General features: G+C 41.3%; 2 long non-coding RNA genes across 2 annotated transcripts; both read left to right on the top strand.

Annotated features, from left to right (window-relative positions):
- The first annotated feature begins 9,847 nt into the window (after window positions 1-9,847).
- LOC149524198 (uncharacterized) lies at window positions 9,848-12,703 on the top strand. The gene is made up of 3 exons (XR_016349810.1): window positions 9,848-10,724; window positions 12,305-12,481; window positions 12,597-12,703. It is a non-coding gene; the product is annotated as an uncharacterized LOC149524198 (long non-coding RNA).
- A 53,604-nt stretch (window positions 12,704-66,307) lies between these two features.
- On the top strand, window positions 66,308-135,766 carry LOC149524197 (uncharacterized). The gene is made up of 3 exons (XR_016349809.1): window positions 66,308-66,376; window positions 92,083-92,139; window positions 135,501-135,766. It is a non-coding gene; the product is annotated as an uncharacterized LOC149524197 (long non-coding RNA).
- The last annotated feature ends 8,413 nt before the right edge of the window (window positions 135,767-144,179 follow it).

The following is a 144,179-nucleotide window of genomic DNA, read 5'->3' as shown; positions in this document are numbered from 1 at the left end:
TCAGACCTTGAAATTATGTCAATCTAATTACTAATCTGCTTCCATGGACTAATGTGATGTAAACAGTAATCTTCTTAAATTACTTCTTTTCCTCAGAGCACTGCACCTTTTGCTCTACATGTCTGTCTATGACTTGGGGCTCAGGCCATTTTATTTAGTTAGGAAATTTGCCTACTATATGGTCTAAGGAATACTATTGTCACCAGAACCTGCCCTTCAATTCTGTCTGAAATACCAGATTGGCTAGGTCTACATGGCACACTGGAGTGTGATTTCTGTACACACATACTCCCTCCCACTTGCTCCTTTTGAGCTCATGCAAGCACACAAAGCCATGATGGAAGCACACAAAGTTTAGTCATGGTCACATGGACAGCTGCCTAAGAACCACAGCTAGGCCATGCTAAGTATATACCCACAGATTTAAGGTGGTACAGACACAGGGGAAATCACATCCCTGGCTTATAGTGTACACATAGCCATAGAATTGTTACACCTAGGTGTTCCAGTATTAGGATAGCATTTAAACCGCATTTACATTTGAATCTTCAAAGTGAAATCTAAATACCCCAGACATCATTTACCATTCCTCTACAGTGGCAGAGACAATCATTCCCACACGTATCTGGATGGTGACAAGTCTCACTCCATAGATACTGCATGGAAGTTTGCGATTATAAACTATTTCTATTGTGGAGCTTCTGAAAATATACGCTGGGCTTCCTTTCACTTTAGCGAACCTTGTTTCCCCAGAATGGATGTTAAAAGCACACTGCTGATGACAGTCAATAATTTTATTGTTGGGGTACATGATTTAGACAGCTTCAGAATCCTTCCAGAACCTGTTCCATTCTCTTTGCAAATCAAAAACATTGTCTACAAATTTGACCCAAGTAGAAAACCTTTCTACAGCATTTCTGGCTGGTACAATCAAAATCCCCATGAAAGGGTGACCTAAAGTGGATGAAGTGCTACCTGTAATTTAAATGAAAAATTATAAAGTGTATTTTCCAGATGTTAAAAACGAGTAGTCCTGTGGCACCTTTGAAACTAACAAATATAGATATAGAATCATGAAATTTCATGAGCAAAACTCACTTCCTCAGATGTGATGATCATGAGTGATTTCCAGGTGTGTTTCTAATTGAATTAATGAGGCAGTCATTTTCTTTGAAGATTATCACTCTGTGAGGCTATATCTACATGGCAGAGTTTTTTCAAAAAAACAGCTGTTTTTGCACAAAAACTCGTGGTGTGTCTACACCTCAAGCGTGTTTTTGTACAAGAAAATGTACAGTGAATCAACAGAACAAACTGGTTTTTGCAGTTTGGGTATTCCTCTTTCTACAAAGAATAACTCTTTTGTGCAAGAGCTCTTGTGCAAAAAGGTGCGTGTGGACAGGAATTAGGGTTTTTTTGTGTGAGAACAGCCTATTGAAAGAAACGCAGGTGCCCTTGTGGCCATTCTGTTAATGGGAATCAGTGCTTTCTTGAGAGAGAACGTCCATGAAGTCTGGAAGCTCTCTTGCGCAAAAGCACATTGCGTTTCCGATGCACTTTTGTAGTGTGGGCGTACTCTTACGCAAGAAGTTTTTGCACATCATTTACACATTTTATTGCATTTACTATACATTGCATTGCACATTTTGGGATTGGCTTGGTTACTTGGCAGGAACCAATCCCTGTAGGCATGCTCTGTCTATGTATTATCCATACTCAACCCAGGCCCACCAACAGGGTGGGAAAGGGGGACAACTGTTCCAGGGCCTGGCAATACAAAAGAGCACAGAGCTCCCAGCTGCCACTCCTGCAGCAGTGACAGTGGTGACAGCCCTCGGCCCTTTAAATCACTGCTGGAGCACTGCATGGTGTGACCCAGGCAGCACTCAGAGCTGCCTGAGGGACATGCAGCACCCTCTGGGTGTCACTGAGGGATGCCTAGCCCCAGCCCTGCCCTTTCTGGCTGAGGCACCACCCCTCCCAGGGCCACAGAGCAGGATCCCATCCCCTCTCCCCCCACCTTGGCCAGGGGCTCAGCAAGGCAGTTGGCCCCGCTGACTCTATCTACTCTTTACCTCAGCGCTGCATTTCAAACTGTTACTTTATTCATGGTAAATGGTTCTCTAGATGTTCTTCCTCTTGTCCTAGCTGCCTCGGGCATTCTGTCTTTTTAGCCTACTGATCCATTTACTTATCTGAGTTAGGGAGATAAATAAATTGTATCTTCCAAAGAATAAGGCCTCTCCCCATGGATTTAGTTACACTTGACAGGCCAAACCTAATTTCACTACCTTTGCTTGTGCTTTTTATATTAGCATTTGTTCATTTACATTGCTTTGTCTTTCTATGTCTTTTTTTTCCAGTTTATTCACCATCAGTACATGCCCAGATCACAGTACTTGTAATAATTTGAACTGCCACTAAAGTTAGGCTTAACGTATGAACCAGAGAATTCAGCTCACTGTCTCTGGTACAATCCACCCTGGATTGTGCAGTACTGTCACCTATTTCCTGTTGGTCCTGTTAGCCAGTACAGACCAAATGCTCTGTTTTTATTATTATTTTCATGTAGAGGCCAATGGTCAGGACCTTCTAGCCTTGCAAACTGCAAGCTTTCATCCTCGATATTAGTAATTCCCTTTTCCACTAGAGTGGTCCAGATATGTGTCCTGTTTAACCATCTAGATTGTTCCTTCTGCTTTATTTTTTTTATACCCCGCATTAGATGTTACACAATCAGCTTGGTGCTCTATGCAATTGCTTGAGAAATATGATTATTTAATTAATTAATTTCACTATTTACAGATGTATTAATTCATTTTAAACTTTGCATAATGTTTTCTGCAAGGTTGGAGTACTAATCCCTTCCTCCTTTTTTAATGGTTTGATTAATTTATTAGCAGAGATCCTAGCTTTCCATGATTAAAAACCCAACAATTTACTGATTAAAAAAACATTAAAATCCATTTTATTGCAATTAAAATGAAACAGTGATGAATATGAGAATTCCAGGGTGCTACTTTGAGGTGAGTGTCACACACCTGTACACCATTACTTAATCTTCATACACAGGAAGCAGTTTATTGGCGATGTTTAGCTATGTACATTCCAAAATCAGCCACAAGAGGGGAAGGTTGTGCTCATTGAATAAGTGACACTGATATTATGAGTAAAATGTAGTTAATAGTGTGGGGTTTTTTCACAAAATGAAAGATCTCTGTAAAAATGGAAATCTTGCATTTTTCTGGGGCAAATGGATTTCTAGAATCCTTGTTTATTATTGAGTTAACTTGAAAGTTTAATTTTTTTTAAATGATTTCAGAAATATATAAGGAGACTCCAACTTCTGAGCCATCTAGTATATTTGCCAGTGTCCCTTCTGGCTCTACATTTTTAGTGTCTTTGGAATATGACTCTCACTGGCTCCTGCCATACTTTTGTAATGTTGAGGAGTAGGTAGTTAGTGCCTGGAGTTTTTCTGTACCCTTCAACCATTTCCACACCCTCCACAGAACACATCATTAGGTAAACCTCCACCACTTGTAAATTTGCAAGATAAAAAGGGAAGAAATCATTATCCTTACTTTGTGAGCTTTGAGTTGGCTTGCATGAACCCAGCTTTGCCCTTTACTTTCCAGCTGCACCAAATATAGAAGGGTTCAAATCAATTAAATTCTAAGTATGGCCTGTAGAACTTTGCCTTTAGGAATTGATGATAGGGAGCTCAATCCTGGATTATGACTTTAGATTCCACTTGATGTTCTCTTAAGTCTCCTCTGGCACTGAATCACACTTTGGTGTTCTTTACCTCTACCTCATCAGTTGGACCTGTATATTCTGCATTTGCAAGTCTTGAACCCAGGTTTCTGACAGTGTCTGGATTAATTATATCCTCCTGCAATCTCACTGGCCTTCCCATCTACATCTCAAACAATGACTCCACTTCCTCCTGAACTGAACCTTGGTATTTCTTAGATACCAGATACTGCCTCTGCAGTAGTGGGTCCTCCCTTCCAAGTAAAATTTGGGTGTTTATCTGACAACATTCTAGTTTAGAGTTGGCTCACTCCTCTGAAAAGGTTCTCACTAGTTGGGGTAGCTATCCACATGTGACATGTTCATATTTTACAGCTATTTCCCACACATTTTTAATTGATTGCAGAGCTGTGCCATGGGCATGACATCTTCCTCATTCCCCTAAGGGAGCGGTTTCAGACTTATTTGTGTCCATAGCCATTTAGGTATGTTCCCCCCCCCCCCGTACATATTCCACCACCCAGCTCTTAAGGAAGAGAAAAAAGCTACGATTGCTGGCTGGGCACCCAGCTCTGAAGACAGTACTGCATCAGTAGCAAAATGGACATAGGGGTGCACAGACCTTCTGCACACATTCCAGCCACCTGGGACTAATAGCCATAGCTCATAAAAATATAGTACACAGCTCACATCTCCCTTAACACATTCCCATGCCTCCCTTGGGGAGGCCTGCCCCCTAGTTTGAGAACCTATACTAAGGCATTATGTTAGCCAAACTCCCTTGAGGATTCAGAATATTTATACAAACAGAATTCCTGCGAGCCCTCCCTGCCCTCCTCTTCCCCCCACACACAACCTAGCTCAGTCTTTAGGCACAAGCTTCAGAAAAAGAAATTGGCCTTGCACAATGACCTAAGAGTCAATAAACAATGGCTCTGTCAAACCAGTCACAAATTCTTTGCTTTGCAGACTATTCCCCATAAGGGCCTCACCTGGCCTCAGCTTCCATCATGTCTCTGAGAAAGAGCAAAGGCTTTTCAGATGGCTACGCCCCAAAATAATTTAGGGATGGATAGATCAAAGTCATCACATCAGTTGCATCATGGAGTAATCACATTTTCTGCAGCTAATTCCACATGATACCTGCCATAATTTTTAGCTCATTAAAATAGAGGCAAGAATATTTACTCTACCTGTGGCTCATGGCAAGCCTTAAGCACCATGTTAATAGATATATAATCAGAGTACGTCTACACTGTGACACTATTCCGAAATAACTTAGTCTGCGTCTACACAGCAGGGAGTTATTTCGAAATAGTGTCAAAATACTGTCAAGCTGGAGGACGTCTTACTCCAGCTCCTGTAACCCTCATTGTACGAGGAGTAAGGGAAGTCAGAGGAAGAGTGCTCTATTTTGAAATAAGTGCTGTGTAGATTCTCCTTATTTTGAAATAAGCTATTTCAAAATAAGATACGCAATTGACGGAGCTCAGTTTGTATAGCTTTTTTTGAGTTAAGCCCTGCAGTGTAGATGCACCTACAAGCAGCATCCTCCAGAAATGCATCTATATCAGTACAGTTAGCTGTCAGCCAGGATGAAAACAGAAGAGATCAAGATGTCAGCAATGGGTGACATCTGTTCCTATTTCATTCCAGGCTAAAGAGTGTGTTTGATTTTAAAGAATACCATATTGTTTCAGAAGGAGACTTGGGGAAATGGAATAATATGAGCTAAAGTACTGACTCATTAATGAAGAATTTATTACAATTAGTAACAACAGAATTGTGCTTATTACCTGACAGCTGGTATATATGAATGAAGCAGTCCCATGTTTGTTTCAGAAATGTAATGGGTTGCAGCATGACATTTTGTTGACCAAGGATTGGGTTTTCAGGAGACTCAGTGACACTTCATTAAGGCCACAGTACAATTAGTGAAGAAAGTTTCATAACAAGAATTTGTATCACAGTGCATGTGTCTAATTCAAATTATATCAATTGATATAGGGTCACACAGTTGCCAAAAATGCTAACAGAAAGATTTGGGGCTTCATTTTTGTATCTTGCTCTGCACAGCTCTGAAGGTACAAAGTGAATGGATTCTGGTCCCATCTCCTCTGCTGGGTACTCTTCTGATATGGGGTATTCCCCTAGGGGCAAAGAGCTGGCATAGTTGGTTCCTATGGCAGCCAAGGGCACAGAGCAGTAGTGGCCAAAATGGCCTGCACTCTAGCTGTCCTCAGCTGCCAGGTGGGCCCATGGAAACAGTCAGTGAACATTGGTGGAGAACCTGGTGCTGTCATTGCACTTGCTCTGTGAGCAACTAGTAGATTTCAGTGTTGTTAGCCTGCTTCAGCTGGGGAGAAGCAGAAACAAGCAGTAGGGCCAAACTAATATGTACTATATGTTAGTTCTGCAAAATCAGCAATGGTATGGGCCTGTATCTTAGCACTATGTGCATTTCTCTTATGCTAATAACAAATATTTTGTAAACTTCAGAAAGGTAGCTGAGCTAGTTCATAACAGGAAAAACGTTAAAAAACAACAAATAGTCTGGTAGCAGTTTAAAGACTCACAAAACATGTAGATGGTCTCATGAGCTTTCGTGGGCACAGCCCACTTTTGTAGTCACCAGCAGTAGGCAAATATATACCACTATCCAATGCTAATATATTTCTGCCTTTGCTGGGCAAAGTTACATGAGGCAGACCATGCATACCCTGGAATGCTTTTCAGCAAGTTCTGTCTGGGGCAGCCCACTGAGGCTGAGGGTTATGTGGCTGTATAAGTGGGAGCCAAAACTGAAGCAGGAGAACCTGTGTCCTTTACTAGCTCTGACTGGAGGGTATCCTGCCAGCATTTTGTCCCTAGTGTGTGAGATCAGTGATTTTTTTTTTATTTATTTTTTTATTTTTTTGTGCCAGACATAACTCTAACCTCATCCCAGGAGGCATACCTGGGTGGTCGACAAATACCTTTGATGTCGGCAGGGGAGCGTCCAGACTATCGCGCTGAGCCGACAAACAGATGATCAGCTGATCAGCTGTTTGTCGGCTCAGCGCGGCAGCCATGTAAATTTAAATGAAGCGGCGATTATTTAAATCGCCGCTTCATTTTACTATGTCCGGTAGCCTAATCTACATGCCTCTGTCACCAGAGGCATGTAGTCTAGACGTACCCTAAGAGACAAAAGATGCTGATTTTTTTAAAAAGATGTGTTTGTTCAAGAGGGTTTGACTCTCCGGCAAACAGACGAATTCCTTGTAATTCTAGTTTTTCATGCTAAGGTTCATGTTGAGTGAAATGGTAGTTTGCAAAATATTTGTGGTGTGTGTGTATCCACGTGTGTCTGATTCCCTGTATGTGTTTAATATAAACTTAGATAAGATATGACTTTTTTGCCATTAACAATGCAACTAAACCACAGAAAAAAACAGATTTAAATTGTGATAACCAACTTCCTCAGGCTAGTCTTGAGAATATGAACTTATGAAAATGCACCAACTGAAAGTAGAAGTCAGAATCCTGAAGTACACATTACTTTCCTCCTCCTACATTATTTAAAAAAAATCCCTTTAGCTATATTCTGGAGATTAATGCATCAAGTGGAATATTCCACTACTCAGATATTCAGATGTAGGTTTCTCTGGTACTTTTCCATCCAGCCACAGAAGTGCTGACAGCATTTTGCTAAGAATGGCTATGAAAATTTCCACCGTGTAGCTAAAGAAAAACTCCATGGATCAGGGCTGCCTGCAAAGAAAGGAGACAATGAGACACAATATTTCCCATTTAAACACAAATGCTCTCTTCTAATGATAACTAGAGAAAAGAGGCAATATCACATATTTATTGCAAAGTGCACTTTGCTAGAAATGTTTACAGTGTAAGTTTGCTAGAAAGCTGTATTATGAATATATATAATATAGCAGGGGAATCTTCAGCTTCTTCCATAGGACTGCTTTAATTTCCTTTGTTCCACTGACTTACAAGTGGTCCTTTATGTTTAGTTCACCATGTAACTTGGGGAAAGATGACTGAACAGTTCATTAATCCAGTGTTGTTAGTGATTAATGAGTATGGAGTCTTTCAACACAGTCACTAGACCAGATTGGTAATGGCCTCCAGTAGACATGTTTGGTGGCATATGTGAGATGTTTTGGTGCTCTCAGCTCATTTCCTAGGGAGGACCATGGAAAGATGCCTACAGATTTCTCCGGGTGTTGAATCAGGACCCTAATCAATAAATATTAACATCACAAAAAGCACCTTCACAGCTGATGTTCAATGTCCTCTCTTTCAATAGAGAGGCCAAGGGTGGAGTGTAAACTTTACCCTGATACTGTTCCTTTGAACATTATCCTTTTTCTAGTCTCATGGAGAGGGGTGGATTTGACTCTTGAAAAAGTATGCAGAATGGCCTCTTTCTTTATCTCTAGCATGTGCCCTTGCACAAGAGTGTTGAGGTACGTTGGTGGGCTTGTGTGTGGAAGTTTCCACTGCCACTGCCCAAGTGATTGCAGACATATGGTTGGAGAATGCAAAGCTCCCCTTCTGGTAGTCTGGTATTGGCCACGAGCACTACATTCTCTAAAAATAGTATCTATGTCTTTTTGAGAAGCAAAGCATGAAAACATTAGGCCCACAAATATTAGCTCATCACTTCTGTACAGTGTGAAACAAACCATCCAAGGCTTAATGCTGATTTGATTTCCCTACTCAGCAAAAAACTTGCTGAACTCCACTGAATTTCAGTCTGCAAGAGGAGGACAGGATGAGCTCCAGAAACTTTCCCTTCCATGATTCTGAATCATTGAAATTCAAAAACCCCAATGACTTTCCTGTTTGTGCTTTATAAAGAATTTGACAGTAAGTGAAAGCAGATTTGAATATGTGTTTGAATTCTAGTGAGATCTCTCAAATGGGAAATGCTTATGTAAACAACATCTGGTACAGTGTATTCGTGGCATACTTGTAAGAGGCCTCTAATTCCAGTAATTCTGCATCAAATACTCTGGGGTGGTCCAGGGAAACTGCAAAAGAGGGTAAGGGGAAAGGAATCCTCTTCACTTTATCACACCCTCAGGCCATGTTGCTAGTCCATGGCTTCTGCTTTTAGGCTACATCTACACTGGTGGGTTCTTGCGCAAGAACCCGCAGAGCATCCACACTGCCCACCCGCTCTTGTGCAAGAAGATTTACAGTACGGTGTTGGAAGACAGGTCTTCTTGAGCAAGAGCTATGCTCTTTTCTAATAAGTGTAAGTGTAATCCACACACCTGGGCTATGTCTACACTCACGGCTTCTTGCGTGAGTAATAAGCAAATGAGGCTAAGAATGGAATATCGCTGAGCCTCATTTTCATTCCTAATGAGCCACCATTTTTTTCAGAAGAGGCTCTTGCGCAAGAAGGAGCATCTACACTGCCCCTTCTTGCGCAAGAAAAACCCTCTTGCACAATGCTGTTACACCTATTACTTTTCAGAAAGAACGGCATTGAGCAAGAGGGTTTTTCTTGCGCAAGAAGGGGCAATGTAGATGCTCCTTCTTGCACAAGAGCCTCTTCTGAAGAAAATGGTGGCTCGGCGATATTCCACGCTTAGCCTCATTTGCATATTACTTGCCCTGCGCCTTAGTTGGCAGTAGTGCCTGCTATGCATACCCCCGTCCCTATGATGGAACTGTATAAAGGCAGGTCCAGTGACCCTGTCCCCAGCTTCTCTTCCCTGTATCCAACCCAGGTGCACTGAGATGCATAGTTGCACCATCAGAGGGGAGTCACTAACACTTGATCTGTTTGTCCACTGGATCTGTTTGTCCACAGATCTAGTGGCCAGAACTGGAGTCAGGAATCAAGCCACGGGTCAGAGCCGAGAAGAGGGCTAAACAGAGTGAAGCCAGAGCTGAAGTTGAGACAAGAGCAGAACTTGGGTCAAGTTAGAGCAAGGCTGGGAACAAGGCCAAAAGCAAAAAGATCACAGCTGTAGGCATGAGTACTGAGTAGCCACTAGCTAAATGCTACTGTGGGGCCTAAGTCCTGGTAGTGCTGTTCAGTTCATCTGGTGATCTGGCCAATTAGGGTTTCTGCTGAGTTTAGCTAGTTGAGCCTTGGCCCAGCTGGAGGTCCTCATTCCAAACAGCTGCACTGTGTCTAGAGCTCTACTAAGCCATGGATTAGGGTTCAAGATTTGTCCCACAATATTTATAAACAGATGAATATATTAGTCTAGTAGAAACATGCTGTGATTGGCCCCAGGCAAGGTGGGATGGATGCAAGAAGCTTTCTATTTCCCTTTACATGCCCCCACACCAGTCTGGCTGTAGTCACAGTCCCTGCATTCCATGAACAACCCACACTGCATGTCACAGTGGGAAAGTGCTGGCAAAACAAACCAACTGGCTGCATCAGAGAAAGCATGTTGCAGAGCTCCCCAGCCTAGATGTGGGCTCTCCACCAGGTACAATCATGTCTCCCAGAAGTATTTTCCAATGCCCTTGTTGGGGCAGTGTAACTTCACACCACTCCAAACTCAGGTGGTGACAAAAAGCAACTAGAGGCAGAGCAGTGCTTAGTATTTTTCTGGTATATGACTAATCGGTGCTGAATGTATTCAATCCATTTGGTCCTTATTTGTTATAAGTGGGATGATTTTAATGCCTTTTACCACACCTTTGATTTGCTTCACAGTAAGTTAGTCCACAAAGAGAGAATTGAGGTATTCAGAAACCAATCCACGACTCACTAAAATCAATGGAAGACACTGATTGACTTCAAGGAGAATTGATCAAGCCTTCAGTCTGCCTCTTACATGTTCTTGAACTGCAGACAACTTCCCTTCTTAAGCAACATTGCTTTCCAATAAATCGGTATTAAGCACAGATAACAAAGGTGGAGTAGACCTCCTGGAGATGCCGCACTTGTTCAAATGCTATCTTGTATTCACCCAAGCTATACCTCTATGCTCATGGTAAGGAATTTTTGTTTTTCTGATGAAGTAGAAATAAGTCTCCTTTGCTATGGGGGGATTATTAAAGCAACCTTTTCAGGTTTGGTTTCATTTGTTTGTAATTTTGTATTAAAAATCCTGGAGCAAGGTTCTAACCTATTATAAATGTACCTACTTATCTCATGTATTATCATAGCAGACCCCTATAAGGCCTCAATCTCTAATGTGAATAATCAGCAATTTGCTTTGCTTTGTATGAGAATACACACCCCTCTACCTTTTTAAAGCTGTACTGGGCGGTGGGAGGGAGGACAAATACACTGCAATTTTCATTTATTGTACTGGGAGTTGTCACTAACACTTTGTGCATAGCTGTAGAGGTCAGTTAATGCTTTATTTGAAAATGAGAACTAAGACATTGCAAATTTTGTTACTGATGGGAGACTTCTTTATAAAGGCACAAAGCCTTCCTGATAGCACATAGGAGTTAAACTGAAATTTAAAAACCAACCAACCAACCAAACAAACAAAAAAGCAACCAGGAAATGGACTGTTACAAAATGGGGGGGGGGGGGGGGGAAACATCACACACAGAATATTTTAGAAGGAGTGGGGTATCTTATTCATAATGGTTTTAATCACATCCAAATCCAGGTACAGGGTTGCTCCCATAGGTAAACCAGTGATCACTGTGAGCATTCTCATGCTATTTATTGATGAATTAGATGAAAAGGCCTGCTGAATAGCCCTTATTTACATAGACACTCCAATTTTGGTTTAAAATTAGCATAAAACTTGGATGGAGGAATAATGAAATGTTGTTATTCCTATCGCATGACTATGATGCAGCAGAACTGTAGTGAATAGCCAGAATAGAGAAATATTAGTTATTGCCTCAACTTTACCCTCTGAGTTTCTAAGTGTGTGAATAAGTGACCAAACTCCCATTAAAAGTTGGAGGGGGTGAGGATAATTTGAGGGTACTATTGACTATTTCGTGGTTTTGTTGCCTTTTTTTTTTTTTTCCAGTGTTTAAAGCTAGAACTCCTAAGATTCAGTTGAAGCAGGGGATCCAACAGCCTGTGCAAGTCCCTGGGAAAGGTTGGGGGCTGACTTCACACTCCTGGAAGAAGGGCCTTGAGTGGAAGGGAATAGGCTAGAAACAGCTAGTCATCTGCACTGCACGCAGCGTGGTGGCTCCTCCCCCCTTGCACAGCATGGTGCTTCATTGGCAATTTCAGTGGGAGCATCTGGAACTCCAGGCTCTTTTGTATTGTGGGTCCTGGGGCAACTGCCCTCTTCTGTGTCTCCGCCCCCCCCCCCCCCCAACACCACACGTAGGCCTTATTGAAACTTATTAGAAGAAATAAAGGCTTTAAAGTGACCACTTGGGCTGAAATCAGTAACAAGATACGTCAGGGTGCTGAGCCCTAGACCAGGTATGGAGACAGTGTTGAGTTGAAAGATGACACAGAGGAGGTAGTAGCAGAGAGGTTCCTTCTAAAATCAGGAAAAGCTGAAATTGCTAAGAATTGAGCTGAGACTCTGGCAGTGGCAAAGAAGGAGGGAAGAAGGCATAACTTATTTTTCCCTGACTTCAGGAGCCAGAGACACACACACCTGAATTTATCCCTGGACTTTGCTTATCTCTGACAACAAACTGTGTGTGAGGTTGAATAGAAGGCAAGCAGGAAAGGTGTGTTAGAGGGAAGTTTGTCCACAGGACTTTCACATTGAAAGGAGGAAAACCGAGTCAAAGAATTACTACCCAAGATACCGTGAGTGGGTTTTTTACCTGTTGTTTGCATACTTCTGAGTTATTGGTTCAGCATTTACTGAATTTAATGCTGTGCTACTTCTGTCCTTAGAAACTTTTCTTTTTGTTGTGCCCAGATTCATGCTTCGGAGTGTGGAGGTATTCCCTGCGAGAAGCACTCATGCATGGTATTTCAGTTTCCCAGATTTCTGGGTGGTCTGGCTTTAAAGTGGCTCATCTGTAAGGGTACGTCTACACTACAGCGCTAGTTCGAACTAACTTAGTTCGAATTAGTTAATTCGAACTAAGCTAGTTCGAACTAACGCATCTAGAACTAAAAACTAGTTCGAACTAGCGTTTTGCTAATTCGAACTAGCAAGTCCACATTGAGTGGACTCTGAACAGGGCTTAAGGATGGCCGGAAGCAGTGCTGGCAGGGCATCAGAGGAGGACTTAGAGCGTGGAGATGCTGTCTCAGGCTAGCCGAGGGCTGTGCTTAAAGGGTCCCAACCCCCACCCCGGACAGACAGTTCTCAGGGGTGCCCCGCTTACAAACCAGTCCTGGCTTGGAGTGCCCGAAGTACCCACACTGGGCACATCACACCACTCGGCCATCAGCCCGGCTGCACTTGCCGCAGGCTGCCATCTGGGGAGAGGGGACAATCGGGGGGCTGCAGGAGAGCTTCCACCCCCAGAACCCGCAGAGCCAGCCCAGTCCTCCCCATCGGGGGCTCGTGCCCCATTCCTCCCTCACCTCCTTCCACTTACCCTTCCCTAGCCCCCCTTCTTATTGATGTACAAAATAAAGGACACATGTGTTCAAAAATAGAAACTCTGTTTATTTAACAAAACTCGGGGAAACTGGGAAAAGGAGGTGGGAGAGGGGAAGAGAGAGGCTGGGAGAGGGGAGGGGGAAAACTGGGAGGAGGGAGCTGAAAGGGGGAAGCAAGGGAAAGGAGGGGGTGGGGAAACTGAAGGATCAGGGGTGGGGGTCTCGCCGGGCCGACCGCCTCCCAGTACAGCGAGGGAGGGGGCCTCGGCGTCCCCGGGGCGATGGGGTGGAGGGTGCGGAGGTTGAGGTGGGGGGTGTGGACATTGAGGAAGAGGTTGTGGGGGTTGAGGAGGGAGAGGTGGGAGGGGGAGCAGGAGTGGGAGGAGGGACAGCAGTTGGGGGGACAGCTGGTGCAGGATCAGCACGGGGCACCATGCTCTGCAGCAGGAGCTGCAGGTTGGTGCTCAGCCCTCGGACCTCAGACAGCAGCTCGTGGCGGACCTGCAGGTCTTCCCGCATCCAGGCCTGCAGTGTGCGGTGCACCGCTCGCAGGGCCCCAAGGTGCTGGTCCCGGTACTCCTGCTCCGTGCTGGCAGTCCGGAGCAGGCCGCGGGTGCGGGAGCATGTCCCAGGCGGGGTGGTGCGCCCTGCACGAGCAGCTGGTGCAGCTGTAGAGAAAGAAGAGAAGGGGTCAGTTCTCCCTGGGGACGCAGAGGATGATGCCCAGCCCCCTCCCCAACTCCGCAACGTGAGGGTGACCATGTCCTGCACCGTCACAGCCGCTGTGCTTGTACAGAGGCCATGGTCAGGATGTCTGGCTCTCCCCGGGACTGGAAGCTGCCCCAAGACCGCACCCATGTCCCTGTGCCATGTATAGTGTGGCCGGGGCGGTGGGGGGAAAGGGGAGATGTCCCCTGCCTCCGTGTAGAGGGGACATGTGAAGGGAAATCATCCTGCTGGGTCCTGCCCCGGGGTCGGGAGCATGTCACGTCTCTTTGCACAAGCATGTGCCTATTGGGCAATGGCCCCTGGGTGTCACGCAGCTGGAGCCACCTGCCCAAGGGTGGCATGGCACGTGCTCGCACGTGTACAGGTGTCTGCGTGATCCGTGGAAGGCATGGCCCACGCGCGCGGTCCCTGGTCTCCCTGCCACCTCCCCCCCCGAACTACTTAATTCAAACTACTTACCCGGTACGGTCTCCCTGGACGACCCTGCCGACTCCGGTGCTGGGACATCCTGCGGTGGCCCCTCCGGTGTGCCCGGGTCAGGGCCCTCCAGTCCCGGCTCGCTGTCCCCCAGGCTGGCACGGACCGCCCTGCCCCCCAAGAGTCGGTTGAGGGCAGAGAAGTAGGGGCAGGTGGCAGCCCCTGCTGTGGCGCCACCCCTGGTGGCCCTGGCGTACGCCTGGCGCAGCTTTTTTATTTTAATGCGCACCTGCTCCTGGGTGCGCCTGTGTCCCCTGGTGGCCATGGCGGCTGCTATGCGGCCATAGACGGCCGCATTCCTCCTCCTAGTGCGGAGATCATGGACGTTGGGGGCCTGCCCCCAAACCTCAATGAGGTCCATGACCTCCGCACTAGTCCAGGAGGCCGCGCGCCGTCTACGGCCCCTGGCTGGCCCCTGGGTGCTGGGGGACTGGGCAGGGGACATGTCACTCCCACTGGCTGCCTGGCTCATGGTGGGGCCACTGCTTCGGGGCAGAGACTCCTGGCAGGGCTGGCTGTCTCAAGTGCCGTCTGGCCAGAGTCTACCCCTTTAAGGGCCCGGGGCTGGGGGAGAGGAGAAGAGTTTTCCTGGTTGTGCCCAGAGAGGCCACCAGGGGGAACCTGGGAAGGGCTAGCCTCCCACTAGTTCGAACTAAAGGGCTACACAGCCCTTAGTTCGAACTAGCTAGTTCGAACTAGGCGTTAGTCCTCGTAAAATGAGGTTTACCTAGTTCGAACTAAGCGCTCCCCTAGTTCGATTCAAATTCGAACTAGCGGAGCGCTAGTGTAGCACCTATTAAAGTTAGTTCGAACTAACGTCCGTTAGTTCGAACTAACTTTGTAGTGTAGACATACCCTAACATTCACAGAACCTCTACATATTGAACATGGCCCTTATCGCTGCTGATACCACAGGGCAGAGGAGGTAAACGTGTTGGTATGATTTGGAGAATACTGACAATAAAAAATCCCTGTTCACAGGTATTAACACTGCAGAGCAGGCCATGATATATAATGCAAACAAATTTGAAAAAATTTGGATTATTTAGGTGACTGGGTAAAGAGGAGTTCAGTGCAAACATATGGTGAATAATTAATCCAGGAGCCAGGAAGTATGTGCTGAATAAGACAATCATGCTGCACGGTGGTCAGGAAAAGGAGCCAGAGGCTACCTTGGAAAAATAATTGGAACCATCATCTCAATACAGAGCAGGCAAATGAGGAAGTAACTTGTAGTAACTGAGATAAAAAGAGGTGATATTGTTACTGATCATGGCTCTTATTTGAACCTTTCTGAAACAACTGCTCACTGTAGAGCAGGCTGAATATTATTGTCATAAGAGCACGCAACACATGGCAGCACTGTCAATATCTACACTGGACCTGAAGAATTTGAGGGATGTCTGCATGTCAAAAACCCCTTCAGAGCACTAAGTGTCAAAGCCCAGGTCTATAGTCTCAGGATCACAGCTAAAAATAGCTGTGAAGATGTTCTGGTCCAGGTTCTGAAATCCATCCCTTCCCTGGGCCTTACAGATTGAGATCTAGCCCAATCCAGAATCTCTCTTTAGCACCATAGTACAAACATCACAAGCTTGAGTCTAACCTCAGGCTTTGAGAACTACGACTACGGATTTTTTTTTCCATATAGATGTACTCTTAGTTACAAGGAAACTTTTAAAGATTCAGGATTGTATTTAATGGAAACAAGGGGTATGTCTACACTACAAAGTTAATTCGAACTAACGGACGTTAGTTCGAATTAACTTTGATAGGCGCTACACTAGCGCTCCACTAGTTTGAACTTAATTCGAACTAGCGGAGCGCTTAGTTCGAACTAGGTAAACCTCATTCTACGAGGACTAAGCCTAGTTCGAACTTACTAGTTCGAATTAAGGGGTGTGTAGCCCCTTAATTTGAACAAGTGGGAGGCTAGCCCTCCCCAGCTTTCCCTGGTGGCCACTCTGGCCAACACCAGGGAAACTCTATTGCCCCCCTCCTGGCCCCGGACCCATTAAAGGGGCACGGGCTGGCTATGATGCCCATGCCAGGTGCAAGCCTGCCAGCACCCAGCTACCAGACCCTGCACCTGGCACGGATCGAGCCACCCACCCGATGCCCCCCAGCCCTCCCCCTCTTCCCAGGACCAGGCTGGCGGCTCCCGGGAGCTTGCCCGGGACCGCAAGAGGCGAGCACCCACCTGGTCTAGTGCGGACATCGTGGACCTCGTCCACGACCTTCGCACTAGGCACAGGAAAGTGGCCGTCTAGGGCAGGAGAGCTGCCAGCCTCGCCACCCAGGAGCAGGTGTGCATGAAAATCAAGGTGGTCCACTGAGACCCCCGACCCTGAGCCCTGAGCTTACAATGGCCATACTGGGTCAGACCAAAGGTCCATCTAGCCCAGTAGCCTGTCTGCCGACAGCGGCCGACCCTAGGAACCCTGGAGGGGATGGACCGAAGACAGTGACCAAGCCATTTGTCTCGTGCCATCCCTCTCCAGCCTTCCACAAACTTTGGGCAGGGACACCACTCCTACCCCCTAGCTAATACCACTCCATGGACCCAACCTCCATGACTTTATCTCACTTCTCTTTAAACTCTGTTCTAGTTCTAGCCTTCACAGCCTCCTGCAGCAAGGAGTTCCACAGGCTGACTCTTTGCTTTGTGAAGAAGAACTTTCTGTTACTAGTTTGAAGCCTGCTACCCATTCCTTTCCTTTGGTGTCCTCTAGTCCTTCTATTATGGGAACTAATGAAGAACTTTTCTTGATGCACCCTCTCCACCCCACTCATGCTTTTATAAACCTCTATCCTATCCCCCCTCAGTCTCCTCTTTTATAAACTGAAAAGTCCCAGTCTCTTTAGCCTCTCTTCATATGGGACCTTTTCCAAACCCCTGATCATTGTAGTTGCCCTTCCCTCTCACACCCTCTCTCTTCCCCTCTCCCACCTCCTTTTCCCAGTCTCCCCGAGTTTTGTTCAATAAAGAGAGATTCTATTTTTGACCACACGTTTTCTTTATTTTGTACATCAAGAAGAGGGGCTAGGGAAGGGTAAGTGGAAGGAGGTGAGGGAGGAATGGGGTACGAGCCCCCAATGGGGAGGACTGGGCTGGCTCTGTGGGCTTCTGGGGGTGGAAGCTCTCCTGCAGCCCCCCAATTGCCCCCTCTCCCCAGATGGCAGCCTGCGGCAAGTGCAGCCGGTCTGATGGCTGTGCGCTGTGATGTGCCCAGTGTGGGCACTCCGGGCACTCCAAGACAGGACTGCTTTGCAAGTGGGGCACCCCTGAGAACTGTCTGTCCGGGGTGGGGGTCGGGTCCCTTTAAGCACAGCCCTCGGCTAGCCTGAGGCAGCAGCTCCACTCTCTAAGTCCTCATCTGATGCCCTGCCGGCACTGCTTCCGGCCATCCTTAACCCCGGTTCAGGGTCCTCTTAATGTGGACATGCTAGTTCGAATTAGCGAAACGCTAATTCGAACTAGTTTTTTAGTCTACAGTACCAGGGAAATGCAACATCAATATAAAAGAGTTTTAAAAAGCACATTAATTTGATGCTGGAGAAGTTTGGGTGAATGCGGTAAGAAGAAATCTGAGATGAAGATAAAAGGAAGGAAGAAGCATGTTTGAGGGGGGGAAAGAGGTTTTTTTTTTTTTTGCCACTGCAGTTTGTTTAGTTTGGGTTGGTACGTTGGCAAACAGCTCAAGTCACTTTCACGGTTGGTTTTTTTTGAGTTTAGACTTCAGGAATGAGTAATATGTTTTTATCTGAAAGCTCATAACAGCATCCACTTCCTTTATATCACGTATAGCATCAGTGAGGGCAAAAATAGCTTATTTACCTATGGTATCTATCCCATGCCTTATTAAAACATTCTTAAACAAATAAGGTGATTTAATAGGGTAGGGAGGAAATGGTAACTGTAGTGTGAAACATAACTCTTGACACAATCCTTTTGACATAATCCTCCACTATCTCTGCAGTTACCCCTTTGAAAAGAACTGTATATTTAATCATACCACTAAAAAAAGGTCCTTCGAAGTGGAAAACTGGAAAACTGGAAAACCATTAGTTTAAAAGTGATGCACTAATCCTCAAAACAATTTACGATAATCTATAGTGCAATTTACTATAATCTATAGTGCAATTTATAGTGCAATAGTGCAATTTACTATAATCTATATTATGATGGTATTTGGAATAGGATTGTTTTATGGGGAAAACTTTTACCTTTGTAGCCTTCTTGGCCCCGTGGTTGAAATCAAATGAACTGATTATTCTGCCTCGGGCATTTAATATGGCTATGTCTACACTACAAAGTTTTTGCACAAAAACTGGTGGAGCATCCACTCCTTAAGTGCGTTTTTGCACCAAAAAATGCAGTAAATTGACAGGACAGAGGGCTTTTGCTGGTAGAGTCTTTCTTCTCCCCACGAGGAATAACTCCTTTTTGCACTACAGCTCTTGCGCAAAAAGGTGTGTGTGGACACTCCGCAGGGATTTTTTGCACAACAAGAGTCTATACGAAAAAGCACAGGTGCTCTGATGGCCATTCTGTTAATGGCAATCAGAGCTCTCTTGCACAAAAGCACATCACTTTTGTGATGTGCTTTTGAGGTGTGAATGCGCTTTTGCAGAAGATCTCTTCTGCAAAAAACTTCTTGCGCAAAACCCCTGTAGTGTAGACAAAGCCTCAGGCTACATCTACACCACATGCTTCTTGCACAATTGTTTTTTGCAAGAGTTCTTACACAAAAGGTCTTGTGCAAAAATGCATCCACGCTGCCATGTGCTTTTGCACAAGAGATGTGCTTTAGTGCAAGAGCATCCATGACAGTGTGGACACTCTCTTGCATGAGAAAGTGCTGATGGCCATTTTAGCTATAGGAGTTTCTTGCACAAGAAACTCCTGTTTCCCGTCCACACTGCCTTCTTGCACAAGAGCTCTTGCGCAAGAGGATTTATTCTTCATGGGAAGAGGAATAACTCTTGTGCAAGAAGCCCTCTGTTCCGACGCCTCACTGTAAATTTACGTATGCAAGAACGCACGTGCAGTGTAGACGCTCCACAAGTTTTTGCGCAAGAATGGCTGTTGTTGCTCAAGAAGCCTGCAATGTAGACGTAGCCTCAGCATATAGACACAAGTGGATTATTCATCCTCACTACCCAATATTTTCTGCTACTTTAGCAAAAGATTCGTAAATAAAAGGTAAAAGAAAAAGATACAATAGAAGGTTCTTATTGTGACTCCCAATTACTGTATTTTGTTTCTGTGGTTGGTGTACATATATTCCAAAGAGATAGTTGATGACTTTTTGTTCCTGTTATCACTTATAAATGCAACAAAACAAAACATGCAGGTTCCCTAACATTGTAATCTTGCCAGTTTCTCCCAGTACTTTCTCAATGTACTCTCCTGGGAGTATTAGGGAATTCACAACATCTAACAGAGAAAAAATAGAATCATGACTTCATATGGCAAAGCTGGAGAAACCTTTTACTGCAGAGCAAAACCAGAGTATTTTGCTTTGGTTGAAATCTGGTTGTTTCATGAACATCTGTGTTTAAAAAACAAGATAAAACCCATAGTTGGAAAACTCTTCTTTTGATTCACTACTTCCATTGCCTCATCTTAAGTGGCTAGTAGAATTATTGGACGCCCCTCCCATGAAGGATATAGAAGTGGATTTTAGACAGGCTCAAAAGAGATTTAAGGAGACAGTGGATATTTGTGATGCCCAAAAGTATGAAAGCAAAATTGGAACATGTGCTTCAACTTTCTTGGAAGAGTTTAGGATTCCCCCTTCATTTCCAAATATATTATAAATTATTGTAATTTATTTCAAAATAATGCAAGAATTCCTCTGACTACATAAAAGGCATAAGGCATGTTTTAAAGCAGGGCCAACAATTTTAAAAAATCTGCTCTCATTTCAACTGAAGTATAAGTATTTCTGACCAGGGTCCAACATCCAAATGGGATAATTATCTAAAGGATTTAAACAAAAGGCCCCTGTGTACTTCCTGCCAAGATCTTCACTCAAAGCTAAAACCAAACCTTACAACTGATATGTCTGGAACTTTCAAAAAGGCTTAGCATTGCCTAACTCTGATGCTACTGAGATAAAGGGAACATTTCCCAGCTGAGCAAAACTGGGTAAAAGCTGAGCTCTTTTGAAAATCCCACTCTTGAAGCCTACCATTGAGAAGCACTCCTCTCCGGGTACCTCTACACTGTGGTATCTACCTCCAGTATCCCGGAAAAACTCTGCCACATCCAAGGAACTCATTTGTTCTTCTGCTTTTTTTTTTTTTTTTTTTTTTTTTTTTTGTGGAAGAGCAAACACGCTCTTTTGGGGAACCCTATATACCACGTTCTATGAGGAATAAAGGCTCCTCCGAAAGAGGAGGCTTTTTTGCCATTTGGCCCCATCTAGATGGAGCCAAATGGTGGAAAAGCCTCTTCTGGAAAAGCGATCAGAAAAAGATACAGTGTAGACCTAGCCTCCATGAATACAAATATTAGTGTATGGGTCCAACTATTCTGCATGTGAGGCCTGATCCCAAAGACTATTGAAACTAGTGTAAAAGACTCCATGTAATGTTAACAGGGTTCAGATCAAAATGGCACCATCTACTTTCAGACTTTATATGTTTTTCATTCTCCAGAAAATTAAAATATTTGTTACTATGTCTGAATATGATACTCATTGTCTAGAACAGATGTGTGAGGATAATAGATGTATAAATCACCAGAACAAGCAAAGGTCAGCTAAAAGGGGCACTGGTTCACACAGTTAAAATAATCTGTTCATTACCATTAGTCTTCTATCACTATCAGTGATCTTTCAATTCAGAAAGCATTAGCCATGGTTTTACTAACTCACAGCTGAATCTAAAAGTTTACATCAAAACTCCCAATTTAGCTTTGCTCTGTGGTGTTAAATTGCTTATCCAGTTGTCCTATTTTACACGTTGCGCTTTACTGAAGCACAGGATCTAATAATTGTGCTTAAAGGAAAACAAAGACAAACATTTCTGTTTCTTCTTTTTATTCATTACCAAAATTGTTGCCAGTCTTGTAATTAGATCCAATTGTGAGGAACTCTGCACCTATCCATAGGCCCGCAGATGGTAAGAAGATCAGGACTATAGGGTTGTGGGCATTTTTATTTTTAATGAATGTTGTATATTGATATTCTGTATGTCTGTGAAACAAATATAGCACACGCTTTGCCTAGTGTGGACTGGAGTCTGCTTACAAGGCATGCAAAAGGAAATTCCTTTGCAATGTGAGATTATATCAGGGAATGGGGTAAAAAATAGTACCTTTCACAGCTTTATACTTAGAGAAGATTAAAATGGTGGGGGAGCCAGGTCAGCTGAATGAAGGAGAACTATTAGTTTAAGTTAATTCCTATGAAAAATAAAATAGTTCTATGGTTTCAAGTTCAATTGCTCTTTACATTCTAATTTGAGATTACCATGAGCTGCACCATTTGGAGGTTGATCCCAAACCTTCTATAGTTCAGGGTGGTTTTGATTCACATACACCTGCTGTTTTCCTTCTAATTTAGGCTTACTTGTAACCCAGTCTTATGTGGCCACCTAGAGAAAAGAGGGATTGAGTTCTTGTCACACACCTGGTGCAGTGATCTTCGTATTTCCCTCGTAGCAGGGGAAGGATAGAGATTTCACCATCAATGCTTCATCCCATCCTGAGCAGGAGGAGCTGTGGCTGCATAAAGGAGAGAAATCAATTCCATCAGAAGACAACAGAAAGTAACTTCCCCAAGGAATCCTAAAGGGAGCAGGGAAAGAAGTATTGCTTTGCCAAACAGAGGCAGCTGCTGCAGACCGCCTGTCACCAAGGCTGAATCTAAAGTCTTAATCAGTATACTGACAATTGTAATGTCACTGTAATATAATCATGATCCCAAATATACTTTTGTTAGTCTTTAAGGTGCCACAGGGACTATTCCTTGTTTGTAATGTGACTGTATTTCATCTAGCGCTCCATCTAGTGGTCTGTTTGCTACCTGAAGTCATGTGCATTGCATTCTGGGAGTTGTTGGGACATCAAAACAGCAAGGCTGTTTCTTGGTACCAGTAGATTTTCAATCCTTACATGTCACCTTACAATTGTTTCCATTAAATTGTCACCTTTTCCAGTGCCAGGAGTTACCTGGTAAATGCGAATGGCAAACCAGAGCCATTGGGAGCCACGAGGCACCATGGCTGTGTAGCCAGTAAATAAACAAACAGGAGCAGCCAGGTAGCAGGTTTTTCAGAGTGAATCCATGGATCACTTTGAAAACACTGCTCTCATTTTTTCCAGCCATATGCAAAATACATTTTGTTATGTGCACTGAAGCAAGTGTGAATGTGCACCACCAGCAGAAACACATGCTGTGGGTGCTCTGCTAATCAGCTGGGAGACATTTAAATCTCTCCTGGGTGGCTGTCCATGCACTCAGCTTACAAGGAACACTGGATGGTTTATGTCAGGCTGTGGGGAATGCACTGTGATTGCCTTCAATGTTAATTACAGACCTGATGGGCCAAATCCTCAACTGGGATAAAGTGAGTTAGCACTACTGAAGTCAATGTATCTACAATGGGTTCTCATACCAGCTCTGGATCTAAAATGTTCTGTTCGTGAATAGTTAACAGTACAGCTCAGTTGTTTAGATGAATAACTGGAAACAAGTCTCCTTGCATTATATAAAATATGGTGTGATGGTAGCTACATATAGGCTTATCTCTGTTACTTAGCTGCTGGGAAATGTTAGCAGTGCAGCTCCCATAGATTGTATTTTAAATAATAAATCATTACTTGACTACAAAACCATATAACTTTCCTCTTCCTTTGTACTAAAATAGCATGGGGTTTTATTCACTGTGTTCTGTTTTTATATATCCCTAAAATTCTGATTGAAATGATTACACAGAAATAGCCTAACCAGGTGGTTGCAAAATCATTTTCTTAGGGAAAGATCAATGAGATTTGCATGGCTACTTTAACTCTGGATGATTGAAAGACAAAGTTTCTTCTCTTGAAGATGAAATCAGTTGCAACTAACTCTGAAAGTATAAAGTAATAGCTTTTCACGGGGCCAACTTCTGTTGTTCTGAGAGACAAGCTTTTGAGCTTACACAGAGCTTTTCTTCTGGAGCTGTGATGCTCTAAGTAAATTTTGCAGACTTGAAGAAGAATTCTGTGTATGCTCAAAAGCTTGCCTCTCTCACCAACAAAAGTTGGTTGAAGTAAAAAAAAAAATATCCTACCCACCTTGTGTGTCTAATATATTCTCGGATCAACATAGCTACAGCAATGTTTCAAACAAAATAATACATATACATTCGCCTCATTCAAGTACAGGTTTTACCTTCCTTAACTGGGACTCTCTGGTCCAGCAACATCTGTGGTCCAGCAGGTATAAGATGGTCAGGCCACAGGGCAGGAGTGTGTGGGGGAGAGGAGGATGGTGACTCAGGCAGGAGCCCCGAGCTAAGGGAGGGGGTATAGCAGGAAGTTCTGGTCCCTGCTATCAGGCAGTACTGGGGGCTGGCAGCAGCTGCAGAGTCCCAGCAGCCACAGAAGCCACAGAACCCCAGCAGTCACGGAGCTCCAGCCTGGAGAGCCATGGTGGGCAGGCAGCCATGGGACTCAGCTGGAGCCCTAGCTGGGAGCAGCATGGGTCGTGTTGGGAGGGATCTCCCCTCGTTCGGCAAATCCCATTGCTCAGGACCTGAGTGATCCCAAGAGTGCTGGATGAAGAAGGTCCAACCTGTATTGATCTGAGTGGTTGCATGTAAAATGCAAGGTCATTGGGCACCAAAATTTGGGCACCCAAAATCTGATTTAAGAGATCATCTTTAGCATGATATAAGATCACTTATTTTGTGGGTCAGCTGCTAGAGGGTGACATCACAGGTATACACACAAAGCTTTGACAAAGCCAATGGCCATGAGAAAGTAACAAACTCTACCTCAGTTTTCTTGGATACAAAATGAGATCATATCTACTAACCAGTCCCGCAGGGCTGTTAAGATAGTTAATTAGCTATGCTTGAAAAATGCTTAAAACACAAAAATCCTTATTTAAGTGCTAAGTAGAATGCAGTAAAATTCAGAGAGGGAGAATCTAAGTTAATTATGAAATATGTAAACAAAAAGCTGTTTTTGATTTGGAATAGCCTTACAAGGAAAAAAGTGGAAGTGTCACTGACTGAGACATATAAAACATTCAAAAATATACTAGAGTACGCAATTAATTCCTGCACTTCCAAAAGTATGGATTGGAAAACTGAACACAACTTCTCCTGTTCTAACTAATGTACCAACTCTATATGGGATACATTCTGTTGCCAGCTTGTAACTCAGTTTCTCTATGTGTAAAATTGAGATATATCTACTGGAGGGCATGTTGTAAGACCATATTAATATGTATAAAACATTTTGAGATAGAAGATACTACAGAAGGGCAAAGAATTACTATATATGGGTGATTTGAGAGACATCTGTCATTAGCTTCTGTTTATGCTCCCACGGGTAAATGAATTGCATTTTCTAACACACCTAACTAACTTTCATTTAAAACCTGTCACCAGAAATAAATGCAGTAATATTCTTTGGAAGAACTCTTCCAGTTGGTGATAATGGTTTACTTAAAACATATGGATGGAAAAATATTTTTTTTCACTCGATTAAAAGTGCTGTGCTCTATCTGCATACTTGATGCACAGTGCTGAAAAAAAAAGTCTCTTCCAATATTCTACAACTGCAACTGTGATCCATAGAGGTATTTAATCTAACATGGCCCCGTAAAAAGGGATGAGACTAGTGTCAGAGGATTTTGAAAGACAATCTCTTGACTATGCAAATTACCTGTAAACAGGTGAAGGTTTAATAGAATCTTGATTTAGAGATGGGCATTTTCAGAATTGCTCCGTAGTCAGTGTGTTGTGCATGTTACCTTTGGTCCATGCTCTAGGAATTGAAATGGGGACCTCCAGCACTAAATACACAAGCTACTAGAACATCTGCTCAGGACACTATCTAAGGCTGTTGGGAGACTTGTAGCCCATGTGAATTGCACACAAATGGGGAGATGTAACACATACTAGCCCCGAGCTACGCTTACACAATTGGGAACAGATTTTCAGAAGTGCTCATCATGAGAACTGTTCAAGAAAAATCTCTCTCTATTCCACGAAAAAATGGATAAAAAAATCATTTAAGGCTGTTCTTATTTATATTGGAGATTGACCCCACATATCTTAGAGGATATAAAGATAACATGTGGAAACTCTGTAAGACTGTCTTAGGACACCACAATGGTAATTGTACTTCTAGGCCCGTCGTGATTTTAAAAAGAGGGCTTATGTCATGTGATTGTTAGTAGGGTTATTGCATGCTCCTTAGAGTTGGTCATATGTTAGAATGCCAGTTCCATGGGGAATTTTTATGTTTCACAATTATTTGCTTTTATCCCAAATCAGACCAAAAAGTCTATTTTTATAATTCTTGGGAAACAAAAATTCCCCCCAAAAACTAATTTCAGGAAATAGCAAAACAAACTTTATGAAGTAGTTTTTAAGGTTATAACCATAAGCAATTTAGAACATAAAGTTTAAAAAGTAATATCACAGTCAAAATGAAGTGCTCTGATAATTTTTCATCAAAAATTTTGATAAAAATTAGTACACTTCCAGAAAATTAATTTTAATTGAATTGGCAATTTCCAGGGAAGAACTGTTGCAATGGAACATTTTCAATAAATTCTAATATTTTAGTTTTACCATGGAATAATTTTTATAACTTAACATGGGATAAAATAGCTGAAATATGATTGTATCAGATAAGATGAGGGTTGATCCTCTGCAAGTAAATAGTGATCAATAATAATGATGAGCATTAGTTTTGCATTAAAACTGAGATTTTCCTCAAGGACGTAAGAATGGTGGCTGTTTAAATTGCCCTTAATCTCAGATGAGGTTTCAGCAAATATTTTCTGGAATAAATTATCTATGAGGGGGATGGTGATTATGCAAATCTTGCAAGATTTCTGATTTTTGTCTGGACTGTGCTTCAGTAACTAGAAAGAGTGATTACATAAGATTGAATCTCTATGTGATTGGTGGAATATTATGTTTTGTATATTTGACACTTTGCCAAGAGTGGCCTATAGGGTGTGTCTACACAGCAGGGCAAAAATTGAAATAAGCTATGCAACTTGAGCTACGTCAATTGTGTATCTTAAGTCAAAATAGCTTATTTCGGCTTTTGGTACTATCTACACAGCAGGAAGTCCAAGTTAGAACACTCTTCCTCCAACTTGCCTTACTCCTCATAAATGTGGGTTACAGGAGTCAGAGTAAGAAGTCCTCCAGCTCGACATTATGTCGAAATAACTGCTTGTAGTATAGATGCAGACTATGTTATTTCAGAATAATGTGAGTTATTCCAAAATAACGCTGCTATGTAGACATAGCGTAATAGAGTATTTCAAGGCACTGATACCAATGTACAAAATAGTGCTGTTCCAAAACTGCATGTGCAGATGATCTTGGTGTACAAATGGTTCCTTTTGAGAATGTGGCTCTCCCTTTTATATACAATAGACTTCCGATTATCCAGAACCTTTGGGAACTAGGTGGTGCCGGATTATCAGATATGCCAGACAAACAGGAGGTACTAGAAGCTAGTTTATACTGTATATAAAGTGTTTTTAACCCTTTTTATTGTAGTACAAGCACTGTCCAGCGTCACACGTGCCAGTGGCAGACTGACTTGGTCCTGTCCGGTTTCGCTCGGTTTGGCTGCTGCCACTGCTGCCTTGTGACTCGTTGTTTGCTGAAGGTCACTCACTAGGCTCTTACCGTTTTGATGCTGGACTATTGGGAGTGCCGTACAATTGGATGCCGGACTAGTGGAGTTTTACTGTGTGTGTATATATATATACACACACACACACACACACACACACACACACACACACCCGGTGTGCCTTTCCTAGGTGACCAGGTTACTCTCAATCACCCTCCCAAGACACCAGTTTCATTCCCACGTGTATTTTATTAACCCATGGTTTCTTACATCCAGTTCAAGAGTCTCTTTCTGCACACTGTACAGCAACTCTGACCCCGGAGTGAAAGGGGGACCTGAGCCCGCCCACTCTCCAGGTCCCGACCCAGGGCCCTAAGGACAGGGATCCTTCCCCGTTCCGGTTGGCGGGGCGTTACCCCTAAACACACCAATCCTCGGGCATCCACTCAGCCCTACCCTGGGTCACTTCCCTTCCCTGAAGCCCTTGTCAGGCTTCGCTCACCTCGCCTCCTCGCCCATTTCCTCCTTCCCTTCTCCTTCTGGTGTGCCCTGTTTTATTTCCCGTATCCTTTGTGCCCCGCCCCTCACATCCACATCGCCTCCCCTTCCTAAGTGCCCTGTCACCTTGTTCCCGGACGTGCTTTCCGTCAAGCCCCACCCACACCTCCTATCGTCAGCAGTCTCTGACCCGGGCACCACCAAGGCTCCTCCCGGTTGTGTTACAGTGCAGTTTTCCAGTGAAGTACTCCCTCTCCCTGGTCCATGTGCCGCAGAAGCGACGCGTTTTGGCCACTCCGCAGCTCCAGCCCTACAGCCGCATGACACCAATGAACCCAGTGCAGGCTGCCTGCTGAGATACATTGAGAATCAAGGCTTTCTTAATTTTGATGGACTTAGCTTGCAAAATATACTATATTGATTCAGGAGAACACAGTTCTTGGAGCATTGTGGAAAGGAGTTGCAATGCAAGCAATGAATATAAAGGTTAACTCTAAAATCTGGATAAAAATCAGAATGTTTTATGAGGCTTCTTGATACAACTCTCAGCTGGTTTGCACTTGTCCCCTGAAGGATACCTTTAAAGGAACAGAAAGTGAAAGTAGCTGGTATCTGATTATTGTGCAGTGTCCCATGTAAAATGAGCCTGCCAGTCACAGTCCAGATCCTAGAAGATGTATCAAAATACCACAAGCCCTTCATCTGTTGGACCAATTTGGAGGCCCAGGACCACATTTATTGTGTGTAAACAGAGGATGCATGCCTCTCATGCTGTCAAACCAAAGCCATCTACCACAAAAACTTTATGTACATGTATATTAAAACATGAATATCTGAATGGGGAAACTAGAAAACAATGGAAGGTGGTAGTTATGCATGCACAGTAATTTATTCATGTTATTTTTCATAGCCATCTGCTTTAGAGGAAATAGTAGTGATTTGATGATCAACATATCTACAATTCTTCTGATTCTGGAAACCAGCATTAAATCGGAAGTTGGTTTATAATCTCTCCCAGTGGCTTACCATGACTACCACTTATCAAAAAGATGGCTTTTGGCTGTGTTATTTTTACCCTCATTGTGGCTATTTTTAAAGAGAGTGTTCATGTTGAGACTTGCTTTTTCCCTATTGAACTTCAAGTTTGCTGCCTTATCAATATAGTAGCAGTTTTATTAAGAGAAGAATGTGTCTGTTTAATAGGTACATAGGGCATTTAGTTCAAAACCCAATGGAAGACCTTCTGAAAACAATTAGAATGTGAAATCTTATTTGAGCTGCTTAAGAGGAGAAAAATAAGATGTTAGCTAAGAAATTGAGCTTTATTGCCAAATACTATTTGTCAGTTGAGACACTGGATAAAAGGTTGACGTTCCTATTGTTTGATGTAAAAAAACACCATTTCTACAAAAGAGGGAAGAGACTGTCCAGTCTTTTAATTCACACAGTGCCAGCTTCACTCATGGAATCTGCCAGCTTCCACTGATGTAAGGTTCCAGTTGACCTACGTATTTATGCTGCTGTGCTGCTGTGTCTGAGTGCCTCACCAACATCAATAATTATTCTCACTGTTGCCCATGAGATGGGTATAAATACTTCCCTCCGCTTTACAGATGGCCCATTGAGGCATAAAAAAAAATTTGACTTGCCCAAAATCACACACAAGGCAATCCTTCTTCTCTTCCAAGAATTGGCCTTCCAGGAAGGGGTTGTGGTAGCATCCTAAAAGGGCCTACAAAAAGTCAAGACAGCTCCAAAGCGTAGCACAATTGACAATTCATCTGGTAAATTTTATTTTTTTTAGAAATGCAGGGCTAGAAGGGGCCGCAGGAGGTTACTAGTCCATCCACCCACCATGCTGAGATGGAATTAAATATACTTGATGTTCCTGCCCTGATTGTTTACTAGTGTCAGATCTGTAGCTCCCAACCAGCCTGTAGAATATAAGACTGTACTGCCTGGAATATCCTGTTAAATAATTAGCAAACCCACTCGTAGCACTTGCAGTGTTCAATTTTAGATGCTGCCAGTCAAAGCTATCTGTAGGTCAGCTTCACATAATTGTATATGTTTAGTCAACATGACTGCTTGGCATTCGGCTGCATTCTTGTGGTCTCTACATATTTCTCATTTTTTGTGTAAATACCAAAAGACACAACACTGCCTTTGCCCAAATGTTGAACTTAACATGTGACAAAGACCCCAAAGCAGGCCCATAATATACATCTTCATGCAGACAGGTAAAAGTTATTATCTTAGATCATAAATAAGCCTTTCTATAATTTCTCAAACTATATTCTTTATTTCTAATTAAAGTCATTTTAATGTAAGAGAGGGGATACTAAACTTTGCGACCAAACTGAATGAGTAACATCTCTTCAGAATAAGCTATGACTGTTTCCTTAGATAGAATTTATGCAAAATGTGGACTGTGAAGAGTTTCAGAGAATTTCCTGTCTTATGATTTAAAGCAGATACATCATTAGAAAGCCTTGTTTTAGAATTGTACTGCATTTGAAGAGTGTTTTTCCCCCCTGCTGCCTCAGACAGTGGGGCACTGGGGCACTGTGCATCATCTCTTCTATTACTTTTCAATTATTCACAACACAGTCATGATTTTTACAGAATTACATTTCACTATTAGTTTGTGAGCTGGGAAGTGTCTGGACTGGCTCCACGCCCCATGGAATGTAATTCAGACCCTAATGAATATGTTTTCTGGACAGTGTGAAAGGATCTGGGCTCAGAATACCCAGAAATAGCAATGGGGTTCGATATGTAAAGAATTAAAGGGTAGGGATGTAATTAATGTTAGTAATCATTGTATGGAAAATAGATCATATCGAACAAGACTGATTTCAATTTGTAAACAAGTTTGGTTGATAAGGGTAATTGTGTGGATATAGGTGATATACTCATAGACTCATAGACTTTAAGGTCAGAAGGGACTATTTTGATCATCTAGTCTGACCCCCTGCACAGTGCAGGCCACAGAATCTCACCCACCCCTTCCTAGAATACTCCTTTCACCTATATCTCAGATATTGAAGCCTTCAAATACTTTGAAGACCCCAAGATGCAGAGAATCCTCCAGCTGTGATCTGTACCCCATGCTACAGAGGAAGGCGAAAAACCTCCAGGGCCTCTGCCAATCTACCCTGGAGGAAAATTCCTTCCCGACCCCAAATATGGCGATCAGCTAAACCCTGAGCATGTGGGCAAGACTCACCAGCCAGACACCCAGAAAGTTCTCTATAGTAACTCCTATATACCTGGACTTTTGCAAGGTATCTTATTTAGTACTACATTGTGTTCTGATTAAAAGGGAACACTGTACAATATCAAATCATATAATAAAAAGATTAAGAACTGGTTACATGACAACTTTCAAAGTCGCTGGCAATGGGGAATCATCAAATGAGAGGTGTTTCCAGTGGGATTCCATGGGGATCAGTAGTCAATGTTTTCATCAATGATCAGGAAATAAATGGTTTTTTTTAATTTGTGTTACCTTAGCACCCAAGAGCTCCAGTCATGGTCAAAGGACTCCATAGCGCTAAGCGCTCTACAGTCGCACAAGAAAAAAATGGTGCCAGCCCTAATGAGCTTACAATCTAAGTACATACAATCACTTCTGATAGCATTTGTGAATGACACTAAGCTTGGCAGAATCGTAAATAATGACAAGGAAAGGGAAGTCGCACTGAACAATTTGGATCACTTGGTAGACTGGATTCATTCAAAGAAAAAATGTTTTAACATACTCCAGTGCAAATACATCTAGGAACAAGAAATGTAGGCCACACCTACAGAATGTTTTGCTGTCTCCTGGAGAGCAGTGACTTCAAAAAACATTCAGGGTCAACAGAGCTCCCTATGTAATTGGGAGGTGCTTGTGCCTCTGTATACAGCGTTGATGAGGATGATCCTGGAACATTCCCCCAGCTTTGGCATCAATGTTTTAAAAGAAGAGCCACAAAAAATGACTCAGAAGGAAGATTGAGAAATGGCTTGATTGGAGTACACAAGCAGCTTTGAGGGGAGGAAATGCCAGGTATAAAAGAGCTTAACTATCAAATGCAGAAAGCTATAGCTAGAACTAATGTCTGAGAGTTAAAGGCAGACAAATTCTAACTGGAAATAACCCACAGGTTTGTAAGAGTGGTGGTGATTTAACCACTGGAATAAACTACAAAAGGATGTTGTAGATATTTTCCATGTCCTGAGATCTTCAGATCGAGACTAGCTACCTGTCTGGAAGTTATGCTTTAGCCAAACATTAGTTATTTGGCACCATACAGGAATAACTAGGAGAAACTTAAGGGCTTGTGATATGGTGAACGTCAGACTGGATGATCTAAAGCCTCTTTTGGCTTTCAGCTCTATGAATCTGTGACCTGCACGGACATGGCTCATTCTCTGTTCAGCATGCAGGAAATGTATTTGTTTAGATTCAGGCTGGAGAAGCTGTTTCCAAATTACCCAACCCAGCTATTTCCTAATGGTACTGAGGGGTCAGCATGACAGAAGGTGTGTGCTTATACTACCACTGTACCAAGAGCAATGACGATAAGTACTCCACTGTACTGGTTGCTGTGCCAATTCATATGAAGTTATAAACCCTACTAACAGATCTGTATAGGGGGAGTCCACATGGATAATTATGATTTATTTTTTTTTGCCTATGCATAGGATGCACGTGAGTGAGACAAGAAGATCTGTCTACCTAAGAATTAAAGCTGAAATTTAATTTCTTCTGAGCCAAAAGATCAAGTTATACAATTAAAATAAGCAAAGTCATATGATACAGATCAGCAAAATGGAAAGCTTTTTAGAAAGTTCCTAATGCAATGTGTAGCATGACTCCTTCAAATGCATAGTCCATACCACTTGACCTACACAACTTTAGTGGTGGATTAGGATACACAGAAAGTGTATTAGCCATTAGAGCATGTTCTCGGAGAAAGCTGAACTCTTCCGTTCCAATTACACATATTGCATATGACCGCATAACTCTTTTCTAAGGTGCCCTATATACTTCTGGCATTTGCTATTAGATCTTTCACTTATTTTGACAGTTCACCTGCAATTTGAATGTAAAGTACTGCGTGATATTTCTTTATCCTCTTGTGACTGATCACTTTTCAACAAAGCATATGCAGTACGTAATGATAATACACATAACTTGAAAGAGGCTGATATATCATCAGTACCAAAAAGCAATCTTTTGTATTGTAATATTTTGGTTGATTAGAGATATTGTGTTGTGGAGAGGCTTACTTTATTCATCATCAGAGGGGTAGCCGTGTTAGTCTGAATCTGCAAAAGCGGCGAGGAGTCCTGTGGCACCTTATAGACTAACTGAAGTGTAGGAGCATAAGCTTTCGTGGGCAAAGACCCACTTCATCAGATGCATGTAGTGGAAATTTCCAGAGGTAGGCATAAATATGCAGGCCAGAATCAGGCTGGAGATGACGAGGTGGATCTAATCAAGGAGGAGGAGGCCCACTTCTAGTAGCTGATCTGGAGGTGTGAGTTTTTTCTAAAGGTAGCCATCTACCTCTAAAGGTAGCCATCCTGCAGCAAAAAAACTTCAGGACCAGACTTCAAAGAGAAACTGCTGAGCTACAGTTCATCTTCAAGTTTGACACAATCAACTCTGGATTGAACAAAGACTGTGAATGGCTCGCTAACTACAAAAGCAGCTTCTGCTCTCTTGGAATTCACACCTCCAGATCAGCTACTAGAAGTGGGCCTCATCCTCCTTGATTGGATCCACCTCGTCATCTCCAGCCTGATTCTGGCCTGCATATTTATACCTGCCTCTGGAAATTTCCACTACATGCATCTGATGAAGTGGGTCTTTGCCCACAAAAGCTTATGCTCCTACACTTCAGTTAGTCGATAAGGTGCCACAGGACTCCTCACCGCTTTTATTCATCATGGTTCTTATATGGAGGCACATCACTGGACTATTTAAGCACCTGTTGTGTGCTTATGAAAATGGGAGTGGACACAGTGAATAAACCAGTATTTGCTAAATTATCTTTCTCTTTTGATTCAAAGATAAATACATAAAATCTATTCACACACTAATTACTTTGAAGACTTAAAGAGCCGAAGAGGTTTTACAAACACTTGCATGCAAGGTTGTTAATGCCACATATATGCAAGTTCCAACTATGCATTAATTGTTACATATTGAACTGGATGTAATTTGTGCTCACTGACTTCATATTGGCCTCTTTGAGATTCATGTTGAACATTGTACAATGTGAGTTTAGGTATATCTTCCTGTTTTTTAAACTATCCTAAAGCCTTGTTTTGAAACCCACTGCCACAGATTCAAAGGATATTCGTGGAGGACAGAAAATGAAAATGGATCAAATGTTTAGCAGGGCATCTGCTGGAAGGCCTTGTAATACATGTGTATTTCCCAAAGGCTGCACATCCTGGCAGATCTGGAAGCTGGTCTGACTCCTGTGAATGTTTTAATTTTATTATCAGCTAACTGACCCTAATTTTTATATGAACCTTCATGTGTCTTCCTAGCTGGTTACTGCTAAGTTTCAATCATTTGACAGACCTAGTAGCAGATTTTCTGAGAGAACAACCTCCTGTCAGATAATGTTGATTTAATAGAATTAAAACATTCCACAGGAACCTGTTGATTCCATTGAAAGTTTTGCTGGAAGCCAGGCTGGCTGACTGGCTAGACTGCCTGTCTGGGTGTCTGCCTGGACAGCCTCCCCAGTGACCTGATTTCCTGGGAATTGGGCAGGCTGAAAAATTCAATTTCAATTTTCTTGAAATAGAAATCTTCAGAAACGTGTTCTATGAAAAGTGTCCAAATACTGACTTTTTATCTCAACTTGGGACAAAAAAAAAATCATTTTTAAATGTTGCCATAGGAAGGAAATAGAAATCTTGGGGCTGATGTACAGTTACTCAATATTGTCATCCCCAAGGCTTAAATCAAGTCTCTCCCCCCACCCCAACCAAGCAATATTTAAAAAACAGATGTCATGCTCTTACTTGTCTTCTGGTTTCTGAGTTTTAGCTTACACTAGGGTCACTTTTTTCCAAGATTGTCCCTGGAACCAGTAGAGTTAAAAACTTTTTTTTAATGAAAATTCAGTTTGTCTTAAAATAGGACACTTCCAGGAGATAAGACAAACACCAGTTGTAATGTGTGTGATAATGTCACGAGGGTTGGCAACACCTGTTCGTGCATTCCCGTACGTGAAGCAGTGGTAGGGTATACTGATCCATCTTCAAAAGATAAGCCTTTTGCTTAAAAATCTGTCCCAACAATCTGTAATCAGTTAGGCTACATCTACACTGCACAGTTATTTTGGAATAAGCTATTCTGGAATAGTTATTCTGAAATAGCTTATTTCGAAATAGCAAGTCTACACTGCAGGATGCCTCAAAATTAGACCGAGGCAGGCTTCCCTAATGTAGATGTGCTATCTCGAGAGAGAGCCCCAGGAGGAATAACTTAGTATGGCCCTGGTAAGGGGGCTATTTTGAAATAGCAGCAGTGGAGCATCTACATAGACCTTATTTTGAAATAGCTATTTTGGAAGAGGCGTTATTCCTTTTAGAAGGAGGTTTACAGAAGTCGGAAGAAGCTGGCCGTTATTTCGAAATTATTTCAAAATAATGGAATTGCTATGTAGACACACACATAGTTATTTCAGACTAACGGCCGACAGACATTCTCTGATTGGGAGGGAGAGCTCTGTGAAGCTCAAAAGTTTGTCTCTTTCACCAGCAGAAGTTGGTCCCAGATATTACCTCACCCATCTTATCTTTCTTAAAGTTTGAAAAATGCAATTTTTCTCAGCAAGTCTTCCCTTTTCACACTGGTTTCTTTCCCTTTTATGTTCACATACACACTATGTTATTCATTAGCTACCTTACCCATTCTTTCATTAAAATTAGAGCGAATTCTTTACTTTGCTAAAAAGAATGAAACATTGTTGTTCAATTTAATAAAGTTCTCCTTCAGCCCGGGTCATGTTGAACTTTCATAAAACTCTCAAGATGCACAATAAATCATTGCATTCCTCAGACTGTGATAAAGGCTGTTAGTAATATGCAGACTCAAGCGTCAAACACCTGCTCACATACACCCACTGGCAACTTCTCTGGTTGCCAAGCAAAGCTTTGTTTGTTTTGGTTCTGTTTTCAAGAGTCATTTGAAAAAACATCCAAACACACACAAATTTCCATACAGTCTGGGGCTCAGAGAGAATTATGAATTATGCCCTGTGGAATAACAAGTTTACTTTGATCTGGAACATTGATTTTGATAAACTAATTGAATGCTGCTTATTTTTCCATTACCCACCTGGGAACGTTTTAATGCCTAATTGCAAGGGGAAAAAACCTAAAACCTAACCTTACAGTGTTAAGATGACACAGTGAGTTATTTGCACATGTTCAGAAGGGCGTTTAGTCACCCTCTATAACCAATAATTACCAAGTGTAGCTTGACTTGTATAGAAGGATCAAAGCTCAAGCCACTGATTGAAATTTATCCTAGATCTTCAATTCCCTGGGTGGCAAATGGGACTGCCAGCCTTTTAAGTAGATGTTCGTTATTAGAAAAAATACAATGTAAAGCCCCAGTAATTTTTTCTATCTGTTGTTCCACACAGGGGCAGCAGGAACATCTGACTTTAGGGCTTTTACGGATTAATGATGAAGTTCATAAACAACGTCAATGTACAAAAGCAGCTGCTACTGGAAAGTATTGAATCACTGATGTAGCAGCACCATTTTTATTGGGATGTGTAACCTTGCGTAAACGTATACCCCTAGTCAGTCCACTCCGGCCATTGTCTCTGTGCTCCTCCCACCACACCCGGCGTCCTCTCGCCTTGAATTCAGCTTCATCTCTCCCCTGTTAGCCCACGCTCTGCACCCTCTGGGCTTCCCACGGAGAGAGGAGGGTCCGGGCCCACCCCCTCTCACAGACCCCAGCCCAGGGCCCTAAGGACATGGACTCGGTTGCCGTCCGGTCCAGCTGGCGGGGCATCCCGCTGTAACGCGCCAGCCCACGGGCTCCCTTTGCCTGCCCTGGGCTACTTCCTCTCTCCGTGGCTGATGGACCCACCAAAGTCCCTACTCGGGGAGGGAGGGCTACTTTCTCCCGGCTCCTCACCTCCTCTCCTTTGGTCCCATCCACCGTTGGCTCCACTCTGGTAGTCTCTCCTCCCCTCTCCCCCTTCTGGCGCACCGGTATGGGCTTAAATTGACCCACCGGCGTCCTCTTGCCGGGGCCCTGCCCTCTTTCACCAGCCCCCCTTCCGGGTTGCCAGCATCTGCCACCGTCCAATGTTGCCCCACCTCCATGCTACTCCAGCCCCTGATGAGCATGCGGGCATGTGCCCTTGTGGCACCACGTGAACAACTGCCATACTGCTGGTATCCTGCTGGTGGTGATGACAGCCAAGTGGCGATTGGTGGGGCAAGAGTGCAGGGCCTTTCTGCCCCGACACAGGATGAAATAATTTTTCCAATAGAGCCTGCACAGAACTAAATCCTTACCTCCATACCTGAGAAGAGAAATACAGAATAGTCTCTAAAAAGAAAGTGGCTAGGTAGAATACATCCATTGCACATCAACACACATGTCAAAACACGTGTCACATCTCTCATAGGAACACAGATAATTTAGCCCCTTAGTAACTGTTAGTCAGTAAGGATACACAGCAGGGCTAAAGTTGAATTAAGCAATGCAACCTCAGCTATGTCAATTGCGTAGCTTAAGTCAAAATAGCTTAATTTGGCTTCAACTTCCCTTATACCTAGTGAAATGAAGGTTACCGTGATTTGGAGTAAGAAGTTCTCCAGGTTGAAATAAAGACTAGTGTACACATGCTGTATGTTATTTTGGAATACAGGCAGTCCCCGGGTTATGTACAAGATAGGGACTGTAGGGTTTGTTCTTAAGTTGAATTTGTATGTAAGTTGGAACTGGTACATATTGTAGGGTCTGTTGGGGGGAAGCAGCTAGTGCGGGGTTGCCTCACCCCGTTCAAAGCCCCAAATGTAGCCCCTTATTCAAAGTAGGAATAAGAGATCCTCTGGAAAAGGGCTTTATTCCGGAGGATCGCGCCAGTCTAGGCGCTTTTTTCCGGCATTTCCCCAAGCCGGAAAAAAAGCGGCGGCCATGTTTATTTAAATCCCGCAGGGGATACTTAAATCCCCCGCGGAGTTCCCTATTCCCAAGTTCAAAATTATCATGACCCTTCCGAAGAAGGGGCCAGTGTAGACGTAGCCTACATGTTGATGGAAATCAATCTATTTTTGTCCATTTCCTACTATAACCTTCTAGGGTGCAGTCCAGACCAATGAGAGATTGTTACCCCATTCCAGACCTCTCACAAACCGCTTTCCGCCTTGGGGGTAATGCCTTGCATATAGCTGCAGCCTGCCAGCCACACTTCAGCTTCCTCCAGCCTTGGTTACTACTTGCATGGCAACCCCAATACATTCACAGTCCTGTGTTTTTACCCCAAAATGTGGTGTTCTGCACTGTCCACTTCTCTCCTCGATCATCCAGAGAGAGGGGCAGGTACTCTTCTAAGGGGATCAGTATACAATAGTCTGCTACCTTAAATGAAGCTGACCAAACAATTCACAACAGTGGATGAGTTTTAATTAAAGAATAAAACTGCAAAGAGAGAGATTTTAAGTGAATACAAGATATTTAAACTCAGAAATGTTTTGCAAGGGAAATAAAGCTTTCTAGTGCTAAACTTCACAAACTAGACTTGGCTTTAGATCATATTCTTACCTCATGTTCTCAGCAAAGGGTCTCCCCAAACTTCACTGCTACCAGAATCCATAGGCTCTTTTTGCTCTTCAAAGTAAGATAAAAAGAGATAACTTGGGGGGGGGGTTGCCTCCTTACTTTTATATTTTAGTTGCCCCCCCCCCCCTTGAAATTCATTTTCCTGAGAGCTACTGGGTTAATGCTATGGAATGTTCATTCCTGCTGGGAGGTTGGAGTCATGGAGTCTCATGGGAAAAGACTGTTTGCTTGGATGAAGATGTTCCTGCCCCGCCCCACACTTCTTTGACAAAGAACAGCCACTTGATAACTGATTTTGATGGCACCTGGTGAGGCATCAGCTTATCTTTTGTCTTTGGGAAACTTTTGTCTGACTGTGATTTGTTTGTTTATAACTGTATGTATAATGTTAGAAACACAATATCATATTTCATCATGATACTGTTGACTAGTGGTTTACTAATTTTCAAATGATATCTCACAAGGTATATTTTGTACAAAGATCGTTACACTAGGGTATGAATACAGGAGTCAATCTCATGTGTTTCCTTATAGAAATATTGAGATTAAAACTAACTATATGAAAATAATTGGTAGGATTCTATTGTTTTGTGATTTCTGATGCTTCATATTTAGTGAAAGCTAAAAACACTTCTACATAATAGAATTTGTGTATGTTTAACTACCATGTCATGTTCATTAATGTAGAATCTCAAATATGTAAAAAAATGATAAATTCACTGCCAAGGCAAGAATCCTTAGGTGGCACATGCCTGGAAAAATAAGTTGGTGAATTTCTCTCTCTCCCCTGCATTGTTGTTGCATGTTTAAATACAATTTTTACAGAAGACAGTTCATCCAAAAGCAATCATTTGATTTTTCAGTGTCTGCTGTGAGGAAATACCTTTACAGTGATACATCTGTGACACCGTACAAGTGGATATGGAGATGGGTATTATTCCAGAACTTTCAAGGTAACACTGAGTATCCAATTAGATAGACAGAAAAAAAGCAGCAAAGGTATACCAATGATCAAATTATAGTTGGGAAATGTTCATTATTTTTATTTTAAGCTAATGAAACATAATTTTTATTTTAAGCTAATGAAATTAAGTACCAGTGCTAATGGAGAGCCTATATTTTCAAGATATAAAAAGGACTGGAGAAATATGTAACATATTTGCAACTAACGTGTGTCATCTGACATTTGTTGCATTGCTAACTTAAAAAAAAAAAGCCCTGAAGGTCCTGTGCCAAGTCAAGTTGTTCCCTATTAATGAGTTCTGAAGCTCAAAATGAAAGAAGTAGCTAAACTGATTTCACCTATTGTCAGCTATACTACCATGAGAAATAGCCAACACAATGTCAAGTCTTCAATAAGTCTAGTGGCCCAACTTATTGTACATGTATGAATTCCCTTAGGTGTGAAAATCTATGTCCACATGTCTTGGTGCATATGCACATCACAAACCCTAAACTTTGGGCAACATAGTATACTGCATTCATACAACTCTGTTGAAGTCACAACATGTGTTTTCACACAACAGCAGTGAGTTTGCAGTGAACAGCAGTGAGTCCCTTTGCATTATATACCTCTGAGAATATCTCACAGCTGTTTCTTTGCTGTACATTCTAATACAAACTGCACATAATTGTTCAAAAACAACATAAGAAAAACTACTAAGACTTTTCTCCCTCATTTTTAGTCCCTTTCATTAAGTTTTGACAGTGTATGAACATTTGTTTCACAATGACTTGCCCCTACTTGCTCTGCATGAATACAGTCCTCTTGGTTGTTTTGGGTAACTTGACCAGTTACAGAGATGAGACCCTAAAAGCAAGGTCATTGTTTAACCTGAAGTTTGGCCTGCTCAATTTCTCTCTCTGAATTTGATCAGAAATCTTCTGTCACACTAAAGGAGTAGGTTCAGATAGTTTCTGATTTTCAAATTATTGCATGCCCAGTTTCACACATGAAAAACATATATTGGATCTCTGTATTTTGGAACATAAGAACATAACAGCAGTGCTGGGTCAGACAAAAGGTCCATCTAACCCAATACTCTGTCTTCTGACAGTGGCCAATACCAGGTGCCCAAGAAGGAATGAACAGAACAGCTAATCATCAAGTGATCCCTCCCCTGTCGCCCATTCCCAGCTTCTGACAAACAGAGGCTAAAGACACCACTCCTACCCTTCCTGGCTAATGGCCATTAATGGACCTATCCTCCATTAATGTATTAGTTCTTTTTTGATACCTGTTGCAGTCTTGGCCTTCACAACACCCTCTGGCAAGGCGTTCTATAGGTTGACTGAATTTCCAAAAGAGAGGAGCTCATGAAATTCTATATGGAGGGTACGGCTAGACTCTGCCACAGCCAGGGAATGCGTTTGCTCTTCCGCTTTTTTTTTGCAGAAGAGCAAATGCATTCTTTTGGAAGCCCCTGTATTCCTCGTTCTACCAGGAAAAAGGGGGCTTTCAAAAGAGGGTTTTTTTCTGACATTTGGCCCAGTCTAGATGGGCCAAATGTCAAAAAAGCCTCTTCCAACAAAAAGGTATGGAAAAAGGTATGCAAAATGTGGAGCGCATTTTGTGTAGCTTTTTCCCACAAACAGGTGTAGTCTAGGGCTGTGTCTAGACTGGCAAGTTTTTCCACAAAATCATCTGACTTGCTGTCAGTGCTTGAATTTCCGGAAAAGCACTGACGATCTCCCGTTTGGGCAAAAGGGCCAGTGTAAGCATCACAGTAGTGTTTTCCGCAAAAAAGCCCCGATCTTGAAAATGGCGATCGGGGCTTTTTTGCAGAAAACCGCGTCTAGATTGGCCACAGATGCTTTTCCACAAAAAGTGCTTTTGCGGAAAAGCATCCTGCCAATCTAAACGTGCTTTTCCGAAAATGCTTTTAACAGAAAACTTTTCTGTTAAAAGCATTTTCGGAAAATCATGCCAGTATAGACGTAGCCTTGGTGTACCTGGAGTCAAGAAAAACTATGCTATAATAAATATTTTCCTGGGAGAAGGGGGATTTCAGCTATAGTTCTCAAAAAACTTAACTTTCAGCATTTCTTCCTCTCTATGGCTACGTCTAGACTGCAAGCCTCTTTCAAAAAAGAGCATCTAGACTGCAACCAGTACTTTCGAAAAAGCAAGCCGCTTTTTCGAAAGAAAGCACCCGGGCAGTTTGCAGTCAAGAATGCCTTTTTTTGAAAGAGCACTTTCGAAAAAAGGCGTTCTTCCTCATGAAATTAGGTTTACCGCCGTCGAAAGAAAAGCCGTGTTCTTTTGATTTAATTTTGAAAGAACGCGGCTGTAGTCTAAACACAAGTGAAGTTCTTTCGGAAAAAGGCTACTTTTTTCGAAAAAACCCTTGAGTCTGGACACAGCTTACATGACGTATATATATAGTTTATGGCACAAACAAGTGTAGATGGCCTCTGCAACAAATTTTTTAAGTACCTACCTTCAGGAGAGTGTTTGGAGATTTGATGCAGCAGACTCATTTTTACTAAATTCTCCATAAAATCCTGCTCTAAATGCCCTAAATGTTAATCTCAGCAATCCAAATAAAATCATGAGAATTAGCCCTCCTAAGCTTTGTGAGCATGACATGACTGAAGAAGGGAGCCTGGGGAATTAAATTGTTTCTCAGTTAGACCTTTAAAATCTATTATTTTAGCAGCTGAATGGTCACAAATGCCAGATGCCATGTTCTAAAAATGTCATTTAAAAATTTGGAAAAATGGAGAAATTCCAAAGGGTGAGATGACTTCTGACAAAATCCCAGTCTCTAATCAGGGGCAAAATAAATGTTCCAGAGAACTACAGACTGATCATTAGCCTGATGTTGATTCTGGATAAAATAATGGAATAGCTAATTTAGGACTTTATATTTTTAGCTTCTAATTCCTTGATAATTACTCAGTCAGCATGGTTTCATAGAGGGTAAGTCATCAAACAAATTTGTCATCCTTTTCTTTTCTCTTTATACACACGATTAAAGGTCTGGCTGCTAAAAGTGACAGTTATAGTATAGTGAACCCAGATTTCTCTCAGGCATTCGACTTTTTCCAAGTAGCATATGATATTCAGGTTTAAATAAAACCTCTTCCGTGACATGGCATTAATGTTAGGCAGATTAAAAACAGGCCTCTCAAATTGTAGTTGTTAATGGGGAGGAATCAATATGCAGAGCTGTTTCTGGTGGGAGTTCCCCAGAGAGCATTTCATAGTCCAGCTCTGTTTAATATTTCGCCAGTGTGCCTCACTTATGTTTGCCTGCCTGACTGTATGGAAGTCAGTCAGGGAAGACCATTGGAGAGTGTGCGGAGCAGGACAGGAGACAAAAGGATGAAAGAGATACGGGTAGAACTGGGGAAGCTGTGGAATAGAAAAGGCCTACCTGTCTGGTGGAAGTTAGGACCAAAGGCATTAGAATGCCCAGGGCCTACGCCTAGGAGGGAGTCTCAGTGGGCACTGGGAGAATGCTGCAAGGACTGTCTCTTTCACCTAGCCCAGAAGTAGGAATGACTAGGGGAGTGGCAGTTACCTAAAGTTTATTCTTTCCTTGCAAATTATGAGTAAGACCCAGGCATATAGGTCTTTTTCTTGTTTTGTCCCTTTTCTCTACTTGCTAAGTCTATTTGGGTAAATAACATAATGCTTTGTTTTGAAGAAAGGCTTTACAAGCCACTTGAATCACCTGCTCGTCACAGGCTCCCAGAAGAAAAAGTTTTATAGGTGTGAAACAGCTGAGCTTGACATGAAATCGCATTTGGTAAATGCAAAGTGTGTAAGTGTGTGTATGAGGGGTGGGGGAAGGAAGTAAAGGTGTAATCTAGAGACCCAGGCTAAAGGTGGTAAATTTCCCAAGTAATGTTAGTTAGGGGTTGATTTTTTTTTAATTACAGGCAGTCCCCAACTTACGCGGATCCGACTTATGTCGGATCCGCACTTACGATCGGGGCTTTTCTCACCCCGGAGCTCACGGGCGGCGGGTCGCCACCCGTGTCCTCTGGGGCGAGAAAAGCTTCTCCCGGTCTCCCTGGTCTGATGGGGGGGTCCAGCAAAGCCGCTGTACCCCCCCAGCAGACCAGGGACACCTGAGCAAAGCCACACGGGCGGCGGGGTCCCTCCGCCTGTGCGGCTTTGCTTGGGTCTCCCTGGTGTGCTGGGGGGGACTCCCCCCAGCACCCCAGGAAGACAGGAGCAAAGCCACACGGGCAGCGGGATCCCTCCGCCTGTGCGGCTTTGCTCGGGTCTCCCTGGTCTGCTGGGGGGGGCAGGGGGCGCAGCCAGTGTGCCCCCTCCCCAGCAGACCAGGCTTTAGTTGCGGGACTCCTCAGGTAGAGCAGCTGGGGTGCTGCCGGGTTGGTCCTGTGGGAACCTACCGGGCAGCGCCCCAGCTGTTCTGTCCCAGGCTCCGGATTCAGCAGCTGTTGAAATTGATCAGGCTGATTCCAGGAAGCTGGGGGCAAAGCAACTCTGCCTCCAGCTTCCTGTAGTCAGCCTCTGGTCAGTTTCAGTGGCAGCAGCTGAATCTGGAGCCAGTTCCGACTTACATACAAATTCAACTTAAGAACAAACCTATAGTCCCTATCTTGTACGTAACCCGGGGACTGCCTGTAATATAGTGATATAGAGAAATGTAGTCTAGATAAAATTCATATTAACCAGTTGTACCATGGCTCAAAACATATACAAAGAATATTTATAATGAGTCAATGTCAAACTGGAAAGATGGTGGCCACAAAAGTATCTCTTCTGGGTCTAGTACTAACAGATGATTTCATTAATTACTTGTATGCTTATAAAATTTACAGATGATATTAAGATGAAAGAGGTTTCAAATAATATGGAGGACACAATTAGAATTCAGAATGATCTTATTAAACTAGAGGATTGGTCTGATATCACCAAAATCAATAAAGGCTAGTGCAAAGTACTACACTTGGCAGAAAAATAAGGGTTAATGAGGCTAGGCAGGTATAATGCAGAAAGGGATCTGGGAGTTATAGTGGACATGGTGGTTAAATTGAACATGTAGTTAATTTAATGCAGCTGTGAAAAAGAAAATATTCCTTGGTATATAAACAGGAGTGTATTGTGTCCAGTTTTGAGCAGCACACTTTAGGAAAGATGTGGAAATATTTAGAGAGACCAAAGGACAGCAACAAAAATGATAGAGGTTTAGAAACCTGACCTATGAGGAAAAATGTAAAAGGTGGGTATGTTTTAGTTTTGAGAAAAGAAGACTGTGGTGGGAGAGAGGAGAAGAGGCCTGATAACAGTCTTCAAACATGTTAAGGGCTGACAAAGAGAGGATGGCGATCAATTGTACTCAATGTCCATTGAGGACAGGAAAAGAAGTAATTTGCTCGATCTGCAGCAAAGGCAATTTAGGTTACATATTTGAAAAAAAATTTCAATCATGAGGATATTTAAGTGCTGGAGTAGGGTTACCAAGGAAGTAGCATACCTGTCACTAGAAGTTTAAGAATAGGTTGGTCAGTATGGTCTAAGTATATTTGTTCCTGCTTGGTACAGGTGATGGACTAGTTGTCCTTTGGAGGTCCTTTCTAGCGCTACATTGCTATGATCTTTTGATAGATTTTTACTTTTTTTTTAACCAACACAGCTTTAAATTTTCTGATTAACAAATCTTCTACCATTTCCCTTGGCAGAATAATCCAATTTATTATGCCTGATTGTAAGGATGCTTGTCCTGGTATTCAGCCTAATTATTTCCTTGTCTTAACTTTCTCTAATTATTCTGTTAAAGTCTCATATACAATCCCAAATCATTCCTCTCCATTCTTGGTGATCATGCCCTCCACTCCCCTTAAAGTTTAATTGGCCAAGACATACCTATAGAGAGTCAGACATTCCCATTTGTCCATTGAATTCAATGGACATTTGCCAATATACACCTGCTGAGAATAGGTTTAATATATGTATAACACTAACAAAGCCTACTCAATGGCATCCAGAATCAAATCTGGGACCTCAGAAGCTTATGGTATGAGCCCCTACTGCTTGAGCTAAAAGACATTTGTTGCTTAGCCAACACGGTAGTAGACTTATCAGTCTCTAACTGGATAGGTACCAGTGGAGGGAGACAGCACCACATCAGCAGGAATGGGTTGCATAATGCATCCCAATTGACTGAGCAGGTGCAGCATGAGAGAATTTCATGTTCATCTGATATATCCAATTATAGGTTCTGTGACAGGCAGGAGGAAGGACTAGATTGATCTTCATTTGTTGTGATGTAAATGCAAGGCATCATAACTACATGCTCTTCCCATAACTTTAGAATAGCTAAGACATTTGCATTACAGCTCAAAAAATGCTTAGAACCATGAGAACTAAAGTAGTCAGACATAGTTTTGAAGTAAGATGAATGAGAAAAGTTATATGTGCTCCATAAAATGTCGCTTTGGAAAAAAAATGACTGCATCTTAATATAACTCATTCAAAAGAGGTTCTTGTCATAGCCCATTCACAAGGAATTTGGCAGACGTATGCTGATCACACTGGAATGTATATGATGCTAGGAAAACTAACTAATGAACTGCAGAATTCTTATTTTTAAGTATGTAGAGACATAGGACCTAATCCAGCATTTTTCTTGCACCCTAATTTCTCAGTAACATCAGAGGAATTCAGGATTATCACAATAAATCAGAGCCATTTAAAAACCTATCAGCCTTCTATAAATGGAGGACCTTTTACTCACATCATTCAAAGTCCAAACTTTCATCCACTCCAAAAATATAATTTGTTAAGCACCAGTTGCATAAAAACAACCTCTCTTTGCATGAATAAGTCAGATGAAATGGAACAGTGTGAGACTAGAAAGAGTATCTGATGGCTCCAGTAATCTTAAGTATTTTCCTTGTAGGACTGAGGGTAAGTCCCCATCTTCTTCCATTGAAACCTACCTGTCATTTCCCTTTTGATGATGGTACTTTATTTCTTAGGGATTCATGACAGCCACATGCATCTCAGTTTGGAACAAACAGATTTTTTTAATGCATTCAAAAGTATACATCTCAGGATATATTTCTTGAAAAATCATTGGTTTGATGCAAAAGTCACAATAGCAAATCTGAAATTTACTTTCTTAAATATTTTAGAATAGTCACTTAAAATTTTGTTTAGTTAATGAAGCTTGTTGTCAATAAAGTTCTCCAGATTGTTTGCAGGAAGTGAATGCAAGAGGCATGTGCACACATCAAAATTTTTAACTGAACATGGAAATATTTTTTTGGTAATCACCCATATCTAATACACTGAAAGTGAGATGGATGAGATGTTCTAATATAGGTTTTTTCCATCGTTAACTTCTCTGATTACTCATACAGTGAATTCTAGTTGTCATTGTAAAGTAACACTACAGCCTGTGGAAAAGCTGGCTATTTGGTTTACCGGTGTAAGCTGGTGCTTCTATTTTTACATACAGTTGGCATCTCTATTTCCTGCAGTGATGCACCTAACTGTTCAAGAGAGAGTGCAGCACTGACACTCCAGATCTATGTAAACTGAAAACTTAGAGTCAAAACTTTTCTGCTGAACACTGACAATTTTTTATTCAGAAAAACTAGAATAGTGTCTCATGAGAGATGTAGTATGGGTGTCTCCTCTATGGGATGAATTTTTTATGTGGACTACAATTTCTATGATGCATCACACTCTTGCATCTTGTTGAACCATGGTTAGCATCGTCAGAGTTCTTGGCCAGAGTACAGCCAGGGAAGCTAGCTGATAAAAGAGAATGAAGCCAGACAGCAATATGAGTACAAGAGGCTAAGAAAGGATGGTGACCTATTTTCTTCCCATATCTGTATCAACTTCGCTTGTCTCCCAACAAAACATTGCCTGTGACACCTTAGTCCCAATTTTCACTTTGAAAATGTAATCAACCTGCTGAACTTAGGTATGTGCAAATGACATGACGTACACTTATTTTGGGCATCATGGACACTTTTTTATGAAAAAATAGAAAATAAAATAAGTCTCTGGAAACTTCCTTAATAATCCCTATATAGAAAGATGGATAACACTCCTTCTGAGTGGGACTCCAGGAAGGAGAGTACTACTACTGAAGGATGTCTGCTAGAGTTTAATATTGACATTTTTTTATGAAGTCAGAGCTAGAAAGCTATATGTTTCTTATGCTCTGATATAGTTGCAAGGCATCATGGGACGGATGTTTTAATCCTTTGTAAAACCACCAGAAGAAGAGATGGATTGACAGCAGGAGAGTGGATGGGAATCGACTTAACGGAGGATCAGTCATTGGCACACACTCATTAGGGGTAGAGATAATTGGTTGATTGTTCATCCATGACTGTGTCCCAATGACTAATATGGTTGTGGGAGTGATGATGCTGATGACAAAAACTACCCTGTTGTAATCTGAGAATCCCATTTCTAGATGAGTAAAAATCACTGCATAAATCAGCCATAACAGTGAGCCAACAGCAAAACTAGAATTAAGCAAGAGTTGTTAGATACTGAAGCTCTACTAAGTAATATACTTTGTCCCTACATTTACAAGACAGTGTAATTTGAGACTACAATGGAAGTTTTGCCATTTACTTCAAGATGACCAGGATTTGGCCCTGACAGAATTAATATATATTGGCAAGAGTATTTCCACAAGGTCAAATGGATAGAGTTCTGGAAGATAGTCTGCAACCATAGTTTGAAAGAGAGCTTTGTCATGATTAGGGCCTTACCTAATTCATGGTCCAATTTGGTCACTTTTATGGACATAGGATTTTAAAAATAATAAATGTCATGACTGCAACTGAATTTCATGACTGAAATTGTACGGAGTTTTAATTGTAATGATCCTTACTGGCCCTAAAGAGGAGTTGAAGGTGGGGGGTTGTACAAGGTTGTTGTAAAGTGGGTTGTATTACTGCTGCCTCACTTTTCTGCTGCTGTTGGCAGTAACCCTGCCTTCAGAGTGGGCAGCTGGAGTGATGTGCTACTGGCTGGGAGCCTAGTTCTATACTGGGGATGGAGGTGGCTTTGTCTTCAGAAGCAAGAGTGGCATAGTATGTCATTGTGATCCTTGCTTCTGCGCTGCTGCTAGCAGGGTGCTGATTTCAGAGCTGGGCATTTGATCAACTGTCCCCACTTTTCAGTCACCCAGCTCTGAAGGCAGCGCAGAATTCAGGGTGACAATAACACACCTTCCTGAAATAACTCTGTATTCCTTGCAAGAAGTCACGTAACAGAGCAGGGCTGATTCCAACAAGGGTTGTTTCTCTTCTTCCCTTAAATGTTTTATCTCCCAATAGAAGCTCCTGTTTATGAACCCTAGGAACAATTCACATTCTTGCTATCAGCAAAAGTGGGTTGGATTTCTTATGTGATTTTTTGCTTTTTCCAATTGGACTGGAAATGACGCAGAAAATATATTGCACTTTTGCATCAGTTTCTGATACAACTGGAAAGCACAAAATAGTCTGAGGAAAAACTTAACTGAACTTTTCCAACCACAAAGTGATTGATGTACATTCAAATTATGAGTGAAATTGCAGATCAGTTCTTCCTCTGCCTACAAAGATAAAATCATATCATGGTTTTCTTAGTGATTATATAATGCAAGGCATTTCTAGCATTCATTTTCTTAAATTAACACAGTATATTTCTGATCTGTGGAAAAATCCTCTCTGTGCAACTTTGACATCCAAGAATAGAACCTAAACCATGTTACAAAATAGATTAGAACCTAAGATATCCCTGTATGACTAAATGATTCATGTGTATATGGTAATAAATGGAACAAATAGATAAGAAACAGATTTTCCTTAGCTCTAACAGAAGAGCCAAGAATTGGACACTGCAATTTTTAAAATATAATTGTCTGCAAATGTAATGAGAAAAAAAATAATGAAATTCAGAGAGATAATCTGGGAATATCTGCATCTTGAATGAAATATCCTAGAGGAGGGGAGATAAAACTTGGAGAAAGAAAAGGCATAACAACTCTTTTCTGACCAAGAAAGGATTACTGTCCATACCACCTACTTATGGTGAATCATAGAATCAAAGAACACGAGAACTGTAAGGGACCTCAAGAGGTCATCAAGCCCAGTCTCCTGCCCTTACAGCAGGACCAAGCGCTGTCTAGCTCATCCCTGACAGTCGTCTATCTAACCTGCTCTTAAATATCTCCAGTGATGGAGATTCCACAACCTCCCTAGGCAATTTATTCCAGTGCTTAACAACCCTGTCAGACAGGGAGTTTTTCCTAATGTCCAACCTAAACCTCCCTTGCTGCAATTTAAGCCCACTGCTTCTTGTCCTATCCTCAGAGGCCAAGGTGAACAATCTTTCTCCCTCCCTTTTATAACACCCTTTTAGATACTAGAAAACTGCTATCATGACCCCTCTCAGTCTTCTCTTTTCTAAACTAAACAAGCCGGCTACGTCTAGACTGGCATGATTTTCTGCAAATGCTTTTAACGGAAAAGTTTTCCGTTAAAAGCATTTTCGGAACAGAGCAAAAGCACTTTTTGCGGAAAAGCGTCTGTGGCCAATCTAGATGCACTTTTGAGCAAAAAAGCCCCGGTCGCCATTTTCGCGATCGGAGCTTTTTTGCGGAAAACAAATCTCAGCTGTCTACACTGGCCCTTTTGCACAAAAGTTTTGCGCAAAAGGGACTTTTGCCCGAACGGGAGCAGCATAGTATTTCCTCAAAAAGCACTGATTTCTTACAGTAGGAAGTCAGTGCTTTTGAGGAAATTCAAGAGGCCAGTGTAGACAGCTGGCAAGTTTTTTCCGGAAAAGCGGCTGATTTTCTGGAAAAACTGGCCAGTCTAGACACAGCCACCCAGTTCTTTCAGTGTTCCCTCATAGCTCCTGTTTTCTAGGCATTTTATCATTTTTGTTGCTCTTCTTCGGACCTTCTCCAATTTCTCCACATCTTTCTTGAAATGTGGTACCCAGAACTGGATATAGTACTCCAATGTCTTCTCATGCCTTTTTCATAACACTCCTATTAATGCATCCCAGAATCATGTATACTTTCTTGCAACTGTTTTACACTGTTGACTCATGTTTAACCTGTTGTCCACTATGACCTCTAAATCCCTTTCAGCAGTACTCCTTCCTAGACAGTCACTCCCCATTCTGTATGTGTGAAATGGATTATTCCTTCCTAAGTGGAGTGCTTTGCATTTGACCTTATTAAACTTCATCCTGTTTACCTCAGATGATTTCTCCAGTTTGTCCAGGTCATTTTGAATTAAGACTCTATACTCCAAAGCACTTGCACCCCCTCCCAGCTTGGTATCATCTGAAAACTTAATAAGCGTACTCTCTATGCCATCATCTAAATCATTGATGAAGATAATGAACAGCACTGGCCCCAAAACAGACTCCTGTGAAACCCCACTTGTGATGCCCTTCCAGCATGATTGTGAACTCTTATTAACCAGCTATGGCCTGGTTCTCTGCTGTGGCAGGAAGCAGAGCACCCTGGGGTCGGGACACTCTGCTTCCAGTCTCTGCAGAAAGGCGAATGCAACAGGCCAGGAGGGCAGCAAGGTGGGGTGGGGCAAAGTAGGCTGCTGGGCCACTCTGGCACTCACCGCTCATGTATGAAGTGCAGTGCAGGATGACCTCTGCTATTGCTCTGCGCCAGACCCCTATAATCCCCCAGCTCTCTCCCATCCATAAGATGATGGTGGCAGTCAGAAGCAGTCAGGGGCAGTTTCCCCAAACCATCCTATGGATGGGACTACACTGCCCAGGCCCCATGCTGTAGAGGAAAGTGAAGCACTCTACATTCACTTGGCACTGACCAAGGCTACGTCTACACTGTAGGCTTCTTGCGCAAGAGCGCGTCCACACTGCCATGTGCTTTTGTGTAAGAGATATGCTTTTGTGAAAGAGTGTCCATGGCAGTGTGGACGTTCTCTTGCGCAAGAAAGCTCTGATGGCCACTTTAGCCTATTGCCCATCCACACATGCCTTTTTGCACAAGAGCTCTTGTGCAAAAAGACTTATTCCTCGTAGAAAGAAGAATAACTATTGCGCAAAAGCCCTGTGTTCTTACGATTAACTGTACTTTTTTTGCACAAGAACGTGCTTGTCGTGTGGATGCGCTGCAAGTTTTTGTGCAAAAACAGCTGGGGTTTTTTTCACAAAAACTCTGCGGTGTAAACATAGCCCAAAAGATTGAAACATGTAAAGGAACTCTAGCACTTCCAAGCTGTAATGCTCCCAATTCCAAGGAAGAATTCCATCCTGTTCAACTATATGTTTTAAGCAAACAGCAGGAGTTTATCATATCACCACCCTGCAGTGAAAACCCTGATGGCTTTCAGTGATTTTTTGAATGAGATTTAAAGTGAAATTGTCAAAGACCAACATTTAAAAAAATTCTCCCCAGCCTGATTTGCATTTTGTTAGCTGAGGGAAAAAATAGTAACTGGTAAGCCACATTGGATAAGGACTTCCCAGAACATTTGTGTATCCTTTTAATTGAATGAATCTGAATAAATGTACTTAGCCCAGCTAATTGAAACCTGGGGAAATCCTACATAAAGGTATTTATGAAAAATCCGTACTTTCTTTCCCTCTTGAAATAAAAAAACCAACAACCTGACAATTGAGAACATTTCAACCTACTCTACTAGTTGCATCTTTTTACGTTTTCTGTTTTTCCAGTTTCCTGGTTTCACCAAACCTGGAAGCAGAAGTATATGGAAACAAAAATTAATTTGTTAGACATTGTTTCCAAGGCAAGTAAAAAGAATTTTTGTAAAAAATCTCTTTGGTACTGGAGCTGTTCTGAGCATTTCAGACTAACTTTGAGATTAGAGTTTGGAGAAGGCTTAGTTGAGAATTTTGTACAAAACCAAATCTCTGAGCCTTTGTGAGCCCCATATTAGGACACAACAAATTAGGCAAGAGCTTAATTGCCAGGGCTATCTGGCAGAAGAGAGTAATTATGCATCTGAGGAGACCTTGTGATAATTCCTAATTCCCTACATAATAAAGAACTCTTCAGAACATCTACAACTGAGTGAAATGTAGGTTGCATATAACAAAGTGAACGGTTCAAAATTACAGCGGTAGTCAGTTTCCTAAGCATCACCATTGGCCACAATAAATATACAAGCTGTTTGAAAAATGGTGAAATCATTTCAGAATAATTCATTATACTCCCCCTCCTTCTGAGAATCACAATTCAGAGAATTTAGTTCTCAGAAACTAAAGCAAATGCACGTGTTGTCATGTTGCCAGGTTGTTACTAATCTGAATAAATTCAGGGTTTTTTAATGGTTTTACTGTAATTCTTTGTGATTATCTGGTCATCAGGCTTCAAAGTATTTTCCTTGTTGATGCAGAGGTATGCAGACATCCCCATCTTTTCTTCCTCTAAGTATCAATTTAGCTGTGAAGATTTCCCCAAGTATTCTGTCAAAGTCCAAAATTTTCCTGATTCTCAGATCACTCTATATCAGTGGTTCTCAGTCTTATTCTAACCCTATGTCTTAATAGGAAAGAATCATGGGACCCTGCACCCCCTCCCCATCTAGCTCTAATGAAAAGGATGCTTGTGTCTCCCTGAGATCTGTGAAGGAGTCTAAACCCTCATGTTCTAAATGGATGTTGTACAGAATGTTATCCCATTGATGTCAATGGGAGTTTCATATCCACTTACCTCTTGCAGCATCAAAAGAGCAGCAAGAAATTCCAATTCACAGACTGTTAGAGAATAGATAAAAGCTGGACCATTTCCAACTGTCATGTACATACATAAAATTCATAATAAAGGAATGCAGCGATTGGAAAAAAAATCTGTTAAGCAAGGTCAGTCAAATGACTACTCACTACAACTTGTGTTAGATTGTGCAACCTTTATTCATGTTGGTGAGACTTCAGTGGGACTACCTATGTCCATAAATACCACTGAATACAAGGGTTACCCAATCTACCTTTCTCTTGAGGAAAGGAGGCAAAACAGTGGTGCTTTTGTTTTGGCAGGACTTCTCAACATTTTTTTTCTCTTTTCACTGAACTTTTTTCTCCATTTACCTATTATCTAAGGAAAATGCTCAACTACTGTAGATCATTGCAGCTCCACTAAAGTCAATGCAGCTACACTGATTTATGGTAGTTGAAGACCTGGCCCCTTAACTTTTAGCTGGTGTGGTTTTCACTGGTAAAACACCATATTTGTACTTAGCCAGAAAAAGGAAGCTGTGTGCTTTTTGCAGAGCTGGGGTTTGAAGGTCACATGGCACATTTCACAAGCTGAATTTTCACTTTGTGCTGACAAAGTATTCAGCAAGCCTCCTTCCGCAAAGAGAGGCTGAGAAATACTGTCATAAAATTTGTGGTGAAGGAGTGACAACAGCTGCAATGCGTAACAGTTAGTTAGGGGAAGAAATCTTGTGGGAGAGAGTAGCTTGTTCTCTTTTGAAAAGAACAAAAGCCTCTATGAACTTTGTTTTTATTTGAGTAAAACAAAAAACGATGTGAAGTAAAGAGTGTGACAAAGATGGGAGTGGCTAGCTGTGTGTGTGTGAATTTGCTACTTGTGAAAGAGAACAATTAGATAGCCCAGAGGAGTAAAATTTTCTATCCACAAAATGGTTACAACACAGGCAATAGCAATGCAGACTTTCCCTCCATGGCTCTCTGAGCAGCAGGGAATCACCTGAGCACATCGAAGAATAGTTCAATCTCCATGACCCATTCTGTCCACTTTCCTTGCAATATCAATAGTGTCCATTAGTGCGACTTGTAACTGTGATGTGCACACCTGATCCCAAGCCCAGAGCTAGTGGCAAAAGGCTCTATGTTATTTAAGATCAATCTTCTCAAACTCACTAATTAGAAAAATATCTCCTTTCTTAGAGCATTCTCCTGATGCAAGATTATTACTAGCATATTCTGCCTGCAGCTTCTGGAACGCCTCTTTGTGTACAAGCTGACAACACTTACATCCCTCATTTAATGCTCAGTTCTTCTACAAATCATATAAAAGTGTTAAACTGCTTCAGTGAATTATACCCACATTTGTCACACTAAAATATTTTTGTGTGTAGATCTTCTCTGGAAGATCTGCTGCATTTTGTCTTTGGACTGTATTCTGCATAGTTAGACTATAATATAAACATTCCCTCCCTAATAGTTTCTGTGAAACTATTTAGCTATGTCTACACTCACGGCTTCTTGCACGAGAAATATGCAAATGAGGCTGTGTGGAATATCGCTGAGCCTCATTTGCATACCTAATGAGCCGCCATTTTTGCAGAAGAGGCCACACTGTCTACACTGCCCCTTCTTGTTCAAGAAAAACCCTCTTGCGCAATTCTGTTATTCCTGAAAATAATCAGTGTAGCGGCATTGCACAAGAGGGTTTTTCTTGCACAAGAAGGGGCAGTGTAGCCAGTGTAGCCTCTTCTGGAAAATGGCGACTCATTAGATATGCAAATGAGGCTCAGCGATATTCCATGCTTAGTCTCATTTGCATATTTCTCACACAAGAAGCCGCGAGTGTAGACATAGCTTTTGACTGGCACTACTCCTGATATATTCAGGGGTGAGACTAGCCTCAGAATCAAGATCTACACTAGTTACTTTTTGCCAAGGTGCTAACAAGTGAAATAGGTTAGGAATCCTTTCTTTAGAAGAAATTATGTAACCTACTTTTTTATCTTGTTTAACTGCACTAGGTCTCATGCAGCATTGATTTTCTGTCTGAGTGTCTGCTTAGATTACTGGAAGCAAAACACCTGCATTATAAAAGATGCTATCCAGGAATCTTGTAGCTGACAGATGCTGTTTATTTCTTCCCTGCTTTCACTGAAATTGATTAATAGTCTTTGTATGCTAATGCTTAAGATGTTTCTCTCATTTCCCAGAACCCATTCCCTTAGACACCTGACTGCTCTTCTGTAATCACCAGAAGGTCATTGGAAGAGAACTTTGGTGCCAGCTTCTTACACTCTCTCAATCTGTCATTTGAAAGTACAGTTTCCCACTTTCAAGGTAGTAGACAAGATATTAGTAATTGTGAGAGGCTCTCCACCATACGCTTCTCACAATATTTGGTTGTCCTCATCTAGTTTCCCAAAATATTGTATAATAACATGAGGAAGCAATTTATATGAAAGTTAGCATACCTAGTTTGCAAACCTCTGCTATGTATAGTCCAGGTGCAACTCACACTAAATACCCAAGACAACTAAAATCCCCTCTCCCTGCAGCTGATGAAGTCTAATTCATGCACATTTTTTTTGAAGAAACATCAATTAATCTGGCTCTGCAAAAATAAATTCAGTTGCAGCTTCAGTGTGTAAAACATAGGAATCTCGGGCCAACTTCTTTCCATGTCAGTTGGGAATGATCATTCAAAAACATCTTTATTTTTGTTAAGTAGTCTCCCCCCAAAAAACAATTACTGCTTCCTACAGGACATACTATTTGGATCCACTTTTGGAAAATGGCACTACCCAGCGAATTATTCATTCATATAATTTACAAACCTTTTCTAACACTAACTGTTTAAAATCACAGTTTGGAGTATGGCAAGCACCTATAGACAGATATGTATAAATGCATCTCTCCTAATAAAATCACAAATCAAGAACCTGGTTTGGATTTCTTCACAAACCTGAAACTTAAATCTGAGTTACAAAAGATGACTGATCTTTCAGCATTCACAAATTGAGCTTTAAATAAAATAGACTCTGGGGAGGAATTTATGGCTTGAAGTAAAAAAGCTCAATATTTTTTTTAACCTGAACCAAGCAAAATTTTAGTTTGGGTTTGTTTGATCCCAAACTCACAGGCTCTAAGATAATCTTACCACAATTTTATTTTGGTGTAATTCATTGACTTTCTTAGAGCTACTTCTGACACATAGTAGCGCACGATCAAAAATAGGCCCTTTGCGGTTTACACAGTTAGCTGATGAAGTGAATGTCTCACTCAAAATTCTCTCTCTGTTTTCTTTGGCTTACTGGTTTGGATATATGAGTTTCCACTTTTGATGGGCCTCTTCTCAGAGTAGGCACATATCTAAGAAAGGGTTCATACTGTGCAATTTGTATCTGGATTCTAATATGATAAAGTTCTAGATGTCTGGATTCAGGAATTTGGTTCAAGCCTATGTCTATGAAAACTAATAATCCTTGTAGGCTAGGATATTTATTCACAAGTTAACCAGAATGTCCCTTAGCACGATGAGTCCTCACTTTCATCCTGCAGGGAGTGTAACAGGGTCAGGCTGAAGGATTACAAGGCTATGTCTACTCTTGCTGCTTCTTGCGCGAGAAGAATTCAGATGAGGCTAAGCGTGGAATATTGCTGAGCCTCATTTGCATACCTAATGAGTCACCTTTTTTTGCAAAAGAGGCTCTTGCGCCAGAAGGAGCTGTCTACACTGCCCCTTCTTGTGCAAGAAAAGCCCTCTTGCACAATGCCGTTATTCCTGAAAATAATCAGAGTAGGGGCATTGCACAAGAGGGTTTTTTTGCGCAAGAAGGGGCTGTGTAGACAGCTCCTTCTTGCACAAGAGCCTCTTCTGCAAAAATGGTGCTCATTAGGTATGCAAATGAAGCTCAGTTATATTCCACCCTTAGCCTCATTTGCATATTTCTCACGCAAGAAGCCACAAGTGTAGACATAGCCCAATAGATAAAGAGAAAGGCAGCTCTAAAAGGCAGCAAAAGCCCTGGTTAATCAGGAGCAAAGAAGATAGGGCTGCTGTAAATCAGAGCCAGCTGATCTCACCTGAGGCTGTGGTATAGCCTTTTAAAAGGAAGGCCTCCTTGCAGGGAGGGGAGGAGAGAGGAAGTAGAGTGAAAAGAGACCAGAACAGATAGGAAAAGAACTAGACAAACTAAGGCAGGTAATGGCAACATTGCCAGAGACAATAAAGGGGGATGAGGAGCTCCAAACAGGGGTTTTATATGCTCCTTTTCCTGGCAGCCTGAGAGCCCAGCTGAGAGCTGCAGAGGACTGTTTTTGCAGCCCAGGCTGACCCCAGGGAACCAGCCCCAATGCCTTTTATAGCTGAGGGACCAGAACATAAACCCTGCCAAGCACTAATAGCTCAATACTGAGATTGCCAGATTAAGGACTGAGCAGGGTACTGAGACCCAGGAGTGGAGTTACCCACAGGAAGTAAAGAAGATTTTCCCTTAGAGGATAAGAATAGGTCATAAATGCAAGATCATAAACCCAAGGAAATACTTGATCAAAAAGGTTTCTCAGGCCTAAACTGGAATTTCTAGTAGTTAAAGTGAGAGAGTCCCCATGGCATAGTCAATAGCCTGCTAAGTAGAACATTCAGTTGAGCTGTGGGAGAACCAAGCTGAACTCCTTGTTCCAAGTCATACAAAGGGCATATGTCTCCCATAGTCCAGCCCAACAAGCTATGGAATCAGACTTTTCTGATGGAGCTGATCAAATGTATCAGTGAAATATTCTGTGCATCAAAAAGAGAGACAGACTGACTCTGTAGACTGGTGGCTGGGGCAGAGTAGGTACTTCCACCAGGGTCTCCCACGTCCCAGATGAGTGCCCTAGTCATTGGGCTATTGGCTGTTTCTCTCTCAAGTTTTTCATGACAGACTTTGTATGCTTTTGTTTTCATTCTGTATTGAAATTAGAACAAACTTCTAAACTTTTTTTCTAAATAGAATTTTTGTTTTCTGGTCAGCACCACTGATGTCTATTAAATATCATATTGCTTCTGTGATGCTGCACACATAACACAAAATGTGGGTTGCTCTCATATATATGAAACACAGGAGCTATCATTATGCTTATACAGGGGAAACATATTATTATTGTTATAAACAAATTATTATCCAAAATTCTGGACACAGAGTATTTTGGGAATCTTGAATGATGGTTAGCCTGTAAAATTTCTTGTCATTGGTTGCATTCACTATTACTTGGGGTCAATTATTTGTTTTGGAAGATGATGATATATTGTATGAACGCTTAACAGCCAGTTTTCAAATGTATACTTACTGTGAATTCCTTGGAAAAAAATTGTTCATGCCAGTTAAAGTTGCTTTGCCATATCTGAGACTCTTTCTTGGCCTTTAGCCATGCCATTGGTCCTGTTATATTGCTGAGTACTAATTCTTCTTGGGAGGAAGAGGTTGCCCATAATTTTAATACTTCTATGTAGCTATAATTTCACTTGAGTTACCAGTACTTTTACCTAAAACTTGCAGTGTATTCTATCCTTCCTACACATTTTCATAAGAATTGGACATCAAAATCTCAGTCTTTGAATACCATACAAACATGCTAGATTGAATCCTGAGTCCCCTGAAGGCAACAGCATATTCCCACTGACATCAGTAAAGACAGAGTTTGGGCCGCTTTTGTTTAAGAGCAAGGAGGTGTATGAAATTATTTTAAAAGCCAATCATGTTGACTTTCTATACATTCACTATGAATGTATAGAAAGGGGATCAAATTCTTCCATGACTTAAGAACAGCAGTAATGAGAGAGAAGTTACACTGTGGATGAAACACAAGCGCAAATTCCAATGAAGCGGAAGAGGATGTGTGTAGAAGGAGAATAGGAGGGAATAAGATAAGGTGTGAGGGATGAAAGGGCTGCTTTACCTCATAGCTTCTTCAGAGGCGCCTGCCTTTTCTGCTATGTGTCTTCTGTGCCACTAGGATTATAAATTACACTCATTTTCCACCACCAGTGAACGATAAGATGATGCAAGTGGTATTATTTTTTCCCAGTTTTAACCCCCCTTTAGCATCTGATTTCTAGAGGTGCTGAGAACTTCCAATTTTTCTTGAGGATAGTAGTAGAAAGGCTGGTGAGCAATGCAAATGTATTGGTTCACCATTTCATCAATGGAAAGTGTAAAACTTTGAGCAAATGACCTGATACTTCAGGCAAGCTCACTAGTAAAGATAAACACTAAAACAAGTTTATCAAGTACAAGAGACAGGTAGAAACAGAGTTAGTTACATACATATATACACACACACACACACAGTCTAAACTCTTAACCCTATTAGACTGGTCAACAGCTAAATTAAAAAGTTTTTCTCAACCCATTGGAAATTGCAGTTCATAGTATACATGTTTTTTTGAAACCTGGGCTAGTCTCTTCTGTTGGAATCTTCAGTTTTCTGAATGTCCTTCCTCACTTGTTGAACAGGTGGGGGGGGCGGGAGGAGAGGAAAAGCGTGACCCCCCTCCCTGCATTCTGTTTTATACCCTGAGTTCATGGGCTTGGAGAACACAAGTCCAGCCATGTCTGGTGGGCATTGCTGAGTCTTCATACAAGCCTGAGCGGCGAGGAGTCCTGTGGCACCTTAGACTAACTGAAGTGTAGGAGCATAAGCTTTCGTGGGCAAAGACCCACTTCATCAGAAGTGGGTCTTTGCCCACGGAAGCTTATGCTCCTACACTTCAGTTAGTCTATAAGGTGCCACAGGACTCCTCGCCGCTTTTGCAGATTCAGACTAACACGGCTACCCCTCTGATACTTGATACAAGCCTGAGCAACTCCCCTTGTGTGGCCTTATGCAAGTGAGTCACTGAATTGTAATGTCTCTGCAGGACAATGGCTGGAGATATCCATTGTTCAACACCCACCCAGAATTGGTTACTTCTCTTGCCATTGTCCCTGGGAGAGCTAGTATCTGGGTGTGATGAACTCCGCCCCTGTGCGCCTCCCCCCCCCCCCCCCCCCCACACACACATCCTCCCATGCTTTAGAACATGGACTAGTGGACACAGATATGCCTAACTCAAAGGTGCTTTGGACATATTGTCTCATGTAACCTATCAATTTTCATGTCATAACCCACTAGATCTGTTTATCTTATGTTGGTATATGTTATCATTCTTGGGTGTAAAATTAGACATATAGGGTATGGAATGCTTTATGGTTTTAAATGTGCAAAGGAAAGCTATCAAGAGTGTTTCCAATGCTGGGATGGCTCAGTGTCTGGGCAATCATATGCAGACAGCCTTTTGTCCTTAATTCTTTGCAGTGGTTGGTTTAAGAAGTCATATGACCTCCCTAACTGGTAGGGACTGGCCCAGTAACTTCCCATGCAAAAGTAGGAATCTTTAAAGCAAAAGGAAACTAGCAGGTCTTTGTCTTTGACTGGGGCACTCCCAAGAAAGGGATACAAAGACCCCAGGGTGAGGAGCTGCCCTGGTTTGAAGGATTAGTTGAAAAAGGAATAGTTTTAGCGTGAGTTTGTAATAAGTTTGTACTGAGGTTTTAGTGTTAGAATTAGCTAAGGGTTTTCTGTTGTTTTAAGTTTGTAATCTACTTTGCTCTGCCTGTTCTCACTTATAACTAATTAAATCCTACTGCCGTATTTAATAAAGAAAAGTGATTTTATTATCAAGCCCAGTGTAAATAATTGTTTCCTGGAGGAGCAACCAATGTGAACATTCTCCCTTTCGTTGTTAAAGGAAACTTACCTAAATAATTCATTTGGAGTTCTTATCCTGTTTGGGGAGTGGTATCCCAGGAAGCTGGGCCCAAAACTGCATTTTCCTTGGACATGAAGAGTTTGTGTCTGTACTGCTTCTCAGAGGGGCAGTGATCTCAGCTCTGTGTCTTGGCTAGGGGAGGCCAGGGAGCTGGCCCAGCCAACCAGGCAGTGAGAAGCCCCAGAGAGTAGGAGAGTGAGCGGGAGTAGCCTTGTCAGCACCCCCAAGGGGTCTTCTGTGACCGCCCCCTGTCACACTGGGCACTTCCCAAACCCACAGCATAGTTTAGTGATAACCATATGACTACCTATGCATTGATGACAATGGAAAAAAGGCTGTCAGCAGATCAAAATCTCTCCCATGATACCTCATGTGGCATGCTTTATAAGGATATAAGCAGGTGCTGAATGAGTGCTTCCCTGACAGCTAGCTGGGAGAGAGAGATACTTGGGTATGTTTATGTCAATACACTTTATTCCTGCTCTGCTTACATACTCAGCAGATACAGTGGTGTCAAAGTGATCGTCACGGGCTGGCATTGGGTACAAATCACCTTCCTACCGAATGTAAGGGTAGTGGAATATGGTTATCAATGTTGTTGTTATTGTAGGGATACAGGGAAGTGGAGCCAGGCTTAACCTGTAACAAATGCAAAGAGCTGGAAATTACCAAGAGACTGAAGTGCAGAGGTCACAACAAAGTGACAGCAGAAAGTGACTGATAGTCAGCGATTGAATGAGTGGCTGGTGAGGCAGAGAGGCACAACGAGCAGGGCGGTGATGGAGAGAAATGATGAGCAGACAGCGGAGCAGCTGGGGGAGAGGAATGGCAAGAGTGGTGAGCAGGTAGCCAGCAGGGCAGCACTGCAGGGTCATAATGAGCAGCCAGCAGGGTGGCTGAGTGAAGAGATGTGCTCAGCAGATGGCCAGCAGCATGGCAGTGGAAAAATGCAATGAGCAGCCAGCAGGATGGCTGGGAGAGAGAGCGAGAAGCAAGTGTCTGAGCAAGAGAGAGAGTAAGGTACCTCTTTAGCCCCCCTCCTGGGGTAGGAGATGAACTCTGCAGCTGCACCTCTGGACTCTAGGTCTGCGCTGACCAAAGACAGCAATTGTGAGAGAAGTGCACCAAAGGGTCAGGCACATGAAAGGGACTTTTGGGCTAGACTTAAGGACTTGAAGGGAAAAGGTCATCTATGTTTGTGAATCCCAATTGAAGTATTTTTTTCCAAATAATGCCAAGTTACTTCCCTCCTTTTATTAAAGTTTCTTTGCTATTCTGAGACTCTGTGCTTGCAAGTGGGGAAGTATCACCTCTCAGAGAGCTTAGTGGTGTAAACTTCCAAGGTTACTCAGTGTGATCTCGAGTCAGTTCTGTATTGTATAGATGGAAAGAAACTCCTAGAGCTATTGAACCTGGCCCTGATTGTTGCCGGGTCTGCCTGGCAGAAGGGTTATATGCAATAGCACAGTTGTATGTAAATGATTAATATAGAGTTTATAGGACACTCCCCAGAGGTATAAAAGTCACACAATTTTCCTTGTACCTCACCACAATATTGTCAGTCATGCCTTGACGGGCATAGGAGAAGTGGGGCATCATTAGATAGTCTCACATGACCGAGATAAATCATGCATGCAATCATGCATCCAAGTCAGGAAATGAGCTACAAATGTAATAAAAATAAGATAGTCAAAACTTTAACAAATGTGGGAGGGGACACCAAAGACACTCCTTGCCTGTGACATTATTTGATATAGGGCCAGCCCTGTGTCTAATTATCTCATTAGTTGTAAACACACAATTCCCAGTGAAAATAATGGAATAATTGGCCCTTGCATGTTGTCATTAATATCGAAATATACCGAATAATAGAATTAGACCCAGAATGTCTAAATCAGTCAAATCATAATGTTTGCATAACAAACCCACTCTCACAAAAAATAATATGTAGGGTGAAGGAGTTAGTCGGCCAATAACTATCTAAGAACTTAATGAAAGCAAATCACATTTCCAGCAAAAAAAAAATGAAGTTCCTCATGCCATCTGTTGATTAGCCAAAAGCTAGAGCAAACATTTCCCTTCCATTTAATTAGACCACCAATTCAATATAGAAATTGTGCTAGATGTGAGGGGCTCACATCCTCCCCGTTGTGAAAATAATTTGTATTACAATAACAAATTTCAGATTGAAAGTGAAAATGTGCATGACAAAAGCCCTAAAATAAAAAAACAATGGCCCACTAAAGATGTCTAAAAAAGCAAAACCTTTTTTGTACTATTGTTCCTTATTGGCACTTCCTCACTATTTCAAAAACTGGAAAGCTTCAAATATCATTTGGGAAACATTTATCTATAACTTTTGAACAAGACAGGTCAGAACTATTCTTATTTGCTCACAATCATCTATTATTAATCTTTTCATTCTTCTTAAGTTTCAATATAACACCATTCCTTGGTCACATTAATGAAACTAAATTAGGCTGATCACTTTAGAGACACTTTGGCTCATTCTTTTTTTTTCTATGTGGCACAAAACTGTGGACAGATAAAATATTTATGAACACAGACTAAAATCTCCCTGTTTGCAGGTTTGTATGTATAGTACTTGACTATAACGTAAGGGAGTTTTCTCTATTTTGTTAATACTTCTCTACTACTTTGTTAGCCTTCTGTTTACTTTGTTTTTACATGATGTGTGTGATTGAAATTGTAGTAATACCTTTTGCTAAGCTAATACAGACCTATTGCTCTGTAGCTGAGACATCTGGGAGGAAATAATTAATTCTTTTGCTTGCACATCAAATTATCAGATTCACATAGTGCCATTTAACAGGCAAAGTGTACCAGAAACATGAGTCCCTTGATACTGTGTTCTGAAGGCAAGAGAAACTATGGATATTACAATGCAAAAACTCCAACATGGAATGTGACCTCCCTTTGAGACAGGCCTAAAATAGAACCTCCAATCTTGAACTCTTGAATTTTTTTATAGTGGGAAATGTTCAAAATAATTTTATTTGATTCAGAATTGTGCGCCTCATTCTGATTCCAAGTCAGATGAAAGGGCTTTTTTCTTGATTTCAGCCAATATGTGGGCAACATAGCCCTCACTTTGGTTGAAAATCTCATGAAGATAACCATAGTAATTTTAGCACCATCAAATCCAAAAATAAACTAATCTCAGACACTAGGAACCTGAACTCTATTGTAAATCTAATCTAGATCAAAATGTAAATACTGTCTCCTTGGCCAAACTCTAACCTTATTAGCTGGGACAGGAGGGAAGATTGTAGTAAATGGCATAAAATAACTCAAATGAGATTAAGCAAAGTAACACTGGATTTTTCTGGCTGGACTTATAGATGTGGTAAGCTAGCACTTACTTTCCATTACTGCTTATTGGGTTTTTTCCCCATCTTAAACATAATTTGTGTTTTTCTTATAATATTTAGTAATTTATATAATTTGCGTACTCAATGGGAGGTTGAGAGTGAAGTATAAAGTTCAGCAGCATTTGGCCTCAGCACAATCTTAATTGAATCAAACACTGAACCTCTTCTCCTCCTGTTAAGAAAAAAAAGACTCCAAAATCTTGTTTCTTTATTAGATTGCAAATCCTTTGTTTCAAGACCTGTATCTTCCAGTGTGTTTACACAGCAACAGGCATGATCAGCCTTGATCCTGATTAAGGCCTGTAGGTGCTGCTGAAATATAAATAATTAATGTGGATCAAGAGTAATCTGGGAGCAATCATTAAGGTAATTTCATATGTGAAACTGTTGGTTTTATCTTTCAGCTGAAGCCAGTCAAAGTAAGAAATTTAGATGCTTACCTGGAAAGCCCTGGGGAAGGGAAATAATAATCTTTTAAGTGATTTTTGCTTGAAAAGCTGTCAGAGAACTGGCACATCATTAGATTTAGAATCTTGATGGCAATTCTGAATGCCCTAGGAAAGTGATATTTACAGGGTGAGGTCATCCTTGTTTGTTTAGCTGCTCTTTTAAAATCTAAAACAATAAATCATAACCCAAGCTGAGCAAAGGCATAATCAAGAATGGTTTAAAATCCAGGATCTTATGAGAATGTTTTTCTTTATAAACAAAGCTGAAAGCTTCATTCATAATTATTAATTTTATTTCCTTAGAGAAAGGAATTAAAATAGTTCTTATCTGATAATATACTGGATCCTAATATACTGCTTAGAAGTTGCCTGAAAAGCTGACTTGTTACTGCTCCACATATACCCTGTCCTTGAGCCTTGATAAAGCTGATGGAGTCATTATTTACACAGCACGATTTGCCTGCATGACACCTTATAGACCTGTCAGAAACCAGAGGGGGAGTTTCTCAGAGGTTTTATCCAGATTCTCAAGAAATTAAAAATACTTTTAAAATAAGTATAAAAATACTAGATAAAAATACTTTTCAGCAAAATGTTCCTGTTCCTTAGTTTGCGCATTTGCTGGTTATGATGTTCTTCTGTCCGTGCTGTGAAGACAGCATGATCTAACAATCTGAGCTGAACACATTGGCCTGATTCAGCAAAGCTTTTAAGTGTATGCATCTAACTTCATGCATCTGAACAGTGCCACTGAAATCCCATAAGTGTTTTGCTGGCCTCCGGCCTGGTGCTCAGTTTACGCGATCGTGGCTATTTGCTCCACCAACCTTTGACTAGTCTTACAAATACTTTGCAGGAAAAACATAAACTAAAAATAGCACCTTAAAGACTAAGAAAACATGTAGATGGTATCATGAGCTTTCGTGGGCACAACCCACTTCTTCAGGTGACAGAAGTATTAGAAGTCCAGATCCAAGAATAAATAGGGAGGGGGGGAGAAGGTAAGGTATCCCTCAATGGATCCCAAGTTAACCCCTGGATAACGCAAGGGTTAACTGAGCCCCCAAGACCTAACCAACATCACACAGTATTTGTGTGACGGAGCCAGCTTTAAGCCAGTCAGTATCTGCTGACTCCTGGTTCTGTACCTCATACCTGTACCATGTATTTTCCATATATTGCATGAAATCAGATGCAGAACCTGAGGGAGGCCACAGAGGAGTGCCTTCCTCTGGCTGGGTGGCTTTGTGACCTCCTGTCATAACCATGAGGGCTGGCCAGCACCTGGGGATTAAGGGGTTAACTATGTCTCCTATCTTTAGCCAGGTAGTTGGTCAGCCAATAACAATGCAGGTAGGGATTTCAAACTGGGACAAAGGAATTTTTAGCTTTTCCCTCCTTTGTCTGAGTCAGAGCAGTTTCTTCCAAGTAACAGGGAGATGGGAAGGCCTCTCTCTCTCCAAGAAAAATCTCCTCAAAATGTGTAAGTATGGCAAAGTTAAAACATCAGGTTTTATTGTTTTATGGTTTGGGAATATGGAATTGATGTCTGAGCTGTTCAAAGTGTGTTTTCTTCTCTGTCGCTTTAAAAGTGTTTTTTCCTTTTATAACTAAATCCTGAGCCCAGGGGATCTCCTTGAGTATCTAGATTAATTGGTGGCTCTTTGTCATCTAGCTGCTTTATTATGCTTGCAACTATGTTTTGATAATATTGTTTTGATAATAAAAGTTTGTTTTCTTTTTTAATTAACCTGGTATTGGTTCATGTCTGTGTCCTGAAAAATCTATATGTGGGTATCTCCATGCCTCTGACTAGGGGGCAGCTACCACAGACTGCAGCTTGTATTTTCTCTTTTCTTTTTCAAGCCCTTTGGGGAAAAGATCTGAGGTACCCCTGAGATTTTTAGGGAGAAGGTTTCTCAAGTGATCTCATCCCTGGTTTTTCTTGGAATACTTGGGTCGTGGCAGCGTTTTTTATTCTCCAAATGAAATTAGGAGTCAGGCATAAGTTCTGAAAGTGAACTGCTGTGAATCACTTGACTTTCCAAAGCCATTTTTCCCATCTGTAAAAATGCAGGAAGTGGTTATCCATCTCAAAGTATGCTTGGTTCTGAGGCACAACTATATAATGTTTGCAAAGAAGCGTACAAATGTGCAGTATCCGTGCCAATCAGAACAAAAGGTGAGATTAGAACTTGGAAGTGCATAGCTCTAAACCCTTAGTTCCATGTGCCAGATAATGCTGCTGTCAGTGTCATGCAAGCTTGTGGTTATGTACACCTGGGAGTTTACAGCCACAATTGTTTATTATTGTTGACATGTCTCAATGCAAAAATCCCCAATATATCGAATTATTATATATATATAAAATCAAAAATTGAAACTTTAGGGAGTGGGTGTAAAATCATGGAAAATGAGAAGATTTGACATTTTGGGTATGTCTACAAAGTGAGTGCTATTTCGGGATATGTTCATTATCCTGAAATAGCATCTTCCATGTCTTCACAGCATGCCCATTATTCTGAAATGCAATTGAAATAACGGGCTTTCTATTCCAATGTCCGGGTAAACCTTGTTCCACAAGGATTAACGGATTTGTTGGAATAGAGGTCTATTTCAAAATTTGGCACTGTGTAGACAGCGCCAAATTTCAAAATAGACTTTTTCAAAATAAGCTATGCAATTTGCATAGCTCAAAATGTGTAGCTTATTTTGAGTGAGAGCCGCAGTGTAAAAACACCCTAAGATAGCAATAAGCTGTGAAAATTTGATGACAGTTTTGCCCAGCTCTATTTTGAGTTCATGTGACATGGCTGATATAGGTTTAGCAAGCATTTCTCTGATTGATGAATTTCTCAGTGTGAAGGTTGCTACTGCTTCTGCTTGACTAGCTGAGAGATGCAAGGTTTTGTCACAGCTAATGCACATCTCAAGACGTAACTAAGATCCAATCTCTTCCTTGCATTCATTTTAATGTTGACCATTATAGAAAAGCTGACCTCACAGCAATACATAGTGGCAAATGGAATTAGAAGTTTGAGAGCTCTGTCAGAGAGAATCAGGTATTCTAAACCAGCTTTTCACTAAAAAGTTGCCAGAATCCTGAAAATCTGTTTTCAATGTGTTATCTTCTTGCAGGCCAAGGAATTCTGCTTTCACCTTGATTTACTTGTCTTTGATTACTTTTTCTTCCACTGTAAATGGTCTTGCAATCCATCCATTCATTTGATGCTATTCTATATTTGGAAAGTATCTGCTGGTGAAGTCTGTTACTATGAGTAAGTGTCCTATGATATCATCAGCAAATGAACATTTCTGTTTAGTTACCTCAAGCAGAGTTGCCAATTCTAACCACCCGGGTACATCAGCAGCTTCAACCCTACGTTGGTAAAGCTGGAACTTACTGAGAAAGCTAGCAACCTTGTCTTGAGCGGTGAGGATATTCACCATATTTCCTTGTAGTAAGAGGTTTAGCTGATTCATTTCAGTAAAATAGTCTGTAAGGTATACCAATTTTAGAATGAATATATGGTTCATTATTTTCCCAAACAGTTCTTGCTTTTTAGCAGATCCCTCTCTTTCAAAGAACCTGATATTTCTTCTCTTAAACTCAGTTTAAGATTTTCCACACGATAATCAGTGAGCTTCTGTAGGATACAGAAGTGCGCTAAATTCAGCTCCAACCTCTTCACATAATACTGTAAACATTCTGGAATTTGTGGCACTATCTCAAATATGATTAAAAGTTTTAACAACTGCACAGAACACTTCACAGCCAAAGTGTATCTGTGTAGCACGCAGTGGGTGAATGTGGCATGGGGGGCAACCTGTTTTATGTGAGCCTTAAACCCAGAATGAATTCCCATCATCAACAATGCTCCATCAATGCACATACCAACTTATTTTGTCCATTGTAACCCCTTATCAACGAAGAAATTCGGCAATGTTCTGAACACATCTTCACCGCATGCAGCAGTGGTCAACGATTCAGAGAATAGGAATTTCTCCTTCACAGAGTTACCTTTTATGTACTAAGCCTACACAAGTAATTGTTCACAGGAGACAACATCTGTTGATTCATCCAACTGAAGTGCAAAGTAGAGACTCGCATTCACAACTGCTTTCTGCAACTACTTGATCTAAAATGTCTTTGCTAGTCTCAGAAATGTGCCCTTTCATGGTGCAATTTGAAAGCGATATCTGATCCACCTTTTTTGCATGTTACTCCCCAAGAACAAGACTCATTGTTTCAACCAGACATGGTTTGATGAGATCCTCTCCTACTTTATAAGGTTTTTTTACATTCAGCAATTCAGAGAGCAATATGGGTATGTCTACACTACCACCCTAGTTCGAACTAGGGTGGTAATGTAGGCAACCGGAGTTGCAAATGAAGCCCGGGATTTGAATTTCCCGGGCTTCATTTGCATAAAGCCGGGCGCCGCCATTTTTAAATGTCCGCTAGTGCGGACTCCGTGCCGCGCGGCTACACGCGGCACGGACTAGGTAGTTCGGACTAGGCTTCCTAGTCCGAACTACCTAGTCCGTGCCGCGTGTAGCCACGCAGCACAGAGTCCGTACTAGCGGACATTTAAAAATGGCGGCGCCCGGCTTTATGCAAATGAAGCCCGGGAAATTCAAATCCCGGGCTTCATTTGCAACTCCGGTTGCCTACATTACCACCCTAGTTCGAACTAGGGTGGTAGTGTAGACATACCCTATGATAGTATGCTTCAAGAACAGCTTCATTTGTCTTTGCAAACTGACCAGTTGAATCCATCAACCGAAATCCTGGAGCCTCCTCTCTCCTCCTCCCAGGGGCCGCTACACTGCAGGTAGCAGGGGGAACTGGCCAATTGGGAGTGGACCTGGTATTCCGGAACAACAGATGCTATCCCCAAAAACGCACCATGGCCAGATCCGGTCTAGAGGAAAAGAGGAGGCCATTAACCTGAGGGCAGAAGTGGGTGGCGTGATGCAGAGTGATATGATTACTCTGTCATCCTGCAGGAAAAAAATGTTTATATATATATATATTTCACTACCAAGCTTGAATCAAAAATGATCTTTCATTGGGTTTGCCAATAGTTTTATGGGAACTGAACAGAAACAGGATTGAACATGTCTCTGCAAGTCAGATCAAGTTGTGCTGCAATGTGCACTGTTACTGTATGACTCATACTACATCACCTCAGAAGGAACAATAATAAAATATTGTTGAAAAAAGTAAATTAAACAATTTAATGAGGTTGCCATTAGTTTGTATTAGTTCAATTTAATAATATAATTAATAAATATTTTTCTTCACTATTTATCAGAAGTGTGTGTAGCTGACCAGCTCATTACCCTCTTAAATATGCCAAATTACCCTTCGAGGGGTAATTGCCCTCAGTTTAAGAACCACTGAGCTAGAGTTAAATATTTCTATTATACTTCCTACTTTAATTTCATTATTTAGGAAACATATGAAAGCAATTAGTTGGATAGCTTTTTGGTTCTTTTTTTTTAAATACAAATGAAAGAGATGACATTTAACAAAACCCCAAAGAATGTTACAATTTAGTCTGCAAGCCATGCAATGCTTTAGTATTTGAATAAGAAGTAAATGTCAGACTTATTTTACTTTTAACCATCAAGTCACTGAGTGAATCTGAAAAGACTGAAAGGCCTCATATGGCTAAGCACCTGGACATTTATATTCATTTCTAAACATTATCAGAACTTCCCTGGTTAACAGTACAAGATGGATTGGCACGCTCATGAGATCAGGCCTTTTAACTCTGGAGTTAAAGGCACACTTACTGTGTGTGCAAATTGGGGCATTTTACAGTCTATAGACATAGACCTGGCTAACTCTTGAACAGGCAGTTACTGAATTTACATGTCCTTTTACAGCAAACAAATGCGTGTTGACAGATACACATCTGAATGAATACCTCAAGCCTTTGTGACTTTGTTGCGGCCTTCCTATGGTGCTATCATAATTATTGCCAGATATATCTTTTACAGAACAGATATTAGCAGGCCAGATTCTCAAACATGCTCCACTCCCATTGTGTGGATCAGGCAACACAAAGGGAAAAGAAACTGTCTGCATCTCCACTGCTGCAGATTCCATTAGTGTTTTGCAGGAGTAGCTTGGATCCCACTATCTGTCATTAGGAGACATGCCATAGGGAACCATTGGCATAGGTTACAGCAGACCTTAGCCTGCCCTAACTTACATTGGAGCTAGAGCAGAGAATGGAGTGGCAACATTACAGTAGAAACAGAAGGTGAAATCATTCTCACAATGCTATTTACATTTTTTTTTTAGCTGAAATCTTTATATCCAGATCACCAAGTGGTGCAAATGAGTATAGATCTATTCACTTAGGTGGAATTATGCAACTATGCTTATTTACACCAACCAAAGGGGTAGCATTTAGTATTTTTCTTTACTCTCCCCTGTTGTACACAACTTACCTGTTCCATTATCTGCACTTCAAGACAGCCATGCTGTAAGAAGACTACTAAATTAGTGCTTTGATGTGTGCAGCACTTCAGCCTGATGAAGTTAGTGTGTCACCTTAGAACGTCACAAGAGGTATTACTGAAACAAACAATCTCCACAGGTAATAGATGTTAATATTTCCCCCTTTCTAAGATAATTTTTAATATTTCTGATCATGGAAGTAGATTGAATAAAAAGGAGCCTAACCAAAGACATGGGCTCAGCTTCAACCTCCTTCTAGACCATTCGTTTATGCTAGTGATGCTGTAGAAATAACATCACTGAGCAGAGCTGATTGAGAACTGAAGCAGAAAGTTGTTAACATAGTCAGTAATAAGATCTGAAACAGGTTCTAGAAATAAAGGCCCATAAAATGTACTAGATGACAACATGCAGAACCTTTCTGGATTTCCATAGGGTCACTTCATGTGAGACACAATACCACTAGCATAGCCATTCAACCGCACTCTGCGGGCTCTTTAATATTCTCCAACAAACATGGAAACCAAACATGAAATGAATCTGGTTCAATACACATATATTTTTAATATATAAGGAAAGTATAGTAATAATCCTAAATCCTTCCCATCATCCTTGGGATCCTCAGCTGGTGTAAATTGGTGTAGCACTGCTGGAGTACTCCCTGGTCTAGTAGCACAAAGAGGTCTCAGTTTACCTCTCAACTACTTATGCCTATAGTTATTTTGTTTTTTCTATAACACAGATATACGTTCCAAGAAGCCAAATGAGACCAGTATTTTGTCATTGCAAACTTAACAAGTCTTGCTTACTTAGATCTCAGTCCCCCATCTTTGGCCATTCACTTCAGAGAGAGGTGGATCCAATTCTCAGAGATGATTTTTAAATATTTTCCACAGCACTTTTGGAAGTCGTGTTCTTAAGGTCAAGAATTCTACCATGTGTTTTGACGAGATGTTTAAATACAGGCAGTCCCCGGGTTACATACAAGATAGGGACTGTAGGTTTGTTCTTAAGTTGAATCTGTATGTAAGTCGGAACTGGCGTCCAGATTCAGACGCTGCTGAAACTGACCGCCAGTTCTGACTTACATGCAGAATCAACTTAAGAACCCCAAGCGTCCCCAAGTCAGCTGCTGCTGAAACTGATCAGCAGCTGATTCCAGGAAGCCCGGGGCAGAGCAACTCTGCCTCTGGCTTCCTGTAGTCAGCGCTGGTCAGTTTCAGCAGCGGCTGAATAAGGACGGCTGGGGCAGAGCAGCTGGGGTGCTGCTGGGTTGCTCCAGTAGCGCCGCTCCTCGGCACTACTGGACCAACCCAGCAGCACCCCATCTGCTCTGCCCCAGGCGTCCTGATTCAGCCACTGCTGAAACTGACCAGCAGCGGCTGAATCAGGACCAGAGCGGCGCTGCGGGACCAACCGGCAGCACCCCAGCTGCTCTGCCACAGGCGTCCGGAGAAAAGCCTAGTCTGCTGGGGGGGGGGGGGGGCGTACTAGCTGCGCCCCCCCCCCCCACCCCAGCAGACCAGGAAGACACGGGTGGAGGATGGAGACGCAACCGCGGTCCCGCCACCTGGGTCCTCCACGGCTTTGCTCCCTGTCTCCCTGGTCTGCTGGAGACCAGCAGACCAGGGAGACGGGGAGCAAAGCCTCTGAGGACGCCGGCAGCGGGACAGCCGCGGGGCGTCTGGGATGTCCCGCTGCCGGCTTCCCCCGTGACTTTGCAAAGTGGCGGGGAAGCCAGCAGCGGAGCAGTCCAGGCGCACCTGGGCTGCCTCGCTGCCTGAGCCCCCCCCCCCCCCCCCGCAGCTTTGCAAAGCCGCGGGGAAGCCGGCAAAGCTGCGGGGGGGGGGGGGGCTTGGGCAGCGAGGCAGCCCAGGCGTGCCTGGACTGCTCCGCTGCCGGCTTCCCCGCGGCTTTGCAAAGCCGCAGGGGGGGGGATGGGGGGAGACTCGGGCAGCCCAGGTGCCCCTGTGCTGCCCGAGCCCCTCCGCGGCTTTGCTCTGCATCTTCCTGGTCTGCAGACCAGGGAGACGCAGAGAAAGCCCCAGAGTACATGAGCGGCAGGACCGCGAGGTCCCGCAGTCTGTGTACTCTGGGGCAGCCCTGTTCGTAACTGCAGATCCGACGTAAGTCGGATCCGCGTAAGTCGGGGACTGCCTGTACTCCCTCATCAAGTTTTTGAAACTTCCATTTAAATTGTCAGAGCTGGAGAGCCACACAATGGGCACTTTAACCCGAAAGAGTTCAATTCAATGTAAATTAAAAAAAAAAATGCCTTTAAAACACTCTATTGGCAGAGCTGCTAAATATCAAAGTACACTTGATACGTCTTGATCTTATAACTCGCTTGGTTAGGTCCAATAATGGTATCAGCAGAATGAATATGTGGACTAACCAAGTGAGTTATAAGATCAAGAACACATATTCCTGCGCATCCAGAAATATAATCTATGCTATCATGTGCCGAAAGTGTCCATCTGCTATGTACATTGGACAAACATCTCAGACACTTCACCAAAGGATTAATGCCCACAAAACAGATATCAGACAAGATCACAAAGAAAAACCAGTTTCTTGCCATTTTAACCAGAAAGGACACTCTCTCAATGACTTAACCACCTGCATTCTGCTACAAAGACCTTTTACATCTGCACTTGAAAGGGAATCCTCTGAACTGTCCTTCATGTTAAAATTCGACACTCTCCGGGAAGGAATGAACAAACACGCAAACGATCTTACCCATTACCAAGATAGCTTCCTCAATTATCACCTCTAATACCATTAGCTCACAGACGTCCCACTCTCCCCACCTCTAATATCAATTCACAGACACTTACCTTCCTTCCTCCCCCCTCCCCCCGCATCCCTCTCCTGTTCTGAAATGTGATTTGTCCTTTTCATATGTGTTCATTTTTTTAAATTGTATCCTTTGGTATATATGGTTGTGACTATTTTCTTCCACTATTTGATCTGAGGAAGTGGGTCTGGCCCACGAAAGCTCATCATCTAATAAACCATCTTGTTAGTCTTTAAAGTGCTACATTGTCCTGCATTTTGCTTCAAGAACACTGTCTTCCTACTGTCTGAAATCAGTGCTTCTTGCAGAAATGCTATGCTGCTCCCGTTCGGGCAAAAGCCCTCTTGCACAAATGCTTTTGCGCAAGAGGGCCAGCATAGACAACGCGGTATTGTTTTGTGCAAAAAAGCCCCAATCATGAAAATGGCGACCGGGGTTTTCTTGCGCAAAACCGCATCTTGATTGGCATGGACGCTTCTCCGCAAAAAGTGCTTTTGAGGAAAAGCGTCTGTGCCAATCTAGATATTCTTTTCCGCAAATGCTTTTAACGGAAAACTTTTCCGTTAAAAGCATTTGCGGAAAATCATGCCAGTCTAGATGTAGCCCCAGTGCTTATCTGTTTGCAGTTAGCTCTACGGCTCATTCTAAACATGGGAAGCAACATTCACGTCACAGTCCCCAAAAGTCTCTATCCCATAATCCAATGAATGGACCACATTCAGTGATTAATCCTGGTTACATGCTACTTGAGGCACATTTAGCATATACTAAGAAAATTCTAAATATGAGTTTTCTGTATACAAATTTGTATATAGACGATGGTGACTAGCATCTGAGGTTTTCCCTTTCTTCACCCTTATTATTGAGGGGTTTCTGACATATATTAGTGGTTCAGTTTCCATATTAAACTAATCAATAGTTATATTCTTGTGGAATTCCCTGAACAGTGCATGGGAATGAGATGCTTAATCGACCTTATTGCTCAGGAAGATAGCAGACATATTGTAAACTGCCTTGTGGGATGGCTGGGAGACAAAGCAAGTGTTATAAATACACTTAAATCAGCTGTCCAAAGCAGCCCTAAATTTATATAACTAATATAATTCTATTCTATTGTAATATAGAGCAGTGACAGACTCAGAGTTTCTTGATGCCCCTGTGAAGTCGTATCCTTTGCACTTTCTCAACTGAAAGATACAAAGGACAAAAGTCAACCACCTCCTTCCATGTTGCAAGCTGCTGATTGCTCCTGTGAGAAGTGTGAATTGGCTGCTTTAATATAGAAGCAGCAGGGTCAGACAAGGAGTGGCAGCATCGAGGGCAAGGCTGCCTCGGCTAGCTGTGAGCTCACTGGGAGAACAGCACTGACCTCCCTGAAGCTCTCATAACAGAAGGTATTTCCATTAACCACAAAGCAGATAAATTAGCTTTGTTTTCATTGGCAGCAATATCAGGCAGAACCATATCACTAGTCACAGCAGGAGGCAAGAAAGCTGAAAACTGGCCGGCTAGCTGAGAACAACACTAACCAAACAATCTGTCATACAAAACACAAGATGTGAATGAATTTTTTTTCCTGTTTCCGTATTTCATTTACATTGGAGAGTGGCCAGATTTACTGAGCTACTTTGTCTAGCCAAGTCTACTTAATGTAGTTTTAGAGGGTCTAAAGTTCAAAACACTAAGTGACAATAGGCCCTTGTCTTCATGACATCTGCAAATCCAAGGTTACTTAGAAACAATAAGCAGTCCTGTGGCACCTTAGAGACTAACACATTTAATAGGTCATGGTCTTTCATGGGTAAAACCCACTTCATCAGATGAATCGTCTGATGAAGTGGGTTTTACCCACAAAAGATCATGACTTAATACATTTGTAAGTATCTAAGTATGTCTACACTACAGGATAAGGTCAAATTAAGATTTGCAACTTCAGCTATGTTACTTGGATATCTGAAGCTGAAGTACCTTAACTTGACTTTTGGAGCTGTCCACACTGCAGGAAGTAGAACAGAACGCACTCTCCCTTTGCCTTTCTTTATGTCTCATGGAAGTAGGACTGCCGGCATCAACTGGAGTGCCCCAATTTCAGTTGGTATTAGTGTGTCTTCACTAGACCAGCTAATTCGAATCCTGGAATATTGACAGCAGCAGCTTCAATCTTCTCTGTAGTGTAGATATATCCTAAGGTGCCACAAGACTTCTTGTTATTTTTACAGTTACAGATTAACATGGCTAACCCCTATAAGGTTTATTGGGTTTATTTTAAGCACAAATTACCTGATTCTTCACTGCTTTGAAGCCTGTGCAGTCATTAACATCAGATGAATGCAAAATAGGTGCATAAATGCAACCAAACAGTTCTGCACTAACCTTCTCTGGTTTTGATCTAGATTTATAATGGAATAGGTAAGAAGATTCTGAACTTTCATAATATTTAAACTGGAATCTAGTTCAGACATGTCTGTAAAGCAATGTAATTGTCACATATGGTCCACTTACCTCATGGTCCCCTTTGGAGAATAAATAAAGAATCAAAACATTTTGTGGAAGCCCAGGGAAACAAGGCTACCAATGGAAGGAATTGGTTGCTGTGTTCAAAATCAAATTAACTGCAGCTTTGCATCAATCTGGATGGCTATAAGGGTATGTCTACACTACAGCACTATTTCTAATTAACTTAATTCGAAATAGTTAATTCGAATTAAGCTAATTCAAAATAACGCATCTATACACAAAAACTATTTCGAAATAGTGTTTTGCTATTTCAAAATAGCATGTCCACACTGAGTGGACCCTGAACCTGCAGGGCATCAGGTTAGGACTTAGTGTGTGGGGCTGCTGCCTGAGGCTAACTGAGCTCCGTGCTTAAAGGGACCCTATTCCCACCCCAGACAGACAGTTCTCAGAGTTCCCCGCTTGTTTGTCTACCTCGATGAGGGATAGTAAAGCAGTCCTGTCTTGGAGTGCCCTGAGTACCCGAACTCAGGACACCACAGCACTCGGTCACATGGAGCCAGAGCTGCCCCTGGGCACGCCAGTGCGTCTCATGGGGTCATTGCCATCAGCCCAGCTGCACTTGCTGCAGGCTGCCATCCGGGAGGCTTCATTGGGGGGCTATCAGGATCCAGGAGGCCCTGAGGGAGAGCGTCCACCCCGAGGAGCCCTCAGAGCCTCCCCCGGTCCTCCCCACTGGGGACTTGTGCCCCATTCCTCCGTCACATCCTTCCACTTACCTCTCCCTAGCTCCCCTTCCTGATGTCAAATAAAAGACACGTATGTTCAAAAATAGAAACTGGGTTTATTGAACAAAACTGGAGGGGGGGAATGAACCTCTGGAGAGACTGGGAAAAGGAGGTGGGAGAGGGGAAGAGAGAGGGTGGAAGAGGGGAGGGGGAAACCCGAGACGAGGGAGCTGGAAGGGGGAAGCAAGGGGAAGAAGGGGGAGGGGAAGCTCAGGATTCAGGGTCTTGCCGGACCAACTTGACTTTCATGCTAACCTGCTCCTGGGTTCGCATGTGGCTTTTGGTGGCAAGGCTGGCAGCTATCCTGCCATACACAGCCACATTCCTCCATCTAGTGCAGAGATCTTGGATGTTAGGGGCATCTCCCCCAAACCTGAATAAGGTCCATGATCTCCACCCTGGACCAGGAAGTCGCCCGCCTTCTCCGGCTCCTGTTAGGCTCCTGGGAGCTGGCAGACTGATCCTGGGGAGCAGTGGAGGGCTGACTGCCAGTGGCTTGCTGGCTCATGTTTTGGGGCCACTGGGACAGGGGCCCCAGTGGCCACCGCTGGCTCTGGACTGGCAGGCTTGGAGCTGGCACAGGCACTGTGGCCAGGGTCTACCCCTTTAATGGCTCTCGGGCTGGGAGAGAGGAGAGTAAGTTTTCCTTGTTGTGCCCAGAGTGGCCACCAGGGCTCCCTGAGAAGGGCTGGAGGCCCCCTTTATCGAATTAAGTGTCTACACAGCACTTAATTCGAAATAACTATTTCGAATTTGGTGTTATTCCTAATAGAATGAGGTTTACCAAATTCGAATTAAGGGCTACGCTATTTTGAATTAAATTTGAAATAGCGGTTTGCATGTATAGACGCTATTAAAGTTAATTCGAAATAACAGCTGTTATTTTGAATTAACTTTGCAGTGTAGACATACCCTTGGATGTTATTACACCAATGAAAAGTTCTGATTTGCTTTCACAAGAATTCACGTGAAAATGTGCAGGGAATAACAGCCAGTGAATCTTTATGACCGGTGGAATGGTCATGCTACCTTTAGTGAGTTGGGTAATAAATAACAAACTCGAGTAAAAAGGCTAAAACAATAAAAATAAATGTCTCTTGCCAGAGTTCTATAAATGTCAGAACCTTGGCCATCAGTGCACCAACTGTAAACACATGTCAAAAGCTCTTTTGTTATTCTAATAAGGACAAGGAAGTTGTCCAAATCTGTCACTTGGAGAAAACCCGAAGCGAGCCAGCCTGTGCATACATGTAAGGAAACAAGATGATGAATATGTTCTTGCATATGGCCTGTCCCAGGGACAACTAAGCAGCTCTTGACTAAGAATTGCAATTTGTTTCCTGCTTTCCCCTCATTCCTCTGGGATAGCATGCAGGAAAATAGTTGGGGCAGATGACTTTTTCCTCTGCTCTGGTACACAGGGTGGCACATTGCAAGACAAGAATCAGTCCTTAGCCTCTGAAGCATAGTTGGAGATGGGGCACCTGTTTGAGTAGTCAAGCACTTGGTTATGAATACTTTTCTTAGATGCCTGGCTGATGTGTCTTGCCCACTGAGTAGCAGTGACCCCAGGAGTCGGGTGGAAAGTGTCCTCACCTTGCTCTGCAGCCTGAGGGGATGTGGCTCTCCAGCTAAGATCTACCGAGCATAGCTCACCTAATCAATTCCCTGCCATTTCAGGGCCTCAGGCTTTAGTAGCATCTCTCTCTCCTGTTTTCTGTTTGTTGCACACAACACTTTGGCCTCCTGAGGACTGAAATGCTTTTGACTGTTTAAAGCCATTGCACCCAGCACAGGGGCATCTAGGTGAAATTCTATGATATGCAAGAGGTCAGATTAGCTCTAATAGTCCCTTCTGGCCTTAAACTCCATGATGCTATGAAATCTGTGAAGCCTATTCCCCATTTCTGCCCTTCTTCAAGTGAGGAAGGGAAGTAATAGCTTAGCACTATGCATAGCCCATGGAGGGATCCCTGAATTCCCTCCCCATTTACTCCTATGCATGGGTGCGTAGGAGAGCTCACAAATAAGCACTGGGGCCAGATCCTCAATGGTCTTCTGAGATTCCCTTTCTCAGTTGCTGAGGATTTTTTCAGTAGGACTCTGAGTCATACTTCCTTCCACCCTTTACTGGGGCCAAGGGAGCAGTGTGTGCATCTAGACCCGGGTAGGTAAGTTATCCTAACATCTGAAAAAAGATATAACCTATCTCTAGAATTCACATGCCATAAATAAGATAACAATGGCTTGTCTTAATCCACATTTCCATTTTAAGTGTTTTTCCCCATTTTCCGGTCATGGGTTGGATTTTGGTTTAGTCATTGGGATCAGTATTGCAATGAAGCAACATGTTACATCTGCAGAACTCTTGTTCCCTGCTCCAAGTAGTTTAAGTTCTCAAGCCTAAATTAATAGTTGACCACAGTGAAAGAATTTCATGTGGTTTCTGCTTTGGCCGTCTCCAAATTTGTTTTGCACATGGGACTTCATGTTTGTCTTCATACTTCTGCTCTGATCCACTGCCAGCCAACTAGCTTCATGAGTGTTTTATCCATTTGATTCTTTTATTGCCAAGATCTTAGAGTTCCCTGAGTTTCAGCATAGTTCCACTGGCGATTAAACGGATTGTTTTCTATTTTTGTAGAAAAAACATTGCTGTTCTTTTTAGAAGAAATTATGTGGTGCCGCTTCCTAAACTGACTCTGAAAAATGATGTAGCTACGTAGTATCCTATACAGAAGGGCCTTTGACAGTCTCTACATTTTAAATTCTCTCTTTAAAAGTCTTTTTTATGTGGACCCCAGTGAAGTGATCAGTGCAGTTCCTGTGTTGCTCTAGGTCAGATCCCAACCTAAGAAGTGTCTCAGGCTGATCCCATGAGGAGGCATAGAGCGCCTGGGCTCTGATTCCATGGGTATCGTTGCTAAGAAAACTCTTCTGTGGTGGCCCAGTAGCCTCTGTGATGTGGACTGGGAAAAGAGTCTGTGATGGTAGGGGACGATGGTAGAGGTAGAGGACAGTTTCCTCATTGACTGGATTCTGTCCCTGACTGACATCTCTGAAATGGTGTTGCCAGTCAAAGAGGCAATGTATCTAATCAAACTGTAGAGTAATTGCAGTCCTGGCAAGTTACAGGAGGAGGAGAGAGGGTTTTTAGAGTTACCCCCTTAGAATGCCAAAAGCCTTGTCTTTGTTCCATTTCCAGGCCTAGGACAAATGTAGACCCCTTTCCTTGCTCTTCCTTTGGGCTAGTGGGATACATCCTAGACTATATAAGTCTTTGAGTGCTCCTGATGGGGTGCTGTGCCTCCAAAGTACTCGTGCCTCCAGGCTGCTACTATGTGTCTCTGTTTAATCCTAAAATGTATTTTTAAAAAGACCAGGTAAAATAATGTTTAGACCTATAAATAAATCATTTTAAACTAGCTTGTCTGACCTAATAGCTCTCATCAAGAAGATGAAATACACCCTTGCAACTGTCTTCACCATGTGTTGTTCAAAGCATATATCAGCTGAAGACAAACTTCAGATCCATATCAGCTCAATAATAAAGAGTTTTTACAGTCTGCCTCTAAGCCAGTAAATTAGTTCTTCAGAGAGCAGAAATCCACATAAAAAACAGCTCTCAGGGTGGGCCACACAGAGCACACAATTGTGCTCTATGCAGATGATGCTGTTGCACTTGTAACTAAAGCTGAGGTTACCATTCCTGTCTAACCACTATTAAGTTTGGACACCTTTCAGGGTAGAAGATTAACTGGGGAGAAGTCAAAAACCTTTGTAATAAACCAGTATGCCTTCAAAGGCCTTTTCTCAAATTAGAATGTTGGGTGGCCATACCCTTACATGAAATATGCACTGATTCCTAATAATATTCAGAACATTACTGGGGTAAATCTAGAAACAATTATTGCCAAGTGGCTAATGATTTGGGGAAGGAGCCTCATTTTCTGGGGTAAAATTAATGTACTAAACGTGATTGTTGTCTTTCCAGAGTTTTGTATGGCCTTAAGGGGTCTCCCTATTTTTATTCCTCAAACATATTTGAAAAAAAATCAGCTATTTTCAGAACATTCTTTGGGAATGCAAGTAAGAAATAGCCTGGCTCTGTACAAAGTACACCTCTTCTGTCGGTGGGGATTTTGCTTTCCCAGCTTGAAAAATTATCAGCTTTCTTTTTCATCGTTGTCCCTCTTCAATAGGACCTCACAGACCCCATCTTGAATGCAGAGTGAAGGAGAATCGGTATCGTCTCCCCTTTTCAGGCCCTGTAGGTTTGAATTATTATGTATTTGATGGTTCCAGAGCTTAGTGTGAGGCAAATTCAGTGAGAGTCCTGCTTCCATCCATCCCTCTATTCAGAGGCAGTCCTACAGAGCAATCCTGTCTTTAAAACTGATGGTAAAACCTTGATGTGGGGAGACTGGATGGAAAGAGAGAAATTATAACTGGACTGCAGTCAAATGAGAATGATAAATTTGAACCATTTGTAGATTTTTCACCAACAATTTGGCCTCCTGTGAACCAGCACATGGAAATATCTCCAACTAAGGCATTAAGCTTGTATGGGGATTAAATGCATGATGAACTCTGGAACCTTCAGAACTTTTATTGTTTTGAAGGAAACCTCCTGGATTTACGTGGCCAGCGGCAATCTTTGCTAGCCCCAAGATTAATAGTTTGAGAGTTGCTTGCAATAAAGATTTGGGCCTGCAACTGTCTCTGACCGAGTGGAATACAACTGTATCTAATGTGTTAAAAAACAAACATAGATGTGAGACAGCTTATTTACCCAATGGCACTTTTTTGAATACATTGGTCCCCATGTAAGTTAATTGTCATGGGCTTCATAAATGATGATTGCAGTAGGGAGTGTAATACCCATTGTGCTACCTCAGCTCATTTGCTTTGGGAGTGCTCCAATATAAAGAATTTCTGGTATGAGGTAGGTCAAAGGACCAATCTAACATTGGATGCTGAGCTGAAGGCCTTCCCCTTAAGTCTCATTCTTTGGTATATTCCTGAGATTACCTGAAAAAAGGGCAGTGAGATTCCAATGTGCATCTTTTATTACTAAAAAATTAATTCTGCAAAACTGAAAAGGACGATTCCCACCAAAGTTTAAAGCCTGGCTCAGTGACATGGCTGACCTCATAGCTGATGAATGACTGGCATTCCTCAGAAGGTGAATGTCTGAAAATGCAAGGCAATTTGTGTTTTTTAGAGGGCAATGACTAACGTAGAGTCAGAAGACAAATATGTCCCTTCCTCACTACCACCCTGCCCTGCCTTTATCCTAATAAAGCATCCAGGATTTTGGTATATTTGTTATATTTGGAAATTTAATAAAATATATATATATTAATGCCTTACCCCAGACTCCTGTGCTTTTTTTCCGTGTTTAGCAATTATTTTCAATGATTGAAAGAGAGATATCAAGATTTGAAATTGGGTCCAGGCAGGTAAGCATTTTCAGCTCACTTGTTAGGTGCCATAGAATAGAATAAGATATAACACTTCATTTACACAATCCTGGGACTTCCCCAGTCAAGACAAATAGTGTAGTGACATCTGAAGACTAATTTTCTTAATGGCTCAGTGTGAGTACTTATACACCTGAAAGCTCTGTTCAGCAAAAAGTCCAAAATATAGACCAAAACATGAAGCCCAGTGTCCATGAACAGTCATGCTAGTGCTCGTCTGCGACCCTGGGAATTCATGACTGGGTGTAATGCTCAGGTGTGCTGCCTGTTCTAAGGTCTGCTCACCACACTGGCCTCCCAGGAAATGAAATTCAAATTTTCCCAGGTCTTTTTCTGTTCTCCTGCAGCAGAGTAGACTTGAATGTTCTGGCCAGGACAATCAGGCTGGGGCACTGTGGGACAAAACCTAGAGGCCAAGAACTTTTACTTTCATGGCTTTGCACCTGCACTACCATAAAGTTGACCATTCACGATCAAATTGAGCATTACTCCACATGAAAAACTCAAATACCAAAACCACTTTAGTGGCCCTTAAGGTTGATGGAATGGATTTGGTGGTGTGGACTCATTGGTTAGAAATTTGACCAAATGCAGTTATGTTCAACCTAAATTTCCAGTTTGGATCAGGCCTAATATAGAATGCTTGCCAGTTAAAGTTATATCTTAAAGTTATAGCTATATAAACTTGGTTGGGATTTTCAAAAGTACTCAACACTGGCCTAATGCTATCTCCACTAAACTCAGTGAACCCATATTGATCTTAATGGATGCAGAATTAGCCATTGTTGTGCACTTTTCAAAATCCTACCTGATACTTTTCCTAGAGCAACTTGAGAGGTTATTTCGAATATAACCATTTTAAAAAAAAACATGTTCTACAGTAACAGCCCAAAGGTCTATTGAACACTATTGTAATCTGAAGACTTCTATTATAAATATGATTTGAAAATGTGATGTTCTTTGTGTACAATTTAAATATATAATGTGCTTCTTTTACTAGAGGATTAAGAGAAAAAAATAAAAACACCTTATAAAGTTGCATCTGTCACTTTCTACACAGTCATTTATTCAGTTATACACACAGAATAATGTTCAAGTGCAGAAAGTACTTTTTGCACAGAGGACAATTTGTTATTTTACTATCAGAATGATGTGAAACTCAATAGTTTGATAAAATCCAAAATCTCAGTGCAAAACTCAACCAGCAGCTCCCAATGTTTTTTGGTTCTGGACCAAACCTGTGTGAAAATATTAGTTACACCTGCTTTTCCTACAAAAACCATGAACTGGCTCATTATTTGAACCGCTACTGAGTTTCACCTGAAGCACATCACTACTAACAACTCAGAGCAGACCAAAAAGGGTTGTAAATTTCAGAGAACTTGGCCTGAGTTCAGGTCTGTAACAAAGCTGGAACATGGTGAGATTCACTTACAAATATTTTCCATAGCTCCAGTAACTTGACCTACAAATATTACGTTTCTAATTGTTCAGTATTAGTCTATGCTAAAATAGCATCTGCTGACACTTCTCGTAAAAAATGAAGTTGCACATTACATGCACAAAATTGAAAAATGTGGGGGCTGAATTTGAGGCACCTAAAATTTGGCACTTTGTGTACTGCCATGGCTAGCACACTGAGTAGACTAAAGAGAAATAACAAACATAAAAATTGTAAAAGATGAGGAAATATCAGCATTCGTGGATCAGCAGATGTGTAGACACATTGCATACATAATGTGAGTCACTAGAACTATCCAGAGTCATGTTTGTCTCTCGGGCATTGGACTCAGCTGTGTAACTGACTCAAGAATATAATTTCCCTGCTTTTTGTGTTTTTCAGCTTTGCCAAATCTCTTCCTTTCTGGTCTCTGTATTCTGTAATGGTCAGTTTGGGAATCACTATCCTATAATGTGTGTAGTGTCTGATATCTCTTAGTCATCTCTATAATGGTTTTCCTATAACTATTTGGATTTAGTTCTGGGAATACAGACATTTTGGTCAGCTGTTCAAATAATTGTGTAAGAGACATTAGCAAAGGATTAACTTGTTACAACTTCAGTTTGCTAGTTTAGTTTAGTTTAGTGTTACTCTGTTCTCTAAACAACACCTCAATCTCAGTCGCTATAGATATAACTGACTCTGAGACAAAAGATCGAGATACCAGCTTCCTTCAGATTTGAAAGTATTTAGACGTGGAGTGTTGGAAATAAGCCAGGACACTCTGGATGCAGGTGAAAACAAGTGGAGGATTTATTATACATCAGCTGATGGAGTGACACGCAGGGGTTACCCTGGTGAACACTGGTTAATTAACACTATACAATAGGTTATATAGTCAGCAGGTGGACGGAGGAAAAATGATTTGATAGGTCTAGCAGCAAGACGAAATGAGCACATAAGCCAATAGAACTACTAAAGATTACATAATATCTCCGCCCATTGCAAAGTAACAGCTCGTTAATTAATATACAGGTGGTTATTGTTCAAATGCCAAAACATGTCAGCAAAACAGTAATAACATTTTAGTTCTGCGTAGATGATGATGTTGCTATAGCAGGCGGGTATGGCCTTGAGTTGGTGCAGCACTTGGTTCTCAGGCTTATTATCTAGGGCTATGTCTAGACTGCAAGCCTCTTTCGAAAGAGAGCGTCTAGACTGCACGCGGAATTTCGAAAAAGCAAGCCGCTTTTTCGAAAGAAAGCACCCAGTGAGTCTGGATGCTCTCTTTCTAAAAAGCCTGTTTGCTTTCAAGAACGCCTTCTTTCGAAAGAGCACTTTTGAAAGAAGGCGTTCTTCCTCGTGGAATTAAGTTTACCACCGTCGAAAGAAAAACCGCATTCTTTCGATTTAATTTCGAAAGAACGCGGCTGCAGTCTAGATGCAGGTGAAGTTTTTTCGAAAAAAGGCTACTTTTTTTGAAAAAACCCCTGAGTCTGGACACAGCCTAGGAGTGAAGCAAGACAGTTTAAGCAAATTTTATTAATGTAGGGTTTGGGGTACATATGGGGGCTAAAGAGGGGTGCATAATTAATTGATGACTCTGTGAACTGAAGAACCAGGTTGCAGCAGAGAAGATGCTGGACAGAGGACAAGATGGTGGCAGGCTATGTGAGTGTTTCCATTACATGTCACGTTGCACTTTAATGTATTCATTGGGCATTTATTTGAACATTTGCCCTTGGTTTACATTGGGTTCTGGCTGTTTTGTTTTGGAATAGCCCTGATTTTTGGTTGCACTTATTATATCTTGTTGCATTGACACATTTGCTTTTAGTAGCTATACTGCCTGTGTTGAAAACCTGTACTGAGTTTGCTGTGTTCTAGCAAATAATAATAATGGAGAAATAAAAAATGTAGTAAAGTATATGATTTACAATTCTTGTAAATGAAACTGTGCCAGTCAAACACAGTAATTATAATTCCCTACCTGAGCCCCAAATGTCTCATAAATATTAAAATAATCATAGACAAACTATAATGTTGCAATCACATTAAAACTCTTCTTCTTTTAGGGAAGTCTTTATTAAAAGTTGTTTCGTACTAGTTCATTGATTGTTAATTAACTCAAAGTAATTAATACCCCTTTAAAGGCTAGTGTGGATACTCCCAAACTGTATGGTCCAGAATTGGTAACTAGCCAAAAGTTCATTCCTGGCTTGAGAAAAGCTTAGATGTTTGTAGCCTAGAACAAACACTGCGGAAAGTCCAGGCCAGCTTTTATAAATGGGTTAAACTAACCTAAGTCAATTGCTTTAATATGATTTTAAAGTCACCAAACCCTTAGGGGTCTGCATCAGAGCAGCAACACCAGTTGCTGAATCAGAGTTATTCCCATGAATAAACAAGTCCCAACTGTCATCCAGGACTCCTCACTCTCTCAGGCTATGTCTACACAGCAGCGTTATTTCGGAATAACTGACATTATTCCGAAATAACAAAAAGCACGTCTACACAGCAAGCCGTTATTTCAAAATAATGGTGAGCTGGAGGACCTCTTACTCCAACTCCTGTAACTGTCATTTCATGAGGAGTAAGGGAAGTCAAAGAAAGAATGTTCTTCCTTCGACTTTCTGCTGTGTAGACAGTGCCAAAAGCCAAAGCAAGCTATTTGGACTTAAGCTATGAAATTGATGTAGCTGAAGTTGTGTAACTTGTTCTGACTTTAGCCCTGCTGTGTAGACATCCCCTCATTTCATAGTAACTTCATCTACAACTGAAAGTCACTAACACATTCTCTGTTGTCCATTTAGATAACAGTCATACTTGGCAAGAATGATTCTGCCTCTCTGGCTGTGTCTAGACTGCATTCCTCTGTAGACAGAAGGATGCAAATCAAGCACTTAGGAAGTGCAAATGAGCCCAGGATTTAAATATCCCGGGCTTCATTCGCATACTCACATTTCGATGCTGTGCAGATCAGGATCAGTGTCAAAAGTGAAAGTAAAGTGTAGCCACAGTTCTGCCAACAGCAGGGGCTTTTTCAACAGATCCTGTATTCCTCAAAAAATGGATACAGGATATAGGATACGGGATCTGTTGAAAAAGCCCCTGCTGTCAGCAGAAAAGCGGAAGAACCGCAGCTACACTTTACCTTCACTTTCGACACTGAGCCTGATCGGCACAGTGTCAGAATGTGAGTATGCAAATGAAGCCCGGGATATTTAAATCCCGGGCTCATTTGCACTTCTGAAGTGCTTGATTTGCATCCCTCTGTCGGCAGAGGGATGCAGCCTAGACGTAGCCTCTCTGTGCTATCATATTTTGAAAACATTCTTTTTCCTAGTATACTTTCCTTCTTTGGCTAAGTTACAGTTCTTCCACCAGTAACAGTATATTGTACAGAGCCTATCTAAATATTTTGCTTTCTATCAAAGAGGCTCTTTAGTGGGTGGCAATTTAGATTTACAGACCCTAAATCCATAGATTTTTTTTTTTTTGTAATAAAAAATGTGGACAGATCATGGACTTGGTCCAGCCATGCTCAAGTATTTACAAAACATTTTTCTTTGCATCATAAACAATTTTAATGAGTTCAACACCCAGATTGACTGTGATGGGTCACTGAATCAAACAAAGCTTTACAGTTATCTGATGTGAAACATCCTGATAATCAAAAATCATATTATGAAAATCAGATCATTCAAAAGGATCTGGACAAACTGGAGAAATGGTCTCAGGTAAATAGGATGAAGTTTACTAAGGACAAATGCAAAGTACTCCACTTAGGAAGGAACAATCAGTTTCATATATACAGAATGGGAAGTGACTGCCTAAGAAGGAATACCGCAGAAAGGAATCTAGGAGTCCTAGGGGACAGCAAGCTAAATATGGGAACATCTACACAGAAAGTGACATTATTCTGAAATAACATAGTCCGCGTCTACAATATAAGCAATTATTTCAACATAAAGTCAAAATAATGTCAAGCTGGAGAATTTCTTATTCTGACTCCTGTAACCCTCATTTTACAAGGAGTAAGGGAAGTCAGAGGAAGAGTGCTCTTTCTCAGACTTCCTGTTGTGCAAACAGCACCAAAAGCCGAAATAAGCTATTTCGACTTAAGCTATGCAATTGACGTAGCTGAAGTTGAGTAACTTATTTCAGCTTTAGCCCTGCTGCATAGACATGCCCTATGAGTCAACAGAATGACGCTGTTGCAAAAAAAAAAATCATTCTGGGATGCAATTAACAGAAGGATTATAAACAAGAAACGAAGAGTAATTTTTCCACTCTACTCTGCTGGAGCATTGTGTTCAGTTCTGTGTATCACATTTCATAAAGATGTGGAGAAAGTGGAGAAGGTCCACAGAACAGCAACAAAAATGACCAAAGATCTAGAAAACAAGATATATTGGGGAAAACTGAAAGAATTGTTTAGTTTGGAAAGAAGAAGACTGATAGCAGCTTTCTAGTACCTGAAAGGGTGTTATAAGAAGGAGGGAGAAAAATTATTTTCCCTAATCTCTTATGATAGAAGAAGAAGCAATAATTTTACATTGTAGCAATGGAGGTTTTGGCTGAACATTAGGAAAAAACTTCCTAACTGTCAGCGCGTGGCTAAGCACTGGAATAAATTGAGTAGGGAGGTTGTGGATTCTCCATCACTGGAGATATTTAAGAGCAAGTTGGATAAATGTCTATCAGGGATGGTCTAGACAGTATTTGGTCCTGCCGTGAGGGCAGAGGACTGGACTCGATGATCTCTCAAGGTCCCTTCCAGTCCTAGTCTTCTATGATTCTATGAATCTCTCAGGACATGGCTACACTAGAGTCTTTGAAGCTCAGATTAGATAGATATCTATCAGAGATGATGTAGATGGTGCTTGGTCCTGCCATGACTGCAGGGAACTGGACTCGATGACCTCTTTCTTCCAGTTCTAGTATTCTGTATCATTCTATGAAATATATAGAACTTGCAATATTAGTCAAGTTTAAATAATATGGTAACATGCCTTGCACCCCACACCAACTTTTCATCCATTAATAATCAGGCAACAAAAGGTAATGTGTTTCCATATGTTCCTTATCGGCTTGATAACATTATTCATAATAATATACCAGTTTTCTATGCACAGCATGTTTCAAAGTGCAATTATTTTTCAAACAGTTCAAGCTCTCTGCTCTTTTATAAGCTACCTAGCAACAATACAAAACATCAGAACAGGTTAGGAACTTCTCATGGCATCTTTTCTGATTCCTTTTTTTTCAGATGGCACCAGAAAAATCATAGATGGGATTTATTTTCAAAGGAGCCTCATGTGGCAGTAGAGCTCCTGGAATTTGCCACTGGTATCTCAGGATGGTTTTTAGCACATCTCTTAACCTTTGTTTTCCAAGCAGTTATATTGGTTATATTGTCATTGTGTATTTTGTGTATTCATATTGTGTGTTATGGCTGGTAGTACTTAACAAAAATAGGCAGTGAAATTAAATAAAACAGGAATATTATCTACCTTTCAGGATAATTTATGAAGGGGTCGGAAGAAACTACTGCCTTGGATTGCAGTTATCCAAGTGACAAAAAAAAGTTAGGAATAAATAGTTTTTCTCATGCCAAAAGACTAAGGGTATGTCTACACTACCCTCCTAGTTCGAACTAGGAGGGTAATGTATGCATACCGCACTTGCTAATGAAGCCCGGGATTTGAATTTCCCGGGCTTCATTAGCATAAGCGGGGAGCCGCCATTTTTAAATCCCCGCTGCTTCGAACCCCGTGTAGCGCGGCTACACAGGGCTCGAACTAGGTAGTTCGGACTAGGGTGCCTATTCCGAACTACCGGTACTCCTCGTACCGGTACTACCTAGTTCGAGCCCCGTGTAGCCGCGCTACACGGGGTTCGAAGCAGCGGGGATTTAAAAATGGCGGCTCCCCGCTTATGCTAATGAAGCCCGGGAAATTCAAATCCCGGGCTTCATTAGCAAGTGCGGTATGCATACATTACCCCGCTAGTTCGAACTAGCGGGGTAGTGTAGACATACCCTAAGAGGGTTGCCTTAAAGAGTTAGTATTAGGAGCAGTTTCATTTAGAACAGTTATTAATGTTGTGAAAAAAGGAGTGAGTCATAAAATAGTTTGGATTACAGATTACCTAAACTACCAATATGGTAATGGGTTCACAATTCTCACTAGTGCCCAAATAACTAGAGCCCAAATTCGTGGTCCATTTTGATCAATTTCACAGTTATAGAAGTTTTAAAATAGTGAATTTTATTATCTCAGCTATTTAAATCTGAAATTTCATGGTATTTAAATTATAGGGGCCCTGAACTGAAAAGGACTTGTGGGGAGTTTGCTAGGGTAATGTATGTGTTTGTGGGGAGGGAGGGGGGAGAGGCTACTGCTACTCTTGATTCTTTTATGCTGCTGACCATAGCACTGCCTCTAGAGGTGGGGGCACCTGTAGAGCAGTGGCTGCTGGCTGGTAGCCCAGCTCTGAAAGCATAAGTGCCACCAGCAGTGCGGAAATAAGGGAAGCAATATGGCATAGAATTCATCAATTATCCTGTGCTGCTGCTGGTGGGGTGCTGCCATTGTAGCTGGGTGCCTGGCCAACAAGTCCTGCTCTCCTGCCACCCAGCTCTGAAGGCAGTGAAAAAATAAGGATGGAAATGCCATGAAGAGGGTCACAAGTTTATTTTAGGGTGGATCAACTCCCTTTTTGTAAGGACCCCTAATTTGAAAAACTCTGGTCTCTTCTGTGAAATGAGTACAGTATAGCATAAAAGCTCTCAAAAGACCAGAATTAACAATGAAGAGACCAGATTTCATGGTCTATGACACATTTTTTGTGGCTCTGAATTCAGTAGAGCCCTAGTAATAACAGACATTCATAATGCTTTTCAAATAAAGATTGTGAGCCTATTACCAGCTCTGGTCATTTACTTAACCTGTAATCCAAACATTATGATCATTTAGTCTGGCCTCTTATACAATTTGGGTCATAGGACTTGCCTCAATTAATTCCTGTTTGAACTAGAGCAGATCTTTTAGAAAAACGACTCTTGATTTAAACGTTTCAGAATCCACCACAACCTTTCATAAATTGTTCCAAAAGTGAGTTACCCTCACTGTTACTATATGCTCCTTTATTTATAGCCTGATTTTTTCTAGGTTCAGCTTTCAGCCATTGTTTCTTGTTGTACCTTTGTCTGGTAGACTGAAAAGTCCTCTGTTATCATACTTTTGCTTCCCATGTAGGCGTTTACATTAAGTCACCCACTGATTTTCAATTTGGGCTCATCTAGATTACAAAAGAGGGATGTAAATGAGCCCGATCAAAACTGGATTTAACTATCCCATGCTTCATTTGCATATTCTCATCCAATCGCTGTTTCGAAAAAGGGTATTTTGAAAAGGAAACTGCAGTCTAGACGCGGTTCTTTTGAAAAAAAAAAACCCTTTTTCGAAAGAACCCATACTCCTCATTTTTCTTTCTTTCTTTTTTTTTTTTTTTTTTTTGAAAGAACCATGTCTAGACTGTGGTTTCAATTTTGAAATACCCTTTTTTAAAACAGCAATAGGACACGAATATGCAAATGAAGCATGAGATATTTAAATCCGTGCTTCATTTGCACTTTCAATCAGGTTTATTTACATCCCTCTTTTGAAAGAGGGATGTAGTCTAGACATAGCCTTTGATAACTTAAATAGATTGAGTTTGTTGTTTCATTATATGTTTTCCAGTCATCGTCCAGTGAGTGCAGTGCTCCAGTATTGATCATTCCAGGGCGAAACACACAGGTAATATTGCCTCTTTATTCCTACATAGTTCTCAGTTTATATATTAGATGACTGTAATAGCCCTTTTCGTTATGTCCTCATACTCATTGCTTTCCAAGACAGAGCCCCCTTTCCTCCAAGTCCTGTCCTTTTCACTATGGAACTCCACTCCACACACTAGTGGGGAGGGAAGAGGTTTGGGCTGGCTCGGGCCACAGTTTCTTCTCCATTCCCGCTGCTCCCAAGGAGAGGGGAGGCTCAGGCCATGCATCCTCTTCCCTCCCTGCTTCTCCGGGGCACTCTTCCCCTCCCCGTGGTGGGGGTGGTGCCTCAGTGGAGGGGGCGGGACTGTATGTGAGGTTGGGGGACATGCTTCCTCTTAGGAATTTCTCAAGTCTTCTCAAATGTTCTCTGTGACAGATGGCGTGATGGACACCTCTCCTTTTATAATGGTATAGATTTCTGAAGCCACTTTTTTTCCTGTGCATCTCTATCCTTCAGTTCTAACCTACTCTTCCCTGTAAAGGTCAAGGGTGCAGCAGTAAGTTTCCAGCTTGAGACAGATAGCTATTGAATTGCCTGAACTAATCTGAGTTCACATAACCAAATCAGCATCAAGCACAGTCACAGCCTCATGTTCCCCTTCTTGGGCTCCCTAATAATAGTCCATAATCTCTCATGTCATTCAATTACATCACTCCTTAAAGTTTCTGGTTTATTAAAGTAACTCAGTAATAGCTTAGTGTCAATTCAAACACCTTTCCCAGAATCTGCAATTCTTCTACCCTTTCCTGGCTCCGTAATTCCTTCCAAAGTGCAGGTCCTTCTGCCTGTGTTTCTTAAAGCCTCTTTCTCTTACTGTTTTTGCCCCTGCCTTTCACTGCAGATAGCTTCATCAGTGCTCTGGGCTGAAACTTCAGGAATAACGCAATGCTGTATTTGGGAGCTTAGCGGGGTCAGTAGCCTCCCCTAAAGTTTGAACTCCTGGATTGCATATCTGAAGTCTGCTTAAAGTGTGTGCTTTAGCTCCAGAGGCAGTTCTTAAATGCAATGGCGTTTGTGCTGCTCCCAGCTTTGCCTTTGCAAAAGCAGGGTGATCAAGATAACAAAAGGCTTTGTTATTCAAGTAACTGAAGGATCCATAAAGTATCATAAAAACATTGCAGAGCACTCCACTTAAAACAGGGCTACTCAACTTTGGAAGCCCCAGGTTCCACAATGATACTCACAGCACATGCTAAGGGCCGCTGTTTAAGGGTGCTTGCATATACATACAAATATATGCAAATAGCTTCTTTCACATTGACGGGCATGAATACAAAGATTAAGGCAAGACTACAAACACACATCAAGATCAATAACAACGATCTTCCCTTTACTGATAGATTTGTATATTTGGGTAGTATCATCACCTCAGATGGTGGAAGTAAGCAAGACATTCAGAATAGACTGAGTAAAGCACAAAATGCCTTTATCAGTATGAATAACATCTGGAAATCCTCAAAGTACAGCATGCGCACTTAGCTGAAACTATACAACAGCTGTGTTCTTCTAGTGCTTCTCTATGGAGCAGAATGTTGGCACATGATACAACGAGACCTTACTAAATTGTCTACATTCCATACCAAGAATCTTAGAAGAATAATCAGGATATTTTGGCCAAATAAAATTTCCAACGAAGACCTACTGTCTCAGTGTAAACAGGAAGACATGGCCACTATAATTATGAAAAGATGCTGGCGATGGATAGGTCATGTGTTACAAAGAGAAGACGGATCTATTATGAAAATTGCACTCCACTGGAAACCAGATGGGAAGAGAAAGAGAGGAAGACTAAAAACAACCTGGCGCCGAACGGTAGAACAAGAATTAAAAGACCATCATCACACTTGGGGAACAATAGGCGCTTTGGCCTGCGACTGACAGAAGTGGAAGGACTTTGTTGCTGCCCTATGCACCATTGGCGTAACGGGCAGTAAGTAAGTAAGTAAGTACAAACACACAGGCCCCATTTAAGTCAGTTCTGCTATTAATAAAATGCAATATTTATCCGATTTCTATCCATATGACAGCTCTTTTAATGAGCAATGACAGTACAAGAATTTAACTAGTAAAATGCATAGCAACAGAAGACCATTATGTTGACTACTTTTTTGCTTTAGCTCCCACCCACGGGGCACATGTTGAGCCCCGTGTTACCGCAAACCACACCACAGACCACAAACAAATGGGCCACGGGCCACATGTTGAGTAGCCCTGACTTATAAGATAGGGAAAAACAATCTGCATTTGTACCACTGCTGTTAAACTTCTTATAAATATTCTTCAAAAAGGAGTAAACGGTGAGATGGCAAAATTTGCCAATGATACAAAATAGTTAAGTCCAAAGCTGACTGCAGGGAGTTACAAAGGGATCTCACAAACTGGGTGACTGGGCAACACAAGGGCAGATGGAATACAGAGTTGATAAGTGCAAAGTAATGCATAAGGAAAAATACAATCACAATTATACATACAAAAATGATGGGTTGTAAATAGCTGTTACCACTCAAGAAAGAGATCTTGGAATCATTGTTCTCTGAAAGCATCTGCTCAATGTGCAGTGACAGTCTAAAAAATCAACAGAATATTGGAAATCATTAGGAAAGTAATAGATAATGAGACATAAAATATCCTATTGCTGCTATATAAAGTCATTGTATGCCCATACCTTGAAAACTGTATGCAGAACTGCTCGGCGCATCTGAAAAAGATGTATTGGATTGGAAAAGATGTAGAAAGGGCAATAGAAATGACTGGGGGTAAGAAACAGCTTCCATTTGAACAAAGATTAATAAGACTGGGACTTTTCAGCTTGCAGATCCCACTCCGCTTCCAGAGCTGAGACAGAGCTCAGAGTCCTGGCACTCTCTCTCTCTCTCCACAGAGTTAGTTACAAAGTAAGACTATACATTAAAATTTAAAGGCTAACCAATGTTCCTTAAGTGACTTGCCACAAGATGTCAACTATGTTAGGATTAGAGATGAGTGGGTCTGATATCTATTTAATTTTCTTTTTTGTATAGAAATTAGATATAGTGCTCCTGATAGCTAATTGCTAAATTATCTGCCAAAAATCTCAAGTTTTCCAATGCCTTAGTAGCCCCTTGAAAGAGGTGATTTGTGTGTGGGGGGGAGCAGAGGCAGATGGGGTCCCCTCCCCCCATTTGCTGTTTGACTTGTATGGAGCATGCTCAGTAACATTGCTGAATCACCTGTCCTCAGTTTATTTCCCTTTATACTTGCTTTCCACCCCCATCACGACATGCACAGGTCACCCTCCTGGCCAAAATCTGAAATGGCACCCCTACATTCCTGCCTGGCCTGGCCTAGAAGGTATATCCTAGTTAACTGTTTCTGTCACGTGGCATTCCAGACTGAGATGCTGTATCAATGAATGAGGATATAAAATTCTCCTTGATCATAGGCTCAATCCAGCTTCTACTGGTTAGAGGGTATTGAGAGAAAGAGAGAGAGAGAGAATATGAATATGTCAAATACACACAAATATAGTTATATTTTGTTTAAATAAATACATATAAAATAAGTTTATTCAATATAACAAGAAGAGAGATTAGGGGAAAATCCTGTTTGTATTTCTAAAGAAGATTCAGATTGCTATGGGACAGCTTGGGATTTTTTGGTTTAAACAAGTAATCTGCCAATAAGGTGGCAAAATCTTACCAGGATTATTAGTCTAAACTGAAAACCAGAGTCCTTACTCAGTCAGGGTATGTCTACACTACCCTCCTAGTTCGAACTAGGAGGGTAATGTAGGCATACCGCACTTGCAAATGAAGCCCGGGATTTGAATTTCCCGGGCTTCATTTGCATAAGCGGGGAGCCGCCATTTTTAAAACCCCGCTGGTTCGAACCCCGTGCAGTGCGGCTACACGGGGCTCGAACTAGGTAGTTTGGACTAGGATTCCTATTCCGAACTACCGGTACACCTCGAGGTGTACCGGTAGTTCGGAATAGGAATCCTAGTTCGAGCCCCTTGTAGCCGCGCTGCACGGGGTTCGAACCAGCGGGGTTTTAAAAATGGCGGCTCCCCGCTTATGCAAATGAAGCCCGGGAAATTCAAATCCTGGGCTTCATTTGCAAGTGCGGTATGCCTACATTACCCTCCTACTTCGAACTAGCGGGGTAGTGTAGACATACCCTCAGTTATGTATAAATTGTCCTTGGAGTCAAGTTTTAGGGATAAAATAATATGCTGGCAACCCTCCCAGTTTCATGGGAACCTAGTTACATAACCTTAATAGTATCAGACCATGCTTCAAGTTCCATTTATGTTAATCATGGACTTTAACTTGATTAACTAGAAAACTGTAATAGCTATAACCTTAAACAGACATTTATGTGATTATTAACATGATAATTAGCTCTTTGCTCACTGATTTCAAAATCATTCTAATCTTAGCCATCGAAATTACTCATCATTGCATAGTCACTCCAGGTCAAATGCTGTGCAACGTACCTAAATGCTGTGATCTCCAGAAATGTGATGCACATATCTTGCATCATTCCTTCTTTTATACCTTTCACACAAATACTTTTGTCACATAGTTACCATGAGCACATTTTATTGCTTCCTAGCTTATTTGATTGGTAACATAGCAAACAATATGTACTTTATTTCTTATATAGTGGCATATGACGCAATTTAATTCCATAGCAAACAGCAGTAAGGGGTGGAGTTCCATTGACAGGCAAAACTTCTCCATATGTTCTTAAGCTAACACAAACATTTAGAAAAAGAATACTTTAGTTCAAATAATTCCTGGATACATTTGACATGAGCTCCATTGTCACAACACTGTTCTTATACTCTTGTCTCTGTCTTTTTACGACTATTATTGCTATTTAATTTTTATTAGGGAAGCAACTAAGGATCCCAGGTCATGGACCAGGACACATTGTTTCAGGCATTCTGCAATCACAGAACAAAAAAAACACTTGTTGCCTCGAAGACCTTAAGATTTAAGGGTGCATCTACACAGCAGGGGTTAACTTGAAATAAGCTATATAAATTGGGCTTACAATTGTGTAGTTTATTTAAAAATAGCTTAGTTAGAAATTGGGAGAGTCTACACAGCACTTATTCCAAAATGGAGCACTCTTCTCTGAATTCCCTTACTCCTCATATAATGCGGGTTACAGGAGTCGGAGTAAGAAGTCCTCCAGCTTGACAGTATTTTGACACTATTTCGAAATAACTGCTTGTCGTGTAGACACGGACCAAGTTATTTCAAAATAACGCTAGTTATGTCTGTGTAGACATACCCTAAGTGAGTCCTTCTCCCTTCAATTGTTCTACTCTCAGTCCTCTCTGCAATGGGGCACCAGTCACTGGGATCAGCCGAGATACGAAAGCCCCAGGCAGCCATTTACATAGCCTCCATCCTGGCACTACTCTCATTCCAGGCCTCGTTTAGAGCTGTCAAGTAGTGAAGTAGAATTAAGCTAGGTGAGATGCAGGTGCAAAATTGTCAGATGAAGTCTTATCATACTGAAGTTGCCAAATACATCTGCTAATCAAATAATATTTGGAAAAGTGAATATAAGATCTGAAAAGAAATATGTGATTTACCCACATACTGCTCCCAAGGGATTCCATCCCTTCCCTTCCCCTCCTCCTATACGCACCAAGAATCCAGCAGCCCCTTTACACACAGTCCCCAGGACAGTCTTACCCTCTCTTCCTCCTGTAGGCAATGCCTGCTGGCCTGCATCTTACCCTCCTAAATTCCTGAAAGTGCCAGGAACTCTCCTCCCCTCCACCAAAGATCTTAAAGAGGAAAGGCCCCAAAGCCACTCCAAATGGATGACCCTGGGATCTATCTCCAAGGGTTGATTGTTATGGCCACAACCCTCCTCATCCATTGGAGGTTTTTTGACAGGAGTAGACACATCTAGTCCCTCCCATATTGTGGAACAGGAAAATCTCCTGCCATTCTGCCAATTCCTTTCATTTATTTTTTGAAGCTGAGTTACTCCAGACTCCTTAGTGGTGATCAGCATCCAAGAAAACCAATATCCGCTGTCTTCCATTCTCCCCATCTGAACATGCCAAAATCCCATTAATGCTAAGGGGAGCTTTCACTGTGTGGGGTGTGTCATAATGACTGTTGGCATGTATTGTTTAATTCTAGAAAGCATTTCAGGGAAAGTTTGTTCAAAATTCATTATAAAATAAAATGGTATTCTGTATGTACTATATATTAAGCCCAAAGTACATAAAGTAAAAGTGGAATTTAAAAAATGAATTATTGGCTGAGCAATGAGGTAGCTATAAAATAAGGAATTAAATGTAGATAGAGCTCTTTTTTTCTGTATCTTTTTCATCTTCAGTCCCATAACATCAGTGGTTTTTAAATGTAAAGAGTAACTGCTATAAATTTAAAAAACTGCTGAAGCATCAGGTTACTTTTTCCAAAAGGCAACATTAATTATTAAAGTAGCCTACAAAGATATGTGGTTAGCAAGAATTACTGCTGTTTAATTCCCCTGTTTTAACTAAAAGATAAAAAAGAAACAATTCTGATGTTCTGGTCTTGTAAAACACCACATAAAAATTTGCCTAAACTGAAAAGTGTAAGCAGTTAGCTGCAAGGAAACGGAAATGCAGATCAACATCTTGCTAAGTCTGTCATTGCCATAATCATTGATGTCAAGAATATAGAAGGATTCAAAGATGGATCCAACATTTATATAGAGATTGAGAACAGCCACAATTATTCTTAAAAAGATTTAAAAATAGACCAGAAATCATATAAAGTCCCATGCTTTAGGGCCAAACCCATCTTCAACTAACAGGATTAGGAAGAAACTTCCCCATGGCAGGATATCTTGCATTTCTGAAGAATCTAGTAGTAGACACTGTGCGAGACATCATTAATTAGATGGCCACAGATCTGATTGGATATGAATGATTAATTAGAGGGATGACTGACTCAGATGTAACTGCATGAAGACAAACCCATTACCAGATGGTGAACACTGAAGCTCGTTTATATGAATTCCTGGTTAATTTTATCAGTGGCAATAGTCACTGAACAGGCAACGTGCATGCAGCCTCTGAGCCAAATGCAACCTTCAAAGTTTCTTCATAAATGCAGTCCAAGAGTCAACCTCCTCTTACAGTGGGGAGGTATAGTCCTTGGAAAACAGATTCCAAAACACGAAGCTCCATCTTGATCCATGTGGAAGGACATGGATACTGGAATCTGTATTCTCCCAGCCTTCACCTCCGTACTAAATATGAAAGTAGTTACAATCTCTTCCATTTTGTCCAACCATGGTGCATCTTTTAGGCTCCTGGCAAGTTGCCAATGTAATTTCAATCACTATCATTTAAGCCTGTACTCATTTGCATGCTGTTGCCTTCAATAACAATAAAATAGTGCATGGCTATTACTAAAAGGAAAATTATTGAAATCACAAAGAGTACTCAGACACTTGGAAGATATAAAGGCAAACTTTGTGTAGAGGAGGCAGATGCTGAATTGAAGTATTATCACAGTGAGCAGAACTCAGTGACTAATTTACTGTGGTTAATGAATCAAGGACTTTGAACCATAGAAATAATAAATGTCATTCTTTGAACCAATGCCTAATAAAATCATAAAATAAGCTCCACATCCGTTTATCACTGCATTTAAGCAATATCATCATCTTCTGGAAAAACTTGCTGGTAAGAGCATTCATATATCTCTAAATACTTGCACAGAAATTGTTAATTATATTCATACTACTGTCTGGTGTCTTCACATCCTTGAATTAAAACAAATTGTAAGTTATATTCAGATATAATTTTAAAACCCAGTGGTTTCTAAATATAAATGCTATCATCAGGAATGTTAATGAGACTTCAGTGTTGCATTGCTTTAGTCAATGCTAGTATTACATGTCATAAATGAACCATGTTTTTTTCTAATTAGCTTGAGATGAAACCATGTCTGACAATCATTTTAGGCCGGGAGTTCTCAGTGGCCTGTTCAGTCAGTACTTCTAGGCAGCAGTAACTGATATGTGGACTAGTAACCTCCTTCCCATGAGGTTCACAAAATCAAAACTGAAAATACCTTTTGAAAATCCCTGACAGTCTAGAAAATGTCTGCAATATAGATGAAGGAAATTAGAACTGTGTGAGAACCCACATTTCTGTTTCTTGGGAAATTTTTTCAATATTTTGTGTTTGTTCCCAATCAGAATGAACACATATTTTGAAATATCCTACCAAAATTCAATTTAAAAAAAAAACCTGCCTCAGGTCAGTTCAAATGTTCCATTTCCATAAAATCAAAACTTTTACTCTCAGTTATGGCTTCTGTGTATTATAACTTACAATAAAGAATACATTTCCAAATGAAACATTCTATTCTGATCAGCTTCATTTCAATATTTTTCCTGAAACAAATTTCATTCAAATCAATATGTTCTCATGGAAAGCTTCTATTTCGACCACTTGTAGCAATAATTTTATTTCTTTCATTTGCAAGTCTATAGTTCATTGTTGTATCAATAAATTTTTGCATCAGGATATATTTATAAAGTTATATATATATGTATGTGTATCTCTATGGCTGTGTCTAGACTGCATCCCTTTTCCGTAAAAGGGATGAAAATTAGACACATCGCAATTGCAAATGAAGCGGGGATTTAAATCCCACCGCTTCATTTGCATAAACATGGCTGCTGCTTTTTTCCGGCTCAGAGCTTTGCCAGAAAAAAGCGCCAATCTAGATGGGGATCTTTCAGAAAATAAAGCCTTTTCCGAAAGATCTCTTGTTCCTTTTTTTAAGAGGAATAAGGGATCTTTTGGAAAAGGCTTTATTTTCCAAAAGATCCCCGTCTAGACTGGCGCTTTTTTCCGGCAAAGCTCCGAGCCAGAAAAAAGCGGCAGCCATGTTTATGCAAATAAAATGGGGGGATTTAAATCCCCGCTTCATTTGCAATTGCGATGTGTCTAATTTTCATCCCTTTTACGGAAAAGGGATGCAGTCTAGACACAGCCTATAGGGAGACAAAAAACATGAAAATGATAAAAGATTGCAAAAGAGGTCTTACGATAATAGACTGAAGGAACACAAATTATTTAGTTTAACAAAAAGAATGTTAAAGGCTAACTTAATCAAACTTTATATCTGCCTACATGGGGAAGAAAAAATGATAATGCACTCTTCACTATAGTAGACAAAGATATAATGATAGTTAGTGGCTGCAAGTTGAAGCAAGATAAATTTGGACTGAAAATCAGACACAGATTTTTAACAGTGAGGGTAATTAAGGGTGGTAGTAGGTTTACCATTGTTGATAATTTTTAAACAAAGATCAGATTTTTCTAAAAGATAAGTTAAAGTTCAAACGCATGTTCAGAGAACTTCTACCTGTGTTGTATAGCAGGAAAGACAAGATAATCACAGTCTTCTAATCTACGGAAGTGGTCAAAAATGTTAAACATTTCTTTTAATTTAATTGGAATTTCTAAAAATTCCTTTTTTGTGTAAATGTAGGTAAACAATTTTGATTTTTCTGGAACTCAAGTGTCTGTGATACAGAAAATATTAGGGTCTACAGAGAAGAGATATTTTGGAAAAAAAAATAGTTTAGTAGATAACAGTTCAATAATGCACAGTATTTACTATATAAAATAACTGGAGTTTTCAAGTTTACTAGAATTTCTTTCATTTTTAGTGCTCTTTAGTAGTGGTACACATCCTCTACACATTCCTCCACAGATATGTATATAGGTCATGATATAATGTGGCGTATATTTATTTTCTAGGCTTGATACGAATTATTGTATCTTATCACGAACTAACCCAAATCCCAACATTTGAGATAAGGATGAATTATGACATCTATAAACCAGTGACGTTCAAGTTGCATGGTTCAGCATAATAATTCAGCTTTTATATTTCATATACTGCAATTCAGTAGCTAAAACCTGAAAAATGAAAGATAAAAACATAGTAAAGAATTCCCAGAATGCATCTGTCCTATGTAGGAGAAGTACTTTGAAAATGTAAATGCTAGTTCTGATAGCTTGATGCATTTTAAGCTAAAAGACAACTATGCTTTTATAATATTCAGCAACTTCCCATAGGACCAGTTGCACAAAGTCCTTAAGCAAATATTTAAATCCCTTAGACTTCCATTAGGATTTAAGCATACATTTATGGCTTTGCTGAATAAGATTAGGTTTAAATACTGTATGTGCTTAAAATTAAACATTTCTGAATCAGAGTCAAAATGCATGTGCTTCCAATACTATACTGTACCATCTTCTCTGGTGAAATGCCAAATCTCTCTCATAGTCAGAGGGACAATTCTCCAATAAACTTCCAAACTAAAGTAGTATTCTCAATTAAAGTTAAGTTATCATTCAGGAAACAGAAGGGCTAGAGCTATTTGAATAACTTACAAAGTTCTTGTTTCCCTAATTATTAACTAATATTGTTCTCCATTATGATAAATTAATTTTTGCAATAATAATTAAATGACTAATAAATACAATGTTTTGTACTTACTAAAGGAAATAACTAGGCAATTTCCTTCATTTGATGCCATTCTAGTTTATAAAAAGCACATGCTCTCATACTTCCTGAGGCCGTCGTCAATGCACTCTGTACAGCAATACATTCAGTGAATCCATGTGAATGGAGGGCCAAGCCCAGATTGACAAATATAAACTTAGCAATGATGCTTTTTTTTTAACCCAAACACGATCCTTCAACTCTAGAAGAGACCCAAGTAATGGACTCAATGCAAAAAACTCACCTGTAATCAGCATAACTTGATGGTACATTAATTTTCTGTGGTTGTTGCCAATCTTTTGCTCAACACTGGAGAGGTAGTTTACTAAGGCTATGTCTAGACTGCAAGCCTCTTTTGAAAGAGGCTCTTTCGAAAGATACTTTCGAAAGAGCCTCTTTCGAAAGAGAGCGTCTAGACTGCACGTTGAACTTTCGAAAAAGCGGCTTGCTTTTTCGAAAGAAAGCATCCAGCGAGTCTGGATGCTCTCTTTCAAAGAAGCCCTATTTACATTCAAGAACGTCTTCTTTCGAAAGAGGTACTTTCGAAAGAAGGCGTTCTTCCTCGTAAATTGAGGTTTACCGCCGTCGAAAGAAAAGCCGCGTTCTTTCGATTTAATTTCGAAAGAACGCGGCTGCAGTCTAGACGCAGGTGAGGTTTTTTCGAAAAAAGGCTACTTTTTTCGAAAAAACCCCTGAGTCTGGACACAGCCTAAGTGTAGTACATCTTCTTCTTTATTCATGATCTAATACAGCAGTTATGACTGTATTAGAAATTCACAGGTACAGGAAAAGTCATTACAAAGTAAGCACTTGTTAGCACTTGGTAACATGAAGTTACTGCACAGTCCTCTTATTCTAAGTTTTTGAAATAACTCCCTAGAGTACACTAGGACCATTTGAATTACGACGCCCTCAAATCTTTATTAAAGATTTCACATTACAGAGAATTCATCATTTACTCTCATTCAAACCAGCAAACAAGGAGATACAAAAAGTAGGCCCACATTCATACAAAACAGGGTCTTTGCTTGCTCCGAAGATCCATGAACCCTAATGATCCTTTAGATAAATCTGGTTTCAAAGTTGCAAAAAAAGCAAAGGTAGGACACATAGTTTCAGGTTTCATTGCTAACATTTCAGACAGTTCCCTGAGTAAGACTTATGAAAATATTTCATATTCCTGAGTTCTTATATGGTTAACTCATCTCTTATACATGCAGGCAAAACTTTGTTTTGGTCTGTGCTCCCCCCTCCCTTTTCCCCAATGGGTGTTCCACAGGCTGCTGCTAATTTTAATGCTACAAATACTGGGAAAACAATATTTACTTTATTTAGGCAACTGAGAAATTATTAGGGTTGACTAATGTATTGCAGGCATCTGTCATATTTTCTTTATGTCCAAATATGCTAATTACTTCTGGGATACTTTATACTCCTGTGATGGGGTGTGCTCCCCACATTCACTCTGTAGGAATTAACATGGGCCAATTGAGCTGCAGGAGTCTGGCTAAAAGGGTCGATAGAGAAAGCAAGCCTGGCATCGGTTGGATAGGAAACAGTCCAGGTGAGTTGCAGGAAGTAGTGGCTGCTCAGTCCCTTGTTGCTGTAGATAGGCCCGGGACTGGAAACCAGGGAAGAAGGCAGATCCGGATTCCTCTATCAGCTGCTGAATGAGTGGCAACAGCTGGGTAGTGCTTTTGACTACTGTCTGTGCCTGCTCATTTCAGTTACTGAAAAGAGTGTCTTAGCCAGGGCAGTGGACTTAGGGACTGCCTGGACACTGTGGAGGACTTTGCTTGCCTGGGAAAGGAAGGACTCTTATGATTTGGCCTGAGAGCAATGTTATGGAGGCAAGCCATTGCAGCTCTAAGGAGCAAGTGAGGGACTGCAGAGTGAAATGGTGAGATGAAGGTGAAGAATGGCAGATCTAATCCCCAATGTGAAGGGGGGGCATCACTTAGCAGTGAGTAGCAGGTGCCTGTGACAGCCCTTTTCATTTCTTTCCAATACAGTCTATAGAAATACTGATATGACATGTTGTTTGGGAACTATAGTACTATGGATAGAATCCAAACTCTATACCTTTCAACACTGCTTTTGTAATTTAAATGAAACATGGTTCGACATATGTTGAAGCTATCATTGTAGTTTATTGTTTGTATAGTAGTGCTTAGAGGTGTTGTGTTTATTTTGATGAAATAAATAGGCTGGGAGACAGTGTCAAAGGTGTAAATATGATTCTGTCACTGAGCAACACTAAACAGTTTTCCATTTTTCAGGATTTCCAGTGCAGAGACCTCAAACTGCAGGGTCCCATGACACAAACACCGTTGTGTTTTTAATCCTTTTGTTAAACATATAGAAAAGAAGGGGCAAGAGTTGAAATGCAATAGTTTTAAGAGGGGTTTTTATTTTAACAATAATCCTTTTCTCCTTTCTCTTTAGCTGCAGGGAGTCTTTATAAGGGCCTCTCCTCCCCACATTTGACAGCCTTTTTTTTTATATTAAAGATGGTAATAAAAAGAGAAGTTAACTTGAAATGATCTGAGCTGCTGCTGTGAAAGTCAGACCATGTTTCCTTTGGGAGAAATCAAGACAGCTGCACACACACATAAAGGGAGAAAAAAAGAATAACAAAGACAGAAAATGCAGCTTCTGTCACTCGTACTATATCTTGTTTGCAGCCTGACTATTGGAGAAACACATACACAGCATTGTGTCTTATCAGGCACTCTGAGGCCTGGGGCAAACTTGTAAGAGCATTGGCCCATTTAAGACATTGCTTTTAGCTGGTCAAATGTTCACAGCAATGTTGCAAAAGATGCAATTGTGGCTAGATAACTAGCTGGCTGTGTCTAGAATGGCAAGTTTTTCTGCAAAATCATCTGCTTTTGTGGAAAAACTTGCCAGCTGTCTACACTGGCCGCTTGAATTTCCGCAAAAGCACTGACAATCTCATGTAAGATTGTCAGTGCTTTTGCGGAAATACTATGCTACTCCCGTTCAGGCAAAAGTCTTTTTCCGAAAAACTTTTGCGCAAAAGGGCCAGTGTAGACAGCAGAGATGTTTTCTGCAAAAAAGCTCTGATCGCGAAAATGGCGCCTGGGGCTTTTTTGTGGAAAAGCGCATCTAGATTTGCGGAAAAGCGTCCTGCCAATCTAGATGCACTTTTCCGAAAATGCTTTTAATGGAAAACTTTTCTGTTAAAAGCATTTCCAGAAAATCATGCCAGTGTAGACGTAGCCAGTGTGTATTAAAAGAAGGCAAAAGGAAAAAGATAAGAAAGAGATAAAATAGGTGGAGAAGGAAAATAACCCATGAGGGAGGGGATAACAGCAGGAACATTTACATTTAGGTGACATTTGTGATTTAGCTAGAGCTAGTGAAGAAGGTATCATGTGGGTCCTTATCTCTGGCACTGTCTAAGCAGGACATCAAGGTGATAAACTCTAAGTGAATCCTTGGATCCCAGAGATGAGGAAGGTGGTAGTCATGATGTCAAAGCTCGCTCATTCCATGTTCACTCAACTGCATCATTTTGAGCCTCACCCTGACATCTCTTTTTAAAGACCCTGTAGCTGAGATGTAGTATTTGAGCATACCTGCTTGCAAGTATGCTGTCTTAGTCTCTTATCGCAGTTTCACTCAAAGTTTCAGGAATAATCAACAGACAGGATAATGGGCTAGATGGACCTTTGGTCTGACCAAGTATGGCCATTCTTATGTTCTTACAATTTTCTGCAACAGAGCTCACAACTGGGGTGGACCAGCTAGATCCCCATTATTATAATGGGAGCCACAATCATGAAAGAATACCCCATTGTGCAACATGATGTAGAGACACACAATAAAAAATATGCTCCCTGGTCCAAAGAGTTCATTGTGGCTTATGACGATTGTCTTTGTTCCTGATGGGATGACCTGTCTCAGAGAAGTTGTAAACCTGCTTTGGCCATAGCCTTCTTTTTTGTTACAAAGTCCTGAGACTAAGAGATTCAGTGAATGACTATAGTTGTTCTGCAGTTTTTATTCTATTTTCTTTTTTTTATGGTAACACATCACAAACAGTTTTAAAGAGACTGAATAAATTTTGGATTCTTAACCTGGAGGTTCTCTAACACATTACAAGTGTCACGTGCATTGTTCTTTCTTATGGCTAAATGGGATGGTGATGCTGAAACTATGCTCTGTTATAACATTGGGTCATAGTACAGAAAAGGTCAAGAACCATGAGGTATAAGCATTGTTTTTTGAACTTCCTGGTGAATCATGGATAATGTTAGCTCAACAGTTTCAAGAAAAAGATGTTGCTGCTTCTAACATTCGATATCTCAGCACTTCCTTATATGGGGAAACATCAACTGTGGACTTACATATGCTGAAAAAATAAGTTAATAAGCTGCCTTGCTGTAAAATATAGCAATAGAGTTTCTAGATAGGAACAGCAGTAAAACAACATAGTACAAGAAGGAGCTTCTAAGGCTATGGCTATATTATGTGCTAGGGCTGTGATTCCCCTTCTTGAATATGTATACTCAGGCTAGCTGACTTCGTGCTAGCGTGACTATAAACAGCAATATAGCCAGGATAGCGCTAATCAGGTCAGCAGAACCACAGGTGAGCACGGCTAAGTACAAACCCACCTGCAATCAGTGGGTATGTACTTGTCACAGCACTGCCAAGCCCCTGCAGCTGCTATGCATACTACCATGTCTACACTGCCATTTATATTCACTCTACTTTGAGAGCCTAGCATAATTCTGTGTCCCCAAGAAGGGCAATCACACCCCTTGCTCATAGCACAGACATAGCCTAGCAGTCAAGATTTCCAGCTACTTATTTGTAGCCATTTCTGTAATGATTCTTATTCTTTGGAACGAGTTCAAAGACCTACTCTAAGCAAGCTATTTCCGCAATTATGCAGCAATCGCTTAGCAGTCTAATGTTTTGATGCTGCTCCCACTGAGGTCACCAGGAGTTTTACTCTTGGCTTCCATGGAAGCAGGATCAGGTTCTAAATGTATTGGCTTCCAGGGAGAGGACATCCTCCCCTACAATCTTTTTCAAGTGGATATTTGCATTTTGATATAATTTACTAATGCAGAGCAATTTACCACAGGCAAAATGCACTAGCTAACATTTGGATGCAAGCACTTACTGGAAGGAAATGTCCATTGGGAAAGCCAGTGAATCTCCATAATGTCTCTAATTTGTTTTTGATTAGCTGATGCACTTTTTCTCCTTTCTAGAATCGCAGCATGTGGCTTCAATCCACTCAGTCATTAAACAGTTTATTTTAAACAGAATCAATCACAGAAAACAACTCTTCTTTTTAACATATTGGGACATTTAAATGGTGACAAAACCTTGTTATTCTGACAAAGAATTATTTCCTGTCTGACTTTGTGTTGATGATAGATTTACTCTGGGAGATTTTTATTCCAGGAAACAATAAGGCAGGTAATTCAAACTTCTATATTTAGGCCCAAATCCCCTTCTCTTAGGCAAACTCTGAGTGCTATAACTGGAATTATCCCCATTCTCGCAAACTAATGAGCAGTATGAGACCAAGCAGAGGCAGAGAACTGCTGTGCAGTTTCAAAGATTCTGGAGAAATTCTAGGTGCAGATGTTTACAATCAGGTGATTTATCTGTTCCTACTAATACCTGACCTTTCTCCAGAGCTTCCCATTAGTATTTACAGTCTCAGCAAAAATATAACCAACCAAACACTCTGACAAAAAACAAATCAGTTGGTATGGAAGTCTATGACTTGTAATGAGCTGTTTAGCAGTGGGCTTTCCACTGCTTACTGGGCTCTTAAAAGATATTTAGGGGTATATTAGAGCTATAATAACCGCACAGGACACTGAGAGTCAGGACTGGTGGCTGCAAACAAACTTTATGGGACCATGGAAAACTTGGCCATACCCATGATAAGTGAACATCCAGCTAACTAAAATCATGCCAGATTATGAACGTTGTTGGAGCAGAGAGTGCCGAGCTACTCAACCTGTACCAATAAAGTGAATAACAGTACTTGGCTAACAATGGGCCTTGGATAGTACCAAACCACATTTGATAAGGTTTTTTTCAACCTTCAGACCATCTTGGGAATAATAGCATCCACCTGTAAGGAACTGAGTCGTACACAGACAGGTGACTTGCTCATGTGACAAACTCCATCTTGAGATATGCTTTTTCACATGAGAAAAAGGGACCATGATATTTGCAATTGGTGTATGTATTTGATTCCTTTAACAATTTTTAACTCTCACCCTTTCCCTCCTTTTATTTATAAACTTTTACATTTTACATTCTAAAGGATTGGCTTACAGTGTGCTTTCTGGGTAAGATCTGAATTATAAATTGACATGGGAATGTGACTGTTCCTTTGAAATCAGAAGAACCTTTTCATTTTGTGTGACTAGTTTTCATAACCTCCAATCTGTAGAAGGAGTGGTACTGATGGTGGCACAGGAGAACTGGAGTGTCTTAGGCAATTATTTGTATGGTTTCTTGCTGGCCAATGTGGTGAATAGAAGTGTTGTTTCTGAGTGGTCTGGTGGGCCATGGAGTGAAAGGCCCAGTCTCTAAGCAATTCACCCTGCATTGACCCTCTCAGCATATCCCCCATAACTCTTCATTATAGGGAGATGAAGTTTAACACTCAAGAGGCAGGAGAGGAAGGGTAAGCCAGTGGCTAGAGCTATTCTGAGCTATGTGAGATAAGAGTTTAACTCCCTGATAGGCTGCACACTTCCTGTCTGGCCTTGGGCAAGTTGCTTTGGTCCAGCTCCATAAAGGTATTTAGGCTCCTATTGCCAAAAGAAATCCCGTGTTCACACCTTACACACTATTGTCATAATCTTTGTTCAAAATATGCCTTGTGTGGTATCACTTCAAGAACTAGTAACTCACTGGTCAACTAATAACTCACTGATCAAACTGTGAGTAAAAACATTATATGTAACATTTTTAAATTCCCCATCTGATGCTTTTTAGCAAATGTTAAAAACTTGACAATTCTGCCTTGGCAAAAGTTGTTAAACAGGGCTACGTATACTAAACCAAACAATAGGTGTTTACTCCAATTGCATATTAGTAATAAACAGGTTCTACAAGACAGGTGGCAGAGGAGATGGCAGAAAGCAGAAAAATTGGCTTTTTAGCATACATAAATGGAGGAAGAAAGAGCACGGAGCCTCCTTCATCACCATACTCCTTTTTCACCTTCCTCGCTGTTTGGATAAACTTTATGTTGAAGGGTAATCTACAGAAGAATCCACTTCAAAGGTCCACTAGACTATAAAAGAAAAGAGCAGAAAAATCTCTTTCACCTAAGGAAATAAAGGCACTAGCACCTCTCACCTCTGGGCAAGACCCTGTCCAAGGAGAGGGTCAGTTACCATCTTGCTGGAAGACTTCTCATGTTGGTGGAGTACCAGCACTGACAGGAGAGCTCTTGGAGATCCATTTATCATGTCTACAGTAGACACAATAAATCAACAGCTTATAGTTCGATCGCTGCAATGTCAATCCACTGCTTAGTGTAGATAAGGGCTAAGACTCAGGCCATAGCCCCACCCACCTCATAGGGCCCTAGAGCCTAAGCCTTCATGTCTACACAGCAATTAAACAGCCCCTTAGTCCAAGCCCTGAGAGTTCAAGTCAGTTGTCAGGGGTTTTAATTGACACATCCTTAGGTGCATCAGTAATGGGAACTGTGATTGACTTTTACCCTACACAGGGTACAGTAAATATAAGAGGCCAGTTAACACACCAGGCTGCACATGAGGAAGAGTCTGGCTTAAGTGAGATGGAGCTGGGCTGGGCAAGACCTATAAACTGAGGAAATTGAGAGCTGAAGGACTGCAGGGAGAGACCCTCCCATTATTCTGTGGGACTAGAGAAAAGTGAAGTACTAGGAGAGTCCAGGAAGACGTCTAGAGGAGAGGGAAGAGTAAGCCTGAAAGAAGAGGTCTGACAGGAGACCAGCAGAGCAATGAAGTATCCACCAGGTTTGGAGCTAGCCCCAGCAGTATGTGCTAATCAAAGGGTGGATCTGGACATCCAGGGACAGAGCCTGAGAAGAGTTCACTGGAGAAACAACAAGGGGAATCCAAGAGGCCAAGCCTGAGGAGTGTGGAAGTTGGTCTAAATCTGAACTTTTTTTGTTTGAGTATGTTAGGGGATTCCAGGGCAGAGTCCTGAGAAAAGGATGAACCTAAAGAGGTTACAGAAAGATGGCCTGAGAGAGGTTGAATAGGAAGAAGCCTAGCGAGTCAGCAGCAAGGAGCTGGATGAAGTAGTCCTTGGATGCAAGGTATAGGGTCCCTGGTCTGAAACCTGAAGTAGTGGGAAGGCTCAGATTTCCCTGCTATCTAGTGCTGTTCTGGCATGGGGCTGAAGAATGGGATACAGATGATGGAAAGCCTTGAGAAAAGAAAGTAAGGACCACAAGGCCCAGAGTCTGGGACAAAAATCTGATGTGAAGTTTTGGATGTTGTTTTCTTGAACTTCTTGTTGCTCCAGAAAGGATGGATTTAAGTGTGTTCTGGCTAGAGGATCAAGCCACAGGAAAAGGTGAGCCACCATAGGACCAGAGCAGCTGCCAAAAGGGAATGCCATGTGCTACAACAGGCCTGTCAACAAGGAGGCATTCCAGCACTGAGTCTAGCCCTGCAATCTATTGCCGTATAAATACTTAAGATAGATAGAAATAGATATAGGTATTATTATTGAAAGGTGGCTAAAAATGATTGCAATTGTATAAACCACCTGTGCAATAGTGGTCAAATTTATCAATATATTACACTGCTTACAGAAAAGACTAGATGATAATACTGAAAATATGACACAGAAAGCCCAAAGAACTCTTTATCTGAAGAGAGATGTAAAAGATTAGGACTATTTCTATAGTCTAGAGATGAGAAGTAAGAGTTTACACAACAGAGGAATAAAAATGGCACAGAATGAGTAACAATTGTGACCCTGTTAATCTCTTCTTTACTATACAAAAACAATAATGAAACGAAAGGAAACACATTACTAAATACATGAAAAAGCTTTTTTCATACAACAAAATACTAACCAATGGAACTCGCAACCACATCATAGTGTGATGGCAGAGAGCTTTTGTACAATTCAAAAACAGATTAAAGTTCCATTCATAGAATCATAGAATACTAGCACTGGAAGGGACCTCAAGAGATCATCAGATCCAGTCCCCTGCCCTCATGGCAGGACCAAGCACCATCTGTATCATCCCTGATAGATGTCTGTCTAACCTTCTCTTAAATATCTCCAGTGATGGAGATTCCAAAACTTCCTTAGGCAATTTATTCCAGTGTTTGACCACCCTGACAGTTAGGAAGTTTTTCCTAATGTCCAACCTAAACCTACCTTGCTGCTGTTTAAGCCCATTGCCTCTTGGCATCAGAGACCAAAGAGAATAATTTTCTCCCCTCCTCCCTGTGACATTGGCTAAGATAAAATTGTATTGGCTATAATCCTCTTGATTTAGAACATATACTTCCTGGAGTTAAAATAAAACATTTGCCCTGGTTCTAAATGTCCATTGTGAGAGTTTTTTACACCTTTCTGCAAGGCATCAAGTAGCTAAAATACTGGACTAATACTAATACTGGCCCAATGGCCCAGTCCTCAATACTAGCCCAATGGCTCAGTCCTAAAAGGGTGTCATAAGGAGGGGGGAGAAAACTTGTTCATCTTGGACTCTGAGGATAGAACAAGAAGCAATGGGCTTAAACTGCAGCAAGGGAGGTTTAGATTGGACATAAGGAAAAAGTTCCTAACTGTCAGAGGGTATGTCTACACTACCCCTCTAGTTCGAACTAGCGGGGTAATGTAGGAATACCGCAATTGCAAATGAAGCCCGGGATTTGAATTTCCCAGGCTTCATTTGCATAAGCGGGGCGCCGCCATTTTTAAATCCCCGCTCGTTCGAACCCCGTGCCGCGCGGCTACACACAGCACGAACTAGGTAGTTCGAACTAGGCTTCCTAGTTCGAACTACCGTTACTCCTCATTCCACGTGTAGCCACGCGACACGGGGTTCGAATGAGCGGGGATTTAAAAATGGGGGCACCCCGCTTATGCAAATGAAGCCCGGGAAATTCAAATCCCAGGCTTCATTTGCAATTGCGGTATGCCTACATTATCCTCCTATTTCGAAATAGGAGGGTAGTGTAGACATACCCAGAGTGGTTAAACACTGGAATAAATTGCCCAGGGAGGTTGTGGAATCCCCATCTCTGGAGATATTTAAGAGTAGGTTAGATAAATGTCTATCAGGAATGGTCTAGACAGCATTTGGTCCTGCCATGAGGGCAGGGGACTGGACTCGATGACCTCTCGAGGTCCCTTCCAGTCCTAGTATTCTATGAATAACAAGGCCTGTATTCTTTTCTACCTATTTCTCCTGCTATGAAATGGCATAGTGAATTCAAGAAATCGGGTGATCTAATGATGAATCATTATTTTTTTATTAGTATTTACAGAAGATGACATAAGCCCTTTGTGATGCAGACTTGGAAATTATTCACAATGTTTTCATCCTTTCTTCTTTTAATAGAAACACAGATCCATTGTATAACTTCATTAAGACACTCCAGGCTTGCATTAAAGAGCCACACAAATACTTTTTAAGTGGTAGACAGCACTTCTTTGGCACAACAATTAAAGTTGTGCAAAACACACAGCCATTTTGCAGCACAGGGGATTATACTTACATGCTTCTCTCCATGTGGATTCACAATCCTTCCATTTTGCATTGTTATAATTTAAATAGTTCAATAATTTTGAAGTGCCAACATGAAATTGAACTATTGGTAGAATTTCAGCAGGCTTCATTTGGGAACGCTGCAAATATAACAAATTTCACCTGATTTCAGCATACAATTATCAGTTAACTCTGTTTCGCTCTAAACTAGAATCAGGGATACATAAAAGGTTTCTAATTACAAAATTATCAAAATGTTTGTGAATGACACTACCAAAGGAATTTCATGTAGTAAAGATAATTTTTCACAGCTCTGCTCATAGTGCATGTGGGATGTAATATTAGCAATGACCAATATGTCATCACTTTTTCAGATTAAGTTCAGATCAATATCTAATTGTTCCCAAGAAACAGACTAAATCTGCAGATAGGTGCTATCATTCTGCCTTATTCTCAAACTGACTTGAGATAGTTTGAATCTTTAACGCTGATTTAACCTTTACGGCAATAGTTTGGTTTGGGAATGGCAAAAGGGGGAATGAAGGAAAATAATGAAAATATAAGGTGAAAAATGTAGCTGAGAGAATGAAGGAAAGAAAGAGTGAAAATAGGAACAAAGAGGCAGAGAGAAAAATATTTAATAGAAAAAAACCAACAACGACTACTGCATATATATTAGAGAGAGGACATCATGTAGCCAGCTTTTTTGGGGGAGAGGTATAAAATACATAATGCAAGTTTCCCTTTTCCATGAAAAATATGTAATACATATTTGGTTTCTGTTTTAAAGGTACTCTTTTTAAGAAAATAATGTATCCAGAAAGTGTTTTTTATTTGTAAAGTTTTATGACTTGGAAAGGTTTGAGATCTCAGCCACTCTTGACTTTCTTTTCATTCCTTCTTCCCTTCTAAAATGTCTTCTCTCTTTCTGCACCCCAATATTTTCCTAAATTTGACTGGATCAGAGATACCATAAGATTAACTATATTCATATTATTTCTTGACCAATTCAAGAAGGTGAAGAGGTATGTGGAAAATCTAAACAAACAGGATTTGCCAATATATTGGTATAAATTGGGATTTTCTTATTATTCTCATTTTATATGTGAAGTGATTCCCCCATTCCAGCAAACATGTCATGAATATATATTATCATTAATTGATCACCATCCAAAGCAACTGTTCTTAATCCTGGGATTTAGTTAATGTTGACAAAGAAGATGACAGTAAAATTAGACACATTCACAGAAATGAGGATTTAAAAAAAATAACAATTGTTGAAAAATGTATATATGTGTGTATAGAATGTATGGCAGGAAAATATTGCCAACTAAAATTTACTTTGAGAAGTACTAAATTAAGGAGTGTGTACTAAATTATAAGTATATAATTCACAGTACGTATTCAGATCTCACAAGAAACAGTTCCTTTGTTTCAGGACCAGACAGTAGCTGTATAACAGCAGATGAGCAACAGGATGAAACTTTCCAAGATTATATTTCAAGCCTCTTCAATTTGCTTTTTTGTTTTATTTGCAATGGATTAACAACCAGCTGTTGTATTGGCTAAATACACTGAGGCAGAGCATCTCAGTGGCTTCAATTCAAAGAGCCTCTGAAACGTGCATATACGAAATTTGCTCATGCATATTTCAGTGTTCCTTTGGAAATTTGGTTTGATGTGTCCACCCATTACATCCAAAGGATCTAATTCAAATTCCTCGTAGAGATTGTAATGAGTCTGTAACATAGTACTAGCTAGCTATAAGTTTTGTTCTTACTGACAACAATTGTGGTCTGTATCATTGATCACAAATCAATCAGTGGAGGGCAGAGCAGAGCTTTCTTGACTCTGCAGAACTCCCAGAATGCCCCATAAATGGCCTACTGGCAATAGTTTGGGAAGGGACCCTGTAGAAACTCAGTGTCTGATACATGTGTAGAGTTCTTTCATATACTCCTACTGAAATCAGCTGGAGTCATGCATGTGGTGGGCTTGTTAGAACTGGGCCTGAAGCTTAGTGCTCTGTATGGGTGTTAACATTATCAAGCGGTTCCTTAGGAGACCTTGAACGCTCAGTTAATGTAAGGAGAAATCTCATGTATATATTGCTTACAATACTAAAACTGTTATATGGATGTTCTGTGGATACAGTGTCCTACACCTATTCATTGCCAGACTAGATACAAACCATTCCGTGATTCTGCTCAATTCAAGTTCTTATACTGTACCTGTCACCATCATTCTCTTCTCCTTTCTATTTCACAAGCTCAGAAATGACCTTCATGAACTGAGACAAGAAAAACAAGGGCGGTTTTGATGTGATGATGATTTTCAAAACCAAATAATTATTAATATCATGAAAACACTTGTATGGTTCTGAATTTGGTCCTGTTCTCATGAACAACAGTCACAAAACTCCCATTAACTCTATTAGCAAAGGATTCAGGCGGTTAAACATAGCCGGGCTAACTGTCACAAAAGCTGAATACCTCCAAATCTCATTGCAGTCCATAGAAGCTGAAGGTTCTCATAGCCTTCAAAAATGAGACCCACTACGTGTTTGAAATGTAGTAATCCATGATGTTTCATTTAACTGCATGTGCTTTAGAATAACAAGAATCGTACAATAAATCTATAGTAACAGATTGACTGATTTCTTGGGTTTTTTTGTTTGTTTGTTTTTGTTCACAGCATCTGGAATCAATAATGTAGGGGAAGAAACCTTTTTTAATGAAAACATTGAGGCTGCACCTAGACTGGCAAAATTTTGCCGCCTGTCTACACTGGCCGCGAGTATTTGCGCAAAAACACTGAATTTGTACTGTACAAAATCAGTGGTCCTTGCGCAAATACTCCAACGCTCCTGCTCAGGGATAAGCCCTCTTGTGCAAGTATTCTTGCGCAAGAAGGCCAGTGTAGACAGCCAAGTTAATTTATTGCACAAGAAAGCCTGATGGCTAAAATGGCCATCGGCACTTTCTTGCACAAGAGAGCATCTACACTGGCACGGATGCTTTTGCACAAAAGATGTCTTTTGCACAAAAGCATCCATGCCAGTGTAGACGCTCTCTTGCGCAAATACTTTTAACGGAAAAACTTTTCTGTTAAAAGTATTTGCACAAAATCTTGCCAGTCTAGACGCAGCCTGATACTTTAGTTAAGTACAATTGGGGGAACAGTCTAATGACCATATAAGAAAGATATGAATATCTGTCAGACAATATTTCCTTGTAAGCAAATAATAGAAATGAGCAAGTTTCAGACCAGGGTTGGATATTTCCCCTATCTCTCAAGGGAATGTAATTGTACTTTTAACAGCTCCATCCACTTATCTTACATTCTGAAACATGGCCAGCTAATGAAGAGGGAGAACAATTGTATTTTCATTATGACTAGTGTCAAAGTATTTTTTTAATCTCATGTAGCATAAAGATCATTGCAAACATTGGCTGCTTCTTGAAAAGCACCCAGACTTTAAATAAAGATCCAGAATTTAAAAGAAGTAAGCAATGTAAGAAATGGAAAAGCTATTAGCTAATACTGAGAACCTACACACAAAAATACACCTGCCACCAAATTCAAGATAACTGTGTTTCGACCAAATGTAGGACACACCAAGGCTGTGTCTACCCTGTGCCACTTATTCCGGAAAATCAGCCGCTTTTCCGGAATAAGCTGCGAGCTGTCTACACTGGCCCTTGAATTTCCGGAAAAGCAATGACGCTCTACTGTACAAAATCAGCCACTATTCCGGAAAAGCTACGCTGATCCTGCTCAGGCATAAGTCCTTATTCCGGAACACTGTTCCGGAAAAGGGCCAGTGTAGACAGCCCAGTAGTCTTTTCCGGAAAAAATCCCTGATCTCAAAAATGACGATCGGGGCTCTTTTCCGGAAAAGCACGTCTACATTGGCCACAGATGCTTTTCTGGAAAAAGGGCTTTTCCGGAAAAGCAGCCTGCCAATGTATACGCTCTTTTTCCGGAAATACTTATAACGAAAACTATTCTGGTTTAAGCATTTCCGGAAATTCATGCCAGTGTAGACACAGCCCAAGATGATAGTAATCCAAGGGTGTTATTCCAGGGTGAATTCCTTTCTGTTTCCTGCCTGACCATGATGGCAATTTTGAAATATTAACAGCCTGTCTCAAAAAAGCAACCTCAATTTGCAACCACTTACATTAAGTGACTCATCATGATTAGTCTGAAGATTGCAAATAAGCTTCCTCAAATCTCTCCAACACATCATGGTCAGGTATAGTAACAGGAGTGAGCTGAGAGAGTGTTTCCGTTAATTCAAGGCCCTGTAATTTCAATTAATTTATTATTTTTTTCATACACTCCAAAGAGGGAGGGAAGATACTGCACAAATACAGTCCTGTGCATACTGCGAAACCTAAAGGTATTTTGGAAAAGAAAAGATCATTTTACATTGAAAAGTGTGATTGATTTTAAATGCCTCCATAATTCTTCAGTCATCCAAAGAGGCAACTACAGAGTAGTTCAGACCCTTCCCTCTTACAGGGACTGAAGGTATGTCTACACTACCCCGCTAGTTCGAACTAGCGGGGTAATGTAGGCATACCGCACTTGCAAATGAAGCCCGGGATTTGAATTTCCCGGGCTTCATTTGCATAAGCGGGGAGCCGCCATTTTTAAAACCCCGCTGGTTAGAACCCCGTGCAGCGCAGCTACACAGGGCACGAACTAGGTAGTATGAACTAGGCTTCCTAGTTCGAACTACCGTTACTCCTCATGAAATGAAATGAGGAGTAACGGTAGTTCGAACTAGGAAGCCTAGTTCGAACTACCTAGTTCGTGCCCCGTGTAGCCGCACTGCATGGGGTTCAAACCAGCGGGGTTTTAAAAATGGCGGCTCCCCGCTTATGCAAATGAAGCCCGGGAAATTCAAATCCCGGGCTTTATTTGCAAGTGCGGTATGCCTACATTACCCTCCTAGTTCAAACTAGGAGGGTAGTGTAGACATACCCTGAGTGTGCTGCCCTCACTTGTTCCTTGTTACTGGTGATGTTCTTATTTTAATAAAAGTGGAGCCTGTGTCCCCTGATAAAACTGTGGCATTACCTTTGCAGAGGCTCAAGGATTGTTGTTGTTTTATTCAAAATCATTTTGAATCTCCATTCAATGCTTATCATAAGACCCTTAAAACTCTGGCCTTATTTCTAAGTCTTTGCTTCTCACAAGCAATTTTTTTTCTTAAAGACACTTAAGCATCTCCTGCCATTCCTGCATTTCTGCAGATATTAAAAATAAAATTAGAATCTAAAGATCTCAATGTTAAATTTTTAAGCACAGGTATGCTGAAACTGCCATGTCATGTTGCATGATAGTCATGTTACAAAAGGGGATTGTGAAAGTGAGTTAAAGATCTGAAACTTACACAAGTTTTTCCACAGCAAGTATAAGTTTCCATAAACAGAAATTTGAGACTTTGAACCTCCAATCATTAGAAGATGGAGCCAGACATGGAAACATGTTGCTAAGATTTTTAACAGAGTTGTCCCTGTCAAAATTTTAAAGATTAAGTGAAAAACCTTTGGGAATTCATTTCTGGGAAGGCCTTGCATGAAATCCAGGCCCAAACTGCAAAAATACAGCAATATTTGCTAAGAGAAACACTTTGTGATCAAATTAAAACAGAAATTGTAAGTGGATGAGGTCAAACCACGAAGTATTTTCAATCTTGTCCAGACTCTCAGGCAGCCTGAGCCCCAAACTTTCTTTTGGGACCAGGCCCAAAAATGATCTTATTTTTAAAGGGGTCTCTAATTTTGAGTGTCTCAGTTTACAAGATATTTAAGCTGGTTGGCTTCTCAATGTTTGATATTTACAGCTTCAGTTTCACAAGTGCTAAACACCAGCAACTCTCTCTGGGTATGTCTACACTACCCTGCTAGTTCAAACTAGCGGGGTAATGTAGGCATACCGCAATTCCAAATGAAGCCCGGGGAGTAACGGTAGTTCGAACTAGGAAGCCTAGTTCAAACTACCTAGTTCGTGCCGCGTGTAGCCGTGCGGCACGGGGTTCGAACCAGCCGGGATTTAAAAATGGCGGCACCTGGTTAATGCAAATGAAGCCCGGGAAATTCAAATCCCGGGCTTCATTTGCAATTGAGGTATGCCTACATTACCCTCCTATTTTGAAATAGGAGGGTAGTGTAGACATACCCTCTGACTTCAGCTGCCCTCTGAAAATTATTTCAACTTGGATACCCCAAAACTTCCAAAAATCAGGGAACATTTTGGAAAAGTTGGCTCAGAGTGTCTCTAGGTTGTGGTCTTCTGATCTCTAAAATGATCTCTTCTTCACAGAAGTTTGGAGTAGGTTAATATACTAATTGGAATTGGCTGGAAATTGGAATTCCTGTGCCAGGAGAAACTTAAAAAAAAACCAGAATGAAAACATTTTAAATCCCCTTTTCTCCTCCCCTGACCCCAAATGGGAATTCAAAATACGTCATTCTCAAAAATCTAAGCATTTAACCTTTTCAATCTAAGTTGTCCAGAGTTCCAGCATCCCACCAGGCAGTGAGCTGGGGAGGTGTGAGCCCTTGCTGCCTAGAAATTATTGGTTTACAAACCTGAGAGACAAGGACTTCATGGCTCCCTGCCACCTGCCAGATGAGTTGCTGTAGAATTTGGCAATTGAGCTGGCAGGAAAGGGTTCCATCAGAACCTGCTTTCCAGAATTTCATCAACATCCACATGTTCTGTGAAGGGTTTCAGTTCTGATGAACTGATGTGTTCTGACAGAAAAAAGTTGTGTCAAAAACGTTCTGACCAGCACTAGATCTAATGTTTGATAAATGCTTAGAGATTGTCAAGTGGAAAAGAGCTTTATAAATGCAAAGTATTTGTTGTTGTTTGAACCTTTTAAGGAAGATAAAATTACAATGCAATGTTAACATATATAATTGTATTGACTTTTTCAGGATCAGGTTAATATTTGAAGAACTGACTAAAAAATCTAGCTAACTGGGGTGGGATTCCTTTAACTTTGAATATATTAAAAAGGTAACCAAATGTTTAAATATCTGGTCCCTTTTTAGTAATAGAGATATAGCAATAGACACCACAGTACAAATCAACAATGGAAAATTAGACACCCCGCTCTACAGAAAACCCACTGACTCATACAGTTACCTACATGCTTCCAGCTCCCATCTAGCACACACCATACGATCCATCATCTATAGCCAAGCTCTTTGATACAACCACATCTGCTCTAATCACACTGACAGAGACCAGAAACTTCAGGATCTCTACCAAGCATTTATAAACCTCAACTACCCACCCGGAGAAATAAAAAAGCAAATTGAAAGAGCCAAATGAATACCTAGAAACCATCTACTACAAGACAGACCCAAGAAAACCAACAATAGACCACCACTTGTCATCACCTACAGCCCCCAACTTAAACCTATCCAACACATTATCAATAAATTACAGCCTATACTGGAACAGGACACTAAACTCCAAGAAGCTCTGGGAGACAGACCCGTAGTCTCCTAGGGTATGTCTACACTACCACCCTAGTTCGAACTTGTTCCACGAGGCGTACAGATAGTTCGGACTAGGCTTCCTATTCTGAACTATCTAGTTTGTGCTGCGTGTAGCCGCAGGCATGGAGTCCGCACTAGTGGACATTTAAAAATGGTAGTGCCTGGCAACATGCAAATGAAGCCCGGGAAATTCAAATCCCGGGCTTCATTTGCAAGTTCGTATGACTACATTAACCACCCTAGTTCGAACTAGGGTGGTAGTGGAGACATACCCTAGGAGACTACAGGTCTATCTCCCAGAGCCTCTCGGAGTATAGTATCCTGTTCCAGTATAGATTTTGGCACTTTTCTTGTACATGTACTTGGTGTGATGTTTTTCCATTTCAAGGACAGTCTATCTTTAATTATAGTACAATTCCACAGGAGGGAAGCACCATTTTCCAATAATGTGCCACACAAAGATTAGCACATAAATGCTACTGAAAAATATTGTTGTAGAGGGGACAAAATGCAAACAGCAGTTCCTCTACCTGATGCTACAATTAGCAAACCAGGTTTATGGGACTCCTATCAAGGTAGGGTATTGTCATATCAGAGGAATCTGAACAGAAATTTCTTCTATTTTGAGACTGATCCTGGTTTGATAGTGGTGTTATAAAGATATTCCCTCTCTGCAGGTGTAAAGAGATATAAGAAACATCACAACAAAAGTTTAGCAATCTGCAACCAAAGTGATTTGAGCACATGCTTTTCAGCTCAGATTTTTATATAGTTCCTACCACTGTTTAAATAAACTATTTGTATGAATGAAACTCAACAACATCTATATTCTGTTATCACAAAGAGAGATGAGTACAAACTCAAAATCCAGATCTTGGCAAAAGCTTAATTAGTAGCTTGAATTTATCTTTATAATGGGCTCAATCCAAGCATCAAATCTGAACACCTCCAAATATTGGAAATTTTTGTTTTTATCTGTGTTTCAAAAGCCACTGCTTGAGTGTTTTAATCCATTCTTTTGGTTCTTCTCATTGTAGAAATACAAATTCTAAACTCCCACACTGATTTTGGTTTTGGATTAAATGTTCTGGATGGTGTTCTCTGGAATGTCTTGATGTTGCAGATTCTGAGGCTTTGAGATTTTGCAATTCTCATTCATATGACTAATCCCCATTTTCTCTTTGTGTACAATCCCACCATCCCACCCTATGCCTCGTATTAAGTATACTGTGCAAATTGCATATTTGACTTTCTCCTCAGTACTCATTTCTTCGATTCCATAATAGTTTGTCTGTTTCTAGTGTTATGGCATGTGAATGTATTAATACTGCCCAACAGACAGGTCTTCCTTAACTTTATAATTGAAACTCACTACAACATTAGAGCATGTCATCTAGGGAAAGTCCAGACCCATATTACTGTTTCAATTCACTGAGTTAAGGTTATCATCTGGAAAGTTTGAATCTGAACTTCCCAGGTTTCAGGGTTTGGCTACATATTTTTGTTTCAGACTTACCTTTTTTTGTAAGAAACACCAGGAAACAGGGGGTGAGCTATGAGTAAGCAATAAGGAATCTACTAATAAAAATGTCACAGTGCAAGAAAGAAACTGACAAGGAGAGAGGTAGATTGACACCAACTAGATGTTTTTCTTCTGTAGATAGAAAAGGGAAAATGTTGGTAACTTGACAATCAAAAGATGGTTATATGAAATAGTTATTAAAAAAAATCAGTTTTCATGTCTTGGTCTCTCACACAAGGTTTGAACTGTTAAAAACCCTTGATCTTGACTAAAAGAAAATTCTTCAGCAGGATACATGAGTGCTGAAGATTATGGAAGAAGAAATATGAGGTTGGACTACTAAAAGATGGAACAACAATAAAGAAGCAGACTCTTAATTGAAACACAATAGGCCAGTCGTTCCATCTCTCCTGAACAAAGCCAGTATTAGAAGACTGTCTCAAAGGTTGTGGCATAGCAAATACTAAATATGGTTGAACTATGCAAAATAGGGCAATGAAGACCTTTGGCACATTTCCAAGAAATGTGCAGAAAGACAGCCAATTACTTTCAGTAAGCAGAAAGGGAGTCATTTATCACTGTAGAACCCATGAAACACAGTCTTGCAGAGCTTTCTCTTGCATAAAGAATGAGAATGTGAAAAGAAACCAACCTTTATTATCAACTTCAAACATACAGAGATTAACAAGAGCCATTTCTGCATAATGATACCGCTATTGCTGGTTTTCAAGGCTGTGTCTCTGATCTAGGGAAATAAATGTGAGAATTTGTGTCATTCCTACATAAAACTTTGGTACTGGCTCTTGAGAGTAACAGGTTGAATGGAGGAAATACAATTAAAGAAGAGCAATGCATTCGGTGCCACTTTTTAAAATGATTTTTCAATTTTTGCAATTGAATTGCAATTTTTCAGCATTCTGAATATGTAGTCAAGGAATTCTCTGCTCTCTCTGACTCCTGCCATAGATGTTGTAACTGGCTGTTTCCTTCTGTCCATGATGTTTAACACTCTATAAAATTCAGCAAGACCCTTACTTTCCCCCTGAGAAACACTAATGCAAGTAACGCTCTTCCTGTCAGAAGACTGCTTGAGGGGACTCAGTTCGGAGCCCTCACCAGGACTCGTCTAGAGCAAACACATTCACACTGAGCATGCAGCTTATGTACCCACTCTTTTAGGGATGAAGAACATCATTTTAATATCAAAAGAGATCAAGCAATATTATTTATGAATGAAGCAAACAAAAGAAAATTACATTGCGGCTTATGGATATCAGAAAAGGTACCAATTAAATGTAGAGTCCCGCTGCTGGGACAATATTGCTGTGTGTACTCTGCCAACAAGGTTTACATATAATAATTATAACAGGTCCCTAAAAAGTAGGTATGTATCCTCCTACCTACATGTGACGGTGTTAAATCAAGATGACTGGTAACTGGCACATTCCACATGCTGATATGCCAGCTTTTCTTTCACTTTGTTTTATTTGTCCTGTAAAATCAGTGATGTGTACAAAACAAATGAGCAAAGTTGTTAAATATACAACAAACATTAGCAACAATTTACCAATGTGATATTTGCCATGAGAAGGAAATGTCTATGGCACTGGTGTGGAAAAGGTAGTTCTGCTGGTCACAGCAGGAATTCTTGTTTCTATCCTAAACTCCATTCGTCTACTAAACCCCTGTCCCCTGATTGCATACTTGTATTATTATTCTCTTTCCATGGTAGTTGTATCACCAGTGTTGCCCTTTGCTTTAAGTGAATTACAGTATGCATTAAAGCAGCCATCTGGAATCATATCCCTTCCTTGGAGTTTAGTTCTTCATCATCTTCTTACCCCCATGCCAGCCCGTTGTACTCTGTTCAGGGATGCAATTACAGAGATTGGTATAAAGGAGGGAAGAGATAAGAACAAGCCTGGTATTACCTCAGATGTACAGTTTTTGATGTGGCACTAGAGGAGATGATATTGTTGCTATTTTCATTTCTGCATCTGCCATCCTCCTTTTCCTCTGATTCCAAGGGGCACCAATTCTACAACGGCTGCATGTGTGCAATTGTCATTAAAGTCAGTGGAAACTGCTTTTATGGAAGTTGTGCTACAGAGATTTGAGAGTGGGTGTTGTTTTCATCGCTCACTCCATCACTATTTTTGATCTTTCTCTCTATATAAAATACCTGAATGAGTTATTCACGGGTTGTTCTTTACAGAGATAAGGAAGTGAGGAGAGCTGATCAGTTCTCATTACTGCTTTGTTCTCCTATTTCCTACTTATATTTTCTGGAGCTTTTTTCTTTCTCGTGGGTAATGGAGGAGTAAGCAGCTTGGACTTGACCGTCTCCTCTCCCAAAATACTAATGAGGTCTGGCATCCTGGTATGACTCCCAGCAGGGGATCTAGTGGGTAATTCTTTACTGAATAATTTTATACTTTGACTAAAATTGTTGATTTTATTGAAAGTGAAATAAATAAGCTTTAAGGGAAATGTAAATAAATAAATGAAACATATCTGGTGCTAAATTCTCAGCTTTCACAATAATATATGCATAAAGCCAACTAAGAATTAATCCTTTCCTATTTTATAGTTGCTATCTTGGGCCCTCATTCTGTATATTTGAACACCTGTTCTTTGAGTGTAACCCTATTGAGTTTAAGTGGGACTACCCATAGTACCACAAATTAAGCACACGTAAGTCTGTGCAGCATTGGGGCTTTGTACTGGTACACTCTACACTTTATATAAAAAGCAAGAAAAAGCCCAATATATAGAACTAAACATAAGAATACTAAAGTAAACTATAATCTGGGGAATTTAGCGGGGGGTAGGGAAGGACTACCTCAGATTTTTGCTTTGATTCCAACAGAAAATGGGTAGGAAATACAAAAAATAGCAAACTAAAGTTTAATTTTTATTTTTGAAATTTTCATATTAGATACTGGAATGATGGATTCAATTTTTTACGACTATAAAGCTTCAGAAGGAAGAAATCAATTTTTTTAAAACTTTTACTCAAAAGGAGTACATGGATTTCATCTGTAAGAGAATCTTCAGAAGAGTTACCCTAAGAGAAAATTCAAAACCATTTTATAATGATTAGGGAAGCTCTTAAGTTCCTATTTTTAACAGCACATAATTCTTCTATTTAAGCTAGTTCAAAAGAATTCTTTTCCTCTGGTCATCAGTATATAGTGCTTTAGTTTTTATTTTCTAGCAGTCAAAACTTTATGCAATAGCAAAGGCACTAGTTGGCCAGGTAAAATCCTGCTTTTGATAAATAACAGAGTAGTTACAAGAAAATATAAGAAGCAAAAACTGGTTTATATTTTCTGATTTACTATATATTTTAGGAAGTTTGTCTGTCTGTCTGTTTGGTCAAAAACTCATCCTAAACTGTTAGAGCTAGGACTACCAAATTTGGTATTCAGCTTCCTCTCATCATTAACTTAAAGCAAGGTAAAAGTTTGGTTGTGCCAGGAAAATGGGATGTGCCTAGAATGGGACTGCTTCTCATAAAACCATACTGAAAAGAGACAGAATAATCAAATAAAGTACAGTCCTCAAAACTTACATAACTCAGCAAATGTTGAAGGACACTGAACCAGAGGTGAAAGTAAACTGGTGTGCCACTCCAGTAAGAAGAATCTGGACAGGTGGGGTGCTCGGTTGCAGAAGGTGACAGTGTGCACTCCCAGCATGGCTCCTGAGGCTCTTCCTCAGGCTGCCATACTAAGCAGCTGGCAGCCAGGCATGGACTACCCCATCCCTGTGTCTCCCAACCACCCAAGGTGGGGGGGAGCTGAAGCTCTCCCACAGGTTCATACAGGGACATTACTGGCTGTTCCCCTTAGTCAGGGAGCAAGGGGAAAGTGCACACATTGCTGCATTCCTCATTCTGGCTGGGGAGAGTAGGGGGCAGACAAGCTGTGCACTTTGCTTTTGCTCCCTGCCAGGGACAGGATGGGGAATAGCAAACAGCTTCCACTCCCCCTGCACTCCACCTACACACTCACATCAACACCCTACCCTGAGCCCCTCATATCCACAGCCCCCTTCCCTCACTCCTGCACCCCTCCACATCCCCACCCTCTGCCCTAAGCCCCACCTTACCCCAACCCTGACTCCTGTACCCCCTCATACCCCAAGCTCCCTTGAGCCACTCCACACCCAGCCCCTTGCCTTCACTCATGCTTCCCTCCATATATACATAAACCCCTTGCCTGAGCCCCCTACATCCTCAATCCCCTGCCCTGAGCCCCCCCCCTTGCTGACCAACCCTAACTCCTACACCCCCACACTCCTAGTGCTTTGCCCTGAGCAATATCTCCCAGATCATGCCCTGACTACTGTACTCTCCACATCACCAGCCCCGTGCCCCCCACACACCCTGACACTGCCCAACCCTCTTTCTTGAGCCCCCGACACTCCACTCCACACTTACATTTCTTTCAGGTACTGTTGTATAATAACCTCCACCACCAACCTCTTGCCCTAAGCCCCCCTAAGGGGTGAGGTTGTGATTTGACAGTATCTGTAAGACATAGGTTCCTTTCTGAATCAATATGCGACAGAAAAACAGGATAAACCTGGAATAGGACTGCTTCTCAATAAACCTTACACAAATAAATAAACTGTGAAATTTGGAGTAGTGATCTGTTTTGGCACAGCTTAGTCACTATTTAAGATTTAAATACTAGAAGAAAATGTTATTGGAAACCAAATTCACTATACCCCCTTTTTATTAAAACATAGAAAACTATAAGAGTTTATAGGAATGAAGAAGAGATACACTTGATGGAATTCCCAAGTTAAAAAATAATACAAAAACAATTAAATGGAAAAATTTAACAATCCCTTTTTTAAGAAATCCAAAATAAAAAAATAACTTCATAAAAATAACAGTGTATTTTTGAAAAATGCAATTATTTAAATAAAGCATGTACATTTTCCTTTTATTAAAAAAAAATCTCAATTGAGTTAAGGACCTGAGCAATGCCAGGTATATCTGCTAGTTTCAGTACCTCATCAGCTGAAAATCTGACCATCTTAAGCCCGTAAATTATGTTTCTTTTAGGGGGGAGTGTACATACAGCCTCCTAAGCAGCATGGAAAAATATGAATAAAATATTTAAATATCAATGTAATAGTCTGTGGCTTGTAAAAAATAAATTGTCACAGACTTATCATTAGCCAGAGAATCAATTAAAAAAAAATCAGTAAGAAGGCATTACCCTTTCAATAATGAGATTTTTGTGTGCTGCCAAAGATAAAAAATTAAAGATATTTTGATATATGGTATTTGAATATGGTTTCACTGGGGCTTTTAAAAAACTCCAAATTGATTTCTCTCATGATTCAAGAAACAAATGCATCTATAATCAATTTTCAGCAAGGGCCAAAAATTACAAACAAAATTATCTTTTTGCAAATTGGGGCACAGATAAAATACCATCAAGTTTTCTTTGTCTCGCCATAGGTTCTTCATTGAAGCACAGCACTTAGGACTTTGAAAGATACTATTGACCTGTTTATAAACAATGATATAACACGCACATTTAGTTGAATATTTAGTGTTCATATTCAAAAATACAGGGGCAGAATTTGCACTGCAGCTTGACAGTTCTGTTATAGGGATAACAGAGATGCCAGGAGATGTATTCTTTGGAGCCATATATCTAAATTCTCCACAAAGGAGATGAGCACTGACCCCAACTGCTATTATTACAACCCATTCACTCTAGCTAAGGATACACAATTACTAAGTGACTGGACTAATGGTGACAACATTTTCCCCACATCCTCCGCCTCTCGTAGTTCCCTTGTGCAAAGACTGTTTCCTCCCACCTTGCCCACAGTGGGAGTGGAGTGGATTTGTCCCTATATGGAGAATTAGTCAGTTTGGAATCTTCACTGAGACTGTCTAGTTATACTTGTAATCATTAACTTCAGCTGTCTCACTTGGACTCACTATCTATTTTAAAGCTTTTAGGCAGTATTTTGGACAGTAAATTATTGCAGCCTTTCAGCTGTAACTTGGAAACAAAATTCAGTTGGCTGCTCATGCATTGATTTGGTCCTAATGTTTGTTTCATCTGATGATTATCTTGTTTCTTTAATATTAGGAATTTTGTTTGATTATCTTGTTTCTTTAATATCAGGAATTTTGTTTTATCTAAAGAAGGTTGTTTTTTTTTTGTTAGCTGTGACTAGTTCACTCTCTCTCCTAACAATAGTTGGAGGGATTTTCAAAGGAGCCTGTGACCCAGTACACATAATGCATTAACTTGAAATCTTTTGACTAAAAGTTTCTGTGGAGAATGCTTGCAGGTCTCTCAGGGTGCATCTATATTGCAGGGCTTAACTTGAAATAAGCTATGAAATTGAGCTATGTCAATTCCGTAGCTTATTTCGAAAAAGTTTATTTCAAAATTGGGAGCGTCTACACAGCACTTATTTCAAAATAGAGCACAATGAGGGTGACAGGAATCAGAGTAGAAGTCCTCAAGCTTGACAGTATTTTGACATTATTTCAAAATAACTGCCTGCTGTGTAGACATGGACTAAGTTATTTTGAAATAATGTTAGTTATATTGAAATAATGTTGCTGTGTAGATGTACCCTCAGTTAAACTGTCATTTTCACACATGACTTAGGTACTTAGCACCTGATTCACAAAAGTACCTAAAAGATGCTGCTAAGTGCGTAGTGGGGTTTACAAAAGTATCTAAGCAGGTTAGGCACCTAACTCCCATTGAAAGTCAATGGGATTTAAGACCTTAAGGGCATGTCTACACTGGGAAGTTATTTCAAAATAACACCACTTATTTCAAAATAATGAATCCACACTACCAAGACTGTTATTTTGAAATAATGGGCTTGTTATTTTGAAATAATAACTCCTGTTTGTGAAGAAGAATCTTATTTTGAAATAGTTATTTCAGGAGTTATTATTTCAAAATATTTTATTTTGAAATAACCTGGTGTAGACACAGCCAATTGTCTAAATCACTTTTGAATAATGTAACTTAGGGTTCTAAATTACTGACACACACTTGAAAATTTTACCCCCAGTGACTAAACATGTAAATAGTTTTCCTCATTCAAAATTTCGTTTTGTTTAATAGTTCAGCTTGGGCTGCTGATTTTATGCAAATCACAGTTTGGTATTTTTGGAAACAACTTCTGCAGAAATACACAAACATTTTATTTAAAGATCTTCCATAGAGCTAAGATTTCCTTTAACAGATCCAAAATAATCCAGGTTCATATCAAGCTGCCAAAACATGCATCCAATTTCTATGCTGAGTGGTGAATATTTACTCCTAAGGTAGATTTTATTGGTTTTTTTATTATTATATTTTAAATGCATCCACTTCACATCTGATTCCCAATGCACATTTAAAAAGCACAATGCATGCCTCACAATGTTGGCAAACTGATTTCCAAACTAACACAACAAGCAGGTGACTGAACAGCATAGAAGAAGCACAGGAGGAGGGATAAGGCCACAGCCTTAAGATTATGAAATTATTCACTTTTTCAGTTAAGTACTATTTTTATTACTTTTTCAGCTAAGTGAAATAAACAAATAAATGACCATAGGCACCAAACCTGTAAGCACACATGCTTAGCTTTACATACCTGCATTTTTGTCTGGGTGTTGGATTCCTATTTGTGCCACACTAACTGCTAAGTGAAAGTTGTTTCAGCCAACCCTCACACATAACCATGAAATTAGAAGTCTTTGCATCATCTTTGACTCACACATTTCTTGAAATGCTCATACCTGCCATATTGTGCCTCATTTTATATGACTAAGATTGTAGCTGAAGCACCTCAAATGCAGACACTGTGATTGTAGGATGGAGACTTTACATTAAGCAATTGAAACAGCAGTAGGTCAAGGTGCATTATAGAAATTTTAGTGCAGAAGTAGGAACTGCATGGCCAGCACTGTATGTAAGTGCTAAAGACTTACAACCCGGCTTGCTGCCTGCTAATTATGCGGCTAAGCCCAAATAAAACTGAATGTTTGATATTATCCAGGTAGTGGCTTATTATATAATCCGTTTCAAGAAATCTTACAAGTTACTTTTAAGATAATAAGTTTCTTCTGTTTTATTAAACTGATTGAACAGTTCCCTAAGTTTTGGGGAGTTCTGCATTTGCCATATCTTTTCAGCATGCTGACCCTAAGATGAACTGATTTAATGAAGGGTGACTCAAAAATGGATATTGGGGTAAATGAAGTATAATACTGATTTGCAAAACAAGGGGGCAAAACGTAGACCTGGAACTCTGAATCTGAACACCCAGAAACATGGTATAAATTTGGGGTTTAGATTCAGATCTTGCTCCAAACTCAATAGCTCTGAGCCATCTTGAATTATAAGTGATATAAATCTCCTTTACTTGTGACCAGACAGCCTTTTCAAGGGATTTGTGAATGATTTTTTAAATACAATGAAACTATTCACTGAAAATCAGGATTAAAGGTACAAACCACGGTTGATGAGTCATGCTTTGCATTATGTGATGTGCTGGTAATCACATAGCCATTGAGGGTTAGCACATAATTTTATTGTACTATTAGTATCAAAAATACATAATAGCTTATACTGGGTCTCTTAGGCTAGGTCTCTACTACAGGAGAAGTTTGAATTAAGATACGCAACTGCAGCTACATTAATTACGAAGTATCTTAAATTGCATTTTGGCACTGTCTACATTGTGGGAAGTTAAAGGGAGCACACTTTCCCTTCGACTCCCATTATTCCGCATGGATGCAGGACTACTGGCACTGACAAAAGTGCCCTCTCAGTTCAAATTAGTGTGTCTTCACTAGACCCGCTAATTCAAACCTTGGAAGTTCGACTAGAGCTGCTTTGATCTTCTCTGTAGTGTAGATAAGCCCTTACAGCAGTTCTGGCAGAGTATGATTAAAATCAGTGGAGCGAGCCCCACCAACTTAAGGATAGAAATGTTGTTCACATTTGTTCCTTTAATAATTGTAATATGGAATAAATATGTCAAATTTATCAGCATGATGAATATATAATCAGCATGTAGTGTAAAGAATCTACGGGCTAAAACTCAAGCAAGTTCAGGTATATGCAATATAAATGGTAAATATAAAAGTAAAGAAATTTTTTCCAAACTCTTCAAGAATCTCTCTCAAATCTCACCATCTAACCATCAATAACTTGGCTTCAGCACTTCTATTCCACCTAAGCCTAGTAGCCTGCTCTGTTTCCTGCTGCAGTTTATAAACACTTAGGGTATGTCTGCGCTACAGCGTTATTTCGAAATATCTTATTTCTAAATAATTAATTCAAAATAATTTATTTTGAAATAATGCGTCTACACACACAATGCATTTCAAAATAGCATTTTACTATTTCAAAATAGCACGTCCACACTGAGTGGACACTGAATCGCATTTAAGGCTGGCCAGAACCAGGTCTGGCAGGGCATCAGGTCAGGAGTTACTTTGTGCGGCTGCTGTTATTTCTAAATAATTTTGCTGTGTAGACATACCCTATCATCCAAAATAGTGCTTACATTTTTTAGTTTGGGACACTTTTCTATTGCAATTACATTAGGGAAAATTTCACTCCTTAGCAGAGGGTCAATAATAACATGGCCTATGCACCACTTGTATCTTATTTTAAGAGTTTAACAGATTGTTGTGATTACTAAGCTTTGTGTCGGTCCAATGTAAGGTGTGAATTTTACATTATGTGATCCTGAAGTATTAGACTTGCACAAGCAATAATAAGACTTTCTCTCTTTTTAGGCCTGCATGACAGCCTCTGCTGGCCACGGAAAAGAGTACTGCAGACATATCTGAACCACTGATCTTAGTGTAAAAGGCTATGGAATCCTTTATCAATGCATGGCTCCCTAGACTCAGAAACTCATCTTGATGTAGCAAATTGTACATGGAAGGACCATTGCTCCTGCACAGAGCCTTCTTAGATGGCTTTGCCTTCATCCGCTGCCTTGGTTCTTGTCATGCAGACAGAAAGCAGAAGACCAGAAGTGCAGACAATGTGATGTTTATTGGGATTAGTTTCCAAGCTATTCCAAATCTTTCACAACAGTTGGGCTTATCTCTATAAGCTAATAGAGTTTTCCTCTTTCCCTCTCCTAACTACAGTTCTAGTAGATGACAAGAGAAGCTCTTCTTCTCACCCAGGGCTGGGCAAAATGTGGCCTGGGGGCAGGTCTGGCCCACCTCACATTTTGATCCGGCCCGTGTACTGCATCTGGCTGCTTTCTATTTATCTCCTGCTGCCTGTGCCACCGAATTTCCAGGTAGTGGTTCAGGCAGCAGGATTCTATTTAAATGGCTCATAGTTCCTGATCACGGCACTATCCTGGCAGGGACCGGAGCTGCAAGCCTTTTAAATAGCCGCAGCAACCCTGGGCAGCTGCCAGGCAATGTAGTAGTGGCGAGGTTGGGAGCTGTGAGTCCTTTGCTGTGTTTTTAATTCAAAGCTGTCTGGGGGGAGGCTAGTCCCCAGCCCCTCCTCTTCTGCCCCAGATCCCACCCCTTCTGGAAGAGGGAGATGAGCCAGCCTATGACCACCTACCAAAATTTATTAAGTGCCCCTCCTCTGAAAATTATTGCCCATCCCGTTCTAACCCCTAGCTCTGAACACTGCTGGAGATTCCTCTTCCAAGTGTTCTGCTTCCAGCTCTGATGCTTCAGAGCATTTATCTTGTGCCCCCTTCCCACCTTCAATGCTGCAGAGCATTGCTGGTGTCCCTGTTCCTCGTTCCCCTATTCCTAGTTCCCCATTCTCCCATTCCCCCAGTACCATTGCCATTCCCCTTCCCACTCTCAATCCCTTCTCTTCCTTCTTAGTTTGCCCAAATATACTGGCAATGTATCCCCCTAGTCACACCCTGTATAATTTATGGTCATGTTCCGTTCTAAAGCATCATGAGTTAGGGTCTTCATTTCACCTCTTTTGTACCCCATGGGAGGGGTAAGGAGTGAGATTGTATTTTGTTCAGGGGCAGGCATTTTTTTCTGGTCGTTTACTGTTTTACTTCTCCTCTATCTCCCCCTGGCACCTCCTAACTTGTTGCTTGACATTGCTATGAGACAAGGAGTTGAGGCAGTCATTAGGTGTGCACTCGTATATTACACTCCCATTATACCCTTTTAGCAACACTTTTAGCTCCATCTGCACTAAAAGCTCCATGTGGTTGTGGGAAATGCAATATTCAGCATCTTTTCCATTTTCCTTCACATGTATTACTAAGGATGTAAGAGTATCAAATTGAAACAAAAAATTCTATCTCAGGCTAACAACCAGGAGTATATGCTAACAAGCCTCATTGCCTTTGGTGGGTGTCTATCCATGCACAACAATGGCAGGATCAGGGTCTTACATCTCAAATCATCCTGTAAGTATAGAAGAAAATATACAAAGCCAAATGAAAGCTGTGGAAAGAATAAAAATTGGGCTTGTGCCTTTTTTTGGTGGGGGAAGGGGGCTTCTTTATAGCTTCATAGATCCTAAGATCAGAAGGGATCATTATGAAACAAAAAACAGGACTATGTAGCACTTTAAAGACTAACAAGATGGTTTATTAGGTGATGAGCTTTCGTGGGCCAGACCCACTTCCTCAGATCAAATAGTGGAAGAAAATAGTCACAACCATATATACCAAAGGATACAATCAAAAAAATGAAAACATATGAAAAGGACAAATCAAATTTCAGAACAGAAGGGGGATGAGGGGGGGAGGTAAATGTCTGTGAGCTAATGATATCCCCAATTATCACCTCTAATATCATTAGCTCACAGACATTTACTTCCCCCCCCCCCCCATCCCCGTTCTGTTTTGAAATTTGATTTGTCCTTTTCATATGTGTTCCTTTTTTTGATTGTATCCTTTGGTATATATGGTCATGCCAATTTTCTTCCACTATTTGATCTGAGGAAGTGGGTCTGGCCCACGAAAGCTCATCACCTAATAAAACATCTTGTTAGTCTTTAAAGTGCTACATAGTCCTGTTTTTTGTTTCAGCTAGACCAGACTAACGCAGCTACATTTCTATCACTAAGGGATCATTATGATTTTGTGGAAGCTTGACTTCTTGTAGGAAAGAGACCAATGACCTTTCCCAAAATATTCCCAGAGCATATTCTTTAGGAAAACATCCAATCTTCATTTTAAAATGGTCGCTAATTGAACATCCTCCTTAACTCCATGTAAACTGTTCCAATTATTAATTACTCTTGTTGTTAAAAAATGCATACCTTTACCATTTCAATTTGTCTAGCTTCAACTTTCAGCCATTGGATCCTATTACTCCTTTCTCTGTTAGATTGAAATCTCATTATGAAATATATTTTTCTCTTATTGACTTATAGACAGTAATCAAATCACCCCTTAGTCTTCTCTTTGTTAAATTAATCAGATTGCATTCATTAAGTCATCACTATAAGGCAGATTTTTAAATCTGGAATTAAAAAATTATCTGCACACAGCTCACTGAAGGGTGACAGTCAGGTCTCTATTGAGAGCCAGTGGTCTATTCTCTGAACTCTTTTCAATTTATCAACATTTTTCTTAAACTATGGGCTCCAAAAATGGACACTATTCCAGCAGTCTTTGCACCAGTGACATGGACAAAAGTAAAACAAGCTCTCTTCCTTATTTGATTTTCCCCTAGTTATGTACACTCGGACTGCATTAGCTGTTTTGGCCATTGCATCACACAGGGAGTGTTTGTTCAGCTGATTACCCACACCCTCCTCCAAATCTTTTTCAGAGTCTCTGTTTTCGAGGTGACAGAAATCCATCTATGTTTGTAGATATTTACATTCAGCCATTTTAAATCACATATTGTTTGCTTGCATTCAGTTTACCAAGTGATCTAGATTGAACTGATTCAGTGACCTGTCTTCTTCATTATTTATTATCCACCCCCAATTTTTGTGTTAGCTGCAAACTTTATCGGTGAATGATTTTGTGTTTTCTTCCAGGTGATTGATAAAGACATTAAATCGCACAAAGACAAGAACCAATCCCTGTGGAACCCTACTGGAAACAGACCCACATATGATTACTCCCTGTTTACATTTACATTTTGAGACTTACCATTTAGTAAGTTTTTATTCCACTTAGTGCCATGTTAATTTTATATACTTATAAAATTAAATCAAAATGTAAGCTCTGCCTCGGGCTTTCTGTAGTCAGCCTCTGGTCAGTTTCAGCAGCGGCTGACTTGGGAACGCCTGGGGTAGAGCAGCTGGGGTGCTGCCGGGTTGGTCCCCGCAGCGCTGAGGTGCGGCGCTGCGGGGACCTACCTGGCAGCGCCCCAGCTGCTCTGTCCCAGGCATCCAGATTCAGCCGCTGTTGAAACTGATCAGCGGCTGATTCCAGGAAGCCCGGGGCAGAGCAGCTCTGCCTCGGGCTTCCTGTAGTCAGCTGCTGGTCAGTTTCAACAGTGGCTGAATCTGGACACCAGTTCCGACTTACATACAAATTCAACTTAAAAACAAACCTACAGTCCCTATCTTGTACGTAACCCGGGGACTGCCTGTAATCAATTACAGTAGTTCCCACAACAGGATGACAATTGTTACCAGAGTCTACGGCGTGAGGGCGATGGATGTGATGCTGGCGACCTCAATTCGTTGGCTCTTCTGAGCCTCAGGAGAGGAACAGCCAGGAGTCCCTCGATGGTAGACGGTACCGACGCTGGTGACCTCAATCTTTGGGTCCTTCTGGGGCCTCGGAGAGGAACAACCAGGAGTTCCTTGAAGCAGCTGGTTGAGAGCGATGATCGCCTTCCGCTGGTCACGCCTCTTCCTTCACTCCGGGACAGCTCTTCCTGCTTTCAGCGCAGCTAGAACAGATGATGGAAACTACAAACTATCTATCCTACCCTAACTTATCCTAGAATAAAACCCTAACTTTGTCACAACGCTCCCGATGAACAAGCTCGACGACGGCCGACATGCTGTGACCAATGCAGCCTGATGAACAAGCTTGAAGACGAAAGCTAAGCTATCTAACTGCTAAACTACCTAACCTATGCCTAAAAGGTAGAGCTAAGCCTTCTGCTTAGTCTATGTCCTTAGACTTAACTTAACTCATACGAAGTACGCGTTATAATGTCGCATCCCTCTCTCTCCCTCTCCTGCACTAACCTAGCTTAACGTAAGCCTAGCCCGACGCCCCGACGCAACAGTTATTCTGTGCATGGTACAGGCTTATATATCCTAGGTTCATACATATGCATGAGGGTGTTGGTTTAATCTGATTGGTTACAGCAGATGTGACATTAGCATGATTTTAAACTGTTTGGTTCTTCAATCAAAACACTACATACTAATAAGACAACAGTCGTTTTCTATGAATATTCATCAATTAACGGGCTCCATTCATGAATATTCATTTACAAATTCAAATTCAAAATGAAACAGACCAGTAAACAAGTCAGTAAACAAATCAGTTGACATTTCTAATAGAATGGTGACATGACGTAATGCATGGCTTAGTTAATACATATGATGCTGCTCAAGCTCATTATACAGACAACCAATCTGATATAATTACACAAGCATTACGTGCATATTAAACTATTCTGCTAACATAAGGCAACACTAAGTCAAACTCCTTACAGAAATGCAAGTATTTTCTGCCAAACTAGCACATTTAATTAACTAAAGGTATGATTTCTTCAAAATATATTTATTATGCATTATATATGTTTGAAGTGTTTTTAAAGGGCTTCTTTTCTTCAGATTGTTTTTATATTAGAAATTCAGGATTTGTCTGCCCTCCAACAGGAGAGGAAGTAAAATGAAGTGATGACAGCAGCACAATCAAGAGATCAAAAATTGAGCACTTAAGATAGGAATAGACTTTTAGTCAGATTTATTACCATTTTTTATATTTATTGGTTTAACTTTTTTTAACCATATAGTTGACTGATATTCCAACCTTTCCAACTAAGGCATGAGAAATTATAGTAAACACCCCTAAAATCTACTTGAAGCAGCTCCAAGGAAACTATGTGTGGATACTTACATTGCTATCAACTAAGTTTACAACAATTTAGTTACATTGTTTTGAACAGGTATAAGATAATCCAAAAATCAGCCACTCAGAGAAGAACAAACTTAACATTCGTGATATTTGCCAAAGAAAAAAACAAAAAAAAACCTTTTGAAAAACAATCTTTCAGGCCTTCTTTATACATCGTAAAATTGAAAAAAAAAAGCAAAAAAAAAGCACCATTTCTACTTAAATGGTGGGGGCACGGGGCAGTAGTGGGGAAAGAGCACCCTTGGGCACCCCAGGGACTCTCAATTTTGTGTGTCCCTCTGCAGTTGGTCAAGGCCATCAATAGCGTGCTGCTCCGCAGAGTCATCAGGGTCAGAAACATGAACATGCCTGTGTGCCTGGTTAGGGATGTGGCCTACCCACTACAACCCTGGCTTATGAAGCCCTATACGGGACACCTCAACCCCTCCCGACAGACCTTTAATGCCAAGCTTGGCAGGGCCCACATTGTGGTGGTGGGTGCCTTCGGCCGGCTGAAGGCCCCATTTAGATGCCTCCTCACCTGCCTGGAGCTCTCCGAGCAGAATATTCCGCACGTGGCGACAGCGTGTTGTGTGCTGCATAATTTGTGTGAGTGGAAGGGGGAGGTTTTCCTGCCAGCCTGGATGGCAGATGCTGACCATTTGGCAGGCCTCTACATGCAGCCTCGCATGGCTGCCAGCCGGGAGGCCCATTGGGGGGCTGTCTGTATCCGGGAGGCCCTGCGGGAGAGCTTCCACCTGGAGGAGGAGTGAAGTCTCCCTGGAGTGCCCCACTGGGGCCTTGTGCCTTATTCCACCCTCACGTCCTTCCACTTTCCCCTCCCTAACCCCCCTTCCTGATGTACAATAAAAACATGTGTGTTGCCAAAAACAAACTCTCTTTATTGACAATAACTGGGGTGAAGGGGAAATGAGGAGAGGGTCTGCAGGTAGTTGTAGATGGCACACCCCTGGTCAAGCAGTTCCCACAAGCTCTCCCGCCTCAGCTGCAGGTCTTCCTGCACCCAGTAGTCCTTGCAGCGGACCTGCCTTTGCAGGAGCCCCAGGTGCTGCCACTAGTGTACTCCTCCTGGTTCCAGATCAGCCTGCTGAGGGCCTGGATGCAAGAGGATGTTCTGGGCGGGGTGGTGTGCCCTGCACTCACAGCTGCTGCGGCTGTGGAGAAACACAACAAGTGGTCAGTTCTCCCTGGGGACACAGTGGGTGAAGCCCAGCCCCCCTCTGCAAGGCGAGGATGGCAGGTGTCCACACCATCATGTCCTACTATCCCCGGAGTGTGAGCTGGCTCCTGTGCTGTATATAGTGTGGGTGTGGCAGGGAGAGGGGAGATGTGCCCTGCCTCTGTGAAGACGGGGCTTGTGGAGGGAGGGCATTGTGCAGGGTCCTTCCCCGGGGTTAGGAGCATGTCATGTGCTTTCATACATACATGCATGTGGGTAACAGGCCAGGGCCCCTGTGTGGCAGCCAGCCAGGGCCCCATGCCCAGGGTGGCATGAAACACGCACAGGTTGCTGCATGCTCCGTGGTCAGCAAGGCCCATGGGCATGGTCCCTGGTTTCCCCCTGCTCCCCCCTTCCTCCTGCATAAGGGGATAGTGAAGGCACTCACATGTTGAGGCCTCCCTGGCCTCGGATGACACCGGCGACAGGCTTGCTAGGATGGCTCGGGGGTCCCACTCCCTCCAGGCACACTCCCTCCAGGCTTCTGCAGCTCCTTGCCATCCTCCTCCTCCTCCTCCTCCTGGGTGTCATTGGCAGGGCACTCTGCCCCAGGGTCGAGGACCACTTGGAGGGCATGGACCATCTGACCCCCCAGGATGCAGTCCAGGGCATCGTAATAGGGGCAAGGGTCCAGGTCAGCCCCTGGTTGAGAGCTGCCCCCTGAGGCCCTGGCATAGCCTGCCGCAGCTCTTTGATTTTCATGTGCACCTGCTCCTGAGTGTGCATGTGGCTTTTGGTGGCCATGCTGTGAGCCATCCACCTGTAGATGGCTGTGTTCCTGTTTCTAATGCGGAGAGCACAGACATTGGAGGCCTTCCCCCAAACCTCAATAAGGTCCATGATCTCCGCACTAGATCAGGAAGGCCCCCACCTTTTGCAGCCCCTGGCAGGCTCCTGGGAGCTGCCAACCTGCTCCCAGGGAGCGGTGGAGGGCTGGGTGAGACTGGTTTGCTGGCTCATGCTGGGCCAGGTGCACAGACTGCTGGCTCTGTCCTGGCAGGCTTGCAGCTTGCACAGGCACTGTGGCCAGAGTCTACCCCTTTAAGGGCTCTGGGGCTGGGGAGTGGGGGAGAGCAGAAGAGTTTTCCTGGTTGTGCCCAGAGTGGCCACCAGGGCACCTTGGGAAGGGCCGGATCCCCCTATTTTGAAATAAGCATCTACACAGCACTTATTTCGATTTAGCTTTTTCGAATTTGGTGTTATTCCTCATGGAATGAGGTTTACCAAATTCAAAATAAGCGCTCCGCTATTCTGAATGTATTTTGAAATAGTGGTTTGGCTGCGTAGATGCTAGGAAAGTTAATTTGAAATAAGGGCTGTTATTTCAAATTTAATTTGCTGTATAGACATACCCTCACTTTCCTAAAGAGCCTTATAAAAGATGGACATCACAATCCTGTTAGCTTCAGAGGGGTAGCTGAGTTAGTCTGTAACTGGAAAAACGTAAAAAACAACTAAAAGACTAACAAAACATGTAGATGGTATCATGAGGTTTCATGGAGTGGATTGTACCCACAAAAGCTTATGATACCATCTACATGTTTTGTTAGTCTTTAAGGTGATGCTAGACTTTTTGTTGATTTTTAAGACAATCATGATAGTTCTCCTTATTCTGAAATATTAAACCACTTATTTTCGAAGTTGCCTATATAGTGTAAGAACACAAGTCCCACTGGATTTGAATTAAACTTGTGCTCCTAGATCATTTAAATGCCTTTGAAAATCCCAAATGTTCTGCATGTAATCATGAAAAAAGCAATGCCTCCACAGATTTGTAATACAATGATGAAAGTTCAAGTTCTTGTTTGCTTCTATTGCACAATTTGCTCGAGTTTTCTAATTGTCATTTATGTTTCTGAGCACAGGATTTTGTTAAGTTCCTTGTGCTGTGGTTAAAATTTCTCCCTTGTGTGTATGCAGCACGTGTCTTTCTTGCTTACATTTTAGCCGTGGAAAGTCAAGGAAATTAGCCCTCTTCTCTCAGTTTTAGCAGATTGTTTCCTTCTAATAAATTAACTATGAAAGTTCCAAAATGAAATTTAAGACTTTGACTATTACAGCATACATTTTCTGAACCAACTATTAGTTTTGCAAATGCCATGCATTTCTATCATCAGAAAGTTTCCTTTTCTGAGAGAATGTTAACTATTAGTATGGAGATACAACTGCCTTTAGAACACTTGGATGCTGTTCTTTTCAGAAAATATATGATGCAAATTAAAGTAATCTTGTCTGTGCAATATGATTACAGTGTGCAGATTATACTTTTTATTAACATTTTGAATACATGCTATTTTTGTCTTACTGCTTCTGTTCCACATAACAAAGTAAAACTTAAGTACAGCAAGTTTATCTTAACCAAGTGTTATGAGATCACAATGTTGCTCTTTTCCCTGTAATCAGTTTATGTGGATATTTGTGCTTGCCCTAAACAGAGTATGTCAGTCATGACCAACCCAATTTGTCTTCCTCGGCTCTGTTGCATTTTGAGAAAGGAAAGTAGGTAGCTGAGATTCTGCAGACTAATTTAACAGAGTAACAAAGCTTGGTCTACACACTACACAATTAGGTCAACATAAGGCAACTCAAGTCAACCTATGTCAAGGTCTACAAGACAGTCTCCCTTCAGTGTAAGTGCCCTGCTACACACACATGGCTACGTCTACACTGGCCCCTTTTCTGAAAGGGGCATGCTAATTTTCCAGGTCGTAATAGGGAAATCCACGGGGGATTTAAATATCCCCCGCGGCATTTAAATAAAAATATCCGCCGCTTTTTTCCGGCTTTTAGAAAAGCCGGAAAAGAGCGTCTACACTGTCCCCGATCCTCCGGAAAAAAGCCCTTTTCCGGAGGATCTCTTATTCCTACTTTGAAGTACTTTGAAGTACGAATAAGAGATCCTCCGGAAAAGGGCTTTTTTCCGGAGGATCGGGGCCAGTGTAGACGCTCTTTTCCGGCTTTTCTAAAAGCCGGAAAAAAGCGGCGGATATTTTTATTTAAATGCCGCGGGGGATATTTAAATCCCCCCGCGGATTTCCCTATTACGACCTGGAAAATTAGCATGCCTCTTTCAGAAAAGGGGCCAGTGTAGACGTAGCCATTATATCTCCATCTCCACAAGGGCACAGGGTTTATTTTGGTGTAGTTACGGTGATGCAGTCCTCCCTTACATCAGCTGTTGGCTATCTTGTCAGTTTCACAGTTCCCCAGCCCAGCTGTTTTTGAGTCTCTACTACAAGCTGCACTGTCACCCAGGCTCCTAGCTTGGTCTGTTGCCCAGGCTCCTTGCTAGGAGCCCTGCTGCCCCTGCCTCCCTTCCCTCGGGGAGCATGGCAGCTGACTGGACTGCAGGCATGGATCTCCCTAATAGAGGTGAGGGAGCATCATGGAGCTGTCCCTGTACTTTCAGCTCAGAGCTGAAGGCAAGGAACCCTGGCAAGGGAGGAGAAAAGTGGGCAGCTGGGCTCCTAATAAGGAGCTGTATAGAAGATCTCTGGCTCTCAGCCACCCCTATTGCCCCCTTCAATCAGTGCCATTTCTGGTAAGGGCACACATCACCAACAGACGGAGGGAAGTGTGGACATCAATTACTGTTGTAGTTGTTGGTCAGTCTCACAGAGGTCGATTTACGGTTGCAGTGCAGACATGCGCTAAGTGGTGTGGGTGCACACAAATCCCCATGAGGTCATCTTTCCTGCTCTGTGCCATGTACTCAGCTGGTGTAAGTTAGTTAGCTCCATTGGTTATGCCCGCTTCACATCATGTGAGAACCTGACCTCAATAGTCTCATGATGGGATATAAAGGTTTAATTGTGCACTTCTGCGGTCAGAGTTTTTCCAAAGATTTGTCTTTAATGTGAGTAGCATCAGGCACTGTGAGTCAAATCTAGGAATCTGTGAAATTCATTCCCACTGTAGAGGGATGAATTCTAACCACTTTTCAAAACTAATAAAGCGATGCCTAATCAAATGCACAATTACCCACCGTTTAAAACGGAATGACACGGTGGAATTTCATAAGAGATGTTCCTTTGGTAGCAAGAGGTAGGGATAAGTTAGAAGTCCTCCATTCTAACTCGCCTGCTTTACTGGCCCTATAGTGGTCCCTTGGGCTAAGGCTCAGAGGAAGGTCACTCTGTGTCGCTGCATCAGACAACAGCTAATTAGCATTCTATGCTACCAGGAGGGCAGTGCAGGGAACGGGTTCTTACCTCCTCTAGCCTCTTGGCTAATGTATCCAGCAAACACAAAGTCTGGGTTCACAGGTGCCTGGCTGGGGCAAACCATAAACAAAGCACTGGCTTTCTGGTCTAAGCATGAACAGGCTGCTAACCCAGGGTGGGGTTGGCAGCAGGGGATAAGAGTCATCTTGGCAGCAAGGCCCGTTTTACTCCATCAGGTTCCAGCCCAGGGCCCTAACAAGGTGAATGGTTCTGCCGCTGGGTCAGCAGGGATCCCACTGAAACATGTTGAGTCAGGCTCTAGCAACAAATCCAGACAAAAGTCTCATTTTTCTGGGCTACTTCCTACCTCAGTCTGGGTGTAAGGTTTTGTAGCCCAAGGATCCTCTGTCTCCTTGTGGTACCTTGCAGATGGCAGTCCTGGCATCATCTCTGTGAGGTTGGTCTCCTCCCAGGGCAGGATTCTACCCAGTCCAGGTTTAGCTCTGGAGCTGTGCAGCACGGTGGAGATGTCTTCCTTCTTTCCCAGCTCCAGCCGATTGAGCTTCAGGGCTTGTCTTTTCTATTTCCTGCCATGCTCCTCTGGTGGTGGTCCGCCTCCACCAATGAGGGGAAGTGTAGTGGTCCCTTGGGTTCAGGTGATACTAATATGCCCTCTTAAGCATATTTTGATTCTGAGGTATTATGGTGTAAAAATATTTGTGATGAAGTTAGGAGAAAGATATATTTTTCAATGTGTAGTTTCCTGAAAGTACATTACAGGTAAAAATAAATGACATATGAACTATATTCTGCTTCTTATCTTTGGAAAACTCCAAGGCTCAGTTACAGGAGTTTTTCCATTTCTTTTCAGATTCTTCCTGGAAACATCAGGAATATATTTATTATAAAGCAATTTTAAATTACCCATCAGATGAATCACTATGTCTAAAATGCTGGCAGAAGGGGCATTATGCAAGGCATCCATTGACATAGGGGACCTTAAGTGCATAGTCTAAAACCAAAATTCATATAGTTTCACAAGGGGATAGTTAGAACTGGAATGTAAGTGACTCAGTAACGAAGATATTTAAAGAAAAAAACCTCAGTAACTTCATGGAAAGTTATTTTCATAAGACATAACTATCATTATACATATTATTTATTGTTTGTATTCCTTTCACAATAGAATTGGAAGAACATATCCCGATAATTCAAAACCTATTGAA

The sequence above is a fragment of the Pelodiscus sinensis genome, chromosome 6 (genome assembly GCF_052426305.1).
Source record: "Pelodiscus sinensis isolate ZL-2025 chromosome 6, ASM5242630v1, whole genome shotgun sequence".
Lineage (NCBI taxonomy): Eukaryota > Metazoa > Chordata > Testudines > Trionychidae > Pelodiscus > Pelodiscus sinensis.
This window is presented reverse-complemented; position numbering and strand designations above follow the sequence as displayed.